The 144179-nt window shown below is 37.3% G+C and overlaps 3 protein-coding genes and 1 long non-coding RNA gene across 21 annotated transcripts in view; 3 read left to right on the top strand and 1 right to left on the bottom strand.

The window, feature by feature from the left end:
- Positions 1-12449: 12449 nt before the first annotated feature.
- On the top strand, positions 12450-26502 carry LOC135774315 (uncharacterized). The gene is made up of 3 exons (XM_065284328.1): positions 12450-12719; positions 20947-21087; positions 25589-26502. The coding sequence occupies exons 1-3, from the start codon at positions 12650-12652 to the stop codon at positions 25774-25776; spliced, it is 399 nt and encodes a 132-aa protein (XP_065140400.1). The 5' UTR covers positions 12450-12649; the 3' UTR covers positions 25777-26502.
- A 28026-nt stretch (positions 26503-54528) lies between these two features.
- rxrab (retinoid x receptor, alpha b) lies at positions 54529-131076 on the top strand. Of its 3 annotated transcripts, XM_065284323.2 has the most exons (11): positions 54529-54733; positions 78956-79087; positions 102668-102936; positions 112368-112518; positions 113650-113829; positions 117882-118045; positions 122008-122137; positions 123385-123517; positions 125602-125693; positions 126251-126356; positions 128872-131076. In XM_065284323.2, exons 1-11 carry the CDS (start codon positions 54706-54708, stop codon positions 129017-129019), a joined length of 1533 nt encoding a protein of 510 aa, XP_065140395.1. In that variant the 5' UTR covers positions 54529-54705; the 3' UTR covers positions 129020-131076. The 3 variants fall into 3 exon arrangements, with proteins under 3 accessions (XP_065140395.1, XP_065140396.1, XP_065140397.1); XM_065284324.2 differs by lacking the exon at positions 78956-79087; XM_065284325.2 differs by lacking the exons at positions 54529-54733; positions 78956-79087 and having other exon boundaries at positions 102828-102936; positions 112373-112518.
- On the bottom strand, positions 94985-96813 carry LOC135774543 (uncharacterized). 2 transcript variants are annotated; one of them, XR_012336795.1, is made up of 4 exons: positions 96555-96813; positions 96352-96413; positions 96003-96064; positions 94985-95843 (listed from the first exon to the last, which is right to left on the bottom strand). It is a non-coding gene; the product is annotated as an uncharacterized lncRNA (long non-coding RNA). The 2 variants fall into 2 exon arrangements; XR_010543729.2 differs by having other exon boundaries at positions 96352-96813.
- A 5154-nt stretch (positions 131077-136230) lies between the features above and the next one.
- Positions 136231-144179, top strand: part of brd3b (bromodomain containing 3b) — a 17399-nt gene continuing 9450 nt past the window's right edge. For 6 of the 15 annotated variants that reach the window (XM_065284314.1, XM_065284312.1, XM_065284317.1 and 3 more), the window contains exons 1-6: positions 136348-136476; positions 137453-137784; positions 137867-138004; positions 138362-138506; positions 138590-138771; positions 142323-142718. In XM_065284314.1, coding sequence (XP_065140386.1) covers positions 137584-137784; positions 137867-138004; positions 138362-138506; positions 138590-138771; positions 142323-142718 — 1062 coding nt within the window. In that variant the 5' untranslated portion in view covers positions 136348-136476; positions 137453-137583. The other 9 variants (XM_065284318.1, XM_065284315.1, XM_065284319.1 and 6 more) reach the window with 6 other exon arrangements.

Here is a 144179-nt window from a genome sequence, read left to right as displayed (position 1 = left end):
GAAGTTACGCAAACCACTGTCCACCAGTATTGAAATGTAGCGTAGTACACACAATAGAGAAGTACACAGTACAGTACAGACGTATATACTTCACTGATGTACGTTTATTCAAAGATGCTTCATTTCAAATAATTTATTAATTTGGTTTCTTATTTATCTACTTGTATTAAACAGGATTGAAATCTGAGCTGGTCTAATATCCAAGACTTTTCATTAGTTGATGTTGAGCTCCATCTGGTCAAAGGTCATTTATTAGCAATGGACAAGGTTAATGAAGAAATTTGTCATTCAAATATTTATTCATCCAAATCCAGCTTTGTGAAAAAATCGGTTTAATTTGGGGTTTAAGCTTGTAAAGTTAATAAGAGGATGATATCCGCGTTCTTCCATTAACACTTTGATTGAAGGGCCCTATCATACACGCAATACAGTCAGTGGCGGTTCTAGACAAATTTCACTAGGGGGTCCAAGGAGGGGCCAGTGTTTTACCAGAGGGGCACATAAAAAAATGGCAAGAAATTATATTTAAAGATTTTAGGGCTGGTTAAACGAATTAGTTTAAGACAGGACTAGGCCTTAGTTTAATTAGGAAATATAACTAGTTTTAACAAACATGCCTTACTAAATACATAACTTGTGTGCATTTTGAAGCAAAACAAAGGGCACTGATGTATTTTAAGATATGTCAGTACAAGTTGTTTTCAGTTTGGACAGCTCTTACATTTATTTTAGTCTAGGACTAGTCTAATCCCTTTCCGGGAAACTGCCCCGTAAACTTTATTTTACTTTACAATCAGATAAATATTTATTTAATACAAGAGTGAGTGCAGGTGCAAAAGGGGAGCTTGGCTATTTTCTAAAGCCCCCCAACCGAAAATCATGCAAGCCTACTCAATAAACTTTATAAAATGCAAACTTTTATAAAGACAAACGTTTGTTTTAGTTTACATTTAAACACACATTGCTAGACAGTTAGGGACCACAATCTAATCAGTATTTAAAATAATATTTATTTTAAAATATAAACATTTGTATATGTAACATTTAATTATATTCCTCCAATTTTATGCACGTATATGTAAGAGCATAATTACAGCGCTTTTTACAATGTGTAAACTTTAAAAGGTTAGCGAGATGTTGGTTTTGCCGGTTGTTGATGAGTAACAGCTGTGAATGATCACAACGCGCTTAAGCAGCCATGTGACAGGAGAACAAGTGAACAGTGTCCCAATGTCAAGTCAGCTAGAGTCCTTACCAGTGCCCAAACCTGCATACACATTCTCAATAGTGATGGGCAGTCCGGCTCTTTCCATTGATTCGGCTCTTTCGGCTCAAGCTCCGGCTCTACATTTTAGTGATGGCAGTCCGGCTCTTTTCATAGATTCGGCTCTTCTGGCTCGGCTCCCTTAGAAGAGCCGGCTCCTCTGCATGCGTCTGAAGATTCGGCTCTGCTCGTTCACTACAAAGAATCAGCTCTTAGAGCCGGCGTTCGCGAACGACCCATCACTAATTCTCAACATCAGGAGATTGGGAACGAATTGAGACACTCGCCGGGGCAGCACTCGCAGCAAACGCAGGCGGCTACAGTGACTGGGTGCGCCGCTCTAATTTGCCCGTGTAGAACGTTGTGTCGCATTAGTTCCGCTTTTGGCGCTCGCGTGTAAAATCAAAATAAATTTATACTTTTTTATTTGGTCAGCACGGGGTGGCCACAGGGGTGGCCAGGGACATGTCTACAGAGGCACGGGCCACCCTTGGCCTCCGTGTAGAACCGCCACTGAATACAGTGCAATGTGCGACGTAAGTGTTTTTTTGCTAGTGTCAGCCCAGCGCAGTTATCTTTTTATGCTAATTTTACTTCCATGACTCAAAGAGAAAACAACTTTTAAAGAGAACCAAAGGTTTCAATACAAAAAATAACTATTTCAATACAAATAAATTGCACATTACGCCCAAAACACACCCATTACTCATTGCGAGAAAAGGAACAACCCTTTTAGACTGTGTGCTAGGCGCATAAACCATTTTTCCCATCGTTAAATTACCAAAAGTCAATTCGGACATGCCCGTTTAGACTGTGTGCCATGTTCTTTAAACCATGCGCTTAGATTATTAAAATAGGGCTTAAAGTCCCATCGTGGGGGAAATCAGGTTTTTATTGCTGTTTAAATGTCTATGTGGTGTTTTTAATATGTTTTAAGACGAGCCATGTTTAAATTCATCATTCAACACCATTGCTGAGTATTTTCTCCATAAAAGTAGAGACTGCAGTTTAAAATCACCTTGGTTTCCAATGCCACAAACATGTATCCAATCATATTAACATGTGGATCAGTAGTTTGAATTATATGTGTTATGTTTGGATGCCGCATAGACTCGGAGCTGAAACGATTGCAGCTTCAACTCTGCTTCTGTGATGCTGTCACGTGCACTATGAATGTTCTAACCTGTTAACATCAGTGCTAAAAGATTTGTGCAAACATATAATTCACATATGCATTGTGTGAAACCGAAGTTAGCAGTTATGTGTCTGAAACTGCCGAATGCAGCATCTATTTATATATACATCTATGGTCTGAGGTGGTGCTAAGAGAGGCGGGAACTAATTTGCTTATATCTGTGGTCCAAGCTGTGCAATTGAGTAGAGGTGTGGGTTAATTGGCATATTCATAGGTCAATGTATGCTTTAAAGCAAGTTTTAAAGCAAGAAGAAATTACTGTACTGTGACAGGTAAAACTTTTATAGCTACCCAGTCTCACAAAGTTTTGTGATATAGTCACGTATTTTTTTGATTCTTTTTTGTGCTATTATCACGAATTTTCAAGTTTTTTCGTGATCGTATAACGAATTCCTGTTTTCGTGTGATTATCACGTATTGGTTACTCAACTGCTTTTTCCTATTTTTAAACCATTGTCACTTCGGTTTAGGGTTAGATTTGGTGCTTGCATTAGAATGTCACTTTATATATTGGTTTATACAATTTTTTTTTATATAAGTCGCCTGGCTGGCATTAGGGTTAGAGTTGGGTTTGGTTAGGGATGTCATTTTATGTAAATCTAACTCTAAACTGAAGCGACAATGGTAAGAAAATAGGACAAAACAGTTGAGTAAACAATATGTGATAATCACACGAAAACAGGAATTCGTTATACGATCACGAAAAAACGTGAAAATTCGTGGAAAAGCACGAAAAAAAGAATAAAAAAAATACGTGACTATATAACGAAATTTCGTGAGATGCTATTATGATGTTAAAATATGAGTTTTAACTGATAAAATTATTGACTACAGGGGGTCTTTAATTAAATAGAGACACAGAAATGAGTTCTTGTGACTCAATTGGTAGAGCATTGCACTAATGATGCAATGGTCATGGGTTCAATATCCAGGCAACACACATACTGATAAAATATATAGCATGTAATGCACTAGCGTTTTGGATGAAAGCTTCTGCCAAATGTGTGAATGTAAATGTCATACTTTTGCCACCGTGTCAGCAGAGCCATTTCACAGATGGTTTGAGGTTGAGACAGACAACCTGTGGACCAATAAATGGGAATGGAGAGGAAGTCAGAGATTTTGACCTTTTGTATAGGCGTTGCCTGTTATTTTGTCGCACCAGTTATATAAGTACTGTTTTATGTTTGATTTAAATCAACGATGCAAAATGACATCTGGTTGCCATTTATAACTGATTTAAAATTTTAAAACATAATCTTGACCAACAGTTGTGTTGATTTCAGTCTTTTTCCTCATATTTGAGAGGACCTAAATTAAGGTGCCTAGGATGTCATAGATAGAAGAACTATTGTAGGCTGTATGGTTCCATAAAGAACCTTTAAAAAGGTTTTATAGATAAAAAGGTAAAAATGACTATAAAGGGTAAAAAAGAAATGTTTCTTTTAAGAACCTTTGATTAAAAGGTTCTTTGGGGAACCAAAATGGTTCTTCTACGGCATCACTGTGAAGAACCCTTTGTAAAACCGTTATACTTTTAAAAATGCAGGTCCATTATAAAAATGACCACTGAAGGAACTGACTTGCTTTAAGAGGGACTTTGGCCATAAAGGTTAGTAGGTTTGACTTGTTAGCCCCTGCTGGTAAATGCTGTAACTATACCTTTTCCCCAAAAGCCTTTTACATTACAACTCAGGGGTCTCATATATAAAGCTTGCGTTTGCACAAAACGGGGCTGGAAACGTGCGTACGGCAGTTCCCACGCAAAGGTTCTGATCTATAAAAAAACTAACTTGACGGGGGCATGGGCTTGCAGGGGGGATCTGAGAATGAATCATGTACGCACACTTGCAGGTGATCTGTGATTTATAAAGGGAACATTGCTTTGTTTTATAACCCTACTGAAAAATCCAGCAAAGACCAGCATAAGCTGGTAGGCTGGTTTTAGCTGGTTTAAGGTGGCAGTAGCTGGTCTAATGTGGTCCTCCCAGCCTGGCAAAGCTGGTTAAGCTGGTGGGTCAGCTGGTCTTCCAGCATTGCCAGCTAAGTCCAGCTAGAACAGCTTAAAAAGTGACCAAAACACAGCTAGACCAGCTTGCTACACCAGCAAAATCAGCTTAAACAAAGCGGGGAGACCAGCTCACCAGCTTATGATGGTCTTAGGGAAGTCTAAATATTTTTTTGCCGTATGCCATTTTTCGTCTTTTGTGCATATGTAAACTTTTAGTAAGGATCCCTATGCACAGTTTTATAAATGAGACCCCTGGTTAGTGGCTTGAGACTTGAGGCTTGAGGTTCTCATTATACTGTATAATATGATCCACATTGCTTTTACAGTTCACTGTGTCCTTGTAAAGTATCTGTAAACACACATCAATATATCACATTAAATACACATTGATCACATTGTACACTATTTATTTTGCTATTTAAACAGCAGCTTGTGCACAATCAAAAGGTAAAGGACTGATAATAAGAAAGGTTACATGCATCCAACTCTGCCCTCTACTGGACATGAAATGTAATTACACTTTGTGACAAGCTCAGTCAGTTCATGATTGTATTGTACATTTCCTCAGGTGTCTGGACTAAAGATACCCTTCAGCTGCTTACTGGCCCTTACTGTACTACTGTAGGCTTTTGACTTAAAGAGTACCAATGAAATGCTTTCCCAAATCAGATTATATGTGACCCTGGACCACAAAACCAGTTATAAGTCTCACAGGTATATTTGTAGGAATATCTAACAATACATTGCATGGGTCAAAACTATTGATTTTCTTCTATTGATTGAAAAAATCATTATTAAGTAAAGATCATGCTCCTTCAAGATATTTTGTTAAATGTCCCACCAGAAATATATCAAACATTTATTTAGCGTTTAAATGTGTTGCTAGGATAACTTTAAAGGTGATTTTCCGCATCCACAGATTCTAGATTTTGTCCTATCCTAACAAACTATACACTAATGAAAATCTTATTTATTCAGCATATTTAGATGATGTATAAATCCCAATTTTTGTGGTTTTGAAAGGTCAGCCATATTAAAGATATAACAGCAAGTCTCACATTGGGACGTTTTTGAAGCCTCTCTGAACGTAAATCTTCCACCTTAAACCTTAATCCACCTTAAAACCAATCTCCTTTTATATTTGTTAATAAAAATGAATAGTAAAGTGCATCATTTCTTGTGGACTACTAGCTTGTATTTTAATAGGGAAATACAAAGTTAGTGTTATGGAAAGCATTTAAAATGTTTAAATACATTTCAATTTATATAATTTTGTCTTATGAGTGTTGTAAATGGCTGTCTAGGTTTCCTAATGATTTTCCTCTGAGAATTTCTTATGGATTGTAATTAAATCCATACATTTGCACATCCCAGTAATTTCAACAATTTATCCCAGTCATTCTGCGTAGATATGATATTGCTTCTCTAGACAAAATATATCACCAATACACTTCCTTGGATGTACAGTTTATTCACAATGTGAAGTGCACAGTTAGTTGATGTTCAGCAGCATGATTTGCAATAAAGACTGTGAGTTGTCTCTGCTTTGTTTTGATTTATATGAAAGTGAACAGGCAGAGTTGTACTGTAGGCTGAGTCACAACAGTCCATCTGTAGTCTCGCCTCCGGACCGGTTATTGTTTTAAGAGAGAAAATCTACTGTACAGAAATGAGACCAAACATTATGCGTTTCTGTTTTTGTGTTCTTCAGAGATTTTTAGACTTCAAACAGGCAATCTTAGGCTTGCAGCTGATAAGTGTATCAAAATATAGGTGTACTATAATAATTTGTCATTGGTTGAAATCAACATGGTGCTCCAGTCCTGGATACACAGGGTTAATGCGAACCACAGAATTGATTTCATGAGACCCCTATGCCAATTGGACAATTTTCCAACAATACAGGCTGATTTGCGAACAAATAAAGCATAAGCTCTTTCAAATCCCTTCCAGTCTAATGTGAAAACATCAAAGCTTAAAGGAAATTAATCGGATACTGTTTTTGGAATATTCTTTTATGCCGATTTCTAAAGGGGATTTTGTTTGCTTAATACTGCTATGAATGCATCACACCTGATGAACGGCTGAATCCTCACATCTCTTATCACCATCTCATGATTTCACTAATATGTCTGCTTCATTGGGGGCCTTTCTCTTTCTTTCTTCATCTAACTGATTTTGGAATTCAGTACGGCGGGTCTGTCAATCTCTCTTCTGCTGTCCTGAAAGACAAAATTCACTGCCATGCGGAGCCATTATGAGTGATTATGTGTAACTCGGAGCTGAGCCAGGAGGTGCTCGGGAAACCGTTCATCTTCTGCTAGGTTAATCTTTCGCTCGCAAAATGCAGTTCTGGATCATGCCAAACACAGTAGGAGTTAGGAAATGATGTGTTCGGTTTCTTTTCACACTCTCTTTATCTTTGTGCCGCAGGCAGGAGACTGTAATTTTCACTAAAGAGCTACAGTGAGATGTTTATGGTACATTTAAACACAGGGATGTGACACCTTTTGTGTATGTAGTTTTTGGATTTACATACACTAAGCATGATATAATTAAATGCTGTTTGCATTGTAAGCAACAAAATATAAAGAGGTCCCTAATTTAATTTGTGAGATTTTATTCATAGTCAAATTTTAATTTTTAAATTTGAAAGAAAAACACCACAGTTTTTCAAAATTTTACTATGTTCTTACCTCAACTTAGATGAATTAATGCATACCTATCTTTTTTCAATGCGTGCACTATTAATCTTTGTACAGCGTGTCATTAATGTGTTAGCATTTAGCCTAGCCCTATTCATTCCTATGGCTCCAAACAGGGATAAGTTTAGAAGCACTTCCATGTTTTCCCTATTTAAAGACTGTTACACAAGTAGTTACACAAGTAAGTATGGTGGCACAAAATAAAACTTTTGTTTGGAGCCATAGGAATGAATGGGGCTAAATGTTAACACATTCAAGAAGCGCTGTAGAAAGATTAAAAGTGCACACATTGAAAAAAAAATAGGTATGTATTAATTCATCTGAGTTGAGGTAAAAACATAGTAAAATATTGAAAAACAGTGGTGTTTTCCTTTAAAGAATTTTTAAGGCATAATATATATGATTTTTGTAATACAATTTCCAAAAAAACCACTTGCACGGTGTGATATATTTAATGCAGTTGTGTACTTACATTATCCCAAAAGTTTCCAAGGATTTATTAATCCATCCTCCCATTATTCAATTCTCCTTTGTATTGTCATTAAGCTTCGCCTTTGTTGTTGTTTTATTGTGTAAAATAACTAGTGGTGAAAATCCACATAATATTCATTTAAAGCATAAAAGATGCTCTTGGGAACACACTCATGCAACCACCTTGCAATTTCCAGGGAACCACCCAGAGAACCCTTCAGTCCTTAGCAATGGATATAAATCCACTCATAGCCCTGACATTTTCTTTAGAAGGGTCTTAAAAAAATAAAGGTGCTAAATAGCATTTGTCACAGCAATGCCAGAAGCATTATTGATAGCAGAACCATTATTGGTTCCCCTAATAATAGTTCTCATTAAGGCCCACTGTGTAGATTTTCAGCTATTGATACGGACTGCAGTAACAAAAGCATCTTCAGCCTGTCACCGTACCTATCAGCATTCATCCCTCAATCCAAAAACTGCTTTCTGACCAGAGTTGGACCTCTGTCCGCTTTCCCATGTAATGCATCCTCAAACACTCTTTACTTTTTGTAGTTGGAGCCGATGGAACTGTAATGCTGTCAACTGTAATGGCCTCTACTGTGGGATAGGACTTAAAGTCAAGCAGTCCATAACCTTTTATTTATTGGATTTGTGTTACAGATACAATGCTTACAAAATTGTGTTTCATAACTGGTAGAGCAGGGACATTGGACAAGAAACCGACACTGTCCAAAAAAACAAAACAAAAAATGTTCAAAAATGTTCACAAGCTGTTTGGGGCATGTACCATTTAGGTACAGATATACATGTAGTATCAATATGTTAATTTAAAGTTAATAATATTCACTCTTTGTTACCAATATACTAATAGGTACTTTTATGTGCAAAGGTGTACTTTATGAAAGGGTATTGCCATAGTGACAGCTAGAGACCAGATTTTGACAATTATTTCGGACAGTGTTGTAAAATGGATGAGCGAATATTTTAATGAATGAATAAACAAGCTTTAATGAATAAATGAATTAATTAATTTTACTGCTAATGAACTGTAAATTAGTAATCCATTCAGGTAAACACTAAAATATTAACCAGACAATTATTAAAGTGTATTCATAAATTTATATAAATAAAAAATTAAATAATATTAAAGTGGACCTATTTAATTGCTAAAAACAACGTTATTTGTGTATTTGGTATAATACTGTGTTTGCATGGATTCTGGTTAAAAATACACATTGCGGTATTTTTCACTTACCGTACATTTTTGTAGCTCCAAATTTCCATCTTTTCCTAAAACGGTACAAAACTCATCCATTTGAAAGGCTCTGTGTCCCTGATTGGCCCGCTAATCTGTACGTTGTGATTGGTCGGAATACCTCTTACGTCAGCTGGAAATGTGACACTCCTTACCATGTTTGAAAGATTCGTTCACAATGCAATGCTGACAGGGGTTAACTTACAGGCTGTGAGTCCAAGCGGGAGGTATTATGATAATGTCGGTGTTGTCTACATCACCATTTCCAGGAAGTAAACTGTTGCTTACAATCCGTGTGTTTGTTGTAGACCTAGAAAAGAGAAAGATAACTCGCGTCATCGTTTACTTTGGGGTTTGTACCTTTTGCATATCTTTAACATGTACTAATATACACTTACACACCAAAGGAAATTTAAAATCGTGATTCTGATAATTGGTGCTCTTTAAAGCAACACTAAAGACTTATTGCTCTTTGCTCCCCCTACAGGTTAGAAGCGTAATTGTTCATTACCACTGTCGTAAATACTGCAGCATAGCTGGCTCTGATTGGATTGTAGATCTGCCGTAAAGCAAGTTTTTGTAGTTTTCACTCGAACTACAGGACCACTACCCGACGGTTGGAAACTTCTTTAGTGCGGTTTTGGCCGATAGAGGGCTGCAAAGCGAATGTGAATGTGCCATTCACCCTGTTTTGAGTGGATGAACCACTGAAACTTTTTTGGAAACGTTATTTTAAGGTAAAAAAAAAACTCTTTGGTGTTGCTTTAAAGGTGCAGTAAGGGAGTTATAGCGCCTTCTAGTGGTGAGGCTACGTAGTGACGAAACACGCTCTGTAAAACAGTTTGTCTGCACTGAAAATTGAATTAAAACTAATTTCATTTTAAGAAAACTTGATTCAATCATGTTGAACTGGTGTACATAATTAAATTCCATAGATCCAACAATTTTTTTTAAAGAAAAATCATTTAAAAAAACTTAATTCAATCATGTGCAACCAGAGATTTTTTCAGTGTGTTAATGGCTACTGAAGAAAACATTTCGGCGACTTCCATGTAAGGGGACCCGCGGTGTATGTAGATAAAACGGCTTATTCATAGGTAATAAAAACAAAACAGTTCATTTTGTAAGGTCTTTATACACCACTGATATATAGTTTTATACAACAGTTCCCTCTGGTTCTCGAATCTGATTGGCTAAGAGCTATGCGATATTCTACTGATAACGGCACAGTAACCGCTTCACCTTTCGTATCATTCCGCCACCTAGTGAATGGAGGTCCTTTAAACAGGCTCATCTCTGAATGGAAAAACTGCACGCACATACGGACAAACACAGACGTGCTGTTTTTAAACACTCCGTGTGTCTCATTTCACTAGCTCGTAAATCAGTCTGTGATTCCCAATCGGAAGCGACTATTCCGTCAAAGATCAGCGCTCTTAGATGTTACGTTAAACTTAATGGGAGTAATGTCTTGTCACATCGTGTGAACGATTAACACTTGGAAAGAGGTGTAAACTATTTTTTCTGGAGCGATATCTCTTCTCACAACGCGAAAACACTGTGGAACTGCAGGTAAGCACCGCAGCTTTTAAATGTGGACATTGATCATTTATTTAATCGTGACGCTTACTATTAAAACATGTTATGAGATATCACCACTGAAATATGTATAAGCAGCATGCAAAAACATCTCTCTGACACTTATAAAAAACCGTTTTATATAGTACTGACCAAAGTCTAATAGTAATCGAGTGCTTGTATCGCGTTAAGATTAAATGGGAAAGCAATAGTAACATTATATAAGTATAGTTTTATTAACTTTTACCTCGCGCCAAAACAATAACAACACAAAAGACACTAAATATGAATAAGAAAACAAGTAATAGTTTCATCATGAAACCAAATAGTGCTGATTTGATCTCATTTTTGACCATCAAACACAGACAAGGGCAACATCAGAGCCAGGGAATCCCTGTCAGAGATGTAGCCCAGAGAGGGCGGTGGTCAGCGGGGCGAGTGAACACTGACGTCCGCTCATGCTCTGGTTCTCATACGCACCGAATCTCACTAAGCAAACGTTCAAACAGGCGCTATCTTTACTAATCGACTGCAGATTTAAATATAATACATATACATTCTCGACTGAACTAATCTTAAAACTACACTTTGTGACCAAGAAACGGTAATATAAAGAAACGGCTAATTTGTCAATTGAGTTATTATGAGATTCAAAGCAGCCGAAAGTGTTACCTGTCATTCTGGCCGCCCTCAAATCCGTGGCGGAAGAAAGTAGTTCCCAAACAAAGAGGCTTTTAAAATAACTCCGTTGTTGTTTTCTAGTTTTCTTTTTTCAAACGTGTGCCGTCGAACTGTTGTATAAAAGCAATATCGCTCTCGGAGTCGTGTGATATACAGTAGCTCTATATCATCACGGCTGTGATTGCCTCCTCGTGCCTCTGGCCTAATCACAGCCATGATGATATAGAGCTATATCACACTCCTACTCGAGCGATATTGCTTAAATATATATCATGTTGCATTTTAGTCAAGAGATCCTCCAAAAACTGTAAAAAATTGATTTATTCAATTTACTCATTTTTTGTGGTTGCAATTGCAACCATTTTTTGTGGTTGCAATAAAAACTTTTATTTATATGTAGCTTAAATAAATTGATTGCAACACTTACCTTAAAAAAATAGAGTAAATTGAATGAATCATTATTTTTATTGTACAGGTACACAATGCACATAAAAAAAATTCCTTCATAAAATAGCTTTTAATATTTTAAAGAACCTTTTGTGCAACAGATGGCTTTTAAGTAATTGCTCACTTGCTTTTTACAGATGAATATTAATATCATCCCTATCACTTTCTCATTTAGACCTGCTACACATGCCACGTGCCACATACACTTCTGCACCCTCTCTCTCTCTCTCTCTCTCTCTCTCTCTCTCTCTCTCTCTCTCATGACAGCCAGTGTTAGAAACAGGAATATAGGTGAGAAAAAGGAAGAGTGACAGAAGGAGAGAGAGAGAGAGAGAGAGAGAGAGAGAGAGAGAGAGAGAGAGAGGCATTTTTTATTAATGATAGTATAATAAATGCTTTCAGGTCACTGGACCCTTCAAAGCACAGCAAGGTCTTCTTACAATATAGGCACATGCGTTTGTGTTTCAAAGCTCAGGAGCTCCCCATCATTCCCAAGTGAGGATTTGCTTAAATTTTAATTAAAAGGAATTCGGACTGAGGTTTCGGATATACGGCTTATGTAAAAACACGAAGGCTGAGTCTTCTGTCACAGCTACAGGATGAAAACTGGGTGCGAAAGTGTTTATCTGGGGCTTTGGGATTAACAAATTACCTCTGATCCAGTTGAGGGGTCTCAGACGAGTGCTTCTGTCAGTCTCTCTCCTCTCTCTCTCTCTCTCTCTCTCTCTCTCTCTCTCTCTCTCTCTCTCTCTCTCTCTCTCTCAAGAGTCTTTGTAAAGATGGTAGAAACAAGAAATATATAACTGCACTTTACAAAGTATCATGCATGTAAGCCTGGCTCAATACTGCTCGTTGTTCTCTTTGCTATTTTGCTCATATGCCCCTCCTCTTGATTTGGAGTATCTGTATGTTGTGTTTTTTAAGACGGCGAGGTGGCTCATACTGACAGAGACAGAGCGCAAAGCTCCCGGGAGGATTATTCACACCAGCAGCCCTTTCGTCGCTGAGCCCCGGGGTGACTTTTCCTCCACCTGCACCCATGACTCGCACGCTGCATGGAGGTGGATTGTGTTATTTTTTAGTATTGCTGACACTGTTGCTGTCTAAAGGTAGGTGTGTGTTTTTCAAAGTGTGAATGTTTGGATCTGTCAATCATTCTTTGTGTGAACTGCATATGAGAGATAAGGTGCACATTTTTGTTTGTGTGTTATTTTGTTCTTGTGAAGGCCTAGTTAGTTGCCCTAGTTTTGGTTTTTTATTGTTTTTACACTTATCTCTATAGTGCATAAATAAAACAAAAACTCTTCTGTGAGTATATACTTAATTCATAGTAAAGAATTAAAAATTCGTTGTTTGCCAGCAGTTCTGCCTACCAAAGCTCACCAGCCTCATTTAGATCTAATCTCAAATGCAAATATGAATTTTCTGTCCAAACAGATTCAAGTGACAAGGTTATGTAAAGTAAACCATCGCCACCAGATGAACTTTGCCTTTTAAAAAGGCCATGCAGGCCAGAATAGCATTAATGAAAAATTACCATACACGAGAAATGGCCAAAAGCCTGTCAAAACCATGCAGATTTCCAGCTACGAATGGCACGTCACTACGAATCATTCAAAAGTGTGCCGGATTTAATGGCATTAATAATGCATGCGAGTGAATGTCTTTCCACGTTAATGTAAATGATATATGTTATTTTTGACGTTTCATTAATAATGTTTAATGTACTGCCCTTCACGCACGCCATTACCGACGGGAACGCTACATTAGCCTAATAACCACCTGTCATGGGCCAAAGCGCAGCTGACACCATTTGTATCAACAGCAGGGATCTGAGCACATGGATGACTGACTTTAAACCTCGAGGCTAAATTCAATTAAATTCAGTCACTATAACCCTAAACCGGCTTCATATGCAGCCACAGTGGGTGAAATCTTTAGCCACTGAGAAACAGTGAAGATGGGTAAGGTTTGGATTACAGCACCTACATAGTTGCATGCAGTTATGCATGATTTACTGTATTTATTATCAAGTAAGTACAAGTAAGGAGCTGTAAAAGAAAGTGTTTCCAAAGTTTTACATCCCATATTCCAATACATTGTGAGAAAAAATGGTCCCAAGCTGTCACTGGGGCAGTACCCTTTACTATGTTTACAACATTTCATTTATATCACAACATTAAGTATTTACTAAGTCATACAGTCAGACTATCTCTTACCATTTGTACGTTAGGTGAACTTCATCCACGACGATACCCATTACGTTTGCTTGAAAAATATCAGAGCCTTGCATGTCCCTCCACTTCTTATTCAGCAGCCACGATTCCGGGCTTCCGAAAAGAAGCTGGCAACGACCGCTAATTATATCCATCTCGTCGTGCACGCCGAGTTGCATCGCCGTGATACCCATTTCAGTTGCTTCTTTAACTTGGTCCTCCATAAGTGCGACCAAAGGAGAAACAACATTGACTATAGGGGTTTCATGTCCCGACTTCATAGCGACCATCGTAGCTAGCTGATAAATGAAACATTTGCCAAATCCCGTAGGAAGGACGTCTTTCCGATCAACAAATCCCTTGATCGTGTTTCTCTGTTCCTCTTTTAAAATCAATGCTCTGTCGATATCTTTTAGAACAGACTCAATGTCAGAATCCACACATCTGTATTCTCCAACGCAGCCATTTGGTTGTAAACAGATTCAACACATGCGCTCTTTGGTGACGTGGTTGATTACGTTACTGTTGATCATCTGTCCATCATCGTATAAAGCACGCCCTGACAATTTGATTGGTTCGACCAGCTTTGGGTCTAGCATAGTAGCTCCTCAACGGAAAAACCCTAGACCGATCTTCCCGTTCTCAAAATGTTGTGGGCGGGGCTAAGATCTAAAGGTGTCATGATATCGATTTTAAATCAAAATCGATCGAAATTAAGTCACAACCTCAAACTTCGAATGAAAAAATGGGATCGTCGATGCTGCCACGTCTCCATGGCTTGCCAAGCGGGGGAAAATAAACCTCTCAGAGGTGCCTTTAACTCTTTCCCCGCCATTGACGAGATATCTCGTCAATTAAGAGAAAACGCTTCCCCGCCAATGACGAGATTTTCCATCTTTCCGCAATACCCTTCCGCAACTTTTTAAACCCGGAAGTATTGTCCTATGGCAAGCGGCTGCATGTCCGTGTCTGTTTTAAAGATCGCTCTGAATGGGATCTCTATGAAAAATCCATCACAAAAATTGAATTATCTCTGCTTTTTGCTCAAAATGTGGTGTTTTTGCAGAAACCTACCCATATTCAAAAGCTGATTGCAAAAGAACCACTGAAGGTAGGATGAAACGTTTTTTTTTTTTTTGTTTGAAAGCAGAGGGTCTGTTCTTTCATTTGGTATATTGTATGTTTATATATTTAAAGAAGAACATTTTCTGGAAGGCATTAAACTTTGGTAAAAATCATGAAAAACGCTGGCGCTGGCTGGCAACTTTTTTTTAAAAACGCTGGCGGTGAAAGAGTTAAAAACATCAGTCCAGCGGAACGCGATTTATATTTTAAACACAAGGGATGTATTGCTACAACTCCTTGAAATGCATATAATAAACAGGATTACTACCTAGTGATCTGACTTCGGACAGAACCCAGCTCTCTGCACGTGCGCGAGAGAGCCGCCAAGATGCAGCGGGTTATATTTTAAACAAAAGGGATAGTTTGCCTCAGCTCGCATAAAACACATAAAACTGAGCAAATACGTAAGGATTAATACTTTATTTTATGTTTAGACTTCGGAGAGATGCGAGAGCACGTGCACGTGAGACAGAGAGAAGCGCAGCTGCTTATGACGCACTGGTTTTATTTCAGATGCTAGGAGTCCAAGACACGCGCATTAAGTCCATGTGCGTGCAAGAAGGAATCCTCTCTCTATAAGCTCTCTCGGGTAAAGTGAAGCCAACAAACCCCCCATGCAAGGAAAAGCACGCAATGTTCATGTTAATGTGAAACTATAATAATAATAAATAATAATGGCATATCATTTTTTGAAAAAAATAAATAAATCGAGAATCGAATCGAACCGTGACCTAAGAACCGAAAATGTAATCGAATCGAGGATTTGGTGAATCGTGACACCCCTACTAAGATCGGCTGGCACCCAGGCTAGGGTATTGCCCCACAGACAGCTAGGGACCATTAAGGCTTAGTTCACATTGCAGGTCTTAATGCTCAGTTCAGATATTTTAGCTGAAATGTTTTTTTTTGCGCTGTGGTTCACATTGTTGATCCGCACACTCAGAAGAAGACTTGACGTCATCTTCCCTCCTCCCACATCTGTCTCATTTCATTTAATAAATATCGCATTGCAATACATCAGATATGTACGGAAGACGATTAGGGCCACTGTTGAAAGACATATTTGAATTCTGATTTTATTCTCAGAATTCTGACTTTAATCTCAGAATTCTGACTTTAATCTCAGAATTCTGACTTTAATCTCAGAATTCTGACTTTAATCTCAGAATTCTGACTTTAATCTCAGAATTCTGACTTTAATCTCAGAATTCTGACTTTAAACTCAGAATTCAGAATTCTGACTTTAATCTCAGAATTCTGACTTTAATCTCAGAATTCTGAGTTTAAAGTCAGAATTCTGAGTTTAAAGTCAGAATTCTGAGTTTAAAGTTAGAATTCTGAGATTAAAGTCAGAATTCTGAGATTAAAGTCAGAATTCTGAGAATAAAGTCAGAATTCTGAGAATAAAGTCAGAATTCAAATATTTTTTTCACCAGTGGCCCTAATCCTCTTCCGTAGACAGGGGCGGAGTGGCAATCGGGAGAGTGGGGACTTTTCCCGGTGGGCCGGTAGTGTTTTAAGGCCGCGAGGGCCGGTCTGATAATAGCCGTGCTTTCAGTCTTTAGTCGTGCACTCCGGCCACACTAAAACCTATTTATCATATATTTAATATGCTTCAGTGCTCAAAATGTATCTGGCCGCACCGCTCTCTCTATCAAGCCCGTCTCCCCTGGAGTTCTATCAGCCAATCAAAAAAAAGAAAAGAAAGAGGCTTCACAATAGCCAATCAGAAAATAGCACTGTTGTATCTGGGTAAGATTTAACGCAACAACCAATAAAAAAGCATAGCCTCGCACACCCATCGAGGAATGGAGCTCCGAGCATCACTTGGAGCAGCACAGAGTAGCCTGGTCTGATCTCCTGTTTTAATGTTACAACAAATGCACAACTTTGACACAAACAATGACAACTTGACTGCTGTTAGAGAATGTTTCCCAGATAATCAGCATCAGTTTTTCACGAGTGTATGTAACTTAGCCAACAGTTTACAGCCTGTTCACTGACAACACCTGCTCAGAACATGTAAGTTGCGTTATATTTTCGTTATCACACGATGACTGACATTTTGTCACATAAAACATCTCTCTCCAAACAGGCTTAATAATTAGCAACTGCTTTGCAACCATAGTAAGCTTAATCTTACCTAAAACTAGGGAACTGTTGTTGACTTTAAGATCTTTTAAATAATAGTTATTACACTTGGTATTTCATGTTGTTGTGCAGTCATTTTATTGTAATTTTAGATTTCAGCATTTGCTTATTTTTTTTTACCATGGAGGGCTGGTGGTCTGTGAAATTTCCCGGTAGATTTTTGGGTCCCACTCCACCCCTGTCCGTAGATATGTATCCGATTTAGGACTACATATGAAAGTAGCCTGGGTCTGATTTAAAAAATGGATTTGTGTTGCTCAAACTGTGTTGAAAGCCTTATTCTGACTGAGTGGGTGATTTTGTTCTTTTTTTCTAGAAATAACAGCCTGATTTCGCAGAAATGCATACGTTTTTTAAGAGTTGGCTAAATTGTATACATTTGAATTGAAAGTGAATGGCATAATTATTAAAAAAGCAATAATAATAAAACCCAACTTCATGGGGCCAAAAGCAAATCATAAAAAAACAAATTTGGTCATACAAATTTATACAAATTAGCGTACCTTTTTCGTATTTATACGTGCACTTGAACTTCTCATGAAGTTCGTACATGAATTTGTTCTCATACTTGTTCTTACATTTCTGAATTTGGAGTGTTTTACATGAGCAGCCGTGTGCACGAGGTTGGCAATTTGCATAAAACACGCCCAAACCATCTCCATATAAGGGCTTTTCGCAGACCAGTGCTGGTCCACAGAAAATTTTAGAGCAGTTTGTCATCGAAGCAAAAGAGCTCGAAAAGAAATCCATGATGATATTTATTATCAGTAAAGTTCCATTTTGCTTTGCATCTTGTATTTGGGAGGTTTTGCTGTCGCTGGAGGAAGCCACTGCTGTGTGTCCACCGGAGTAACATTAAGTAATTATAATCTGCGTTAACAAATATGACATTTTAATTAATATGACAGAGATGCTGTATCTAAAATAAAACAGACAGGAGATTAAGTGATTGACATTTGGACATCTCATTATATTTACATGACATTTACATTTCATCTAGAGATTTAAAAAGTGAGGAAGGAAAACGTGAAGATTTGTCATTACCTGCATCATCTTTCTATGTGTAGAAAAAAAGTAGACTATAATAATGTATATAATAATAATTTAGATATAGATTTTAATATAAATATAATAATGAGAATTTTAAATAGCAACTTTTTTTATACATTATAATTATAGCCTAGTATTTTATTGTAGCGTATGTGATCATTGCAGACGTGTGGTATTTGTTGTTCTTGAATTTTTTTGTAAATTGTTTGATAGGAAAGTTTTTTGTTGAATCACGATTTGTTCGTGAAAACGTCCGCACGCACATCTCACGCACAAATTTGTGCATACGCATGCTTAGGGAATGAGACCCATTGTGTTGATAATAATGTTTGCAATTGAAAAGTTAATTCAGAAATACCATTTGTTGACAGAATCCACTAACCCCTTATTTACACTGCACACATCTACGTCGCATTACGACTGCGACACGGTGATTTACCGCGAAGCAACATGATTTACGAAACCACGTGATTTACCTGTCCGACGTTGTTTTTCTGGATTTTCCTAGTTCTGACATGGATAAGTTGGCAAAATGTTAGTTTTGTTCGGTTCGGTTTCGTTTTGTTTATTGTTTTGTTTTTTGCTATGTCTTATTTTATTGTTCTGGAGACCAGTGGTTCCCAAACATTTTCAGCGTACTGCCCCCCTTGTGTACGGTGCATTCCTTTGCAGCCTCCCAAAGAAAATTTGTGACAAAAAACTGTTCTAAAACTCAACATTTTATAGAGAAAAAACATTAAATTATACAAAAAAGTAGTGCTTTTGGTTAGTAGCCTTATTTTTTTAGGTTTAATTACACAGAATTCATAATAAATGAATGTATTTCATAAAATATCATAAAACAGGGGCCCCCCTGGCACTATCTCGTGGCCCCCAGTTTGAAAACCACTGCTGTAGACAAAAGGTTAATACACTTAAAGGGACACTTCACCCATTTGCATTAAGCTTTGTATAGTTGGAACCCCAGTCATGTTTTTGAATGGTCATGCATCATTTCCTCAGTTGCCACTGAGACAGGAGAAATACAGATTTCAGTGTTGCACTTCCTTCTTTCAATGATGTAAAAATCATCATTTTGCATCATTGAAAGAAGGAAGTGCAATATCTTTGTTGATGGGGTGAGACTACACACACCCCTTTTCTCGAACAAATAGGCACCAAATTCTAAATGTATGTTACATTTCGACTACAAATATGACACACTTTCAATAAAGATTAATGTTTCTATGGGTGAAATGTCAAAGGACAAAGATTAAGGGCTTTAAAAAATTTGTTTAAAATACATCTTCAATTATGTATTTTTCACATACAGTCCCTGTAAAATAGAGGAGTCTGCACAGGGTATTTATTTTGAAATTGACAGGATTTTTTACTTTTATTTTGTATTTACGGTGCGGCTTTGACGCAGTGCCTGGCAAAAATAGACTAGGCGCGTAGCACATTCGTTAATATTTACAAAAAAATACAATGAATTGCCTCAGTCACATGATTTGTACCACAAATCCGAAAAATTTCATACTTCATGTGTTTTTCTCTTCCCACATTTATTTATGACACAAAACTTGCATATATTGTCACACAGATTCGACATAAAGGGAGGTGACCTTTGCTAAACGCAGTGAAGTGGCGTGGAAAGACCCTTCTGGGGTGCTTCTGAAATGTGCCATGGTGCGTCTGATGTAAACACTAGCATTGACTTGAGTGGCCGCACCGCAGCCGTCATACGCCACAGACCCGTGCAGTATAAAGAAGGGGTAAATGCCACATAGATTTTTCAGCAAAGTCCTCTAAGCGCAAGAAAGATGAATTGGATGAACGATGGCGTGCGACAGTGGATCACATTCAAACTTGGGTCCCTTGTGAGTACTTTAACTCTTTCCCCGCAAGAGAATCAAGAGAAAACGCTTCCCCGCCAATGACGAGTATTTCCGTCTTTCCGCAATTCCGTAGTATTGCCCTATGGCAAGCTGCTGCATGTCCGTGTCTGTTTTAAAGATCGCTCTGAATGGGATCTCTATGAAAAGTCTGTCACAAAAATGGAATTATCTCTGCTTTTTGCTCAAAATGTGGTGTTTTTGCAGAAACACACCCATATTCAAAAGCTGATTACAAAAGAACTACTGAAACAGTTTTTTTTTTTTTTGAAAGCAGAGGCTCTGTTCTTTCATTTTCTGGAAGGCATTAAACTTTTGTGAAAATCATGAAAAACGCTGGCGCTGGCTGGCAACTTTTTTTAAAAACCGCTGGCGGGGAAAGAGTTATCTTGAATACAACCCGAAAGTGGCAGTGACATGGATCACAGCACCCCCTAATGTGTGGTTCAGTATCTTTATTTTTACATTCTGTCTTTCATCATTTGCAATGTTTCTAGTTGCATCTTTAGTGATTTTAGTGCATCTGTTTACTACTTCTTGTCTAAAGAAGTGGATTTTTGCCAAAAAAGCTTGCATGCACTTAGAGGGTTTTGCAGCGGAAGACAGTCAAATTTGTTGAATATCATGTTAATAAATAAAATGATATGTGTGAAAATAAGGCATTTTAATTACTGACTAATAACCTATTCATTGCCATCAAATTACTGAAATTACTGAACCTAAACATAAGAGCCTGATAAAACATGTGTCAGATGCACTTAGAGGGTTTTGCATCTTAATTCTTCAATTGTTTGGTTTACAATGGCTTTTTGTAAAGGGCAAGAGGAATGGAGTAGGCAGAAAACACTATAGACTATTTCCCTTAATGCTTCTCATGTTCTCAACAGATAAAGTGTCTCTGTGTGTTTGTTGTTTTGTAGCCGACGGGTTGCAGTGCTACGCCTGCAACATCGTGCATGAGCAGAGGTACGTGGATGTAGGCTGCTCAAGCCCTGAAGTCATCACCTGCTCCCACTCTCACAAGGGCTTCAAGCATCGTTTCTGCATCAGGACAGAGAGCGGTGAGGGCGTCCTCCAGTGCAACCACCCACCAGTACCCGCTAGCGTAGCCAAAGGGCATGACAAACACAGGATGAGCATCGATCACAATGGCAAATAATACACATAAAAGTTGTTTGGGAGTGAATATGCAGTAGAGCAGCAGAACCTCAGGGTGACTACTTAATCCTTCTTGTGCGACTCTGTGTGTAATTGTCATCACACCTTGCACTAGGAGGATTAAGGATGATTGCTCTTGTGTGGGGATCACAGACTTCCCTGCCCCCCTCCAATTAACCTCCTGTTTTTAACACCTCCATCTCCTAATAATAGAAAAGACAACACCTGATAAATAACCTTGTCTGAAGATTTATTTGGACATTTACCGTAAACTTTTATAGTATCTATAATATAAAGGTATATAGTCCAACAACAGGAAGTTCATAGGACGTTCATAGTTTGTAGATCTAGCTAAGTGACACAGTCGATTGATAAGGCTGGTAAGAGCATTCAGGCAAGCGATCATCTGGGATTTCTCCCTCTCTCGGTTCGGATCAACGGCCAGGCGTAATCCTCCAGAGTTATCCACTTTCACAGCTTTAGCCAGCTCGGCGTGCATCCCTCCACAGCTCAGCGTGTTTCACAAATCCGCCACATGACTAAGTCATGAGCAAGTGTGCATGCCACTTATTATATTTTCTTTTGACTACTGCCAAATCTTCATTTACTTGCCTTTCGGAATTTTTATTAAAAGAAAGTGATGGGTTTCAAACAACTTCTTTTCTGTGATATGCTTTTGCAAGTAAAAATTCCCTTATTTTATACTTTATAAACAAACTTAAAGGAATATTCTATTTTCTTAAAAGAAAAATCCAGATAATTTACTCACCACCATGTCATCCAAATGTTGATGTCTTTCTTTGTTCAGTCGAGAAGAAATTGTGTTTTTTGAGGAAAACATTGCAGGATTTTTCTCATTTTAATGGACTTTAATAGAGCCCAACATTTAATACTTAACTCAACACTTAACAGTTTTTTTCAACGGAGTTTCAAAGGACTCTTAATGATCCCAAACGAGGCATAAGGGTCTTATCTAGCGAAACGATTGTCATTTTTGACAAGAAAAATTAAAAATATCCACTTTTTAACCACAACTTCTCGTTTAAATCCGGTCGTGATGCGCCAACGTGACCCCACGCAATACGTCATGACGTCAAGAGGTCACAGAGGACGAACGCGAAACTCCGCCCCAGTGTTTACAAGTGTTGAGAACGAGGACCGTTCCTACGTTGTTGTATGTCAACTGATACTAATTAATGTCTTTGTGGCAGTTTATTGTTTACAATGGTCCGCAAATGTGCGTTTTATATTCGTAACACGTGACCTCCCTACATCACTACGCATTTACGTTAGGTCGCGCTGGACCGGATCTAGACGAGAAGTTGTGCTTTAAAAGTGTATATTTGTTATTTTTATTGTCAAAAATGACAATCGTTTTGCTAGATAAGACCCTTATGCCTCGTTTGGGATCGTTTATAGTCCTTTGAAACTCAGTTGAAAAAAACTGTTAAGTGTTGAGTTAAGTGTTAATTCTTGGTGTCTATTAAAGTCCATTAAAATGAGAAAAATCCTGCAATGTTTCCCTCAAAAAACATAATTTCTTCTCAACTGAACAAAGAAAGACATCAACATTTTGGATGAAATGGTGGTGAGTAAATTATCTGGATTTTTCTTTTAAGAAAATGGAATATTCCTTTAAATTATGTTTACAGTAAGGGCTTCCTCATATTATACCTAACCCAACTGAACCGTGCCAGAGCACGATTGATCCAAAGAAATTTACCCGACCCAAGATGACCCAAATCACTTTATACCCGAACCCGACATGCATAAATATTTTTTTAAAGAAAGACCCGACCGGAGAAAAACCCGACATGATCCAGTGGTGCTTTTTTAACCTGACTGGCCCCAAAAGTAAATGGCATTGACGTGAATCTGAATGTCATGTGACTATTACATAAAACAGATAAAAAATAAATGTATTTCAACTGTTAAATTATTTAAATATTCACATATCTTTAAATAATAATTTATATAGCGCTTTTTCTGCAGACTTCAATGCGCTTTACATATGAAAGGGGGAATCTTCTCAACCACCACCAATGTGCAGCATCCACCTGGATGATGTGACGGCAGCCATATTGCACCAGAACGCCCACCACACACCAGCTTATTAGTGGAGAGGAGACAGAGTGATACAGCCAATTTGTATATATGGGGATGATTAGTAGGCCAATGTGCAAGTTTGGCCAGGATGCGAGGGCAGACCCCTACTCTTTTTCAAATGACATCCTGGGATTTTTAACAACCACAGAGAGCGGGGACGTCAGTTTAACGTCTCATCCAAAAGATGGCGCTTTTTGACAGTATAGTGTCCCCGTCACTATACTGGGGTGTTAGGACCCACACAGACCACAGGGTAAGCCCCCGGTGGTCTCGCTAAGACCTCTACCAGCAGCAACCTGGTTTTCCCAGTTGGTCTCCCATCCAAGTACTGACCAGGCTCAGTCCTGCTTAGCTTCAGTGGGCAAGCTGTCTTGGGCTACAGGGTGATATGGCTGCTGGTTGAAATAGGTCAAGGTCGTTCAACTTACAAAAAGGTTTGAAAACTTGTGTTAATAAATCTCTTCTGAAGCGAAACCATAAGTTTGTAAAAAAAAAAAAATGGTTTCGCTCTTAACAATAGTTGCGACACGTAATGTAAACTGACAATAACAACTCCAAATTCAAATATAGCTGCATGTGAAATCGAAATGTGTATACTGTATACAGCAGTGTTGGGGAAAGTTACTTTAAAAAGTAATGCATTACAATATTAAGTTACTCCCAAAAAAAGTAACTAATTGCGTTACTTAGTTACTTTTCATGGAAAGTAATGCTTATGTTACTTCTTAGTTACTTTTGCGTTACTTTTTCTTGGCTGACGCTTGATCTCTTTCACGCCTTGCAGGTGTTTTTATGACCGAAAAGTTCTGCATTCAGAAAGTGCATATTTTATAACAAAAATGTTGAGCTCTGCCCTGCCATTTTAGTTTCTGACTCAAACTGTTCCCACACAGGTGTGTACGCATAGAGTGCATAATGTGACTATGTTTAGTTTAATTCAGTAAATAATTTTTTAAATCGAAGTAATTAAACTAAAAAAGTAACTTGCATTTTTTTTTTTTTAAAGTAACTGAAATATTAATGTGTACATTTAAATAGTAATGCGTTACTTTACTTGTTACTTCAGAAAAGTAATATTATTTCGTAATTCACGTTACTTGTAATGCGTTACCACCAACACTGCATAGAAGCCACATTCGAATGCTTCATATATGCGAGCATTTAATGGGGCATCTATGTATATATTTATGTCTACGGCTGGCGTTTAAAACAAATGCATGGGCCACTTTCATGAATACAGGTCAGAGACTGACTTTAAGAGCACCAAAAGTATATTTGTTGCTTCATGAAAAGAAGATTGGTAGGGTTGCAAGGTTTTCACAGCAAAACACGCTCATTTGCTACTCAAAACGATCCCAATCGCGTTTCGAGGGGGGTTCTCCTGTAAAAAACACGTTCTAAGGGTAAAATCAGAAAGTTTTAGCAGGGTTCCTTTGCTAACATTTACTAAATATCACATTATTGGGATCGCTTCAATCTACGGACCCACCGCAACAGTATTAAAGTAGCCCGATTCCGCAGGAAATCTGCGGACTTGGCAACCCTGACTGAAATAGAGGTTCATTTCTTTAATTATATAAGATTGTATGTATGATGTTCAGGGTTTCCTGCAGAAAATTTGTTAGTTAAGGTGGTAGGGTTGGGCGGTGGGTGGTGCCGGGGGGCGTGACAATCAAAGGTACGTGTCATGATGAAAATAGTTTTATAAAAAAACACTCAAATAAAACTTATTTTTGAATAAACTATGACAGAAAATGAACACATACTAGATCATTAATGAATTAATTGTTTTTAACAGATACCTCAAACGAAAATAGCTGCGTGATGAAGTGAAACTAAAGGGTTAATAAACACAAACTGAAGCAGATGTTGTAGAACATTTAGGCCGTGTGGCGCGCGTGCCCGCTCGCGGTGTGAACCGTGTCCGCGCTATTCTCCAAGATGCACTTGACGGCCTTTTGTGCAGCAAAATTGTTATTTTTTGGACAACCTAGTTAAGGTGGTAGGGTTTTCCAGCTTAGGTGGGCCGCCCGAACTGCAAAGTGCTGCGGGAAACCCTGTGTTTTAATCTGCTATACTGTATTGTGTGATCATAATTACATTTAACATTTTTCAATTAAGCCCTGCCCAAAAGACTGTGTGTATTACTGTAAGCATATTTTTGCTTTTTTTACTGCAATGTAATCAAAATGACTTTTGACAGTTTGATTATTGACATTGTAGACATCAATGTAATAATGCTTGTTAATATATTTTTATGGATACGTAACACAGTTTTGTGATTTGTGTTTGCTTTAGTTGCATTGGGAATCATGTTGACCAGTGGCTGCGCAACATCAAGACACTGCCACACAGAGGAGCTGCCGGGGGTGAAGATCCACTGCTGCGCCTCTGATCTGTGCAACAGCGCCCCCAGCAGGCGAACAACAACACTACTGCCTGTTTGCTCATTGACATTTGTTCTATTGCTATTATTCAACGGGTGATACTAAAGAAATACTTGTGTATTATACTACCTTGAACTTGGGAAGTCATGGCAGTTACATTCACTGACTATTCTTATGAGAGACATAATGATAAAACATGAATAGAGACCAAGGATTTTTTATATATTTTTGTTTTTTTACAAATTCATTGTGTGGAAATGTCGAACAAAGTATGTGTAATGATAATTTAAAATTGAGTAGTCTTTAGCTCTACAGTAAATTGACTGGACAAGTGGGATCTCCTCTTAAAATTCTCCGTAAGTCAGAAAAGGACTTTTTATAGCTATCAAAAGATCACTCTTAACATGTGAAGGGTAATGTTGTAGAAAAACCATTTTTGGGTCCTCAAAAAAAAAAAAACATTCAGTTAAAGTTTTTTTTGTCTTTCTTACCCTTTAATAATCTTTTTGATACAGAAAGGTTTTTCAGATGTTAAAAGTTCTTTATGGAACCATTCAGCCAAAAATAGTTCTTCTATGGCATCATGAAGCACCTTATAGGTTTTTGTCCCTCGGGGGTTTACTTTAAATAAGATCTTCAGGATCACTAGAAATAAATGCCCAACTGAAAGACAAGACAAAACAAGTGGCATTTGCACACAAATTATGCCATAATTATGGAGCCAAAACATGAATGCATTTCAGAGATTGTAGTCATCTAGTCCAGGGGTTTTCAAACTTTTTAATGACAAGGACCTCCACATATGATGAACATTTAGTGAGGTACCCCTGTTTTTTATAAAGAAACATTTATGTGTTAGATAAATAGTAATTGTCATAATATAAAGACAGCAAATTGTTTACAAACTTGCTACACGTTTTTGCATTGTATTTATCTTCTTTACATTTTCTGGGGGACCCCTGGGGGTAAACGCCTGATCCACATGATACGGTGCAAACATTGCTGCTCCTTATCGTATAGACCGTATTTTCATGACAGAGATTTAAACTCACTCTCACTAAATCGTGTCTAGTGCACCAAGGTACAGGAGATGGCAGTGTTTCACAATCTCTTCATACAACAGTTCACCTTAAAATGAAAATTCAGCATTTATTCCACAGCCATCCCTGGTGTTCACAAATCTATCCCTAGTTGACACCAAACAAATATTTAAAAACGTATGCTGTCTCTCTGTGTCCCTATAAATAAAGCCACTTAAGCCAGTTGTACTCAGAATGTTAAAGCACCAAAATCAAATATATTTATCATGAAATTAATCCATATGCATTGAGTTAGTTAATAAATAATATATCTGTCTTAGAAAAGTATTTTTTTTTAAACTATAACATTTGCCTACTTCTTCAGCCAGGGAATACATATGAAAGGACGAATATTGAGTATTAAATAGGATAAGACAGAAAGAAAAAAATAATGTTTTAACTATAGCATATATAGCCAATTGCAAATGTACATCTCACTTTAATAAAAAGAAATTAAGGTGAAAAAACTTAAAATATTACTTCAATGGTTAACACCTGAAATTTGTCACTTAAAATGAGAAAAATTACATTTTTTTGTTTTTACATTTTTTAGGTCAAAAGAAGTACATTTTTAAGTTAATCTAACTTTTACTTTTTACAATGTAACTAATGCTAACAAATACAATCTTATGTGAAGCATAATAGCTCATCTAAGATCTACTAGAATAAATCATGGCTTGTTCTTATTTGTTTCCTGCAATATCCTATCATCTTTTGACTGCTCCGGATGATTCAGTGAGTGAGTGAACTGTCCAAGTGACTCCGTACAGCCCTGAAGATTCACATTACATTACACTTACATCATGTTACGAGCTTCTCGACACTGTTAAAAGTAAAAGTTGGATCAACTTACATTTCAACTGAGTTTTAAATAGAGCAACTTGTGAACCCACATGCGACAGGTCGCCGGAAGTAAATGTTTAGTGTAAAGTTTAAAAAATTGTTGAGATTTGAATATTATTACGTGCTTTTTGTCAATATAAAGACAAAGAGAGATGTCATATGTTTGAACCCTTATGGGTTGTTGGCGACATTTTTTTTGTCTTAATTTCTCTGTGTTTTAGCAAATGGAATGATTTTTGCTGACAAATCTTATATTGACACATATTTTGGGAAAATGCTTTGAAATTTAAAACAAAATCAATATACTGTTGGAAAATGTACTACCCTTTTGAGTTGTTTGTGGATGAAAACAGCCACTAAATAGATTCATTTTTATTTTTTTTATTTTTTTGCATAAATCTTTTAATCAACCTCAGTACTGATCAAAACTACCAAATGTTTATGAAAATTCTTTTTAATTGTAAAGTTCATAAGTGATGTCACTGATTTTGGGGGAAAAAAGCACACATTTTCATTATAAAATGTGATGGTGGACTGGATTTGTTTACCTTTTTCACAGTCTTGGGCATGTCAAAGATTAGTAAAAACATTGGCTTTGATGCATTTTTCGTTTTTGTGCAGCATCAGATTAAACATTTGCTGTTCGTGGCCGTTTTTTGCCTCATTGACTTCCATTATAATGACTTTTTTTTATTGCAAAGCCATGACACCATATAATCATGCATTATTGATTGTTGGTGGTTTTTCCTTTTGCAAAGAGGTAAAATTTGTCATTTTACTGTTGATCACCATGTGGCATCATTAACCCTTTAGTAGGCCTGTGCAAAAAACAGATCTTAATTTCTGGCTTTTACATTGAGTTATATGAAGTATAACAGCATATTAGAGTGTAACACTGTGGGCCCTATCTTGCACCCAGCGCAATTGACTTCGTCAGTGACACATGTATCATTCGTATTTTGCACCGGCGCACAGCGGGTTTTTCCCTCCACAGACGCACGTCGGCAAACTAGGGAATGAACTTGCGCTCCCTGGGCGGTTCAGCGCAAAAAAGGAGGCGTGTTGCGGCGCAAACCATCCCTGATGCTATTTTGCAGTTTCAAAAAACAATTGCGCCACTGACCAAAAAAAAAAACTAGTCTAAAGTCAGTGGCGCGTTGCGCGTTGTTCTTTATGCTTTTTTAAGGGCGCATGCTTGACCATAATGTATAGCGTGATCAACGCGCACATACTTTGCTTCTCCAATCTACACAGATGCAACAGTTATTTTTGCAAATCATAAATTGTTACAATAAAAAATATTAACACATGAGATAAGGGGAATCATAGTGGTGAACATTGTTGTGATAGTTTTTAATTATTGTGTGGCTGTGTTAAAAATTTCTCATGCAAATAACGATTAAAATATTTTCTTATGTTTGTTGTGTGGCTGTATTACGTTTATTTTATGTAAATTATAATAAAAAATGTTTTCATAAGAAACTTTAATGTATATGAACTGGATTTGTAAGTGTACTTTGGGGTTGGACCTTGCTTGCGTTTCTTGGGTCCGATTTCAAAGCCCCCAAACCCTTTCAGCGGTGAGGGTGGACGCAGCGATGTCCTCTGCTGGCGTCTGTGTAGAGGCAGATCCACCTCCCGTTACACGGCGTGCCCGATTTATGCTGGCAAGCTTGGGATTCCCCCGTCTCCTGACATCATTGTAGCGCTTGGCGCAACGATGGGGATGCCAGCTGATGAGACAATTGTGGCTGTTTCCTCTCACGCCTGTTTAACCGACGCTGATTTTGGCGGGTTTCTCCTATCCCCATACAAAACAACTTCTCTGTCTTTGACTGCTCTTACAAGAACGTCGGTCTCCTCGGCTGTGAACCGCTCCTGGCGTGCGCCTTGTAAATCCGTCATAATAATAGCAACCCGCCATGGAACTTGCGCCCTTGTGTTTAAAGGGAATGTTGGATAGCATTCTGATTGGTTTATTTAACGTTACGCCCAAACCACACCTATGAATCATGAACCCACTTCAGACAAACCCCTTATTGATGTGTGCCTGGCACAAGAGTTATTTCTCAGGCCGGGAAAATAGCAACAGCGCCCAAGATCCACCCACAAACTCACTTGCGCTTTGCGCTTCACACTTGCGTTTCAGATCGTTAAAATAGGGCCCTGTGTGTGTGTGTGTGTGTGTGTGCGTGCGTGCGTGCGTGCATTTTACCTCTTTGTAAAAGAAAAAAACACCAACAATCAAGAATGCATGATAATATGGTCTCATGGCTTTGAAATAAAAAACTTGTTGTTATAATGGAAGTCAATGGTGCAACAAACAGTAAATGAGGGAGAAAAAAATCAATCTGATGCTGCACAAAACTAAAAATGTATCAAAGACAATGTTTTTACCAATTTTTTCACATGCCCAAAGGTAAAAAAAAAAAGTCCACAATCACTTTTTATATTGAAAATCAGTCATTTTGTGTGTTTTTCCCCAAATCAGTGACATCACTTATGAACTTTTCATCCACGAACAACCCAAAAAGTTAGTGAATTCGAACACCCCTTTAAATATCTTAATGTGGGTTCAACTAAAGCAAGAAAGTCATGTACAGTACATCTATAGTGGCATGGAGGTGAATAACATAGCAGAGATTTAGTTGTACTCAGTCCACTAAACTATCTGGATCCTTATGTATTCCTGACTACTGTATATTTTTTAGATGACATCTTTTAGGATTTGTAATACTTATATGTGCACAGCCATCCTTTTTACGAGTCCTTTGAAGAGGTGACAAATATTCAGAGAACATCTGAAGAGCAATGGCCTGTCATAACGTGAAAGCTCTTATGAAAATAAACGGGATAGGAAACTCCGAAGCTCACGGCTCTGTTTTGATTTGTGTAATCTAGTCTTTGAGAAAATGCAGATCTATGTCTCCCACGGAGGAGAGCAATAAGTGTTTCATCTTTAAACTCACTTCATGATTCATCCAGAAATTAGCGGAGAGATATTGCGGGGACAGTTGTGAGAGCTGGCGGATGAAATAAGAAAGGCAAGCTAAGCATGTGCTCCTGCCAAACTCCTACATCCATTCACGGTCTATGAGGAACGAGCTATAGTTTAACATCTGCGGTCACGTTTCTCTGACACTGAAAAGAACAGAACTTGTACCTGCTATGCATACTGTATTCTTTTGTTCATGCATGTTAACTTCTTTTTGAAGATCAAAGGACAGTCAATTTGAAAAATGGATGTGATGATTCATCATCTCAGTTTTGTGAAGATCTGTAATCCAGTTAGTGCTTTTGAGTGGATCTGTTTCATATTCAAGATTAACGTTACTCAGACAAAGACATGCAAAGCCGAAACAGGAATGAAGCTAATTCTCAATCACGGCTCATTGCACTTTATAAATGACATGTGTGATTAAATGCGTTTGTCCATCAGTGTACACTAAACACTTTATTGTACGTTAATATTAATGTTATATTGTGGCAATAGTCCATCAAAATTTCCTATATGCAAAACCTGCCACCATGATGCATGGTTCTGGTTGGTTGCTATGGTGTTGCTAGGGTTTTCTGGGTGGCCCAAGTCACAAGAGTTGCAAGTATATGATATGCTGGTCGCTGGGTATGGTTTTGGGTGATTCATAAATCACTTAGAAAAGTAACAGTACATACACACGAGGCGTCAAAGTTAACGCTTATCATTTACTTTAAATGGTTCATGCGTTACCGAACTGAATTGTGAACTTGTCGCCCTCGCGTCCCCACCAAGGCTGTGATGATTAATCGTGCAAATGCACGTTTTCTTGATGAATGAATTTTAATGAATAACAGTGAAATGCCGTCACATCCAAAAGCCAGAGGGCGCTCTTGTGCAGAAACGCCATTTATGCCACGAAAGAAGTAGCATTACAAACACTTTTCCAGGAAATGTCATGAGGCATATTTATATCGCTGTTCTTCAGATTGTTTCAGGGCGTGGCCACTTGAGTGACGGGTGAACAGCCACTGCCGTCACTATAGTCGAGCTAGGTGGGCGTGGTTTCAGCAACCAGTCACCTCAGCTTCACCCATGTCCCGCCTCTTTACCCATTTTCGGATATCCGCAGGTGATGCGCTGTGACGCGCGGCCAAGATGGCGACGGCAGGCAACGCCTACTTTAAGCTTCAAAAACGATTCTCAGAAACCTATGGGTGATGTCACGGACACTACATCCATATTTTTTTACAGTCTATGGGTAACACTACCTACACCGGCAATCGCTGGCGCAACCAAACCAGCATCCATTAGAAAGCAAAATATTTTTTTTGCGTTGCGGTCCACCATGATTGGCTGTTGTCACTATGAAGATCGCGTCAGGGCCACGCTTCAGACACGCCCTCCAACAAACGTTAATGCTGAATGTTCTGTAATAGCTTTTGTCATCCAAAATTCCTAATGCATTGTGCTTTATCTCATTTGCAATAAATCTTAGCGCTACCATACTGTACCACACAGCAAAGGGAGCTGGCAAAAATTCCGGCTGTATTTACACAACAACAACGTAGTGAAAAATTTCTTATTTGTGCTTTTAAAAAGTTCACGTAGCATTCGCTGTCAAATACACCAGGTCAGTAGATGGCGATGTAACTTTGTAAAGTAACACTTTACTCTTATGCATGTACACAAGGGATAACTACAAAAAATCAAGATGGCAAAAGTAGGGAGCAGTTTTGTTTAGACTGACAATGAGTTTATTACTAAAAGTGACCCTCATCTATAAACCTGCAACTTTTTGTAAACTTTGAATAGAACGCAATGGTAATAATGGCCGCTCTAGTCCCGCCTCCTTGTAAAAAGAACCAATCGCCAGCTGGAATCCTCTGGGAAAGGGACAATCAACAGGGCTTGTTCTAACCTGGTTCTATTAACTCTTTCACCGCCAGCGTTTTTTTTTTAAAAAGTTGCCAGCCAGCGCCAGCGTTTTTCATGATTTTCACCAAAGTTTAATGCCTTCCAGAAAATGTTCTTCTTTAAATATATAAACATACAATATACCAAATGAAAGAACAGACCCTCTGCTTTCAAACAAAAAAACCTGTTTCATCCTACCTTCAGTGGTTCATTTGTAATCAGCTTTGAATATGGGTAGGTTTCTGCAAAAACACCACATTTTGGGCAAAAAGTAGAGATAATTCAATTTTTGTGACGGACTTTTCATAGAGATCCCATTCAGAGCGATTTTTAAAACAGACACGGACATGCAGCCGCTTGCCATAGGGCAATACTTCCGGGTTTAAAAAGTTGCGGATACCTGGTGGATAATAGCGGTATTGCGGACAGACGGAAAATCTCGTCATTGGCGGGGAAGCGTTTTCTCTTAATTGACGAGATATCTCGTCAATGGCGGTGAAAGAGTAAAGACATGGAGGCGTTGCAGTGACACGACTTCCTTAAAAGAACTTTGGTTATACTTACACATACCTTATAGACTGAAATAACTCCCTGGGGTCCAAAAACGCGGACCGTGTTTTGACGGGTTTTCTCCTTATTATAGGAGAATCAGAGCCGGCGCCAGATCATAACTAACAGGGGGGCACTTGGCTTCCAACGGGGGGCACGCAATAGCAACAATAACTTGCAAAAACAAGACATTAAAACAACAAATACAGTGCAAGCACACACTCATACAACTGGTACAGACTGTCAGCTCATTTCCCGTAAAAAGTGCAAAAGACCACAAACTATACGCAAAACTATTGAACTTCGACCGCGGCGTGAGCGCAAGCTAAGCTCCGCTGCGCTCGCGCTTTGCTCAACACAACAACAAACCGCCCTCGCACGGCGCAAGCCATTAAAAATGAATGGGTTTCATAGTGCAGCGCGCACCGCGTCCTAACTTTAAAAAAGCCCCTTTACCATAATCACGTCGTAATGCTGTTAACGGTCTATAGCCACACTTCACATTTAAGCTTACGTAATTTAAAACAACGCTTACTTACCTTTAAAATAGCTGAAGACGGCGTGTACGAACATTAAACTTCCTTAAAACAGTGTCCTGTAGGTTTGTAAATTCCACCTCGACCTCTAATCTCTGAGTTTGAGCCAGTATGTGTTTTCATGAAGTCAGATGAAGCAGGCGGTGCTGGTTCATTCTAAATGTTCTAATATCAATATTTTACACGATCCATAAAATGCCACGAAAAAACACGTTGCTAGTATCAAGTCACAAATATGCTAAAGCCTAATGACGCATGAGACCCGGCAATACAACCAATCAGAGAAACTGGTCTATTTTAATAGAAGAAAACATATATCAACTATATTTTACTCATTTGATTACATTAAAAGTCATGAAACATTCAATGTTTAATTTATTTTAATTATTGTTGATATATTAAATTAATAAAAAACTTTGTAGGGGGGGCACAACAACCTGTTTGGGGGGGCACTGCCCACGAATGCCCCCCCTTGACGCCAGCCCTGAGCAGAATCAACTTAAAATACTCCATCATTAATAATCATACATTTGCGTGTTTGACATCATTTGAAACTGTGAAGGGTCTTCTTTAATTGGTGTACATTCACAATAACAACAAATCTTTGTGTTTTTGTCAAATAAAGAAAATAAACAGGGTTCGCATTCAGACATTTCTGTCTCCGCCAGCTGTCTCTCAAAAAACATGTTTAGAATGAGTTTTGTGGACTAATAATTTAGCTTTTTCAAAAACCATGCATAAACATTTTTCTCTCAAAAATACAAACATGTACATATATGTTGCTCATATAACATTGTAGCCCATTTTGTGCTGAACACAGTGTTATGAGACTTTTGCCATTGTTATGTTTTTAAGCAACTGAAAAAAGCACAAATTTCAGTCCAGGTAAAAACTTCTCCAGGGCCCTAAAAACCCCTCAGCCCCAGAGGGTTAACACAGCGTATGACGTCACAGATGCTCACCGTTATCACAGATAAGCATTTATATAGTTTACACAGAGATTAGCAGCAGTTTGGCGCATCTTCCAGGAGCCCAAAAGAGTGATGTCACTTTGCTGTGTTAAGTTGAATTTTAATTATTTATAGTACTTTAAGTGTTTTTAACACTAGCCTTTTAACATGAAAAGTTTTTTTTTTATAGAAGCAGAAACGTTTGCTCTCCATTAGATCTCGTTCCCGTCTCTGAGGTACAACTGCTATAATACTGAGATCTTATTTGGGATCTCGAATCTTCCAGTTAGAAAAATCTCCCTTTGCTCATGTCCTTGTTGATTTTCTGCTCTGTTGTTTTTAGATTTTACTGTCAGCGTGCAATATTAATGAGACAAGAATCAAACGGAAAACGCTGACGGAACTAAATGAACAGAATTTGGGGAAACGCATGGACGGATGAAAGGGCAACAATAATGTTTTGAGGTAAAAGATCTGTCTTGTTCTCTCTGTTCCTCTGGCTAACTCTCTTTCCTGATTTTTGTGCTCCAGAAATAATCATTTTAATCACGCAAACTTTGTTTTGATGGTTCACTTACAGTATTTGAAAAACAAAGGGTTCCTCATGGAAACCGCTCTTGGTTGTTCAGTAAACAGCAGTGTCAGAATTAATAGCCTGTACCAATGTAATTTTCACAACCGAGTGTTCCAGATTGTTTTTTTTTTTTTGATCGCTGGAAGTTTTTGCTAAATGATCCCTTGTGTGCATTTACATTAAATCGTTTATGTCATCTTCCTTGACTACGGTCGCACGAATGCATTGGGTTACGGGTTATTATGACATGACGTACGTAATTGCGGGAGCATCTGCATTGTTGCACATAAGCAATTTTGAAGTCTCCCTATCAACAATAGAAAGTTAAATTTTGCCTCCAATGCTGTTTGCAATTACTCTAAACGTTGAAACGTAGCTGAGCACAACTTTTGTACATCTTGAGTAGGTCCGAATAGACATAGAGCTGCGTTTTAACCGTAATTAATCATTTTCTTTCCTCTTTCTCTCCTACCGCTCCACTGCAGATCTGACAGGGATTTAATGCTCTCCAACCTTAAAATTGCTACCACTTCATAGAACTTGAGACAAGAGAGCATTCAGCTTTACTGATGAGAGCACAACATGACAGAACCAGAGTATGTGAGAGGAGCGGAGAGGGAGTGGAGCGGGAGCAGAGCAAGGAGTGGAGCGGCATGATTTTGCTTGAAGCAATGATTTTTCCTGTTAACGGCCCGAAATGCAACCATGGTCATACACACAGACACAGAGTGATGAGTACAGTAAGTGAGAATGGAGCGGGATGGAGCGATGAAATGGGAAACCCGGAGCAGAGCTGGAGCAGAGCACACTGGAAATTCTTGCCACTCCACTCACATATGCTGGGCAGAACCCCAGACGAACTTTCCCCGTGGTCTGGCTGTGTGCAAAATCTCTGCCGACCAAATTTTCTTTAAGATTGGTTGTTATTATCTATATTGCATGATAGGGATATTGAAAGATATTTTGAAGTTATTGGATTGAAGGCATGCACGTCTCGTTGAAGAAGTGATGTTTGAAATCCTGCTTGAGAGATGTCTCTTGGGCGTGCTAAGTAGCCGATGCTAGAACATACCACACGACTGAGTTGTGCGATTCATTGAGTGTAACTGCACTTCTTTACAGTTTCTGGAACATTACAGAGGCTCTTACCGTGAAGGATCATACAGGAGTTAGGCATCTGTTCTCTCAGGTCATTTCTGGGGTTCATAATGGGTTCACTGAGTGTTATGCAATTCTGTATTCCTCTTTACTGCAGAAAGAGGCCTGCATACCACAAACCCATAACAACTTTTACAGCTCTTACTGTGTGCTGGAAATAATAAAGCAATAGCGTGATATACAGTATACATAAATAATGAATCATGCCCTTCTGTGTTATTTGTTACTCTGTGTTATTTTCCTTAATCTTTCTTTGTTTCGTTCTTTCTCTTTTTCTTTTTCGTCTTTCAAAGAGAGAAACAGATTAAAATTGCAGGTCTTTGATGAAAGCTGTTATGCGTCCCATGCTGTTTTAAATAAATACAGAGTAAGCTTGTTCTCTGTTTTGTATTAGTAAGGCCTGGCCTGAGGCTGTTGATACAGGAAGTAATTACCAGAGGAACTCAATGGGATCGTCATGATGTCTGGTCTCTGTAATGTACACATCTGTAGGAGAGAAATCTCTGTGATCTTCAAAATGATACAAGGCCAATGGCATTTGGTGAAGCTGCAGCGACTGGAATCAACATTACACTCTTGATATTATGCTTTTAGCCCAAACGCGAGGAACTACCAAGGAGTCATTAACAGAACATAATTTTTATTAAAAAATTTGAAAACTTTTGATCATTTACATGACAATTGTGTATTGAGGGCTTTAAACTGCAACTTTTCCAACAGAGTTTTTCAACTCTTTCCCCGCCAGTGTTTTTAAAGCAACAACCAGCATTTTTTTTTTATTTTCTTCTTTAAATATGATATTTAAATATTGGTAGGTTTCTTCAAAAATTGCAATAAAATTGATAATTGCATTTTTGTAAAGGACTTTTGTTAGAGATGAGAATCAGAATGATGAATTTTCACTGTATTTGAATCAGTGGATGCGTTAGTATTTTAAAAGTTGGGTAAGAACGTCACCTAGTGGATAATAGCGGGAAAATGGATTGCAGTATAAACTTTAAAAAACTTCAAATTAATTGAAGAGATAACTCGTCAATGGCAGGGAAAGAGTTAAAGCAATACCCCGTCTCTATGTAAATTACGGAAACTGGATTTTCTGAAAATGGTGACGTCATGCGCATGCATATTACATGTTCAGACATCGCCAATGCCAACTCGTGGCATGGCATGCATAATACGTAACTGTAATCATAATTGTTTTTAGTCATTTACACATGTTCATGTCTCTGGGAATCTGACAATGTTATCTGTGTGTGACAGTTATACAAATTTTAGTTTTATACTTTAAAAATGGCTTATTTTAACCCAGCAATGGGTCACAGAGATGACCCCAACCCAGATTGATCTCATGGAAAGTTGTGTTATAGTCACACAAAATTGTATTAATTTATTTGTTTCCATGTCACAAAATTCAGCTATTTTTCGTGCCTTGAGCACAAATGTCTTTTTTATGTATTGTTTTCTCATAGTTTTTTCCTATTTTCTTTCCATTGTCGGTTGGGGTTGGGGTAAGAATCACTTTCTGTTACAAGCGGCAATGATTTAAAACTAGGGGAAAAAACTATGAGAAAACAATGCATAAAATGAAATGAAATTTCGTGCGACATCACCAGAAACTACACGAAAAAGACATTTGTACTCAAGGCACGATAAAAGCTGAATAAACTAAAAAAATAATAAATTTTTGCGTTACTATAACACGACTTTCCGTTCCAAACTTATATTTGTTGGGTCAAATATAAAATTTTCTGGATAAATTTAACCCAATAGCTTAGTTTGTTACTCTTTGACCCAAAGTGGGGTGAAAATAATTAATAATTTTAAACCGAGTCTAACTGTACCCTTCTTCCTTTTAGACTAATGCTGCGTTTACACCAGCCACGGTAGAGGCGTCAAGCGCGAGTGATTTCAATGTTAAGTCAACGTAGAGATTCTGCCTCATCCACCTCATCCGCGTTTAGCTGAAATTGAGCTGAATCATAAAGTTTTGACTATTGTTTCAAATAAAAAATATTGAGATTTTAGATCATCATTATGCACCCTGAAAAATGCTGAGTTGTTTTCAAATCAAAAAGGGACACATTTTCCCTAAACGTTTTTATATTTGACCCAACAGTGGGTTAAAACAACCCAGCATTTAGTATAGTTCAAGCTTAAAAGCAAGTCTTCTCGTTTATAATCCCTCCATCTCCTCTGGTCCCTCTTGTTGTGATATTGTCCTCTACGATGAGGACTATCAAGATTGTGTCCCCGCTGGGTGAGTAACATGATCTTTGAATGAAGAAAAATAGAAACCTTGAGTCTTTCTGTGGTAGAAACAGGAGAGGAGATCGGGAGGTTGTAGGTGCTGGCTAATGGCTTGTGTCATTGTAATTTACTGGATTGTATGGCAGGGTGGAATTAAGATCAAATGACAATGTCTGGTCAGCACTTCATTCGGGACACTTGAAACAAGTTTTTTTTTGCCTGAGGGTATGATCTGTAAAAGTGTCTAATACTACTACATGTACAATTTGTGAGAATAACAAGATAATGTTTGATGTTATAAACTGGAATGAAAAGGAGAGAGTTTAAACCCTCATTAACTCATTCCCCACCAGCCATTTTTGAAAAGTTGTGATTTTCACAAAATGCCTTCCAGGAAAATGTTCTTCCTAAAAATATATAAACATACAAATACCAAATGAAAGAACAGACACTCGGCTTTTAAACAAACAATAAACAAACAAACAAGACAGGAACAAATTTCATCCTATCTTTATTTTTTTCTGCTTATAAACTCTTAAAGGACAAGTTCGGTATTTAACACTTAAAGCCCTGGTTTCAGATTGTTTATGATGAAATAGAACGGGTTTGACTGAAATTTCGACATATGCTGCTGCCCCGAGAATTTTCGGGTGTTTGTTTTTCACCTCCCACTTCTATAATGGCTTTATAGGTGCACAGGAACAATCCTTCCTAAATGCATTAAACTTTCATTTAAAAAGACGTGAAACTCACCGAGTCAGTTCACTGATATGCTCACACAAAAATCACTGCAAAAGATGCTTTCCAACAGGTATTTTAGCATTCGTTGTAAACTTGTGGACCTATTTTTCCAAACGGCTCACACCCGTATATTCTTCCGCTGTGAGCTTGAATAATAGACACTCCAGCCCAGTTGGTGGCGATAATCCACCTTTGCCAATTGCAAGAATACAAACAAAGTTCCCGGCGCAGAGTAATACCGTACCTCACAGTACATCTAATACAAGTCAATGGAGTTGGACAAAACTACGATAAAACCTGTTGGAATGCGTCTTTTGCAGCGATTTTTGTGTGAGCATACCAATGAACACCCCTGACCACTCAGTGAGTTTCACGTCTTTGTAAATGAAAGTTTAATGCATTTTAGGAAGGATTGTTCCAGTGCACCTATAAAGCCATTATAGAGGTGGGAGGTGATACAAGAAACACCCAAAAATTCTCGGGCCAGCATCATATGTCGAAATTTCAGTCAAAACCGTTCTATTTCATCATAAACAATCTGAAACCAGGGCTTTAAGTGTTAAATACCGAACTTGTCCTTTAAATATGGGTATTTTTCTTCAAAAATATTTTTTTTAGCAAAAAGCTGAAATAATTGCATTTTTTGTGAAGGAATTTTGTTTTAGATCAGATTCAGAATGATTATCAAAACATACACAGAGTTTTAAATTAGTAAATAACATTTTGGCTTCACTTTTTTCATAAATTGGGTAAGTGCGCCATCTGTTGTGAGATAACAACTTTACATTATCACTTACTGTATTTAAATTTAGATTGGCCTCTAAAACAATATTTAAGCTGCATAATAAGCAGTGTTGGGGAAAGTTACTTGCATTACAATATTACAAAAACATAACTAATTGCGTTACTTAGTTACTTTTCATGGAAAGTAATGCTTACGTTACTTTTAAGTTACTTTTGTGTCACTTTTTCCTACTTTGCAGGTGTTTTTTATGACTGAGAAGTTCTGCATTCAGAAATTGCATATTTACATCGCAAACAAATGTCAAGCTTTGGTCTGCCATCTCAATTTCTGACTAAAACTGTTCACGCATAGAGTGTGTAATTCTACGTGAATACGTTCCTTTTAATGCAGTACATTGTTTTTTACATCTAATTAATTAAACTGAAAAGTAACTCGCATTACTTTTTTTTAAAAACTAACTCAAATATTAATGTGTACATTTATAAAGTAATGCGTTACTTTACTCGTAACTTCAGAAAAGTAATATTATTACGTATTGCACGTTACTTGTAATGCGTTACCCCAACACTGATAATAAGTGGCAATGTTCGAAATTGAGATTTATACATCATATGAAAGTTGAATAAATAAGCTTTCCATTGATGTCTGGTTTGGCCGAGATACAACTATTTGAAAATCTGGAATCTGAGGGTGCAAAGTAAATTTAATTATTGAGAAAATCGCTGTTAAGCTGTCCCAATGAAGTCCTTAGCAACACATATTACTAATGATAAATACATGAGAATGTATGGTGCTCCATATGGCCATTAAAACTGTCTGAAAATGAGAGAGAGAGAGTGAGAGAGAGAGCAGTTATTGGGTTAGTGATTGGAAATACAGTCTTAGTCCAATAACACATTGATTTAATCCCGGTCTGATGCATCTCAGGAACTAGGAGGACTTATATGATCTGACAGCTTGTCTAACACAACAGGCGCCGACTGGTGCAGTATACATCACAGCTCAACAGACGTGCTTGGCTGAACATTTTAAAGCAAACACATGCCCATAAACCACTAATATTTGTTTTTCTTTAATTTGAAATCACGAAATCAGATGCTTTCATTCTTTCTTTTGTTAAGATCATCTCACGTATGTCAAATAGACATAAAAGTCATGTGATCTCAGTGATTACATCATCACTTTTGATACTCCGAGGTGGACTGACGTCAGTGAGTTTGGTGAAAGTGAAGAATAACTGACAATCTCATTGACCTCGATAGATCGGCACTAACATTCACACTGAGTCTTCTGCATAAGAGTCAATCTCTTCATTGCAATACATTACAATAGAGACGGATGTGCGACGGTCAATTGTGACTCGGCCAGTTTCATATTAAAAACATAAATGATGGTGAAAAGCTGCTGTCATAATACTGTATTGCCCATGCTTTTTCAAAATATTCAGTTTGTTAACCACTTTTGCATACTAATTCTTCTAATAATGATTTTGTTTGTGCATTAACGTTTATGAGTTTGGCTGACAATTGTAAATTGCATTCATCGACAATCATTTTCAAACAAATACTCTCTGTTTAGCTATAAACACTCAGCAGAAAGCTTCACATCTCTCTGTGGTTTCTGTGGTAAACATTGTCTATTGAGTACGACCGCTGAGCTCTTTATACGCCTTTATTGCTCATGTTTTCCACAGCGGATGATCATTTTGCATGAGCCCTTGATTAAAAAACTGGTTAGTGGTAAGCTTTCCGACTCTGATTTCCAGTTTTTTGGAAGGTGACTTTGAAATGGAGCATCCCCAGAGATAACTGGCAAAGTTATAATCACAGCATCTGTGCCTGTGATCATTTATCACAATAAACTTCATTTGAGCGTGCAGAGAGAGGAAGCGAGACAAAGAGATTTCTGCTCGCATCGTACGATTTATTTACTCTGTATTCAGCAAAACAAAGGTTATCTTTGTGACAGTTGAATAAAAAATATAAAAAGTCGAATCTTCTTTCTATTAAGGGCACCTTTATAGTTCGTATCTTTCCACTAAACCAATTCTTATGTGTTATCTGCACTAAAAGAAAACACAACAAGGACCAAATGGCCTTAAGTTATTTTACTGATTTCCTTATATTTGGGGATTTGAGGAATCTGAACAGTTAATGTTTCACTCATTTACAGTACAGTGTGTGATACTTCATTGGAATCAAAAAATGCTGCAGAGTAACTGGAATTACAACGGAGTCAAGGGAGACTGAATTTCGAAATTCAATATCATAATGCGATACGTAGTGTTCTTCATAAACTACATTAGAGAAAGGTGAGGCAGATTCTTCCAGTACTTTCTCTACAGCAGGGGTTCTCAAAGTTTACATTCAAAGGTCCAATTCTGAATTCTCATCATTTTCATAGGTCCGGAAAAAAATGGTTATTACAAAAATTGTCAAGCATAGTAATAACTTTATGTAAATCATTTGTTTATATAAAAAATCAACACAAATGGTTTGGGAAAAACATAACAAGTGTATTTTGCATTTAAAGTAAAAACATTTTTTAAACATAAACACAAGAAATATTCCAAAAGTAACCAGGTGCAAGATACAGAGCAACCTCATGAGAGAAATGGCAAAGTTTGTTTTCCATCAGATGCATAAACCATGGCAAAAAAGTGTGGTTGGTAGGCAGAGACACTGACCAAAATTAGGGGTGCACCTATAAATTGGCTGATGATGTTTGCTATGCTTCTTAATGAATTACGGTGAAATACCGCTACATCCAAAAGCCGGGGGGCGCTCTCGGGCAGAAACTTAATATGCGCTGCAGACGAAGAACTAGACACACGCAGCTCCAGGAAATGTCTTAAGGTTATATTTATATTGCTGTTCTTCAAACCTTTTCAGGTATTTTCATGATAATAAAGAATATGTATAAAGATTATGTTTGACGAGTGTTGCTTTTTCAAATGCATGTTTTAAACGAACAAATCAACAGTGATTTCAGATTGATAAGGACTTATCAAAAGCCGTAGTACATAAAGTAGCTGTGCATAATTATCTGGGTGTGATGGCTACAGCGTGACACAGGAAATTTTTTAATAACTTGTTTTATTTTCGGACCAGGAATACTCTTAAATCTAAAAAGAAAAGAAAACTAAACGAATGGTTTACAAGTTTAATATGCATTTGTAAAGTAGCAAATGCACACATTTAATCAATCACATAAAAATTAATGCACTTGTACTAAGAAGTGGACGCGGGTCCGGATCAAGTTCCCGTCGGGTCCGGATCCGGACCGGAGTCCGGACTTTGAGAACCCCTGCTCTACAGTATTGCTTTTTCACCACATGCCTATAAACATCCCTGCATACATTAATGTGATAGCTTTTAAGCAAAATATTGCAGGAAAAGTATTTGTCTACTTCGAAAATGATGATCGGTCAGATCGTGGATGTGATAAATGCTTTTTGCTTTTGACTCTATCATTCCAAACATATTTGAGTCAGTCGTATTTTTACACAAGCAACAAATACATTTTTAAAGCGACACTCCACTTTTATTTGAAGATTTGCTAATTTTCCAGCTTCCCTGGTTTAATGTGGGTTAAACTTTTGATACTTACCGTTTTGGAATCCATTCAGCCGATCTCCGGGTCTGGCGCTACCACTTTTAGCATAGCTTAGCATAATCCATTGAATCTGATTAGACCATTAGCATCGCGCTCAAAAATAACCAAGGAGTTTCCATATTTTTCCTATCTAAAACTTATCTCTTCTGTAGTTACATCGTGTACTAAGACAGACGGAAAATTAAAAGTTGCGATTTTCTAGGCCGATATTGCTAGGAACTATACTCTCATTCCGGAGTAATAATCAAGGACCATGGCCGCAGCAGGCCCAATGATATATTACGCAGCACCCGAAAATAGTCCTATTGGTAACTTTTAATAGCAGGGGAATATATTCGGTCCCTGCTTATTATCACTGCGCCTGCTGCAGCCATGGTACGACAGCAAAGTCCTTGATTATTACAGTATAGAAAAAATATCAAAACTCTTTGGTTATTTTTGAGCGTGATGCTAATGGTCTAATCAGATTCAATGGATTATGCTAAGCTATGCTAAAAGTGGTACCGCCAGACCCGGAGATCCGCTCAATGGATTCCAAAACGGTAAAAATCAAATGTTTAACTCTAGGGGAGCTGGAAAATGAGCATATTTAAAAAAAAAAGTGAACTGTCCCTTTAAGTTTGAGTGTGGCTTATTTTTACGTGTACACGAACATATGTGCGCAGTCTAAAGGGCTCATTATACATCTGTGTAGGTCCTACGCCGTAACCTACGGCATAGCCTTTATACTTCTGTGTCGTCGTCGACATGTAATTACACATGCAAACCTCTAGTTGGCAGTATCCATGCATGTAACCCACTGTAGCAGTGCAACAGCCGGAAAAGAAGCAGCTTAGATGTATTCCAGCAGAGAGCGAGTAACTATGCCCATATTTTGTGCAGTTTATGGTTGCAATAACTGCCGCATTATTGATACCAGATCGCATAGAATTACCTTTCACAAGTAAGATTAAACAGTAATTTTGGTTATTTTACCATTTTAAATATTATGTCATCGTAACTATAACGTTACTTCTGTGTAACCAAACCATGTGAAAATCGGGGAGTTATGATTATTGTAGTTGGGGATACAACTTCCTCAGTAGAAATAAATAAGGGGTGGGGGGGCGCATTAGGGAACAATCCAAGATGGTGGCCGCGCTGATACGTCAACTCCAATAGGCAGCGCCAGTCTATGAGGCATTTATGTACTATATATAATGTCTATGAGAAAACCCACAATACAATACTGCACCAAACAAGAATACATGAAGGGAATTTTGTCCACCCTGTTTAACAGATGTGGGACAAGGATGAGCAGATGCATTTCTGATATTTCCGTATGTCGGCAAGTCGTTACGACGATTTGGTTGGTCGTTTACAGCCCATTGTTTGTCACCAGTCTACCTAGGTATGCCAATAGATCTTCGGCAAAGACGCACAACCTCGCTAAGTATAGTTTATTTACGGAGATGTTCAACACATGCACATTGCGACAAAATGCAACGCATCACCTTGGCTACATGTATGTACTCTACTGTACATGCATGCGCGACCTACATACCTGTAATACAATGTACAAATTTTAAAAACTATGCATTTACAAACTGAACCAGCACACTATAAAAAATAGATAAACGTTTTACCTGGTTGACCTAAAAATTTTAGTTAATTTAAAAATATTACTTAACTCCAAAAAGTTTTTACTTTGTACAGTGCAGTGTGGCATCGGTCAATACAGCATCAATCTCCATTGAACTTTAATTCAAATTATATAAAGGCAATTGTAGTTCTATATAACCTGCATGTGGTGACACTTGTGTCTTCAGCTCGCGCTCTGAACTTTGCATCGTTTATCGTCAGACTTTGTGACAAATAGCTTGCGATGCTTGCTCATTTGGATCAAGCATCAGCTAAATTAATAAATCTATCTAAATGTTTAACACCCACCCTATCATTGCACCATCATTACCCACTGTTATGCTCCAAATGGCTCCAATTCAATGTAATGAGCGTGCTCATTCAAGGGGGCATGTGAGGGGTTACACCAGACTCTTGGCCTGATGATGGTGGAGTGCCTGTGAGTTGACCCGACTCTGACCTACTCTCTAGTGAAGTTCGCCTGACTGTGGCCTCTCCGCACCATTACAAAATGGCAGAAACTCAGTGTGAGGGGCCGACTAGGGGAGACTGTGATGGCCAACATACAGTAAGCAGCTGTACATCAGCAGAGGGCTTGGTAAAGCTTGACATGATGTGTGTGAGAAGATCAGTCATGCAATCTTTTTATACTGTAGTTTCTTTATGATCCAATTTCTCTTCCAAAAGATACAAATAACAACTTTGTTTGAAAAGATAGATTTTTGTACAATCTCTAGTTAAATGTTGTATTTGTATATACAGTATATCTAATTTGCAAAAGTTGCATGGTATTATATTATTATGTTTGTGCTGTAGCTCAAATGGATTGTGCTAGCAACGCAAATGCCATAGGTTCGATCCAAGGCAACACAAAGCTTGAATTTACCGTAAGTCGCTTTAGATAATGCATAAATGCAATTATAAATTTAAGTATTTTGGAAAGTTTTTAGCCCCGCCCACTGGTCACATCTGTGCCTTAAGGATTTTAGGAACAGGTCGTTCACGTTACAGACTTGGCACTCATATCATAGAACCAGGTGGTTTTCTAAACACCCTCTCCATATGGTGCCCTTTTGTTTGCCGTTTTCTCTCTCTGTGCCTTTTACGTCTTGAGAAAGTCCTAACTGTTGACAGCGCTTTGAGCAACAGCAGGCTGTTGTTGTGAATGTATGGAGAGAGAGAGGGAGCGGGCGAGAGACCCACGCAGACAGAGGAAAAGAGAGAGATGCTAATGAAAAGCAGATGTTGGATCAGCGGTTGCGTATGTGTGCGTAAGTCCACGTTCATGCAAGCTTGCTTGTGTGCATGTGTGTTTACATGTTTGGCACCCTACTGTCTCCTAACCGCTGAGCGCTCTCTGCGTCCCAGCACCTGATAGGAGTGCAGTTATTGATAAATAATATGCAGGCTGTGTGGCGCAGCTAGCCCAGGGAGTTCATAGTGAGTTGACCATCTGGATACACTGGTTGAGATGCAAAGAGAGACAGAGTGTGCCAAGTATCCAGGGCTATGGAAAAGTCAGCCACACTTCACTTACTAATTATTCACAGCAGTAAATCTTTCAACTCATACCGAAGTTCATACAGCCGAGCGGCTTCAGTACTTTGAACTATGTATTTCCTTACAGCGTGTTTTTCGGGTTTATTCGAAGTAAACAAATCTGTGGCGAATTGTTCTGATCATTGGCAGTATTCATCCCTTGTAAACTTCGGATGTGCAGTTTGATTCTGCGGCATGATGCGGAAGCTTCGAGGCAACATTTTTGGGAAAGATTGAGGATTATAGGACTAGTTGGTGTAATTTACTCATGTTGTTTGTTGGTTATTTGTTTTGAACATTAAAGCAGGATGTTTGGAGAAAAATTATATTAAAGGGGACATTTCACAGACATTTTTATGATGTCAAATAAATCTGTGGTGTCACCAGAGTGTATTTGTAAAGTTTTAGCTCAAAATACCATATAATTTATTATAGCATGTTAAATTTGCCAATTTGTAGGTGTGAGCAAAAATTTGCAGTTTTGGGCGTGTCCTTTTAAATGCAAATGAGCTGAACTCTGCACTAAATGGCAGTGATGTGGTTGGATAGTGCACATTAAGGGGCAGTGTTATCAACTTCTGACATCACATCAGCAATTGTCAGATTTTGTCCCCTTTAAAGGGATAGTTGAAAATTCTGTCATCATCCAAATTTTGTTCTAAACCTTCTTTTTTCTGATGAACACCAAAGATATTTTGATAAATGATGGTAAGCACACAGCTGACTGTAACCATTGACTTCCACAGTAGGAAAAACTAATATGATGGAATTCAATGGGTACCGTCAACTTTGTGTTTACCATCATTTATCAAAAGATCTAATTTTGTGTTCATCAGAAAAAAGAAATTCATACAGCATGAGGATGAGAAATTTTGTGTTTTTGGGTGACCTATCCCTTTAACCGAATGGTCTTGGCACGTATTATATGTTCATCAAATACTATTGCTTCAAATACGCTTAATCCCAGCCCCAGGCCATTCAGAAATACAGCTTTGTTCCAATTCACATAACACACACTGTTTCTGCTAATCTCATGTCAATCTTGAGTACCTACTGTATAGAGTAGTATTGCATCATTGATATCTCAAGAGAATCAAAGACAAGAGTTTTTAGTTTATCAGACAAGACAGATCGCTAATTTTCCAAAAAAAGCTGAGCTCCTTGATGCGTACCGCGTGCGAAGCAAGCAAACAACACACACAAAACATTAATTATCTCAGTATCTCAGGACAACTTATGATTCCTGACGTTTCGCAATGACAATAAAACACAGACATTTGATGCCGTTTTACTTACCGCCTGTGACTCATGACCTGGTTGGGACCGCCCTATTTCAACGAGATCCAGATTTAAACAAAACTCTCTTGCTACTCCGGATAAACAAATTATATCTATTGTTTCCATAAGGCTGGGTTCATTGAGAATCTGAACGAGTTTTCCTCCAAAACAAAAACACTTCTCTGGTGACGTTGATTTTGTGACAGCTCTTGGTTGGTGTGTGTGCATTATTCCGGGTGAAGGACTTACACTGTACTTTTTAAATTGTACATCAAATAAATAAAGCCTGTTCATGTTCCAACAAACTTGAATGATGGATGTAATTTTGTTGTATTGTAAAGTACAATGACAATAAAGGCTTCATCATGAACCCTGATGAAGTGCTTTCATCACAGAAATACTCTGTCACACACCCAACTGCTTTTTTGACACTTTTTACCTATGTTTAGCATGAGGAATCAAACTCTTAAATTAATAAGTCGGAATGCATTATAGCTTTAGATCCTTCCTTTAAGAGTCTAATAAAAATGCAAATTTATGTTATGCGGAAGAGATTTGTTTTAGCTGATTCTTAAAGACAGCTACAGAGTCAACAGTTCGTGCTGCGACCGGCAGATCATTCCACAGTTGTGGAACAGCTCCTGAGAAGTAACGTGCTAATTTTTTTTCCCTTTTTGAGATGGCACCACAAGTCATCGCTCGGTGACAGAGCGCATGGATCAAGAGGGTACATAAGGCTGTATAAGCGAGTAAAGGTAAGGGGGTGCTGACCCAGTGGTGGTTTTAAAGGCCAGGAGCAGAGCTTTAATAATTAGATGCGAGCCGCTATAGGAAGCCATTGTAACTTGACAAAGAGAGGAGTGACGTCAGCCCTCTTTGGCTCATTGAAGACCACTCTTGCCGCTGCGTTCTGAATCATCTGTAGGGGTTTGGTTGTGCAGGCTGGAAGTCCAGCCAGTAGCACATGGCAGTAGTCCAGCCTGTACAAGAGCTTGGACTAGGACCTGCGTAGCGTGCTCATTAGGAAAGGTCTAATTTTTCTAATAATGTAGAGGATGAATCTACAAGAGCGAGCGGTGCTGGCAACATGCTCCATGAAGCTATGCTGATAATGAATGACCACTCCCAGTATTTTGGCTGTCCTGGAAGGCGTGATGGTTGCGGAACCTAGCTTGATGGAAAGGTTGTGCTGAATCTTTGGTTCAGATGATATGACAAGCAGTTCTATCTTCGCAACGTTAAGCTGGAGATGGTGATCCTTCATCCAGAGTGAGATGTCCCTCAGGCATGCCGAGATGCGGGCAGAAACCGTAGGATCATCAGGGTGGAACGACAAGTGGAGTTGAGTGTCGTCCGCATAGCAGTGGTAGGAAAAGCCATGTTTTTGAATGACAGAGCCCAGGGATGTCATGTATATCGAAAAGAGCAGTGGTCCAAGCACAGAGCCTTGAGGCACCCCGGTATCAAGACTTTGGGGTTTGGAGACATCACCTCTCCAGGATACCCGAAATGACCTACCTGAAAGGTACGACCTGAACCATAGAAGTGCTGTGTCATAGACACCCATAGCCATGAGGGTCGACAGGAGGATGTGGTGATTGACCGTATCAAAAGCAGCAGATAGATCCAGTAAGATCAGCACAGAAGATTTGGAGGCTGCTCTTGCCTGCCTCAGGGCTTCAATGACTAAAAGCAGCACAGTCTCAGTGGAGTGACCACTTCTGAAACCTGACATGTTTTCTTATGAAATTTAAGAAAAATGTCAGATGCACTAATGCCTGGGTTCAGACTGCACAAAGTAGTCGAGTCACAGATTTTTCACACTGCATGACTATCTGGGGTAGCGTTCAGACACTGCACGACGGATCGGCTCTCTCATTTGCTGTAGTTCATCACCAATGTTGTTTTCAATCAGAACACACATTTCACACGGCATGATTTTGAATCGCTGACAGGTCCAGATATATTGCATGCCAGATATCTCTTGTGTGTCGGCGACTTCTCTCAGATTGCGTCTTTGATAGTTCACACTGTTTGATTGTCACTCGCATGAACGAGCACCGATTTGCCTGTGATTTCGGGCATTTGTTGGCGATTTCTCAAAACCTGTCGGCAAGTCAAAATTAGGGCTAAAATCTTGCAGTCTAAACTCTGCATTAAGGGTTTTGCATCTAAGCTCTTCATATACATATACATCTCTTTTCAATACAACAGAGCAAAATAAAGCTGCAATCCATAACTTCTGCCTCCATATCGCTATCTCTCCTTGATACATAAAACTGCAGGTTAAATAGTTTAATATTGCAAACTTATCGTCAAAATTATAAATCATTATATACGTTTACCTTTGTGAGCTTAAAGACAGCGATTTTTATGTACTTGCTTGGTGAATGTTTTGTGTGTTTTTTTACCGAAAAGGTTATGGATTGCACCTTTAAGACATGATTTCCTTTATTACCTTTCTGTCTGTCACACATCCCCATGACTTTGGAAGACCTGTGATGTATGGACCACTTTTATAGTGCTCTTTTATTACGCTTGGCAGCCATGGTTACTTTGAACTGCCATTGTATGGTAAAGAGAAGTTTGGACACATTTCTCTTTGCATTCCACTGGAAAATAACAGCAGATGTGTTTGTAACAAGATCAGGATGTGTAAATACTTTTCTGAATTTTCATTTTTGTTTTAACTGTTAATTAATCGCAGACTTTCTATCAATGTAAGCAAACATGTTTGTCTTTGTAGGGAATGATACTTATTTGCCCGAACCCTCGTGATGTATTTATTGAAAAGACATAAAATGACTTTGATTTTTGCAGATTGTCTGCACGAGAGAGTGTGTGTGTGTGTGTCCAGGGCAAACACGTTTAATGGGCTGTGCACGGGGGGTTGGGGGGGGGCATTTCTCTTGAACTGGTGATGGTGGGAGGAAGTGTGGAGATTTATGACGAGGCTGATTGCCCCTCTCTTTCCTCCACAGCAGTTGACCAACAGAGAGAGTGAGACACAATTAATCAGCCCAACCTCTGAGCCCCTGCACTTGGCGTTGATCCTTAGGAGATCAGTCAGCAACACGCATCTCAATTTGTCTCTTCTAAGAAAGTCACACTGCAAAAGAGAATTTGATTTCCTATCACTAAACCCAGATAACACTGAAGTTTGATTGAATTGCTCCTTGTTTAGAAGGGTGTGGAGGACTCATTTCAGCTGATCTATTTCTTTGTCCACACCGACCTTATAGGAAACCAATTCCAGAGAGTATAGACTTATTCAATACAATTACAAAACTAGTGCTAGTACTGTGTATACACTACTAGTCAAAAACTTTTTTTTAAAGTAAGATTTTCTTTAGCACCAGATTTTTTTTTTTTAGTTTTGGAGACAAATCAAACTTTTTTTATACATTTCTTAACAAAGGTTCAATTTTATTTGTATTTTTTTGACACTTGTTAGTAAAGTGAAAATGTGTTTAGTGTTTCTTCTGCTAAGTTGGAGCACGGTTGCGGCAATGCCAAGGTCATGGGCTCAGTTCCCAGGGAACACACATGTACGTGAATGCACTGTTAGTCACCTTGTATTAAAGTGTCTGCCAAATGCATAAATGTGAATAGATGACAGACAACAACTTCCCAGAACATATGGGAACTGTTTTTAAAGCATCCCAGAATGCATCTCATAAAGTTGAGAGAATGCCCAGAATGTGCTTAGCTGTAGAGCTCTAGACAAACAGTTTTCTCTTTAAAAAAGCAAAAATTTTATCTAAGATTTGATTTTAAAATATTAGGTTTGATTATATTTGTTTGTCTGTCTTTGATCTAAGACTGCTTAAAATTCTATATCTATAACAGTTTCCTTTTTCTTTGTCTTTTCTTTTACTTTCTTTTGCAAAAAAATTTTTTGTTGTTCATCATCTCCAGTAGCTCGCAAGTCTCACAAAATTACGTACCTCTAGTCACGTAATTTTTTGATCCTTTTTCGTGATACTGTCACGATTTTCTGCATTTTTTCATTGTGTGATTGTCACATATTGGTTACTCAACCTTTTCTTTTTTCAAACTTATTCACTTCGGTTTAGGGATAGATTTGGTGTTTGCATTAGGATGTCACTTTAAGTATTGGTTTATAAAAAAAAATCTGACTTTTTAAAATATTTCTAAATGTAAAACCATTGTCGCATGGCGTTAGGGTTAGAGTTGGGTTTGGGTAAGGATGTCATTTTATGTAAATCTAACCCTAAACCGAAACGACAATGGTAAGAAAATAGGAAAAACAGTTGAGTAACCAATACGTGACAATGACACATAAACAGAAATTCGTGATATGATCACGAAAAAAACGTGGAAATTTGTGACAGTATCATGAAAAATAATAAAAAATTACATGACTATATGTACGTAATTTCGTTAGACTGGATGGCAGCCAGTAAGGACATAAGACCTCCACTGACCACAGTTAAGTTCTCAATCATGGAAGAAAAGGACTTTGTAATAATCCTACACTTTCTCGCGAGAATTCATACATATTTTACAAGTTGGCTAATACGTATTAATTCATATGACCACAAACGTAAGTTTTGATACGATTTGCCTTGACCCCTGTGACGTTGGGGTTAGGGGCGGGGTTTGGTTTTGTTGTTGTTGTTTTCATGAGTATCATATGATTTTGCATGATTAACTTAATATGAATTCATATGAATAAACCAACTCATAAAATATGTACGATTTTTTGTGAGATCAGGCTGAATAATCTGAGATGAGGAAAAATAAAATACACAGTAAGTTCATATTTAACCCTACTGGACTGGATACTTTCTTTTTGCAAGGGCGTTTATTCTAAAAAAAGCCTTTAAAAATTCTTAGAAAGCCATTTTGTCTCAGAGTGGGATACGGTTTGACAAGTCAGTATGTTCTGCTGATCTCACCAGCTGTTATTGTAACCTATGACTCCACACTCCTCCATTTTTAAAGCTATGGGTTGTTGTAATGGGCAGCCCAATTGAAATAGGACTGTGTACCGAACTGCACTTTTTTTCTCTGAAATGCTAAACTTAACCTCTAAACTTACAATTTAATGAGCTCTAAGACAGCGTTTACCTTGCTTATACAAGCAATTAAAAAAAAAATTGTCAATATTTCACAAGATTACACAGGCCCAAATGTAAAACGTATATATATATATATATATATATATATATATATATATATATATATATATATATATATATATATATATATATATATATATATATATATATATATATATATATATATATATACTCATATAACCATTATCAACAGAAATGCAAAAATGAGTCAAGTGTATAAATTTTTATTCTCATTGAAGACATTTTAAAACTTCAAAATCATGTTTTTTTTAATACTGCTACTTAAATCATCTTTTGGCCTCCCCAGTCACACGAAATTATGTACCTAGTCACATATTTTTTTATTTTTTTTCGTGATACTGTCATGAATTTCCCCGTTTTTTCATGATCGTATCACGCATTTTTGTTTATGTGTCATTGTCACGTATTGGTTACTTAACTGTTTTGTCCTATTTTCTAACCATTGTCGCTTGGGTTTAGGGTTAGATTTACATAAAATGACATCCTTACCCAAACCCAACTCTAACCCTTACGCCAGGCGACAATGGTTTAAAATTTAGAAAATATAAAAAAATAATTTAGAAAAAATAGTATAAACCAATACTTAAAGTGACATCCTAACGCAAACACCAAATCTAACCCTAATCCGAAGCGAAAATGGTTTGAAAATAGGACAAAGCAGTTGAGTATCCAATACGTGACAATGACACATAAACAGAAATTCATGATACGATCACGAAAAAACACAAATTCGTGACAGTACGAAAAAGAATCAAAAAATTACGTGACTATAGGCACATAATTTTGTGAGACTGGCTTTTGGCATACCAGTACATTAAGTGTAAATGGTCTTAAATTAACTTTTAGAAAATCTCTCAGTTCAACACAATAACTCATTTCCCTTCAGCAATATTTATATTAAGCCATGCCTATTAATTAACACTTCTTAATTCATAATACTAATGAATGGTTTTGAGCTGTAATGCGCCTTGCGCATTAATTAATTATGAATTCCTTAGAGAAATGACACACACACACACGCACACACACACACGCACGCACACACAAAAAACAACAGACACATTAAATTTTCCAAAACACAGAGAAATGCTGGGAAAATGCTTTAAAATGTATTTAAGGCAAAATCAAATAAATGCTTTTTTGCAACCATGAAATTTAAAACCATTGCTGCCGATATATTGTTAAAATAACAGTTTATATTTCAAATTCAACGATTGTCCTAATGAGGTATTGGCAACAGCACCAATACCAGATTGTCGCTGCAAAAGTGCCCGTGTTGAGAGCCCCCCTAGGTATGGCCCCTATGGTGAGGCAGTGCTTGATAGCTGAAGGAATACGGGGGCAGAAAGCGCACTCGCGGAGTTGGAAACTGGATGGAGCCGATTGAAGTACACACTTTAGTTCTATCAAGTGGATTTTGACAGCGGATCCCGGGTTTTTGCCTGAAGACTACGCCGTTTCCTACTGGATCTTATAACGTGACCACTGGGAGCAAACCTATTATCGACAAGAAACACAGCTGGCATGCGCTAATATGGAAACCAAACCATTCTTGTCTCTAGGTGAGTTTGACTCAAGGGAAATATGTTTTCTATTATGTTAACGTCACTGTCATGCAGAGGTGACGGCATGTATCAGTTTGTACTCAGTAGTGGTAAACTAAAGCATGTACACGCGACCATGCAAACCTTAAACTTGTTTGTTTTCTTTTATAACAACCTTTATTAGGCTACTTTAGAGGTAATGGATAAGTAATGAAAATAGTAAGCTGGGAGACTTTGTAAGTCATAATAATAAATGAGGATTGTCTTTAACAATCATTCATTTTACAGTTATTATTAGTTTTTATATCGTTATTACTGTTATTATATATATTGTAAATGTGTGCTATTGATAGACTTGAATGAAACAGCGCGCGTTTTTCAGTTGTGCGCAAATGTATCAATTTTAAATGTATCCAAATCGATACCTCAGGAGTTTTCGCGGTCACTTCAAAGGGCGGCACTCTGAGCTGTGGGGATTTTCAAGACTATCAAAATCTCTCGGATTTATCAAGGTCGTCTCTCTTCTCTATGTGCTGTGACCATTGGGAATGACATTTCATACCTGAACTCTCTTAAACACACCAGTGAGATTCTTTACTTTGAAAAAAGATTAAGTCTCCTTGGTTTGAAAAGTCTAACTAACTCATTTTAAAATTGATGGTACAGATGCTGCTGTTAAAGCACGCATTAAACTTGATTTTTTTCCCAGCACTGTGTTTATAAACGTATCCTCTTCTTAGTTAAAACCATAATGTAAAAAGCACATTCTTGTGCTTTATGTGGCTAACTTTACTGGCATTTTTTAAAGGTTCTCTTTGTAGGTCACTTTGAGGACCACAACCTTTCCCAGCAGCGTCCCAAGTCCATGAGCGTTTATTGGGAATAGAGGGTCCCATTGTAAAAGGGTCAGTATGGCGAAGGGGGTGTACGGGATGCCGGACCACCCCAATAAAAAAGAGAACCAGTTTGGTTTACGACAGAGCATTTTTGTGTTTCTGAAGAGGTGATTGGTCCTTTGTGAATGTCCGCAGCTGTCAGTTTTATAAGAGCGGCTTTAAAGAGAAAGTTAATTGCTTAAAGTGACAGTGTCTCACAGACGCCCTCCAGTCACTGTCTGTCTCCAAATCAAAAGCAGTATTGGCCCTTTCCAGACGGGGCCAAATTGCACTTGAGAAAGTTCGCTCCAAGTGTCAGGTGATACACAAACAGATTCGGTCATGCACCGGAGGGGGAGCGTGTGCTTATGTCTACTCTTGTTTCACTATTGTACACAAACTGTTGCAGTTCAGGCATCTGCTCTTCAAACCTTTTTAAGGATGATGAAAGATCCATGGGGCCGACAGAGGGCTGCCTGTTAATCATTTGCTCCGTCCACTGTATGCATGAATCTTTGATAAAAGCAACTCTTGTACTTTTGGACTTTGTTTGTTTGCTTACATACATACTGTATAGAATAATATTTTGTATACAATCTACAACAGGGTCCAAAGGTCTAGGTCCATAATGAAAATATGGATGTATATAAATACAGAAATTGTAAATACAAAATTTAGGATTTCTTTAAAGGAGCAGTATGTATTATTGACATTGAGATTGAACTTGGTACCGCCAAAAAACAACTTGTGAAGTCAAAGCCGGATTGAGTGTATGCATGCTTAATTTAAGCAAAAGTATGTTTACATAAATTTGTGCACATTTAATGTTTTCGGTGATGTCATATTGCATTTAAGACCATAATATCACAAACCTCTGACATCAGCAGCTGCTTTCGTTGAGATCCTGTCATTTATTCAGTGGTGCTTAATGTTGGTGCTTAATGTTGTTAATGGGATTGTACTTGACCTCATGCATGGCAATTCAGTTTAACTTAATGGATTTAGAGAATCCAGAGAATGTGCAATGCCTTTCCCATCTCTACTTCTATATCTTTATAGCAGTAAGTGACGTTTAGAGTGTGTTTGTATGGTCAGACAGAATAGGCTTTAAAGGGGACATTTCACATTTCACTTTTTTTAAGATGTCAAATAAATCGTTGGTGTCCCCTGAGTAGGTATGTGAATTATTACCTTTAAAAATACCATATAGATAATTTATTATAGCATGTTAAAATTGCCACTTTGTAGGTGTGAGCAAAAATGTGCCGTTTTTGGGTGTGTCCTTTTAAATGCAAATGAGCTTATCTCTGCACTAAATGGCAATGCTGTGGTTGGATAGTGCAGATTAAGGGGCGGTATTATCCCCTGCTGACATCACAAGGGGAGCCAATTTTCAATTAGCTATTTTTTTCACATGCTTGCAGAGAATGGTTTAACAAAACTAAGTTACTGGGTTGATCTTTTTCACATTTTCTAGGTTGATAAAAGCACTGCGGACCCATTATAGCACTTAAACATGGAAAAAGTGAGATTTTCATGATATGTCCCCTTTAATACTCCATTTTGTACAGAAGCAGGTCATTGCCAGTGTAATGACTTTATATGTTTTAGTCTGCATCTGACTTTTTTTCGAGAGCTGTGACAGATGAGTTAATTGAAGGTCCAGCTAATTACCAGGTGCAAACTTATGAAGTCATCTTTTCATGAAAGACACTGAACTCATATTTACAAACTGACCTCTGCCTTTGCCAACACAGTTGATCAAAGTAAAACTTGTATTGTTAGCTAATAGTTTTACTTCTTGCACCACCTCGTTAAATTTGCAGTCATCATAAGTTGCTTCAAACAGATTTGTCTTTAAAGGCGCTCTAAGCGAATAATGTGCGACGTCACTTCCTGTTGATGTTTGAACTGTTTTCAAACAGACAGAGCGTAGCTAACTCCTCCCCCTCCCTTCCGTGCTTTCATGAACGTGCCCAACCCCCACCCCCAAATCCTTCTTGTCGTTTATTGGCTGGAATACTTTGTTATGGTTTCTGTTTGTAGGTTTGGCCATTTGTTGATATTGCCGTTTGTGAAGCCTGGGCTGTCTACAGAGATCGCGTTTTTTTACAGTTTGATCAGCGGACAGGCAGCAAGCAGATAGTGAGGAGATGTTTCCGGTATGTAACAAAAAATGTTTTATGGTCTAAAATGCTTCAATTCGCTTAGAGCACCTTTAAATGCAACACAACATGAGTTGTCAGACGTAAACAGGTTGTCCGATGACCGATGAAACTTTGTAAGTTGTAAGTGACTTTGTACGGCTTAAATAAATTGATTGCAACCAATTACCTTAAAAAAATTGAGTAAATTGAATGAATCTTTTTTTTCAGTGCAAGCTCTTTGATGACTGTAAATGTTAACTCTTTTTCTAGATAGAGTAATACCACAGATGTTGCCTTTGTTATATTACTTGCTGTAATTCGGTAGCCTATATTGTTGCTGTTTAAATAGAGAATCAAATAAATAAGCACAACAAATATAAATTTTACACAAAGCAATTTAATATAACTTTAAAAAGGCTTATGTCTGTTAAAAGCAATGAAAATAAAACACTTCCCAGTCTTCACTGTATAAATTAAATATAGACGTATTCGTATAAAGTACAACAGTTCTTCAGTCAAGAGCAGAGAGTGATTTTATTAAGAGATGAATTTGGTTACTGTAGACAGGCTGTCTGTATGGGCGCGTTGGGTGTACACGGACAAGAGCAGCTACGAGTAAAATTAAAGTTTAAATGGTCAAAACTATAAAAAACGCATGCAAATAATAAACTTTCTGAATGAAGTTGCAAAGTCCGCGATAGATATGTGTTATGTTTATGCCGTTTGATGGATATGCATTGCGCTGTTAGGACTGGAGTGCATCCTCATTGAAAAAATATAAATTTAAAATTCAGGTCGCACATGAGCAACGGGTTGTAAAAATGCTCGCACTGCTTAAAATGTTTTCCAATTGAAGCTGCATACAGGAGCCCTATGATAACAAAAGTAAACAGAAAGATTGGTTCATGAGATCAGCAAATTTAGTGAGTACTGATTAGGGCTGGGCAAAAAAATCGATTTTTTGATTAATCGATTTTTAAGCTGTGGTCGATTAAAAATCGATTCTCAAAGAGCAGAATCGATTTTTTTTTTCATATTTATTTCCGCAAACATTGAACGGAGGAATGGAAGCATTTTAGATTTTGCAAGCAAGACGTGTTGTGGCTTTTAATTTCTTTTTATTAATTACCCATCTTGTAAACTGCTTTTCACTGTTCTTTTTTATTAATATAGTATGTGTATTAAATCTATATTCATTGAGTTGAATCGAGAATCGAGTATAAAAACCTACCTGAGAACCAGAATTGAAAATTTAATCGAGAATCGGAATCGAATCGATTTGATAGCTTGTGAATCGAAATCGAATCAATCTGGAACATCTGAATCGATACCCAGCCCTAGTACTGATCAAGTCATTTAATGCGAAACTGTTCGGAGCATCCGTATTGTATCCATTAATTTTGCACAGTAACATTAGCACAGTGTAGTTGATAACATTAGATATGATATATGAACGAAGGTAATTTACTTGTCATTTCTTTTCCTTGTTATCAGAAATAAACTACTGTTAAATAACTATGTTGTTATTGGTTCTCTGTGGAAGTCTACCAGAACTTGCGTTTAGTCCACAAAACCATTAGTTTATGTTGTTGCTGCTGAAACTGTCTATAGAAAAGCATCTGCAAAATGCAAACATGCATTTCGTATAAAAATGCATACATGACGTGTTATATGTAATGTTAGGTTAATCTCTATGCACATGGTTCAGGAGAACAATCGTATTTTAATCAGTTTTATGTGTTTTGTTCAAGACTTTGTCGCAAAGGAAGAACGAGTCAGAACACATAAAGCGATAAATTGCCAACCCTCAAGTTGTCTTTGTTTTGCTGAACACAAAATTATTTTTTGAAAAATGCTAATGACCAAACAAAACTGGGGCACCATTCACTTACATAGGATTTTTATTCCTACCATGAAAAAAGACTACCCTAGACCTGCTTGGATACAAATAATCTTCAAAATATCTTCCTTTGTATTCAGCAGGACAAAGACATTTTTACAGGTTTGAAACAACTTAAGGGTGAGTAAGTGATGACAGAATTTTCGGTAAACTAATCCTTTAAACTTAAAGTGGAACTTAAAGGGGCCATATTATGAGATTTTTTTTAAAGATGTAAAATAAGTCTTTGGTGTCCCCAGAGTGCTTATGTGAAGTTTTCGCTCAAAATACTCCACAGATAATTTATTATAGCATGTTAAAATTCCCATTTTGTAGGCATGAGCAAAAATTTGCCGTTTTGTGTGTGTACTTTAAAATGCAAATGAGCTGATGAAATCCAAACACCGATCACAATGATGGTGGTTTGTTGTAATTGAAACTCAATTGTGCCGTCAATAATTTTTTCTTTCTCTCTTTCTCTATGCACTAAATGGCAGTGCCGTGGTTGGATAGTGCATAATAAGGGGCGGTATTATTGTAATTGGCCTTGCTACCTACCTCACAAAACAGGCGAAATCTTAACAACCTAATTTTTGCTTGCAAAGAATGGTTTACCAAAACAAAGTTACTGTGTTGATCTTTTTCACATTTTCAAGGTTGATAGAAGCACTGTGGACGCGATTATAGCACTTAAACATGGAAAAAGTCAGATTTTCATGATATGACTTTCTTTAAAACTAACCTTAAGCTTCTGCTAACTGTAAATATTGTCTGTTGTTACCCTTTAGGTCTTTCTTTTACTGTACATGCTGTATGTAGCTCTTTTGAAGGATATGAGTGACTGCAGAACAGTCAGTAATTCAGATATCTGATGGAGATATGGATCTTGCGTATCGTCTCCCACGAGAGCAGCAAATTAAACACACACAAAAAATCCCATTAAACAGCAACAGGGCCACCAAACTACCGTTCATCTGATACTCAAACAGGTGTTGTGTGCTGCACTTATACCCTACAGGACAGAAGGATTTAATTTACACCCTGAAGAAAATGGCAATTTGTAAGTGAGCTTCGGTAACTTTGAGTCATTGTTTGTTTTAGAATTGCCCCAGTGGTATTTTGTTTTATTTCCTTTAGATATTTGATAATCGGTGGTTGAACCTTTGCTACGTATTTTAGAAAAGATAACTTAAGGTACAGTTTACCTTAGGGATAGTAAAAAAAATCTACTGTCGCAACATTTATTGAGAATTATTGATTTATTGTTCACATCGTTGCTTCTTTTAAAAACTTTAATGAACAAGAAAAGCTGGAACACATCTTCTGTACACTGAGCTATCTTATGACCCCATGTTTAGTATAAGAGTGACCTGTACTGTATGTTTTTCAGATATTCACCTTTTGTATTCTGTGAAAGAAAGAAGGTACAGGCTTGAAATGACATGAGGGCAGATAAGTAATGACTGAATGTTCATTATGGAGGTAACGCGTTAAATCAGAAGTGTTTGTGAGTGCTAATCCAGGTATTAAAGTGTAAAGAATGAAAGCAAGATTAGTTATGGTGACTCAGGTGTCACACAGACTATCTTTCTTCCTGGATGTGTTGAGAGTATTTTTGTGCATACATGTTGTTATTAGCATGCATGATTTCCTTTAGCCCTTCATGCTTAATGCATGAGCTCTGTTGACAGGAGACACATTTGCGCTATATTAGCATAGCAACAGTCGCAGTAAAGAGCATCTGCCACCACGTGTGTTTGTTAAATCACTTTTCCTGACATTGAAGAATGTCAACGCTTGTTTGAACTGCTCTGAAAGCTCAGCGCTGTCAATAGCTGTGATTATATTTTTTTGATTGACTTCCCCTCCTGTCTATAGATAGAAATTTCTTGGCAAAAATAGTCACTTTTTATTTTTAATATTGTCATGTGAAGTTGCCCTAGGGTTTTATTATATAAGCTTGTCAATGCATGCCTTCAACATTCTTTTATAAAGCAGATCTTAATGCACACTGCTATATGAAGAGAGCGTCAGACAGACAAACATTTAATTAGGTTTTTTATGATATATTTGTTATGTAAGGGATAATGTAGAGGCAGCCGGTAGTTATCGGGAAATAAGCCCCGACAGTGTGATCAGGACCCGACGCGAAGTGGAGGGTCTTGTATCACACTGAAGGGGCTTATTTCCCGATAACTACCGGCTGCCTCTACATTATCCTGCTTATTACACGGCTACTTCCCACATAAGAAAAAAAACTGGACATGAATATGAATTTGAAACATTTTATTGGCATATTTGTTTTAAATTAACATTTTTATCCTTCCGCGAAACTTTGCACAGCTAGATGCATAAAATGATCGTAATACCTTATTAAGATCCTCTGCTTCATACTTGTCTGTCTGCATTTTTTTCTATTTTAGCCAGTCTTTGAGAAGTTTTAATGCCCATTCTGTATTTTTTGTGTGTTGGCTTCGTAGCTGTCATGCTCTATTTTGTCAAGTTCAGTCTCAGTAAGCTCTCTGGTTCTTGTCCTTGTTCTTTGTTCGTTCTTCTATCCACTGTTTTAATGTTTTGTTTTTTCCATACATTAAAATTATGGTTGTCCCATGTTTGTCACAAGATAGCGCCAAACAGCTAGTAATCTTTATTGGCGCGGAACGATTTTAATTGTACAAGTAGTACCGGCTATGCGTTATTACTTTGGAGCGGTTATTATTTGAAAAGAACGAACCTGCAGATGTCTCAACTGACCAATCAGAATCAAGCATTCCAGAGAGCCGTGTAATAAAATCAATTAATTTAAATATAAAGATTTTAGGAGCTCACTAAATGGCATCTCTGTCAAAAATGAGATGATATTAACAGAATGCTCTCAGCATGCATTGTATCTTCGTCAAATGCTATTGCTTTAAATCCGCTTAATCCAGGCCTGTAAGTTAACTCCGGTTAGCATTGCATTGTGCGCCAATCTTTCAAACATGGTAATGAGCGTCACATTTGCAATAATAAAATTTTGCACAATTATATTATCGCAATCGATATATCTTGTATATGTTACATGTGCTGTTAACATGCTCTGGAGATATGAGATATGTTTTAGGTAACCTTAAGCTTCTTTTTGAAACAAGAAATGAGGGATTAAAACCTAGAATAAAAATTTGTGAGTAATAATAAAAGAATAAACTTTTATTCAATGTAACATTGCTTTACTTTGAGTTAACGTTCAAGACGTTTTTCTTTATAAGAATTATGCTCTGGCTCGGACTCGATTGTATGTGGTTCATTACCTAATGCCGGGACCGGGGCTTAACATCTGCGGCTACATCCACTCAGTTTATCGGACGGGCCACTCGCCTCTCTTGGCGCTTTTGACTGCAACACGCCACGCGTATTTTTAAACGCACACACACGAACAGGAATATCTGGGCCAATCAAAGGGAGGGGTCCACCCTTCACTAACTCTGATTGGTTTATACCCCAACATGGACCTAATGTGTGCTTGTTGTTGAACCAAAGGGAGACTTTCAGACTCAGAGACAGAGTTGTAGAGACTTTTAATCCATCGAACGACCTAATATTTTTTTAAGGCGCACCAGTGGCGGCTCGTGACTGCTCATCTGAGGATGCGCAAATTCAAAATAAGTGTTCGGAGTGTTACATGTGTTGCTTGCGTTTTCAAAATATGTGTTTGTTGCGTCATGTAAACCATGTGCATCACGTGCTTTGTCAAAATAAGTGCATGCTGCACACACGTCTAAACCATTTCTAATAAAAGAGATGCTGACGTTCACGCAATACACGCAAGACACTCCCTCAACACTAAACTCTGATTACGCATGAGATTATGTGAGTATCTGGCAAACGCAAGCATCTCTTTTATCATAAACCCTTTAGACGCATCTGCAGCAGGCTCTTATTTTGACAAGACACGTGATGCACAAAAGATCTCTCGATGCGCAGAACACATATTTTGAAAAAAGGAACCACACACATGATGGGCTACATACATGTTGTGACGAACTTTGCATCGAGCTTCCTCGAAAAAAGAAGTCACCGGCCGCCACTGAGGTGCATCATTGAGAAATTTGGTCGCACTTTCAAGGCCTGGCTTATGCATAACTCAACATGATCTCACCACAATATCTCATAGTCACAAAATATTTTATTAATTTCTTTGTGTCCATGGCACGAAATTCAGCTTTTTTCATGCCTTGAGCACAAATGTCTTTTTCGTGTCACTCAGCACGAATTTCTATGGGCACGATTTTCTTTTTCGTGTCATTTTATGTATTGTTTTCTCTTTTTTCTATTTTTAAATCATTGTCGCTTGGGGTTGGGCTCAGATTTGGGGTTCGGATGTACTTTTATGTATTGGTTTCTACATGTTTTTCTACCACTTTAAAATTATTCTCGCTTGGAGTTGGGGTTTGGGTTAGAATGTCTAAAAATGTAAAGTGATTCTAACCCCAAGCTACAATGGTAAAAAAGTAGGAAAAAGCTTTGAGAAAACAATACATTAAATGACACGAAAAAAGAAAGGCGTGCCATGGACACGAAAAAAACATTTAAAGACATTCGTGCTCAAGGCACAAAAAAGCTGAATTTTGTGCCATGGACACAAATAAATTTATCAAACTCTAAAAACTGAGCTACAGGAATCATATACAGTATTTTATTGTATTGTTTTATTGTTTCCACCAAACTTGTTTTATTTACTGGGTCAGCTAATATTCAAGATATTTCCTTTCTTTTTCTTTTTATAGTCCCCAGTTATGTTTTTTCTCATACTCACATTTTTATTATAAATGTATAATGTCCCATCGATTTGTAACCCACCTATTTACCATAATGCGAACCAAATTGCCTTTCTTCCTTTCTATACTCCCAGGAGCAAGATTCTTTTGCAGGTCTTCCTTGTAAAAGTAACGCAGAAAAATGAGTCATAGCAGCACCAGCCTTAAACTTATGTCATCTGTACTATTTCCAGCCTCCCACCAGTCCTGTGCGGCGCTGGTAATTGCACACGTTGATTGTACAGATTTTCATTTTGTTTCTAATAACTTAATAGAGTCATGACTCATGTGGCTAGATTGCTCTAATTGCTTTTGCATACCCATTTACACTCCATGAAAATATTGTGTTTTCCCTTTATTATAAAAAAAACACATTCAGCATTAAATGTCATCGGTATACCTCAGTGAAAAAATGCTTGACATTTTTGCATGATAAATAGAAAGACAATAGCACAGTTTTTCTCTGTAATAAATGTAGCTCTCACATCCTGTTGGAATTACGTGTGGCATTGACATATGACACGTTGTCGTGTAGCAATTTGTGTGTGCGTATGTACAGTGTGTTCTCCCTGAGGCTCTGTGAAAAAACTGTGACTGGATAACTAACCAGATCTTGTTTCAACTTTTCTCGTTTCGAAGCTTTGAAACTCAATCTCAAATTCACCTTCAATCAAAACATTTAAGCATAAGTGACAAGTAAACGCTCTCTCATTTGCAAGTCGCTTTGTATAAAAGCGTCCGCTAAATAAATAAATGCAAATGTCAATGGGTCCGTAAGGCCACTGTAATCTTGACTATCCATTTTTTTCTTTTAAAAAATTGATTAGGATTTGTGATTTCTAAACCCTTTACTTCTGATAAAATCACTGTAATGTTCAATTAGATTATTGCTTTTATAAAAAAAACTTTATTATGTAAGATACCCAGGGCCCTATCTTGCACCCAGTGCAATTGACTTTGTCAGTGACGCATGTATCATTCGTATTTTGCACCGGCGCACAGCGGGTTTTTCCCTCCACAGACGGACGTCGGCAAACTAGGGAATGAACTTGCGCTCCCTGGGCGGTTCAGCGCAAAAAAGGAGGCGTGTTGCGGTGCAAACCATCCCTGATGCTATTTTGCAGTTTCAAAAAACAATTGCGCCACTGACCAGAAAAAACTAGTCTAAAGTCAGTGGCGCGATGCGCGTTGTTCATTATGCTATTTTAAGGGCGCATGATTGACCATAATGTATAGCGTGCACAACGCGCATACACTTTGCCTATCTAATCTACACAGATGCAACAGTTATTTTTGCAGATCATACATTTTTATAATAAAAAATATTAACACATGAGATAAGGGGAATCATAGTGGTGAGCATTGTGGAGTTTTTATTTATTGTGTGGCTGCGTAAAAAAAATTATCATGCAAATAACGATTAAAATATTTTCATAAGAAACCTTAATGTATATGAACTTGATATGTAAGTGTACTTTGGGGTTGGACCTTGCTTGCGTTTCTTGGGTCCGATTTCAAAGCCCCCAAACCCTTTCAGATCCACCTCCCGTAACACGGCGTGCCGATTTATGCTGGCAAGCTTGGAATTCCCCCGTCTCCTGACATCATTGTAGTGCATGGCGCAACGATGGGGATGCCAGCTGATGAGACAATTGTGGCTATTTCCTCTCACGCCTGTTTAATCTACGCTGATTTGGGCGGGTTTCTCCTATCCCCATACAAAACAACTTCTCTGTCTTTGACTGCTCTTACAAGAACGTCGGTCTCCTCGGCTGTGAACCGCTCCTGGCAAATCAAATCCTGCGCCTGGTAAATCCGTCATAATAATAGCAACCTGCCATGAAACTTGCGCCCTTGCGTTTAAAGGGAATTTTGGATAGCGTTCTGATTGGTTTATTTGACGTTACGCCCAAACCACACCTATGAATATTGAACCTACTTCAGACCAACCCCTTATTGATTTGTGCCTGGCGCAAGAGTTATTTCTCCCGCCAGGAAAATAGCAACAGCGCCCAAGATCCGCCCACAAACTCACTTGCGCATTGCGCTTCGCACTTGCGTTTCAGATCGTTAAAATAGGGCCCCCAATGTTTAATAAATTAAATAATTTTGTTAAAAAATAATGATTAAACATGACTGAAGTTCATCCATCAAGTTCGTTGTCCTCACTGTAGACTGATTGGTAGTCAACATAGGAACTGTGTTACTAAAATAGTTTTCTTTTATCAAGGGAAAAAGCAAAAAAGTCTGCATAGCCGTTTTTTTATTTACATGTAAACGCATGAAAACAGGTTTGCATAATAACAGTGGCGGCCGGTGACTTCTTTTTTCGAGGGCGCTCAATGCGAAGTTTATCACAATGTAGCCCGTCATGTGTGTGGTTCGTAATTTCAAAATATGTGTTTGTTGCGTCATGTGAACCATGTGCATCACGTGTTTTGTCTAAATAAGTGCCTGATGCAGACGCGTCTAAAGGGTTTTTGATAAAAGAGATGCTCGCATTTGCCAGATACTCGCATAATCTCATGCACAATCAGAGTTTACTTCTTGCGTGTATTTTGTGAACGTGAGCGTCTCTCTTTTATCATAAACGGATTTGACGTGTGTGCAGCAGGCACTTATTTTGACAAAACAAGTGGTCCACATGACGCAACAAACACATATTTTGAAAACGCAAGCAACACACCTGACACTCCAAATACATATTTTGAATTTGCGCCCCTCGGATGAGCAGTCACGAGCCGCCACTGCATAATAAGATGATTTTTAAAAGACATATGCTAATGTTGTGCATGTAAATGCACCTAATCTTAGCATAAGAAAGTACAAGACTCCTCTTGCCATTTGCAAACACAACCCATCTGATGTCACAGGACTTTGTGCATATCTTACGAGGTGGCTAAGTTGTACAAAAATGTATGATTATTTGAAAAAAAAATCTAAATGACACACCACCCCTAACCTTGCTCCTAATCCCAATATTACTGGGGCGAAAGCAGATCCTACAAATTTGATCGTACAAATTCATACTATTTAGTCACCTCATAAAATACATACGAATTGTGCCGGCACAACCTATGTTGCAGACTGACATAATTTCTCCATTGTCGTCTTTGCATCAGATGACAAATTGTAGATTGCATGTAGTTTTTCACCTTTTGGCATGAAAAATAAGACATGGACTAAATTGTGCTATACATTCCGTTCGGCTCCTTTATGTGCTTATGTTTCCATCCAGACTGATTTAAATGTCTCTGGGGTAAAGTTGCACTTGAGTTGCACTGTAAAGAATGTTTAGGAACAAACCAACCTTCCACCCTTTGCCCTTAGTCGGACAGATTATATTCCAAACCATCAGACATGTTTGATTTAATTTGTTTGGTAACGTGATACAGTATCATTCTCATAAAGATGGATTTGATGGTTTTTCGACATTTGCTTCATTGCATTTTTCAATGTAACCGATGGCAGGACGGGACTTGACATATTCGCTGTCTTCATCGTCATTTGGCTTTATGTTCTCTCAGGGTTGTTTACATTGGCGAGTGTGTGATTTGGTACAGCAGGAAGTCATAAGAGAACAATGAGGAGGCGAGGAACAGGATGTCAGTGAGATGTGTGTGTTTGCCTGGAAGGGAGCTGTTTACCTGATGGAGACCCGCGGCTTTAATCAAACCCCCTGTCTGAAAACATGTGTTGATATACATCAGTCGATGCATAACAGTCATTTGCAATAAAATTAACAGATCTCGCCACATGCACGTTTAACGGCATGTATTTATTGGATGAGAAACATTGTATCAATTGGTTGTTTGTTTAAAACTAACATGAATGACAGACACACTGTCACTTGACTGAAATTAGATGTAGGCCAATCTCCAAAAAGTACATCCATCCATCATTAAAGTATTCCAGATGACTCCATTGTGTTGAAGGAGGCTCCGCGTTAGGACAACGCCGGCTCGGTCAAAGACAAAGCAACTTTTGGCTCTTTGAGAAAATTTATTTCATCCACCTTATCCCATCTTGTCAGCATGTGTTGTCGCAAATTTGCATTATGCTGAACACACGTTGATGATATTAGGCCCTATTTCAACGATCTAAGCGCATGGTCTAATGCGCATGGCGCACGGACTAAATGGGCGTGTCCGAATCCACTTTTGCTAATTTAATGACTGGAAAAAATGGTGCAATAAACCAATGAGAGTCTCAGCTCTCATCCCCTTTAAAAGCCAGTTGCGCTGGTGCTATGTCTAATCTCTATTTAGATGACAGACTTTGTAAACTGAAAAACTTAAGCGGAGGAAGAAGATCCCCAGTTTAAGATTAATGTTAAATAATAGTGTTGTTTTTCACTTGTATTGAAATTGTTATTTTTTTATTAAAACCTTTTAAACCCGTTTTCTTTTAGTCATGAAAGTGAAAATAGCAGGCTTTTAATTGCTGTAAATGTATGGCTATCCAATATCATCAAAAAATAATTTACAAGTATGTAAGAAAAGGTTTGTACTCTAAAAATACTTTATTTGTAACAAACAGGAGATAAAGAATTTACAAATGTGCAGAGAGCCGAAGTGTTTCAGAACCCGGACAGCGCCATGAGTTTGTTTTTAAGGCATTACATAAAAATGTTTCTCATCTCACCATATCCACAGGTACAGAGTCATCATATACAATAAATCCATGAGGTAGCATTAAAAAAAAACATTTAAAAACAGATGCATTTGTTTAAAGCAAAGCATTTATTACCAGGCTGCAGGTGAAGCAGCTCTTTACGCCTTCTAACATCTCATAATTAGTCCTCATTTATGTCCAAGAGACTCAATAATAATCTTTTACATTTAAATGCTTTACTATATTTAAAAGCTTTTCTTGTGCTGCTGCGCATCCATGTATGTGATAAGCAAACCCGCATTTGTTGTTCCGTTTATAGGCGCATATTTCTAACGCGCCCATTAAATAACAAAAACACTATTGCGCCAAAGACTTTAGACTTTAGACCAGGTTTTATTTGGTCAATGGCATAGTCTATTTTAGTTGCCTCAAAATGGCAACGTGCCAACAATGCGCTTGAAAACACCTTGTTTTTAAATCAGAAGCAAAAATAGCCCAAATTCATTTTCTATTTAAATAAAGTGGTGGTAAACATGAAAATTATAATTGCGCCGAGTTGAAAAGCGATGTGTCCCAATTGGCCAGCTAATCTGAACATTGTGATTGGTCTGAATACCTCTGACGTCAGCCGAAAATGTGACGCTCCTTACCATGTTTAAAAGATGTGCGCACAATGCAATGCTAACAGGAGATGAATTATGATAATGTCGGTCTTGTCCACGTCAACTGGCACAGGAATTAAACCGTTGCATACAATCCGTGTGTTTGTTGTAGTCCAAGTAAAGGGATTTATGTGGGAAACGATAACTCACGTCATTGTTTACTTTGGGGTTTGTATCTTTTGCATATTGTTAACATGTACTAACACACACTTACATACCAAAGAAAATGTAGACCACAGCTGCCCTTTAAAACTATGGCTAATTTCTTAGGGAATTCAAACATTTAAGGATGTAAATTAATGTGGCACTGTTGGCTGTTTTTTGCCTCATGAGGCTCCGTATTTGATGTCTTAGAACTGTCCCTTTAAACTTTTCTTTTGGGTTGTTCAACAAGAAAAAGTGCGAACTCAATGACACATATCCAATTTTGACGGAAAAACAGGAGCAATAGGGTTGAAAAATTGAAATATGCTGCAATATTTCATCAACTCATTTTTTTCCTGTTTCCGTTCGAGTGAAGTACACAGAGTGAACATTATTGTGGTGCCTGTTAATCTCTGTAGCTGCAGCACTGAGCCTCTCAACAGTAATGCTCAAATTATAGGATGTGGAAAAATATTACAGAGAGGCTTTTATTAACAGACTCCGCTGAGAACAGCAAATGTAGTTTTTCCATCTCATACATTTGAACATCTGCCCAAATGCACTCAAAACAACTAACATATGCACACGGACTTAATAAAGAGGTTTTTCACATGTACTGTGGGATGGATTCAGCCATGCCATCTTCTTGTCTTTTTAAACAGTGATGTGTAAATTATGGGTTTCATCTATCTCCAACGCATGACACTTGAGGGATTGCTGTGGTTGAGTTCATTTGGAAAGTATGTTGGCTACACCAAGAATAATTTGTGAGAAATATTTGGCTCACCTACAATCATAATATTGTAATATTATGTAGTGGGAAGAATTATTTAGGAGAGTTTATGGCACGCTGAACATCCTGAGGATTAAGAATAAGTTTTGGAAACAGAGGTTTGGAAATGATTGGATGAGCTCCTTGGAGGATGTTATAATTATTTATATGGGATGGAGTTGTATTTTTAGATCATCAGAGCTGATCTGAATGTTTGATGATGATGTTGAATCTGAGCTCAGATGTTGCTTTTACCTCGGCTGCCTGTTGCTGTATGACATTTTCATTTATACCAAATCCAACTTCTCTCTCCCTCTCTGTATTCTCTCTGAGATGTTTTATTGCTCTTTTAATGCTCAAGCGATCTTTTAGTTACTGGCATACATAAACTACTTAAAATAAAGATACTACAAAAGGTTGCAGTGATATATAACAGCGGTTGGTATTTCTTTTTTTTACTCGAGGGATACACCAGGTTTTGAAATACAGGTGAAGGACTCATACTATGTGAACGACATATTTAGCTTTATTTATTCCAAATTAAAATGTTTACTACTGTACTAGTTGGATATGTTATTGTAGCCAACAACTGCATATAGTTTGCTTTCTCTCATTATTAACTTAAAATATGTATAAATCATGGATAAAAGTAACCAGCTGGATATAAACTAGGGATGCTTAACGATTAATCGCGATTAATCGTTAGCAGAATAAAAGTTTTTGTTAACATCATATATGTGTGTGAACTGTGTATAATAACTTTGTATAAATAAATGTACACACATGCATGTATATGTTTTAGAAATGTATACATTTGTATATACATTTGTATATTTATGTATAATTTATATTATATATAAATATAAATACTTAATATATCAATTTTTTTCTTAAAATTATACATGAATGTGTTCATATTTATATATATACATATTTATTATACACAGTTTACACACATATGTGATGTAAACAAAAACTTTTATTCTGCTAACGATTAATCACGATTAATTGTTTAGCATCCCTAATATAAACGAATGCAAATCGATGGTAATAATCATGACATTAAACATTTGTGTTGGATTTATCTGCGTGTATTTTTGTGAAACTGTTTGCGGGACTACTAATATAAGTGTCCGGTAAGCCTTGATGACAAACTTGGGTTCCTGCTGTTGTTTTTTTGCTAATGCAGCATCTAGTCAGCAAATTAATTACTTACATATAGTAAATTATATATATGCAATACCTACCCAGTCTCACGAAATTACGTACCTAAACTCACATAATTTTTTGATTCTTTTTCGTGATACTGTCACGAATTTCCGCGTTTTTTTGTGATCGTATCACGAATTTCTGTTTATGTGTGATTGTCACGTATTGGTTACTCAACTGCTTTTTCCTATTTTCAAACCATTTTCGCTTCGGTTTAGGGTTAGATTTGGTGTTTGCATTAGGATGTCACTTTAAGTATTGGTTTATACTAGGGATGCACCGATAGGGTTTTTTTGGGCCGATACCGATTTAAACAGACAACTTCTGGCCGATACCGATGCCGATCTCTAGCATCACTTGTTTATACTGTTTTTTTCAGATTTATTTTTTATATTTTCTAAATTTTAAACCATTGTCGCCTGGCGTTAGGGTAAGAGTCGGGTTTGGGTAAGGATGTCATTTTATGTAAATCTAACCCTAAACCGAAGCGAAAATGGTAAGAAATTAGGACAAAACAGTTGAGTAAGTATTATTCTTTTTTAATAATAAATATCTTAATGGAACATGATCTTTACTTAATATACTAATGATTTTTTGGCATAAAAACAATAATTTTGACTCATACAATGTATTGTTGGCTATTGATACAAATATACCCCTTTTGTGGTCCAGGACTAGACATGGATATTCATATTTTCCCTGCTTTTATGAACACATTGTCATATTTTGAATAAAAACTTAAATAAATAAATAATAATACCATGATTATTATGGTGTTAAACATGATTGTTCATTAAATCATGCTACTTTGTACTTATTCATCAGTGCAGGTGCAATCCTAGCAACATCTATTGGACTTGATTGCATCAAATAAGTCAATCTGGACCAAAATCCTAACTTTTATTAGGGGTGTAAAGGTACACAAAATTCACGGTACGTACCTTGGTTTTTTATGTCATGGTTCGGTTTAATTTTGGTGCACTTGGGGAGAATAAAATGCAAATAATATAATTTGGTGTTAATTATTAACATTTTGTAAACACAATTTTGAATAAAAGACCTAGCTTTAAGCTCCAGCGTTGGGTGAAAAAGAGACAAACCCTAGGTTAAATTAACCCCTGAAAATGTTTATATTTGACCTATCAATGGGTTAAAACACCCCAACATTTGGGTTGAAACAAGCCAGCATAGATTAAATTGGGTTTGTCCCTTTTTTACCCACTGCTTTTTAGAGCATTTTTTAGAGTACATAAGAAATGTTTGCTTTTTTATTTAAATTACTGATACTTGTGCATATGAGTTTGAGACAGCTGAGATCTCAAAAAAAAAAGAAAGAACTCTAAAACAGAAAAGAAAGTTGAGTTTGGCAGCTATTTTAAACTTCTTCAGTCCATTCATCCCACCATCACTGTCTCTGCTGTCAGTGTCTGATGAAAGGTTATGAATCAGACCTCTTGTTCTAGCAAACTATCTTGACTATTTCAACAGCCCTGCCAAAGTAGTTTCTGTGCTATTTTTGTTCATATTTACTGACAGGAAATGACACAGCTAAACTTAAAACAAACTCAGGCCATCATTACTACATCATATAAGAATCCAAAGCCGAAGATCTCCGTACTCTGATCCTTTTTAATTTATCACCACAGCAGGGTTTCCAAAACTGGGGTTCGTAAGAATTGCAGGGGGTTCTTGAACTTATGGAAATCATTTAATTAATTACTTACAACTAAATCGTAAGATGCAAATAAATAATTTTAAAATTAAAAAATCTAAATAAAACACTTACTAACAAAGTAATTTTTTACTAAAATATATATATTATCTGTTTAATCTGCATGTCATGTAACCATTACACAACATTACAAAAAATTACCAGAAGAAGGTAATTATAACAATAACTATGTAAAATACGATTGCTAAAATCTTTAAAATGGATGAAACGTCACACTCTAATTAGCATATATGTGACCCGTCACGGAAACCAGGGACACAAGTCGGCAGCACAAGTTTCGAGAAAATGAGAAACAAAGTTTTTTTTTCAAAATTTGTGATTTTCGTTTTATTGCAGAATCTGTTAGTTGAGATCACGAAGAAGCCTCTCCATGTTTGAGATAGCAGTTTTTGTATATTTAAAAGCGTACATTTTGCGTTTGAAATAGGCTTGTTTTTCCGGAGATTCTAGCGTGCAGCGGGGGGCGTCATTGTCTGTGTGTATATTTACATACTGTATAAGCTTTTGTTTTCGCCTCCACCCCCAAAGGGAACAGCGTGACTACTAAATAAGGATAGTTCGCCCAAAAATGAAAATAAGGTAATTAATGACTCACCCTTATGTCGTTCTAAACTCGGAAGACCTCCGTTCATCTTCGGAACACAGTTTAAGATGTTTTAACTTTAGATTTAGTCCGAGAGCTTTCTATCCCCTTCATTGAAAATCTATGTATGGTTTCCATGTCCAGAAAGGTAATAAAACATCATCAAAGTAGTCCATGTGACATCAGTGGGTCAGTAAGATTGTGTTGATGCATCGAAAATACAGTTTGGTCCAAAAATAGCAGAATTACGACTTTATTCAGCATTGTCTTCTCTTCCGGCTCGAGCGTGAAGTCACGTGACTGTAGTGACGCGGCTGCCCTGTTCCTCAGACATGTTTGCTAAGTTTTTTTTTTTTCAAACTTATAGCCTGCGTCTCCCCAGACTGTAAAGCTCGGGCGCACAAAACAAAAGAAAAATAAAAGAAGCTGGGGGCCTGGGGTGGCACAAATAACAGTCAGCCGCATCGTACGTCAGCCGCGTCACTGACTTTATGCGGCGCCGCAGTCGGATGACATCAAAGTATCGCAAGAGCTCTTAAGAAATCTTACGGAGTAGTTTAATTTCGACTCGCTCTCGCGGTACTTTGACGTCATATCCATGTCAGTTCTTGCATTGCAGCATGAGTCCAAACACACAGAAGTTACACAGATATCGTTGTATTCTTCATATAATTGGCTACATGTTTTGTCTATCAATATTTTCCATGAAGTCATTGGCTGATGGAGGAACGAGCGAGCCATTGGTAACATCTCTAAAGGATGTCACGTTTTCGACGGCGCTGTTTGGATGATCTATTATACTACTTCCCTATTTTAAATACAAACTTTGAAAGCGGGTTCATGTGTTTAACGGAGTGTAAGCTCATATACCCTTACATGTTACGATTTAAATAGTCTTCAGATTGTATATTATATTGTATTACCAGACATTCATGCGAAATCTGATGTAAATAATCTGAAACAGACTGGATTCGACTTGTGATCCCCACAAAGGTAAAAAGAGTCATGTTTATTTTTGCGGGTTGTCATTTGGTCATTAAATACTACATATGATGCTAGAACATCTCAAAACGGCTTTACAGGGGGTATGGCTTAGCTAAATGAGATGTAAATGAGCCCTATTGTCTCCCCCAGCTGGAAAGAAGAGTCCCTTTCGTCTCGATTTTCTCGGTTTGAGTATTTCTGAGTTCCTATATTCAAATGGCCACAAATCTTATCAGATTTCCATGTGTTAGACATCGTTGGAAAGCTTAGAAACTGCGCTTTCAGAATCTGTGAATAACTCAAAATGCCCAGATCCGACTTGTGTCCCTACTTTCTGTGACTGGTCACATATGTGACGTCATCATGTGTTTGCTTTTGATCAAGGGTTAGCATCTGAAATATGTTTCACTTCTACTCTTTGATCTGTCACATTATATTGCATTTTAAGACAACTAAATGCCATTTTTACATATGATCTGTTCTGTTGTCAGACATAAAACCAGTAGACTATAAAATAGTGACTAAACATGACCCAGTAACACCTCGTGTTTAATCAAACTGTTGCTAAAATCCTAAACGTGACATCATCTGACAAAATCACCATACATTTACATTGAAGCCTTACTGCTGTTGCTCTTCTTATCAATATATTGCTGTGTTATGACCCCTTTATTATTTTAAATGTGAGTTTTATTGTATATCGGGTATAGCACAGACAATTCGGTGCAAATTTAGAAATTTGAGAGAATACACTGTAACTGTTACACAGAGTTACTACAAAACACGTGCGCAGGCATATAGAGGGAGAGAACGGATGTGTGTGGGAAACACTAATGCTAACCTTTCGTCAAGTCATGATAAACTTGATCAGCCGTCTTCTCTGTCAGTAACATCTGTGACTGTTGACGTTTATGCGAAAAAGAAAGTATACGGAGGAACGGACATTGAAAACACCGCCACCTTTTCACTAAGAGGCGCGCGCTGCACGCAACTTGAGAGAGAAAGGGAGGGGGAGGCGCGTTGAGCGCTTGCAACAATGAATCAAGCCGTTTTTAAAAGAGTAAAATATAAATGTAAATGGGAATCATGAAAAATCTATTTGTAAGTGGCCAGTGTTGATTCTGTGGTGGTGCGCCACGAGTAAATAAATGTATGGGAAACACTGATGAAAAATAAATAAATAAAGTTAAATATGCAATTGTGCTATTAAATTATTTAAATATTTACTGAAAATCCAGGGGTACTTTAATTTTGGTAAAGAAGGTCTGGCTGACAAAAAACTTTAAAAACTCCTGACTTATGCGAAAATGTGTATAAAGCTTGTCGATTACATTGAAATCAATGCAAAGACGCGAACAGATGCAAATCAGTGCAGGGTGATGCAAATGACGCGAATTGGGCAGCGCGTTTGCAGCGAAAATATCAAACTCAAGGGAAAAATTTGCATGAAACTAACTTAAATCCCATAAGTAATCTAGATCGAGGAACGCGATGCTTCACTTTTGGTGTATGTGCAGCATTACAGTAATGTTTGGTTCCTTTTTTATTATAAATTTTATTATATACTTAATCTATAAAAATTAGGGATGCACCAAATGTTCGGCAACCGAAATGATCTGGCCGAAAATTTGTTTTTTGTTATTTTCAGCCGAATAATTTCGGTTTGCGAAGATAAAATAAATGTATACATTTTACCGAACAATGAGGTCTTTGATGACGTGATCAAATAGCAACCAGTGCAGAGTGAGAGACGCACAAATGCAGCAAACATGTTGGTAAAAGCATTTTAAAATGTCAGAGAAAGACGCAAAAAATTATAAAGACCCTATAATGACTATAATGGAATGTTAAAAAATTTAATTGTTAAATAATTTGAAATAAATATAGAAAAAAGGACATTCTGAAAATGTAACTTGTGCAATAGTGAGAAAATTGGCAAAACAATTAGGAAAATTAAAAAGTAATAATTGTTTGGTTGTTCAATATTCAGCTGAGTGTTTCATTTTATTCGGCTTCGGCCTGGAATTTTCCTTTCGTTGCATCCCTAATTTTATGAATAAATAATTTTTTAATTGCAAGTATACGATAGTGTGCGGGAGTTTTGTCTTGTCTGTTGCATCCCTAATAAAAATCCTGTATTTCTTTATCTTTCCCTGTTCTAGCAGGTATTTCTTTTAAGAATCAATGTTAATTGCACTTCTCATGTTCCTTCATAAAGAATCACGTCGTTTTTTCCTCACTATTGTCAGTTGCAACATCTGCATCTGCATCTGCAAAGCATCTGCTAAATTCTCAAATGTAAATTTTATGAAAAACTAACAACTTATCTTTCTCATTCTCATCATTTTCTGCATCAAAATGTCAGCAAACCTCAAAAGCTGATCTTTAGCACAAAAATATGTATTACCCTCATCAATCATGCAGCTGAAGGACCTCGATCTTTCTTCATCTCTATTGCAGCTCTCAAGGCTAACAAAGACACTCGAAGGCTGCCGATGCTCACATAGCCAAGGCTGCAACTTCTGCTTCCACTGTGGTCCAGATTCTAGAGAATCAAGAACCCTTGAAAGAGAGATTTTTATGATGTTCATGATGAATTGAATTACAGGTCTGACCTTTGACCTTAACTTTGATTGTCTTAGTGATGAGATGGAGACCTTGAATACAGGAATCTGCTCGGCGTGGCGCGGCCTCTCATCAAGGTCTTGTAAATGTGAGCTCTGAAAGGAGCAAATATCATGGGTCTCATAAAGAGACCTACAGATTTTGCTTTTAGTTTGTGTGTGTAGGTGTCCTTTGTTGCACAAGGTCAATACTGAGTTCAAGTATTGGGTGGTCTGTAAGTTCACACGCAAAGACAGATGAAATTGAGCCACTTGCAATTTTACCAGCAAGCAAATAAAACATCTCAAGGTCGAGCTATTTCCATATCAATCAGAGAAACGTAGTATGGGCCACACGCATGCAATTGCACAAACACATATGGGCCTTTCTAGGGAGTACCGCAAATCTTGCAGAACCATGAGGTGAGGCCCCGCCCACAAGTGGTGATGTCATGCACGAGCATTCCAGACCTAACCAGAGGATGAATTTTCCCATCCTCAAAGGGGACATTCTTAAATGCTTACCATAGTTGACATAACTTACTATACTTAAACAGAAGCAAGGTAGAACATTTTTCCATCACATGTTTTTGCCATAGACAGTGTCTACTGCCTAAAAATGATAATGTTTTACTCTTAAAAAATAACTATTTGGTTGTTTTAACCCATTGTTGGGTCAAATATGGACAACAAACCCAACAGTTTGGTTACATAAACAAACCTATGCTGGATTGTTGTTGTTACCCATGGGTTAAAACAACATAGCATTTGGGTTGAAATAAAGGTTATATAAAGTATTCTTAGCATTGATGTCTTAGGAGAACCATTTTTGTTCCCCACCTTTTAGTCAAATCTTACCATTTTTTATTACAAATGTTTTTTATAAAACCATAGAGCTTTAGAAATTTATTTTATTTTAAAAGTGTACAACAGATGTCTCAGTAATGCCATATAAATATATTTAGTAAACTGCCAGGATATTGAAGTGAGGGATACTCTCATTTCTTAGCGATTCCTCATCAAGATCATTAAACTCCTGCATTATGAAAAATCACCTCTGAGATATTGAGTTTTCCTCGGGGCTGTCATATAAGCCGATCGCACTTATTAAATTATAATTTTGGCGAGACATGACTCCTAATGCAGCGTGAGGGTTTTACATACTGGTTTTAAGCTAGCCGTATCTCTTTGCACTGAAAGTGAGTGACTCTCACCCACTTTTCTTGTGTCGCACACACAGGACTCCTGAAAAACGCATGTTCAGGAGTGCCGCAGTGTTTGCGGAGCCGGCTGGGCGATGCTGGCAGTTCGCCCGATGGCTGCTCTGGCTTAATGGGTTCGTACCCACTACAACAGCACAGGATATGCACAGGTATAAATCACACACACACATGCACTCACGAGCATATCGGAGCACCTGCGCTCGCTACAAACACATTAGTTTAGTCCCACAGTACTGAGAATGATTTTTATTCAGCTGTCAGCATCTTTTTAAATGTGTCGGTCTTATAAATGCATACTGTAGAAGTGTTACATGTGTTGTCCTCTCATTCCTGTGTAAGTGTAGGGACACATGATACAGTTACTTTACAGTTATGGGTAATAGTTTCTGGGTTAAACATGTTACAACAAATCCCATATAAGAAACATTTTCCCCCGCGTCTTCTGTAATAGACTTGTTTCAACGGCTTACTTGCTGCATACTATGTTTCAACATGATGATGTATTCACGTGCCGTACCGTGGGTCCTTCTGTTTGCAAATGATTTTTCGTTTGGCATACAATTTGGCATATTGTTCTTTTTTTAAGTACATATTGCAGAAATACATTGTAAAGTAAGATTAATGTGTATTAAAGCTATACTTTCTTAAATCGTATATGTTGTTTCTCTGTGAAACTGAACAGAAATCAAATGGAGATTTTTGCCTTATTCTTCTAGGAATAGGATTGATTTTATATACTCAAATATTTCTTATCAAATACATGCAAGACCAAATTGTCTGTGTATTATGGCTCTTACAGTATAACAAAGGCGTTCTGTCCTAAAAACAAATTGAGGAGAAACCTTTGAGACTTAGGTTGAAATATGAGCTCAGATGCAAAAGCCGCAAAATGCCACTGTTGTCAAAAATAAAAAATACTGTAATGACCTCGACTGAGCACTTTCGGTTTTATACGTTCATAAAATTTTTTCACATCAAATCCTTTTAATCCTAGCCTCAGGACATTCAGAAATACTGGTTTGATGGCAAAACCCATCAAATGCCACAGAGATTTTTCACCAAAGTCCTCTAAGTGTGTGGGAGAACTGGGTGACAAACGTGCACGTATGGGTGATTCCAAGAGACTTTTGTAAAATTTTGAAGAGATATTTCCCAAAATCCTGTGTGCACCTAGATGGTTTTGCAGTTAAAGACATTCAAATTGGTTAAATACCAATGAAAGACTTAGGGGTGGTTCAAAACTATGTGGAAAATGGTTGGTTCTTGTCAAATGACCTGCGGTGGGCTTGCAGCATTCTAAAAAGGCGAAACGTTTTTAACTCAATGCGGTGCGGATGCGCCTGGAAAAACCAGCACGTTGCACAGCGTGCGCGTTGCGACCGTGTCATTTCCATTATACCACGCACCTACATTTGAAATAACAAACTTGAGCGCGCAAAATATGCGAATTGTTAATAACCCCTAAAGTGACAATTGTGAAATAATGCATTTCAATTACTGACTATTAACCTTTTCATTGCCATTAAAGTAAAATTAATGAACCTAAACATTCTAAAGAGTCTGAAAAAAATGCTCATGTGCAAATTTATCATTCAACACCATTGATGAGTATTTGCTCCATAAAATTGGAGACAGTCTAATTCCCGCGGTTAAAAAAATCGTCTTGCTTCTCAACGTCACAAACATGTAAACAATCATATCACGCAGTTGAAAGCGTAAATCAGAAGTTCGATTTATAAATATTATAGTATGGATGACTCGAAGCTGAAATGTGCAGTTCATGTATAAATAGTGTCCGAAACTGCTGAATGTAGCATCTATTTACCTACCTATCTATGGTCCGAGGTGGCGCAAAACAATGAAGGCGGGGATTAATTTGTATATTCATATTCAATATATATATTTATATATGGTCCGAGCTGTGCGAATGAGTAGAGGTTGGGACTGATTTGCATATTCATAGATCTGCGTATACTAAATGAGGCAAGGGTGTAGAGTAAAATGTAAAGCATTAAGAAATGATTGGTGGAACTTTTATATATGCTATTATGATACTTAAAGATGAGTTTTAACTGATTAAATTTTTTACTACAGGGAGACTTTAAGAGGGTTTTTCATGTGAACTCATCCTATGTTAAAAGTACTCTATTAAGTCGGAGCAAGCTTTCAGCAATAAAAATGCCCTCTGAAAATCACTCAACCACATGTTTTGGTGAGGATGTGTATCTCTGGCATTTAACACGCCGACTTTATGTCAATATTTTGCTCACGAATGAAAGAAATGTGTGGGTTGTTTCTAACCGACCAACTCGACAGCTGTCACTTCTGCGGCTGGCATAAATCTAAACGTGTTCCTGTAAATGCAAGCAAGCAAATGTATTTGAAGTGTGAGAGAATAATATAATATCGCTCTTTCTCTCTGGTTGTTGGTGCCCACCATAATTACAGCCTTTTGTTGCAAGTTCAGAGCGAGGGAACAGAACAAAGAAAAGGATGCTGGGAAAAGTGGGCGAACCTCCAGAGGCAAACATAGCTCAGCTAGTCTCCAGAACCTTCTGATGTGGTGATGGCCCTAATTCAGAGGATTCATATTACTAGCTTGTGATGTAAAATAACTTTACGGGAAGGTGCGGGAGGAGTATATATATTCAAGCCTCCCATGCTTTCTAAACCGTTGGCTTAAAACACACAGATCGAGCGAGAAGAAGCTAGTGAAGAGGTTACACAAAGCCAGCCTTGTGTTTTAGTTTCTTTTGAGAAAAGAGAGCGAGAGAGACTAAAGAGAGGAGGGATGGAAAAGATTATCCATTGGAATGTCTGGGCTGACCTCAAATGGAGCGGACTGGCCAGGCAGCCAATAAGATTGCGTTGCTTAGTGCTCGGCTAATTTCTTCCTGATGATGGAGGCAGTCGTGTCTATAAAGCAGACCGAGGTGCCTGCGATTAGAGTACATATGTAATTTGTCGGTCAATGCCTGTGAGGGAAAACACTAAATCTTTTAGTCGCATTTGGGTTAAAACTGTTCCTGGTTATGGTGGGCAGCGGTTTTTGACATTTGCCAAATTGAAATTGGAAAATATCTCGCAACAATGATACTATTTGGAACTGTGTTTATTCAAATTTGGGAACTTTTGGATCTGTGGAAAATAAGCGCTCTTAGTGGTCAGGCATACATCACTGGACATACACTTTTAAAATGTTACTTTCAACCCAGCGTTGGGTCAAAAAAGGACAAAACCAAATGTTGGGGAAATTTTTATATTTGACTCAACAAATGGGTAAAACCACCCAGCATAGGTTAAATTACAACCCAACGTAATGGGTTCATCACTTTTTGAAAACAACGCTGGGTTAAAAATGTCATGCTACATTTCAAATTATTTTTGTTTGACAATTCTGTGATGGAAATAAAGTTGAAAATTATATAGAATTAATGGCAAATTTCATGTTTTTGCATAAAAGTGGCTACAGTTGAAGAAACATTGAACTTCACACTAGAGGTCTTCACGGGTCCACTTAGATCCGAAAACCCGAGGTCCGACCCGAGACCCGATCGTGTTCGGGTCTAAAAGTTTCACATGTGCCTCGGACATGGGTCGGGTACAATAATAGCGGCATCGGGTCTCGGGTAATTTAAAAATGAATGTGTTTTTTCTGAACGGACCCGAGAAGACCCGAACATTCTCGCCTGTGTGCGTCAATGTCCTTTTCAAACCTCTCATCTGTTTTCCAAGAGCGCTTGCGACATTGTGTGGTTGTCGGAAGGTTCATTTTCGTTGAGACAAACATGTCAGTCAATTATAAATGTACATTTTAGCGGTTACGTTAGTGTCATCGTCAGATAACAAAGTAAAACGAATGGAGCAGCTCGCCAAATTGGTTGCAAGGCCACCGGAGTTTCTTTCTGTCTGACTGCTGCGCATGGGTCTGCAGAATGCACACACGTCAGTGCCGTTTACATTCGGTTCCAGTCGGGTAAAAAAAAAATGCACTAGTTCGGGTCGGACTCGGGTCTAATTTTCTCGGGTTTGTCTCGGGTCAATTTTTTTTATTTATGCACGTCGGGTTCGGGTATGAAGTGATTCGGGTCATTTCGGGTCGGGTACATTTCTTTGGACCCGAGAAGACCTCTACTTCACACTACATGGACTTAAAGCAGTGGTTGGGGAAGCTTTCTCTTGCTGGGTTTCCATCCAAACGTGAAGCGAAGCTTTTCAAAATTCGCAAAAAAGAAAAACAAACAAATGCGAATTAGGTACGTTTCCATCAAGTTGTTTGAGCGAATGACAGTGGTATTGGTAACCTAGTAACCAACAGAAAACTAAACAAGACATGCTTGGAAAGTAGAGACAGGACTGCATGTAGTCACGATGAGGCAAGTTTTTTAAATTTATTAGCAGTGCAGCTTTAATTGACAAACTAAATGAAGAAGAAATGCAGCATTTTTAATGCAGGCACTAGTGACTAGCAGCAAGGGCATTAAGATGACATCACACCCTATATATGGTAAAGACAATGGCCCTGTCCCAAATTGCACACTCTGGACTTATGTGCTGCGTCCAAAACAGTATGCGAAAAGTACCCGGATGACCTACTACTTCCGGTTAGATTTTGCAGTGTGCATTTGATGGACACTTCACCATCCCATGATGCCCCGGGAGAGGAGTTATCCAACGAAGAAGAAGAGGCATGTGGCTGTTTTCGCGATGGAATGACATGACGTGATGACGACTTTGGTCACGCGGATGTAGTACGTCCGAATACCATTCATACTACCAGGATTCATACTTTACAGTACCTACTGTTTTAACGGCAAGTAAGTAGGTACTTCATTTTATTCAGTACCTACTGTACAGTATGCGGTTTCGGACGCAGCCATGGACTTCATCAGAGTCCACACTTTGATGACATCATGTAGTGCAGACCTTAGGGACCCTTGACGCAAGTCCACGAGAGAGCACCGGAGTCGTATTTTGGGACAGACTCAAGGGTCATTTAGGAAGAAAAGTTGTCCATCAGTGTGAACTCCTCCCTTCCATTGTCTGTTGGTCTGATTGGTATTTCACAAGGACTTCTGGGTTGGTAAAGTGTGCAAAGCCTGCTCCAGTGCGGGCTTCGTCGAAGACCGCATCAAGGGTGAAAGGAGGCGCTTATGAGCACACTTCGATGGCACACCCTACGGACTCATAGACTAAGCAAGTTTTTAGCGCAATTAAAGGCCACCAGACCGAAAGTCCACATAAAGTGCGGCATTTAGGAACAGGGTCAACTTCAACGGAAACATTTTCGTTTAATGTTCGCTACGTCAGAATTTATTCTGCAAAGAGTTTTCAATCTCCATTCGCATTTACTCTTTTTCGCAAAAGTAAAAAACCACTTCAAGAGAGCTTAAACAATTATGGGATTGTTTTAGAAATTTCCATCACTCTTATTTGATGCGATACTTCAAAACGCCCATAAAATCATGGTGATGGAAACATGGCTACTGTCTATATCCTACTGCCTACACAATCACAAAACTGTATCCTGGCTTTATAGAGTGTCTCGTTGAATATGGTGTACACATGACATTCAGAAAAGCTAACAAGACAGAAGCTGGAGGGAAGCTATCAGTCCTGGAGCTTTATCGGATTTAATCGGCGTCTAAAGTCCCACTGAGCTCTTTATCTTTCTCTGGCACAGCCCCAATGAAATATTATCTCACTTTTGTGAGTCCAACTGTTAAACAGCACTTATCTGTTTTTTATCTCCAGTCTAAAATAAAAGAAATTTAACATTAATACAATACAAAACATTCAGTCATACCAAAAACAATATAATTTTTGTAGCAAATTCTTACTTTCAGATTCAAGAATCTGGGGATAGTTATGCTTGATCTTTTAACAAGAACAGGCTTTTTGAGAAGATGCTCTGGCAAATGAGGTTTATATTGGCTTTTCGCAGGACGTTGATGGTCTGTGAGAATAAAATGACTTGCACATGCCCCCCTTCCCCCTAAAAACAGCTTGTTGGGCTCAGATTGGCAGGCACCCTTTATAAGCTCCAGTTCTCAGGGCACTATGCCAGCCATCCAGTCCCATCTGTGATCATACATGTGTCTGTTCTTTCATCTCTCTGTGTTCGTAACTTAAAAGTAAGGCGGCTGGCAATCAAATATGCATTTTATATGAAAATGCTGTTATCTTCTTATACTGGGTTCAAGATAGTGAATGTCCATAAAGCACATCCATCCACCCATCATTAAAGTAAAGACAGACCAGTGGGTTTATAAATGTCTTAAAAATGAAAAACAATGGAATTTTGAGATCATGTAGCAATGCATATGTTGCAAGACAGCATGATTAATTCACAGGTGTGCCTTAGGCTGGCCACAATTAAAGGCCATTTTAAAATGTGCAGTTTTACTGTATTGGGGTTCCGAAACCATTTGCCTTACAGAAACTGGAACACGCTGTCAGATACCCTAATCCAGTGTTTCCCAACCAGGGGGTCAGGGGCCACAGGTGGGCCTCAGCAGATTTCCAAGGGGGCCTCAAGATGACTAAAAATCATTACAATTGGACAAAACAAGCATTAAAATAAACTAAAACAAGCAAAAATCAAGATGCTTCTTATTTTTGTGGCCATTTTAGTAGCGAATATACATCTGTCTAGTCATTCCAAGTTCTATTTAATTTTATGTGGAAAAATTTGAGTGAGTGAGGGCCTTCAAATATTGTTGTGGCCAACTAGGGGGCCTTGAAGTGAAAAAAGTTGAGCATCCCAAACATTGGGACTCAATGGCTATGCACAAAATGTTGTCAATTCGATTGAATTTAATACAATTGAAGGTTACGACGATACAGTTTACATGCACCCTAAACATTGCAATCTGATTAAAATGTTCGTTTACATGTACATTCTATAGAATCCGAACCGAATGTCTGCGCAAGTCCACAGCCAGGGTTGCCAGATTCGCGTATCTGAACCATCCCAAATGGACATTAAAAATTAGCCCAAAAGCATCCCAATGACTATTCACAGACCAAATACCAATAACTAATGAACAAAAAACTTTAATCTTTAACCCCCAGAAAAAAACAACAACTGGTGGAAACAGTTTAAATAGTAGCTCAAATCTAAACTCGAAAAAAGCAGAGGAATTGGCAACGCCTCGCTGCGGACAGCATCTCTCGTCGAGTTCAGGCTTTATCTCTGGATTAAAGTCAAAGCGGAGTTGGAGAAAGTTGTTCTTAAGAAGTTTTTTAGATATAGGTGATAGGGATGCTAAACAATTAATCGCGATTAATCGTTAGCAGAATAAAAGTTTTTGTTTACATCACATATGTGTGTAAACTGTGTATAATAAATATGTATATATATAAATATGAACACATTCATGTATAATTTTAAGAAAAAAAAATGTATATATTAAGTATGTATATTTATATATAATATAAATTATATATAAATATACAAATGTATATACACATGTAAACATTTCTAAAACATATACATGCATGTGTGTACATTTATTTATACAAATTTATTATACACAGTTCACACACATATATGATGTAAACAAAAACTTTTATTCTGCTAACGATTAATCGCGATTAATTGTTTAGCATCCCTAATAGGTGATGAAAACACACTTGTCGAAAGTCACAACGTTATTTTATTGCTTTAAGTAGCCTAATGTTTTAAAAGTACACATGAACGCGGCAGAATGTACATCGCGTGACCCCAGTAACCTTACCGTAATAATGCGCGATGCCACTGCCTTGCTATTGCATGTTTCTGTGGCGAGAATCATGTGATATAAGAGTTTAATATAAGACGTGAACTTGAGCAGAAATGTTCAATACGAATCTCTTCAATACGATCCAAATTTGCATCCTATTGTCCTCAAACGTATTGATTATCATTAAGATGTATACATGAAGGCTTTTCAATACGATTGAGCTATCAATACGATTACAAACTGATTATTTGGTTGCATGTAAACCTAATAGATGTGGCCAGCCTAAGGCTCACCTGTGCTATAACTATGCTATCCTAATACCTGCACTCTCTTACAGCACTTCTCTCCGTACCGACAATCCAACAGTTCATATCTGTCCATCTCTGTGCAAACACGTGTAGCCGAGTGTGTCGGATAGCGCTGGCTCAGTCTCACAGGTGGCTTATGCAGACAGAGCTTTCTCTCTGAGCTGCACAGACGCTTATCTGATCGTCTCTTTCACTGTAGTCTTGTAGTGGAAACCGATAACATTTCATTTTCAGGGAGCAGTTTCTCATGCCCTGGAATCAGACCCTGAACATTGCAAACATTGGAGCTTGGCTGTTTTAGCCATTGCAAATCTGACAAATAAAACTAATATAAGATAATGCTTATTTGGACATCCCATGAACACATTTGCTGTAGATGCACAGTCAGCAAACCTTCTGAACAGGTGCATTATTATGGGATGTGCTAGTGCAGAAATGTGCAGGACCTCAGAGGTTATTAATAGTGTTGAAAAGTATTGTTTGATGATTTACTATATTCATGTACAGTTATATTGGCACTTTCATTTAAAGGTTTAGGGTTAGTTGAAAGAAGACCCTATGATCCTAAAAACCTTTTAATCTGAAGGCATACTGTATATGTACAAAAAAAGGTGTTATTCTGCCAACATATTCATATATTTATTAAAAAAACAAAAACATATATATAAAAAAATTGAAAATTATGACTTTTGAAATATACTGCTTAAAAATGGTCAGAAATGACTAGTTGTCACTGGGGCCGTACCCCTGTCAAAAAGTACACATTTGCACCTAAAGAATTTCATAAGAGTTATTATTATTATTATTTCAAAGGGTACACATTAGTACATCAAAGGTACATATTGGTACCAAATTTATACATTATGTATCTAAATGGTACATATTAGGACCATTTTAAAGGGTACTGCCCAAATGACAGCTTGGGACATTTTTCGGACAGTAGGATTTAGCATTATTTAGTCACAAAATAATTACTATAATAAATACTATTGTACGGTATATGTTCATACTACCACAATGTAAATGTAAATACAATGATAAACAAGGTTCCCACGGGTCCTTGAAATCCTTGAAAGTTGTGAATCTGGGGGAAATAATTCAAGGACCTGGGAAGTTTGGAAAATATACATACATCGATAAAGGTCATTGAAAGTGCTTGAATCTATTTTTTGCAAGAAGTTTTCTGGGAAAAAATTCATATTATTCCCTGTGAAGTGTAGGATAATTTCATAAAAATTCTAGACTTTAAAGCACATGTATTAAACTCTTCATTTTAAATGCTATATCTTCTGTATGCAAATGATGATTCATACCAAAATGCTTTTTGACACATGAAAACGTCTCAGGTTATGTATGTAACTGTTGTTCCCTGAGAAGGGAACGAGACGCTGCGTCTCCCTTGCCATACTTTCTACGTCCCTGTAACCCCGTCTTTGGCAATATTTCATATAGATATACTTCTTGACTCCCGCGCCACCATGTCTTTGTCGTTTAAGCCTCACCATTGGTTGAATTTGATATACACATTCAGACGCACTTACACCTGGAGGCGTCCCCAAAGTGTCGCTGCAGTGATGCAGCGCGAGTTCCCTCGAAAGAATACTGTAACAATGCATCTTAAAAGGTAACACGATTTAACCTTGCTCTCACTTGAAATGTATCCCCACATTTATTCCTTGAATTTGAGGGTATTAGACCTGGAAAGTCCTTGAAAGATCCTTGAATTTGAAGTTAATTAAGGTGTGGGAACCCTGAATATCAAAGTATCATGTCCAAAAAAAACATGTTAGTGTCACTCTACTAGGGATCCAGAACTTTGAGATGATCTGAAGAAAAAAAATTCTCATGAAAAACAAATGAAGGGAAGAAGATTTATGTCTGACATCAGGCTTGTTCAGAACAATTTGTCACTGACCACTTTGGCATATACTTGATATATAATGTCTGTTTGTCAGATGTAGATAAGAGGTTGTTTAAGAGGAATTCTCTCTGGAACTAAGATTGAATCATTAGAGAGGTTTAAATAATAACCCCAGGGGGGCAAAATAAATCATAAATATTTCAGATATCCCAGTGGCTGCTTTTTGCACCCAACAGAAAATGCAAATGCTGATGCATCAAGATCATCAGATCATTTTTCACAATCTCCTCTGTGTGTCCTGTTTATCCGTATTTATTTTCAGGGCATGTCATTTTGTCATTGTAATTTGTCGTGAAATGATTTGCCCGAGTGGATTTGAAGGATTTTGTGTCTAAACTGGGATTAAACTCAAGCAGAAGACCGAAATACAGTTGTCCAGCTGTTAAATATTTATCTTGTCTTTGTTAGTGGTTTTCATTAAAAATGAGACAATTTATAGTTTTATATTTGTACCCTAACAAGCAAACTAAATGTTTTGATTGATAAATAATAGAGCTGTGTGTTTATTTCAGATCTGAACATTTGTGGGTTTTAAAAGAGTCAAATGAGTCACATTTTTGTGTTCTGTGTTAAGCAGGACTCAGCATTTTCTGAATTTGTGTTGACTGGGGAACACTGATGGCCCACATTGCAATGTGACCTAACTGACAGACAGTGTTATTAAGGGTATGTTTACTAAGGATGTGCATGTACGTCATTTTTTATTTCGATTAAACCATAGGTCTGAACTGGGGGCGGGGCAATAAAAGGGGCGTGGTGTACGCATCATGGTAAAAATAAAATATTTGTTTTAAAAATACTCAAATAAAACTTAATTTTTTAATAAACTATTACAGAACAATGAACACATACTAGATTATTAATCAATTAAATGTTTTTAACATAAACCTCTAATAGGAACAGCTGCGTGATGAAGTGTATGAATAAACACATTCTGAAGCGCTTTACGCACTCTACATAATTTTAAGCTTTATATAACATAAATGTATTATACAACGTGCATATATCTGCATAAAATGCAAGATTTAAACTAAGTTATGTACTGGACAGAAAGTTTTTAACTTTTGTTGTGTGTGTGCACCATAACAGACACATCCAGTCAAAGCACAAGCTTTATAACATTAAGCAGCTTTAAATCTTTGCTATCATTTTAGCTATCAGCTGTGTCGTGTTGTCCTCTCTTACCTGTTCTCAAATGTTATGTTTGTATGGCTCTCAGGTCGCTCTTAACATTTGGCGCAAATGCACATAGGAAGTGGACATATCTGTTTGTTTTTGAATCATGCATGGTACTGATGTAATATGCCGGTATAAGATGAATAGAATGAAAGAGAAAAGAGTAAATGTGTGCTTCTGGAAGTGTCAGATTAAACACATTAGCGCGCATGATTTAAGATCTCTCAGTTGATTGAAAGTAGGAAACCACAAAACCACTCTCAGCTGGAAAGATGCTTCCTCTATATTCAAATGAACTTGCAGCTCCGCGGAGAACAGAGCGAATTACAAACAAAAGCATCTGCGTTATGTATGACTGATTCTCTCCTCTTTTACCTCAAGTGTTTAGTTTTGCACCTGTTTAAGGAGATGAGTCCGTAATAGTCATGGGAGTCATGGAGTGCTCGCCACATCGACAGTGTTGTATCAATAATTGCCCACAAGCATGCTCTTCACTTGTGCTTACTAAAGCAAACATTGCTGAATGGTGCTCATACTTGGGGTTGAAGAGGGAAATAAATGGGTCATCATATAATTCGATTGCATGTTTTCCTTTGTGTTAAAAGCTGTTTGTGTAAATAGAAGAAGAAACACAAAAAGATATTATTTCTAAAAATGAAGGCTCTTTCACGCCTTCCAAAGGTGCGGTTCACATTTAGCGTCTAAAATTGCATGGAAAGTGCGCCGCTGAAAAGTATTTTCAACTTGCTGTTGAAACAAAATAAAGCGTGTCGCACCGTGTGCACATCGCGACCACGTCACTTTCGATCTGAGCATGCTTGCTGCGTGTCTACATTGCAAATAACAAAATTGCACTCGTAGAAGACGTGAAATGTGAACGGCCCCTAAAACAGCTCTTTTAAGGATTAGTCCATTTTCTTAAAAGAAAAATCCAGATTATTTACTCACCACCATGTCATCCAAAATGTTGATGTCTTTCTTTGTTCAGTCGAGAATAAATTATGTTTTTTGAGGAAAACATTGCAGGATTTTTCTAATTTTAATGGACTTTAATAGAGCCCAACATTTAATACTTAACTCAACACTTAACGTTTTTTTTCAATGAAGTTTCAAAGGACTATAAACGATCCCAAACGAGGCATAAGGGTCTTATCTAGCAAAACGATTGTCATTTTTGACAATAAAAATAACAAATATACACTTTTAAAGCACAACTTCTCGTCATGTAGATCCGGTCGTGATGCGCGAGCTGACCCCACGCAATACGTCATGACGTCAAGAGGTCACAGAGGACGAATGCGAAACTCCGCCCCAGTGTTTACAAGCGTCTTGAAAGAGGACCGTTCCGACGTTGTTGTATGTCAACTGATACTAATTAATGTCTTTGTGGCAGTTTATTGTTTAAAATGGTCCGCAAATGTGCGTTTTATATATGTAACATGTGACCTCCCTACGTCACTACGCATTTACGTTAGGTTGCGCTGGACCGGACCTACACGAAAAGTTGTGGTTTAAAAGTACATATTTTTTATTTTTCTTGTAAAAATGACAATCGTTTCACTAGATAAGACCCTTATGCCTCGTTTGGGATCGTTTATAGACCTTTGAAACTGTTAAGTGTTGAGTTAAGTTTTAAATGTTGGGCTCTATTATAGTCCATTAAAATGAGAAAAATCCTGCAAAGTTTTCCTCAAAAAACATCATTTATTCTCAACTGAACAAAGAAAGACATCAACATTTTGGATGACATGGTGGTAAGTAAATTATCTGGATTTTTCTTTTAAGAAAATGGAATATTCCTTTAAGCACACCCAAACTAACTTTCAGTGCATTTAAGCTATACAATTTTTATCAAAGTGTATGTTTGCTAGAAACAAATTCAAGATTTTTGAGTTGCTTCCGCAGTGCTCTACCAATTATAGACTAAAGAACAGTTTATCTCAAAACTTGGTGCATGATAGGTTATGAGAATCATAGCAAATTTCTGAATTTGTGTTGACTGGGGAACATTGACAGCACAAATTGTTATGTGACCTAACTGACAGGACAACAAGTGACTTAAAATAGATTTTTTTTCTTGACTTAAAATAGATTTTTTTTCTTTGTGTTTGCTTAGCAGTTTTTACAGATTCACAAAAATGACGAAAATGCAATAGTACACATGCAAGGCTGGTAGTTGGCAATGTCACATTGTCTCAATGTCTCTGCACACAAAGTATGCGTGTACATTAAGGTGACCAAATTTTTTAAATGAAAACGGGGATATTTCCTAGTTCAATGGTCATAATATCATTAAAATCTAATTTGTTGTTATCTAAGAGTTAAAAAATGGGGACAAAAGTCTTTTGACATTTTTCTTCTTTTTATTGTTGTGGGTTTACTGCAAAAAAATGACTTACTTGGTTACCTCTTACTTAATAGTATTTTGCCTAATCCCCTAACAAAGAAATCTAGCTTTAAGACAAAAAAATATAAATTGAAGTGAAATTGTGCTTAAAACATGCAAAAAATCTGCCAATGGGGTAAGACATTTTTTTTTTTGCTTGTTTTAAGCACAACATTTTTAGGTCATTTTGCCCATCAAGAAAATGCATTTTGATTTAAGAATTTTTGATATTTGGACTGAAAACAAGAGAAAATCACTATAAGAAAGTCATTTTTGTTTCTGTAGCCTAAATCTAATTTTTTTCCCATTTTTATGAGAATTACCTCATCCAAAAATTACTTTTAAAGTGCTACTTCAGCTGATTTCATAGCATTGAAAACGTGAAGAACAGAAGGAGCCTGCCAAATGTAAACATATTAAGCCTACACAAAACAAATGCTCAGTACCATGCTGTGATCAGTTAGTATCAGTATAACTTTAATTTAACATGGGTAGTTAGTATCTTAACCCCCGATAACTTTGACTGTTTTCATATTTTATGATAACTTGATGGATGATTACTTGATGACGCTTTCTCATGTGTCTAGTAGTGAACTCTACTTCGTTAAAGCGTAACTAAACCCCTGGTCAGAGCGTGACTCCACCCACTGGCAATATTTGAAAAATGCAAGAAAAGTGGGCAGATCCCAAGGAGATAGAGGGGATGAACTAAGTGTGTGGTGAGATCGTAACAAGGGCGTGGTGATCTTGAACCTGCTTACGTCACGAGTCATTTTTTGGACCCACCATCCAATAGGAAAATTCAACTGTAGTAGCCACCGTTCAACCTGAAGAGGGCAGCACTCAGACATTTTTACACCATATATTGTAGTATTGAAACACTTTACATCCAAATGTCAAAAAACTTACTAAAATCAATGAACAGCACTAATAAAGACCCATTCTTACAGATCATTAACTAAAAAAAAGTTGGTTTAGGGTTTAGTTACTCTTTAAATTAGTGCGCGCAACTAAGAAATAAGTGTAGCTCTCGGCCCCCTCTGCTGGTGAAAATAATCATTACATTATTGCTCTGGTCTTGTACTACAAAGGCTAAATGTTAATCCAGGTTTTCAGTGTATTTGCTGGTTGTTTTGGACGTAAACAAGGACGTCTGGTCACGTTAGTGTACATGCGACACAGTTTTCACGAATTTGTATTATTGGCGTTTACACAAAAACCAAACGGGTGTTATTTTCGAAAACTTTGAAAACCACTTTTGAAAGTAAGCAAAAGATTTAGAAAAGATGTAAATTGCATATGCGTTTTACTAAACAAAATGTACTTAAACAAAATGTAATTAACTAAAAATCTTTCTTGCTCAATGCTTACAGTATTGCCAAAATCTTGTTTATAGTGAGTCCACCATTGTGTTGTTCTGATAAGGTAAACGTTTTACTATGTCTTCCGACCATTCTTCATTTTCAGACCATAATCGAGTCTCTGCTTTGCCTCTTGCTGTCTCATTAACCAGCTATAACAGTGTTTGCTTTAATACATTCGTCTTGGGCTGCTGGTATAACCTCATCTCTCCGGCTCTGTTTATTTCCCACCCTTGATTTATATTTCAGTGAGTAGGTGTTGTGTTGACTGAATAAACACTCAGTTTGGTGGTATTTATACAGTGGCTGAGTCTAGATTATTATGTTTATGTGATAAGGGTAGATAATATTTTTAATTGACTCGACCTGGTATCAACAGTGAACACACAAAGCAAACTCATTACTCAAAGTATGGAGATTTCAGGACTTTAGGAGTTAAGAGTTTTATTTTTGAATGAAACCACAGGTTCGCGCCTGATGTCTACTCTCCAATGTATGCATTTGATGTGGGAATAGACAGTTTGTTTGTCTAATGATCCACCTACACGATTTATTTATGACCTGGGGAATTTTTCTTCCGATTTCTGGGAATGCCTGCGTTGACGTTGTATGTGAATGTACATGTCTGCATCTATTACCTGTGCCCACAAGTTGTGTAATGCTTAGATGTTGGCATGTGGCCAGTGTGTGTTTATTTGTGTGCTATGTCAGCAGAGATATACACACATCAGTTTGCACATTGCTGGACGTCAGCCTCATCATTTGTTGCAAACTCATAGTCTGTCATGTAGATAGTGTGAGAAAACCAGATTAAACCCTATTTAAAGCTGCCAGGCTCGGGCATCCCGCCAGATCTTTGAAAGAAAACATAACGCTGTGTGTGATCTCTCTGCTCGGTTTAGATACGCTTGTGTCACACTCGCATATTCATTCATGTCTTTCATGTGTTCTCGTACAGAAACGTGTGTGACAGTTGCAGGGCCGGTTTGGGTTCACGGAGGAATTCCTGGCGTGAATTCAAGCTGACAAATCTTGAAGAGCGTGAAAGGTTTCAGTGCTTGTGCTAATGTAACTCCTCTGATCTTTTGTCGGTGTGGTTTCACACAATTATTTGTACTAAGTGTACTAGTACTTCTTGTACCACACTGTACTAAATTTAACCATGCACTGTTAACGATTTCCCTGTATTTTTACAGTACGGTACTGGCAGCACGGTTGCCAGTAAGTTACTGTATTTTGGGTTTACAGTACTGTACTGTAATACCATTTTACAGTACACAAACTAGTACTGTATAGTTACAAAGCAGTACTGTACTGTAATTTTACAATATTTTATTACAGTAGTCTATTTTTACAGTAATTTACTGTAATGTCTATATTGACCCATAAATACTATTTATTACTTATTACAGTTAATACAATAATATTATATAAAATAGATAGAGATTTAGGTTTAAATCTATAGTTATTAATATGGTAAAAATGCTATCCTTGACATGACATAATGAATTAAAAGGCAATCCAAGCAATGTTTGTATCAAAATTTTATTTAAAAAAACATTTAATTGAAACAAAACATTTAAAACAAGATTTTAAACAATAATAAACATATAATCAAGTAACATAAAATAAAATCAACAAGTATAAACAAGTTTGGAGACCCCTGCTGTAACATATTTAACTCTGGCAAATAGAACACTGTTCCATAGTTTGAAGTTTTCAGTTTAAAGTCCATCATCGACTAAAAGGTAACATTTCACTGTGGTAAAAAGAACACTGGCCCATAGTTTTAAATATTCTACTTGAATTTCATTTAACACTAAAAATAAATGCATTAAACTGGCAGACAGACCACAGTGGCCTTTACTTTGAAGTCGTCCATTCGAACTCAATCAGGGACTGCATGAAGCTGTTCACATGGGGGTTAATGGCCACAGCTTTTCTCTGCACCAAGTTCCTTGTCTTTTTGCTTGCTCCTTGTCTGGATGTGCACTTTTTCCCATCTTTGGAATTAATTCTATCCAGAAACCTGTTAGAAATATCATAAACATTAAGTCAACAAATATAAGATAGAAAAAGATTCTTAAAAAATTTAACTCAGCCTTGAATTTACCCCTATTCTGAAACCTTTTGCTCTTATTCTACTGTTCCACACATAATTTCACTAAAATACAGAAGATTCACTTACCGCTGAACAAACTCTTTCCTCAATGGACAGCATCCACATGGATCATGTCATGATTGAATGTCCTGAACAGAAAGTGCAATTGTTACTGATTTGGACACAACTTTTTATTCTGAAAACAAAATCTTTTGTCAATAAAGTCCAGGGACACCTCTGCTAAATAAATACAATTATTAAATTAAATTTCTTATAACCAAAGTCTGAATATTTCTGTTTGTATATTTCTACATGGCAAACTAAGACAATTGTGTACATGTTGTGTATGGTCGTGTTACAGTGTTGTGTGTGGGAATTGTGAATGAGTGTATACATGGGTATTTAAAGAAACTGTAGTGGTAAAGTGCAAACTTACCGAACAATGTGCTTGGTGTGTGTCTGGTGTCACCCGTTGTGCCTCCACATCTGCCTTAACTCCTGAAAAGTGCAATGACACTCATGTAAACTACAAATAAAAAGTGATCAGCACATTCCTGTGTACTTTTACATGTGACGTGAAAGCATTTAATATTGCAGTCGAAAAAATACATGACTTGTAACTGTACATCATGTACTTGCCTGGTGCCTTTAAAGATGATCCATCTTACCCAATCCAGCTTACAAGCAATGGTAAGACTGTAAAAAAGACAAATGTTACAAAATCTGTTAGCCATAGAAATAAGTAGACATTGTGAAGGAAATGGTAAAAGAAAATTTAGTAACACTTTACTATAAGAGTTTATTCCTTAACATTTGGTAATGCCTTAGCTAATATGAACTAACAATGAACAATATATTTTACAACATTAATAATATTTGATAATGTTCATTGTGCAGAGACAAAGTGATTGATTTAAAAATGTATTAAGTGTTTAAATCTAATATCATGCTATGCTAACAAATAAAACATTACTGTAAGTGTTAAGTCAGTTGTAAAATAAATATATATATATATATATATATATATATATATATATATATATATATATATATATATTAGTTGTTATATTATATATTATATATAAATATCTAAATAAGTCTTTTTTAAATTATTATTCTATAACATCTTGTCTACAGAAAATCTCTGAAAATGTCTTGTTTACTGCAGAAAATAGCGATTTATAGTGACAAGGTAAAAAGACTGTCCCTTTAATGTTTTACCCGGACGGCTGCGGTGTAACACTATTTCACGCAAAGTTTTTTAACAAGTTAGTAGCCAGCTGCTCACTTTAAAGATAAACATGATCGCCTAAATCTGAGCAATCCTGGTGATGCCAGTTTTCTACACGATGTTATAATGGACTATTTTACATCCAGAGATGAAGGATCAGATGACAGAGACGAGAAGGCAAAGGTACGTAAATGCGGAGCCCATTCTCTTTTCGTGCATTGATTTGATGTGTTTTGGAAACTTATATACAGCGTGTAATGCATCTGAAGTGGTGGAAACAATATGCCATAAAAATGTATTGGACAACTTACTGGGCGTGTAAAACGCTTAAGAGAAGATATTCTCTGCTTTTGTTGATATACCGTAATATATTAACAACAACAATAAGCGTGGCAATCCCTTTCGTCCATCTGATATTAAGATGAGCCCAGGTCTGAATGATATTTGGTCGAAGTTAAAGCTGCGATGAGTTCGATGCATGTATCCAGTTCTTAAATATGAGGTTTCTTGTTTTCACTTCTGTGGAGTAGTTCGGTACTATGCTGTGTATTTTTGTAGGCCAACCCAGTTAGTGGGACATCGCCAAAAAGCTAGGCTTTGAACCGGTTCACGGAACGAAAACGAAAACCAGAAACTTTTGATGTTTTGCAAGGAACAGAAACGAAACCAGAAACTTTCCAAAAATATATGTTCCAGAACAGATTCGTTTTTTGAAAATAATGGTAACCGGTTAATATCGTTATTTTTTCCATTCTTTGACAAGATTTCTGTGCAATATGACTCGGTGAAGTTCACTTCCGGTCGTCGTTGACGATAAATGAGAAGCCTATTCAAGCCCAAGTCTCTAATGCTCAATCATAAGAGGTAAATATTGTAGGCTACCTGTACCAAGTATTTTAAGATGTTTGTTTTTTATTAGTGATGTAATGGATCGCAGTTGATCCGTGATCCGCACAATGACCCACGGTCGGCTCGCATGCGATTCGCGGATTTATACGCAAATTTAAATAGGGTGAAAGTTGATAATTTACACGTGTTTCAAAGGCTTACAAATGTTAACACTTAAGTGATTTTAAACAATTTAACCTGCAAAAAGGCGCTAAAGTGAGCAATTTTCTGTACGCACAGACGCATATGCGGTTGAATGTGTCCGGTCCAACTCCAATCAAACGTGATTATCCCTATCCCCTTCAAAGATCAGAACTCTTGATGTATAAACTTGAGAGAGAGTTGCGCTATTGTGTCTCATACTGTACATTTGGTGAAAAAAGCACTGAAAAACAATGCAATTTTCACATTATATGGAGCGACTGTTTAAAATCTTAAATATGTGTAGGTTTCATCAAAAACACCAAATTTTGAGCAAAAAGCTGAGATAATTCAATTTTTGTGAAGGCCTTTTAATAGAGATCAGATGCAGAGCGATCTTTAAAACATACACGGACATACAGCTGTTTGCCCTAGGGCAATACTTTCGGTTTTTATAAGTTGCGGAAGAGCGCCTGGTGGATAATAGCGGTATTGCAGATTGACGAGATAACTCGTCAATGGCGGGGAAAGAGTTAATGACAAGATAGAGACTAAAGGAAAATTATGTAGACTTATAATTTAAGTTTAATGTCCTAATGATCAGCCTACTTATTTGTATGTCCCACAGCTGACATGGAACGTTATTAATCGGTTCTGGAACTTTATTTTTTGTTCTAACCGTTTCAGGAACGTCAACTTTAGAGTTGAACTGTAAACCGGAAACGGTAAAATACTGTTTCTGTTTGGAACAAACCAATTGGGGAAAAAATCTGGTTCAAAGTCCTGCCAAAAAGTGACCAAAATCATTTTTGGATTATCGCAAAAAATAGGCTCTGTGTATAACAAAAGTTTAAGACACTTAAACGCTTTGTCCAAAAAGATAATCATCACTGATTAACATAACTTTTATGAATTTTGAAGTATAAATGCATTCACTAGAGATAAAAAGCTAACCTAATGGGGGCGTACACACCAAACGCAAATTCAACAATTTGCACAAATAGAATACACACAAAGTCAATGCAGAGACGCAAATAGACGCAAACCCGTGCAGGGCGATGTGAATTATGAAAAATTAGCATAACAGAAAGTTAAATCCCGCTAGTAATCTAGAGCGAGGAATGCGATGCTTTGCGTTTGGTGTGTACGCAGCATTAGGCTACAAGCAAACTACACCACATTCGAATAAAAAAGGAAAGCTGCTCTACTTAAAAAACGTATATTTATTATAAACTTACATTTTCTCACTTTAAGTGAAAAGTTTTTAAAACAAAGTTACTTAAATTCGTAACACCTAAAATATTAAAAAAAATGTTCAACTTAAATGTTTAGGCATTACCAATTGAAGTAATATTTTTCAGTCGATCCAACTTTTATTTTACAGTGTTCAACATCATTAAAAAAGCTTCTAACAGCTCTTTAAAACTTTATTTACAACATTTACATATCTCCTGTTACCGTGTGGATTAATCTTTGTTAGGAATTGTGCCCATGTTGCGTCGTTTTTGAGATCTTCATGTGTGATGACGTCCCAGACCAAGTCTGTAGTCCCAACTTATTAACACTCACCCTATAGGGGTGGGCGATATGACCAAAATCTTCTATCACGATAGGATTAATTTTATATCATGATAACGATATGTATCACGGTAGAGTTTTTTATGTTTTAATAATGTTTAAATCTTTAAAACCATAGAAATGTTCATAATTCTCACAAAAAACATATACAAGCATAGAAAGAAGATAAAAACAAACAAAACTCAAGCTCTCTGAAGATACACAGTCAATAAGAATGATAATAAATAATTATGCATGTATGTATAGGCCTATATATATTTTTATTTAAGGTAGAAAAGTGATTTAATCAGGAGCAGTGAGAGATTTTTTTCTCAATCCTGTTTGATTAACACGAGTGACAGACAGGAGCAAAATTAGGTAACTTCCCCTTTAAGACCAAAGTCCGGATCCAATACACTGTTACACATGCGCTTTCTCTTTTAGCTGTTTACTTTCTCTTAAGACCTTACTGGTCGTGTTTATGATGATGCTTGCAAAGACGGGAATTTTGACGCATATGTGTATTTAAGGCCAATCAAGCGGGAAAAATGCTCACGAGCTTAATAAGCAGAGGTCGCGCGACTTGCGCGCTCCTCACAGACAGAAAGAGCAGCGGTTGCGCGACTTGTCCGCTCCTGACACACAGAAAGAACGCACGCATACAGATCTGTTGTATGTGTTTCAATGGCTTAAAATAACTTGTTTTAAAACTGCAGTGCTTAAATACGTGTACAAACGTTACGTTTTCGCGACCACACGCACAGGAGCATGACGTGGGCACGTAACCTCGATAGAAACGATAGTCCAAAATCTCTACCGGTTGACAAATTTCTACCGGTTAATTTTGTCTACCGGTTTATCGCCCACCCCTACTCACCCATTTTAAAATGCGTAAAAGCTTAAAAATGTCAAAGTGGAGTTAATACTCGTGTGTTTTATGTCGTAGAATAACACGTCCAAAAATCTTGCGCTTGTGTTAACCCAAAATCTTGTTTATTAAAAAAACATTGACTTGAAGTTGGAACCAGAAGTGATAAAATGCTAATTTGCTTATGGGTTTTGCCTACAAAAATATGTCATCCATGCAACACTCTATTGTATTTAAAGTGTAGTAACCATGTTTTAAGCAGATTGATGACCATATTTATTACCATAGTTTTACAACATGATTAAACTATAGTCATTGTGGTGTGACCTAGAGTTCTCAACGGGCCTGAAAATTACAACCCAACCCGACCCGGACCCGATGTAACCCGACACATCAACGTGAATTATCTGTCCCAACCCGACCCCCCCCCCCCCTTTTTTTTCTCATACACGTAGGCTATTATCATGACCAGCAGACGGGAATTCAAATCAAGCTTTAATGTTCACGCCTTTTAACAATACAAACAACTGAATTAATAAACTTTAAATATAGGCTATATAAATATGCCTTAAATAAAAATCACACAATAATAAATAAAAAGAACTCAAACATGTACCCAGCCAGCGGCTTTTCCTCCTGTAGTAGCAAACAACCCGAACCCGGCCCGAATCCGCGGGTCCCAGCGGGTTTGTCGGGCCGGCCCAACCCGTTGAGAACTCTAGTGTGACCACAGTATGTGATACTGTGATTTTTTGAAAATACTATGGTTTACCTATGCTTACTGTAGTGAAACCATGGTTAATAAAGCTGTAAAGAGAAAACAAACATATATACACATGCACACATATACAGTATAAATAGTGTATATTCATGTAGCTCAACTGAAGGTTGTGGGTTCGATTTTCTGGGAACACACATACTGATAAAATGTATAGCTTGAATATGTTGTAAGTTGCTTTATGAAAATACATAAATGTGATAGCATCTAAATTAACCGCAAGTTTAGAAAAATCATGGAAAATAATGCTACAAATGTTATTTCTTAAAACACCGACTGACTAATGCCAATGTGACTCTTTCACAGGTTGTCACGATAGACCACAAGAAAATAAACCAGCGTGAGACCGATGTTTAAAAACAATATTCGCTCTGACACTTTGACGTCAGCGTAGCGCCTCCAATGTACAGGAAGATTGAAATTGTTTACGTTAATGTCAAATTCTTGTAGTTGTAGGAAAAAATACAGGATAAGTCATTAAGCCCTCTGTGTTTTCTCAGCATGCGTTTCCTCTCCCTGCAAAAGCAAAGGCGAGTGGCTGAAGTCCACTGTTTTATCAAAGTACAAACTGTCAACAGGACATCTCTGGATAGCATCAGTACATATGGATATGCAAACACAACCACACACACAAATAGATGTGCGGAAGGATCTGTACACACATAAACATACTTTCAAATCTCAAATGGGACGTATCATGCCATTCAAAACAATAAGTTGACCTCAAAAGTAAATATTGGGTAGTGTGTGTCTCAAAGCAAAGTATTATGTCTTTCTCAGAAACAGGGCCTATTGGAGTGAACATTTCTGTGGGAGACAAGGTGCACGTACAAGAACACAGGTGTGAAAATCTCAGCTCCATTACGGCCAACGCTATCCACCGATAGTAGCGCAAATTAGCATAGGATATCAGACATGTTTTTTTTTTTCATTTAATAATGTTGCAAATGCCAGTAAACTGATAAATGCATACCTTAGTAAATCAAATATTGCAACGGCTCTTTTTAGTTACAATCAAAGCTGTTTGGTGCCCCTAGCGAGTTCCCAATTCGTCGGTCAATTTATTCTGCGAAAGTGCGGCGTATTTGAAAAAATGCAGCGCCCGCCCCCGCATAAATATACGGACTTTGGCTGATTATGCGTTGAATCATGCAAAAGCATAATCACGTTTTTCTGGAGGGACTGAAGTTGTTAGTAAATCTGGCCCCTGGACTCTTTTTAATCATCAGCCAATGTCATGGCTCCAGACATTTCTGCCATAGTCTCATTATTTCCCTTTTGTCCCACAGACTCCTCTGGTCAACTCTCATCGTCGCCTCTCAGCTCATCTACGGGTCATCGGGGCGTCGGCAGTCACCATCTTCACCCGGGGCTGCTTAGCCCCTCTGCCGTGAGCTCCAGCCCGGGTCAGCTACACTCACCCATCAGCACCCTCAGTTCACCTATCAACGGCCTGTCGTCGCCCTTTCCCGTCATCAGCTCACCCATGGGTCACCCTTCCATGAGCAGCGGCCCGTCCTCCACCAGCATGGCCTTCAGACCGAGCCTCAGTCCTCAGGTATGACATCACTGTAGTCAATGACACTTCTGTAGATTTAATAATGCAATCACTTTGAATTGCAGTGGGTACTGCAGTTGTACAGTGTGCACTGTTTTCTTTACAAGGAAGTTTGTTCTAGAGGTAGGCCGATTAATCGATTTCGCCAATTAATCGGCACCAATAGTTCAATGGTTGAACAATCAGCTATCTGCAAAAAACCATGCCGATAGTCTTAGAGTTGCGTCCGTTGCTTCGTATTATTTTGAAGAAATTTTGCTAACTAGATGCTGCATTATCAGAGAAACTACACCAAGTTTATTGTCAAGGCTGACAGGATGCTAATATTAGTACTAGTAAAATGAAACAGCGCAACGTCTAAATGGGCGTGTCCGAAATCTCCGAATCCACTTTTCCTAATTTAACGACGCGAAAAATGGTTTGTGCGCCAAGCGCATGGTCGAAAAAGGTTGGTCCTATTTTTTTAATGAGTAATGGGTGTGTTTTGGGCGTAACGTGCAATAAACCAATGAGAGTCTCAGCTCTCATCCCCTTTAAAAGCCAGTTGCACTGGCGCTATGTCTAATCTCTATTTAGATGACGGACTTTGTAAACTGAAAAACTAAGCGGAGGAAGAAGATCCCCAGTTTAAGACTAATGTTAAATAATTGTGTTGTTTTTCACTTGTATTGAAATTGTTATTTTTTATTAAAACCTTTAAAACCCGTTTTCTTTTAGTCATGGAAGTAAAAAAGTAGGCTTTTAATTGCTTTAAATGTATGGCTATCCAATATCATCAAAAAATTATTTACAAGTATGTAAGAAAAGGTTTGTACTCTAAAAATACTTTATTTGTAACAAACAGGAGATAAAGAATTTACAAACGGCTCTCCGCACGTTTCAGCACTTGGACAGCGTCTTGAGTTTTTTTAAGCATTACTTAAAAAATTTTCTCATCTCACCATATCCACAGGTACAGATTCATCATATACAATAAATCTGGGAGGTAGCATTAAAAAAAAACATTTAAAAACAGATGCATTTGTTTAAAGCAAAGCATTTATTTACTTACCAGGCTAGGTGAAGCAGCTCTTTGTGCCTTTTAACGTCTCATAATCGTTCATCATTTATGTCCAAGAGACTCAATAATAATATTTTACATTCAATCCTTTAATCTTTTATATTTAAAGCGTTTTTGTGCTGCTGTTCATTCATGTATGTGATAAGCAAACCCTCGTTGTCGTCCCGTTTATAGGCGCATATTACTAATGCGATCTTTAAATAACAAAAAACACATTGCGCCATTGACTTTAGACTTTAGACCAGGTTTTTGTTGGTCAATGGCGTACACTATTTCAGTTGCCTCAAAATAGCAACGCGCCAACAATGCGCCTGAACACACCTCGTTTTCAGACCAGAATGCCCATGGGCGCAAAAGGGGCCGCACATGCATTTGCTATTTAAACAACATGGCGCTAAACGTGAAAATGATCATTGCGCAGGGTAGAAACCAGCAAAAGACACTTGCGTTGCGCATTGCGCTGCATTGCGCTGGTCGTAAGATAGCGCCCTAAGTGTCAAGACTGCAAATATAATATAATTCATGTAATTTCAATGTTACTAGTGTGACCAGAAGTTTATACATTTATTTTATAAATATTTACACATTTTTATGGTTCAGTACTGTAGTTTTATCACTTTTGTAATACATTTCAGCACTGTTTCCCCTTGAGTGTAATTTCTGAAGTGTTTTTTACTGCAGTATCCGTTTTTAATCGGTCGAATATTCGGTTATTGTCAAGTATGGACCAATGTAGTTTTCGCTATTGGTAAAATCAACTATCGTTTAACCTCTAGTTTTTTTACACTTCATATGTCCTGTTGAACTGGTTAAACTGATACAAAGTTAAATTTGAAGTCTGCTGGAAATGAAATGTGTATTAATTCTGTGAACATTGCATGCGTAAAATCACATGCGTAGTTTATTGGAATCGTTACTCTGTTCATTTTATCAGTCAGACAGATCAGTGATATTAAAGAAAAAATGCTTTAATGAGATTTTCTGGCATGCCTCCATGAGACATCATCATGCTTGTTCACACGACATTTATTTCATTCGGTTAAAGTACCAAAGGGCTTCTGCGTAAATGTTTATTAAATAACACGAAGCATAAGCGGTTACTTAGCTTGGACATTTAGGTTATTTTAAGGAGCCTGATTGAAAAATTGTTTAGTTAGATAAACCATATGGTGCACACAGACACACACTTGCAGTCTATACGCAGTGTTTACTTCATTCATTCAAGCAAAGAGACAGTTCAGTGGTGCTTAAATTTTTTTTTTTAAATGAGCTTGTCTCGCAAGCCACACTTGTATGCACAGAAAATCTAATCAGTTCAGCATTTGTGCTTTAGGCTTCATGATTGGATTTTATTTAATAACACATAACCGCTGAAACAGCGTTTCATTGGTGGAAAATGGGGCCGCTTGTAAAGTTTTTGTGGACTGTTAAATCCCCTTCAATGTGAGGCAGGGTTTTTATGAGACATCATACAAGGAATATTACTGTTTCCATGTGAAGTCATTTTTACATTTGGTTTCCAGAAGACTAATTTTGTATTTTATGTTCACTAGTATTTTATGGCAAAGATATAAGTAGACAGATTAAAGATTTTTATAGTACTTTAGAATTTGTGCTTTTTGTGCATTTTTTATCCACAATATTGAGCAGAACACCTACATTTAATGGAAATCTGTTCATAAACAGAATGGTTGCACATCATCAAATGCCTTTTTTCCTAGAGATGCTTAAAGCTAATATTACTGAACTGTATTAAGGTTAATTTGATCATATCAGGGATGGGCAACTTCGGTCCTGGAGGGCCGGTTTCCTACAGAGTTTAGCTCCAACTTGTCTCAGCACACCTGCCTAAAAGTTTCTAGTATGCCTAGTAAGACCTTAATTGGCTGCTTCAGGTGTGTTTAATTATGGTTGGAGCTAAACTCTGCAGGACACCGGCCCTCCAGAACCGAAGTTGCCCATCCCTGATATATATTGTACCTATGGAATGGAGACATTAAGGGCCAGATTTACTAAATGGGGAAAATTAGCGTGAGAGCACAATTCCGAAAAATCACAGTTGGGAGTGGCAATATTTGCGGATTACTTAATAAAAGACGCAAAATAAATAACACAGGCGCAAAAGCTGATATTCATGATGACCCACACAATCTACTAAGAGGAGCGCAAATTAGTTTAGGGTCACAAATAAGCAGAGCTGATGATCCTTAGGTGCGAGGGATCTACTGACGCTTGATGCGCTTCAGTTATCACCACGGACTTCGCAGCTGAAAATGTGAGGTATTTCTGTACCTAATGCACTTCGCCAGGGTTCGTACAAGTTTCGGAAAGGTTTTTTTCGAACATGGGTACATCATACGTGCCATGTGTAGACCTTACGTGTCATTTCTTTTATGGGCACTTCCCCCGGAAAAGCACGCCCACACATCAATCAGCGTGACAGCCGAACTACGAGGACTTTAGAAGTCACAGACATCACTTCACACACTACAGCTTTGTTTTATATTAAGATTCAACAATAGCACGAAAGAAGAAGTATGTTTTTGGATGTAAGGAAAAGCGACTTACAGTGCATTACATGCATTATGTGCATTACATAATATCAGCACATGTTTCCTGGGTACGCACCCATGACCTTTTGCGCCTTTAACATGAAACATAATATCGTATAGGCTTACACACTGGCCTAGTATACCATATTTTTATTAAACTTCTTTAAGCATAAAAGTTTTAATGCAATAATAAAAGCAGAAAAGAAAGTAGAGCAGTCTGCAGTTTTTCCTATTTGAATATTATAATAATGATAATATTATAAATATGAGAAAATTTGTAAGCATAATGTACTTATTTTTGTTAAAAAGAAATGAAAAAAGTTAATAAGTAATATAATTGCTTGTCATGATTTTATTTGACTTATAGTTTCTTTCGGATAGATTTTAGGTTCAATACAAAACATTAGTGAGGATTATTACATACTATATCATTTTGATTTGGTTAAGGTTTCATGTTAATACTGCGATTTGTATGATCGTTTGATGTCAGCATTGTTTAAGTATAAATAATATCCCAGAATGTTCAATAGCTTTATGAACTTTAGTTCAGCAGTAATTCATATACATTTTTTAAGCTCAACTGAGTTCTTGTCATTGCACTGGGCTCTTTATATACTCAGTGCATGTGTTTGTTTGCATTACACATTAATGTATAACTTGAAATCTCTACAGATAAGCAGGATGGATTTGATTTAGACTTTGGCATAGTTTAATTGTTGACTGCTTGCCAGAGTCATTTGAGCATCAGTAAAAGCATTTAGTGTAACTATAATCATATCAAATCACACCCTTTAGCAAAATTAATTTAAAGACAGAAATTTAAAGCAGATACTGCTGTATTTGTGAATTGAAATATCTGGAACACTGTTTATGTTAAACATTTGCATTTAGGCATTTGGCAGACACTTACAGTGCCTTCAACCCTTTTGTGCTCCTATCGCAAAACTCGCAAAAAAAAAACGTGCAATGTGAACTGTACTCATTATGAAAATGTTATTGTGTACCCATCATAATGCCCACCTCTCCGCTGACCTGCTCCGTCGTTTCTGTTGTTACCCCAACATGTTCCCATTAAAAACAAGTTTGGGTTGGCATAAAACACACTAGACCTCATTATTTGTGTCCACCCCAAGCTTCTTGTCAGACAGCTTTAATTTGGCTACTAAATGGAGGGGGGGGGCATCTTCATATAAATGGTGCTGCTCTGAGGAGTAGGCGTATGGAGCTGCCACGGACCTCATTCATCCTCATTAGGCCCGTCAAAGTGCTTGATCTCTGACCGCGTAGAGTCAAACACAGTCTTAGTGTGCCACATGGGCTTTCTGTGTTTTATTGCCATGCTAAATAGCTTCAGAAGAAGCCCGGTTGGGGCCTGGTCAAGGTTCGAGTGCACGGGAAATGAGCTGGCCTGTTAAAATCTGCAGCTTAGCCATGTGGCATGTGTCAGAATTGAGCTCTTTTAACACCCAGCCAGACCCTCGTATACAAAAACTCACGCAAACGTCCCAATTAGCTTTTACGTTTGACCATGTACCGCGTAACAATTTAAGTGTATGCCTTTTAACTGAGGTATGTCTTGTTTTAATGAAATAGCAATGTTTTATTAAGGCAGACATGCATCTAGCCCCAATTTAATTTCCAGTGACTATAAAAGAGGGACGTATATTTAGAGCATTGTAGTTATAGCGAGTTCTTAAAGCTGCAATTCGTAATTTGTTTTTCAGCTAAAACTAAACAAAAATCAGTTATTGAGCAATTATATTAAAAACTGTGTTCAGAACTGTCTTCTTATTTTATCCCGATTCACAACGATAAGCTTTTAATATGATTTATCACTTCCGTTCCATTACCTTTTTGTTTGAAATGTCACTTTGACTTCAACTCACATAAAAAACTTGCAGTTTGATGTTTTAAACAGAGATGGCGCTGGAGAGGCTGAGGTTAAAGATTGCAGCTTTGTAATGTGTACATTTTCGGAAGATATATTAATGGGACACTCAACGTTTTTGAAAATATGCTCATTTTCCAGCTCCCCCAGAGATAAACTTTTGATTTTTACAATTTTGGAATCCATTCAGCTGATCTCCTGGTCTGGCGGTACCACTTTTAGCATAGCTTAGCACAATCCACTGAATCTGATTAGACCATTTAGCATTGCGCTCAAAAATGACCAAAGAGTTTTGATATTTTTCCTATTTAAAACTTGACTCTTCTGTAGTCACATTGTGTACTAAGACCGACAGAAAATCAAAAGTTGCGATTTTTTAGGCAGATATGGCTAGGAACTATACTCTCATTGGGCGTAAAGCAGACTTTGCTGCTGCAACATGGCTGCAGGACGCGCAATGATATTACGCAGCAGCCGAAAATAGTCCCCTCATCTTTCCTTAGTTGTCAGTTATGATCATCAAAATTAAAAGAAATAAACATTTGAAATATACACTAGCCTAAAGGATTATTAGGAACAGCATACTAATACTGTGTTTGACCCCCTTTCGCCTTCAGAACTGCCTTAATTCTACTTCGCATTGATTCAACAAGTTGCTGAAAGCATTCTTTAGAAATGTTGGCCCATATTGATAGGATAGCATCTAGGAGTTGATGGAGATTTGTGGGATGCACATCCAGGGCACGAAGCTCCCGTTCCACCACATCCCAAAGATGCTCTATTGGGTTGAGATCTGGAGACTGTGGGGGCCATTTTAGTACAGTGAACTCATTGTCATGTTCAAGAAACCAATTTGAAATGATTCAAGCTTTGTGACATGGTGCATTATCCTGCTGGAAGTAGCCATCAGAGGATGGGTACATGGTGGATATAAAGAGATGGACATGGTCAGAAACAAAACTCATGGAGGCTGTGGCATTTAAACGATGCCTAATTGACACTAAGGGGCCTAAAGTGTGGCAAGAAAACATCCCCCACACCATTACACCATTGCATTAATGAGAAATTGAACAGGTGTTCCTAATAATCCTTTAGGTGAATGTATCAGTCGGTGTGTAATGAATGAATATAATATACAAGTTTTAGTTTTTGAATGGAATTAGTGAAATAAATCAACTTTTTGAAGATATTCTAAATAAATGACCAGCACCTGTACATTCAGGTATTAGAATAAAAAAGAACATAACACAAATAATAATACTACGAATAACAATAACAAGCTTACGATAGCGCATCAACCCAGTTTTCCGGTTTAGTCACGTGACGATTGACATAAACCGCATTGACAGGACATAGCAAGAGACATCAGACAAATCTGCATTAAAATAGGGGCAGACGGTGGAACAGGTAGATCTGTTCGTGTGCAGGTGTGTGTGAGAGTGATTTCAAACGTATGCACAGGTGTGTTCATAATGGTATGTATTTGGGTTTCTGTGTCTAACAAGAGGAATGCCACTCCTTTTCAAATGCTCACAATTGCCATACTAGTACTTTTGTTTTCTCAATGTATACTAAGCCAATAAGCTTCACCCCACAGCCTGCCATTGGGCTAAATTTAAACTTGCTATATGTTAACATTTCAGCTCAATTTACTCAAAAGGTAAACAGTTTAAAGGATTAGGTCTTATGTACTGTATATACAGTATCTACTCACTCTCTACTTAAAGGACAAAAAAAGAAAGTTTCACGTTGCATTTTTAAGAGTTTATACACTAGGGCTGTGCGATTTGGGGATATATCTAATGGCATTTTTTCTGCCAGAAATTGTGATTTGATTTGCGGTTAATGTGCATGTGCCTTTCTAGGTGGTTATATCTTACTGATACTGCTTATGAGTCTGGTGATTTAACTGTATTCTTATCAGGTTTTTAATATTTTTGATGAAAATAAGGAAACAAAAATAAAGAAATTAAGAATATAATTAACACTGCTTTATTTTATGAAATGTAAAATGTAAGCTAAATGGTCTTTAGCTTGGACTAACAGTATTTAAATTAGTGAGTTCATTATAGCTGCAACTTTAACAAAAAGTAAAAATATTTAAATGGGTGACTGAGTTTTATTAGAAAGATTTGTATACATGTTTGTTTTTTGTAAACAAAGAACTGGAACTTCATAATTATCAAAATATTAAATACATTTGGGATTTTTAAAATGAGTAGAAAATGCGTTCAATGACATGTCATTCATTCAATTGAAATTAGCAATCCAGTTAAATGGAATTTTCGTTTGTTTTAATAAGGAACCAGGCTTGTAAGCATTGTTAGGCTGCGTACGTGTGTCAAGTTTAAACACCTCGTCTGTGCGTGCGAAGTCTTGCAATGCGGAACCAGGCGTGAGTATTTAACCCTCATTAGTTTAGGAGAAACACCGTTTTGATTGACATGCCTCTCACAGAGACAGCACGGCCATATTGACGCTCAATCAATTGGTTAGACTGTCACAAAGCCTCGCTGTATATTTCTCATCTCGCATCCTTTATCGCAGTTTGCTAATCGCAATGTTTCACATACCGATTGCGGTTCGATTTCGATTATTTGCCCAGCACTATCATACACTGTAAAAATTCCTTGTTGCATTTAAATTTAATCAACTTGAATTTAGAGTTTATTTGAACTTTTTTGACTTGTGAGGAGTTGCGATTAATTATCATTTTAAATCATGTTAAATTAGCTTACGTTATTTTAACTTAATTTTTGTAATTTATAGTACATGCTCAAGTCAAGAAAGTTTTTAATCAATTTAAAGTTGATTAAACTTAAACATTTAAGTGTTACAATTAATTTTAAAGTGAATGTGAGCTTTTTAGTTAACTTAATTTTTAAAGTACAATTAAATACAAGGATTTTTTTACAGTGTACTTCAACTCATTAATTAAGTTAAGCAATTTCAACTTATTTTTATAAGTTACAGCAACTCACATTTCTCATGAGTAAAGTATTCTTTGAGATTTGCGAACAAAATAAGGTTAGCAAAATTTAAGATGTTTTTTTTTTCAGTATCAACAAAATAGTCTAATAGACTTTGGTGCCTTTACCAATATCTTGTGACATTTCAACACTATTTGATAATTAAATTTCGGACTCAAAATCCAGCTCGTATATAACAATACCAATAATTGTGTTTGGTTAAAAACTGTGAATTCTTGGTTTGCATTCATATTTATTTTATTTTTATTCAGGAAGGAGTTTAGTTGTCATGACTCTTACCAAAAAATCCACAGTACACATTCTTTTATTTCAAATGTCTCCTGTGGGTGCGTCTGTCGCCCCCTCATCCATCATTGCACATTGTATGACTTGAGTAATGGGTAGTTAAAAACAAATGACTGACGTTGTTCCAAAAGCTGTTGTAATATGGAATTATATGCAAACGTCAAGTATGAGGATCTTTTGTGTGTTAGTGCCGTTGAGCATGTTTGCTTATGTATAGGTAAGAAATATAGAGGTTAGTGGCGGCCGGTGACTTCTTTTTCAAGGGCACACGATGCGAAGCTTGTCACAACATGTATTTAGCTCGTCATGTGTGTGGTTCGTCATTTCAAAATATGTGTTCTTCGCGTCATGTTAACCATGTGTATCATGCGTGTTGTCATAATAAGTGCCTGCTGCACATGCGTCTAAAGGGTTTATGATTAAATAACGCTCACGTTTGCCAGATCTCCTTAATCTCATGTGTAATCAGAGTTAAGTGATAAGCAGGCACTTATTTTGACAATACGCATGGTTCATATGATGCAAAGAACACATATTTTGGAATGACAAGCAACACACAACAAATTTGCGCCCCTTGAAGAGTTAATGATCAAAGTGAATGCCTTGTAAGTTTGCATTATCAGCTTTTAAATGGTCTAATTTCTGCTTTTGTTTAGCTCAGCTCGCCCATGAATTCTGTCAGTTGTTCAGAGGACATTAAACCCCCTTTGGGTCTGAACGGGGTGATGAAGGTCCTAGCGCCGCCCACAGACACGTCCCTCTCCCTTACCAAACACATCTGTGCCATCTGTGGCGACCGCTCTTCAGGTGATTTGCCTACACTCATACACATACATAAATTATTGATATAATTTAAACTGGCCAAATTATCATAATAATAAAATAGGAATTACTGGAATCAGAGAATTCAGCATAACATTATTATTATTATTATTATTATACCACGGGTCTGTTAAAAGTTATATTCTGATTGGCTGAGAAATGTTCCGTGGGTATGCATTAATTTCTGATAACTGCACACCTAACTTGTCAAATCTCTTAAAAATAGGCACCAGAGCAATGTTTGTGGTAACCGTGGTATAAGAGGAATAATTGACTCCGGTCCTTTGAATTATTTAGACACTTTGCGTCGTGCCGCATTGCACCTTGTTTGTGCATTATTTTCTTACAGTTCAATGGCCCGTCATCAATTATTCCTTACGTAGTACATGAATTATTCAACATTATACCATGGGGCTTTATTCTGATTGGTTGAGAAATGTTCCACTGGTGTTGATTATTTTTCTGAAAAACGCACACCTTAACTGTCAAATGTCTTAAAATAACTACCAGAGCAATGTCTGTGGTAACTGTGGTGTAAGCTAAATAATTGACTCTGGTCCTTTGAATTATTTAAAAATAATTATTGAAAATAACTTCGCTTCTCATCGTGCCACATTTTTACCACCCTGGGTGTGCTTTATTTTCGAATAATTCAATGGCCTGTTGTCAAATATTCCTTACTTATAGCTGTTTATTATTATGATTTTCAGTACTGAAAATACAAAAAATACAGTTTCTTTTACACTTATCATGTAACGGGTAAATACTGGGCCTTTCACTGGAAATTGATGGTAATTTTATGCCAATTATTTGCAATTGTTTCAGTAGAAAAATTGTTAAATCTGTGGGTGCAGTTTGCACAGAAAATGTATGAAGCAGTTAAGATGATAAAAGATAAATTCATTTTTTTTATTATTAATAAATTGTGCATCTACATTGGAATCAGTTTTTGTACACACAGAAAATGCAGTTTCATGCAAATGGTCTTTAAACAGTTGTGAAATTTACTTTAATTTGTATTCATTGTTGTGTATGTTGCAGTACTGTGTGAGATGAACAGATGTGGGACTCTTGAATTATTGGTAGTAAATGAAGCGTGCATGTATTTTTTGGCAGGTAAACACTACGGTGTATACAGCTGTGAAGGCTGTAAAGGGTTCTTCAAGAGAACAGTGAGGAAGGATTTGACATACACATGTCGGGACAACAAGGACTGCGTGATTGACAAGCGCCAACGCAACCGCTGTCAGTACTGCCGCTATCAGAAGTGCTTAGCCACAGGCATGAAGAGAGAAGGTGAGCTGCTATACTTTAATCTAATCGGGCCACTCAATTATAAAACCTGAATCTTTTGACTTTCATGGAAGTGCTTTTTTGCTCAGAGGTTACTATTTGCATGATGGGCATTTAAAGGGATAGTTCACCTAAAAATAAAAATTAGCCTATGATTTACTCACCCTCAAGCCATCCTCGATGAATATGATTATGTTTTTTCAGATGAACACAATCTGAGTTCCTGCCAGCTTTATAATGATGATGGTGTAAATGGTGCTTCTGATTTTAAGCCCAAAAAAGTCCATCCTTCATAGAAATAATCCACACCGCTTCAGGGGTTAAAAAAGGCCTTCAGTGGATGCAATGCGATTTTGTAAGAAAAATGTACAACTTTACAAGCTAAAATAACTAGGTTCTGGTAACGTCCAACGCATGCAGAATGAAGCATATAATGCATATGGGGTAGTGACGAATGCTAAAACACAGAGACCAAAACAAAACGGCATTCACGAAATAGAAATCTAAAACGAGGATTTAAAAGAAAATGTAGGAGGATTCCGATATTAAACAAGAGGATATTGAGGTTTGTTTGGGGGTTTTTTTTGTTTCGCCTGTGCTTTTATCTTGTTTTAAGCATAAACTCACTTTATTTTTAATTTCTTAATGGTGCATTCACACCAGCAGTGGTAGAGGCGGCAAAAACACGCTATTCGCGCGTAGTTTGACGCTTGAACATTTAAGTTTACTCGCTTCATTTGAGTGTGAAAGCCACGTGTGAAATTCTAGTCATTCGAGACATTCACGCGGAAATTCGCATCATGGGAGGGGCTTCTGTGACTCCGCTGAGACTCCGCTCGCTTCCTGTAATCACTTCACTACTACGGCAAGGTCCTGATTGGTTAACGGCCGGGGTATACTTTTTTCCGCATCCGGCTCGCACGCGTCCGCGCAGCTTTCCAAGTATACTCCCCACGGCTACACGCGGATGGCCGCGTTCGGCACTATATGCAATACAAATGATTTCTTATTCAAATTATTACTCTACCAGGCCGTTAGGGCAGCACTGATTTGGTGACATTTACAGTACATTAAAACATTAGGATAGGTGAAGAAAAGTAGCCGATCCACCATTGCAAACACAGTTTAGAACAAACAACAAGACAACAAAGAACAGAAATCAAACATTATGGTAACAAACATGCTCCACATCTTGGAAGAAGTAAAAATTAAAGAAGAAAAACGATAGTGTGTGTGCAAATGCCGTATTTCCTTTGTATAATTGTTTGTAGTGGAGTGTCCTGTTTAAATATTTTCACGCGCATGCGCTGTTGTACGCAGACTGTACGCGCACTGTCTGCGCGGTCTCAAATTTTGGGCTGCATGCGGACCCTCCTTATGACGAAAATGACGTCATGTGGACGGCGCGCATACGCGGGGGTCCCTAGTATACTTTCGGCTTAACGCGGCCGGAAATCCACCGAAGTTCAGATTTTTCAACTCGCTCAATTGCGTCGCAGGATGCCTAATCTCGTCTTTGCATTGAATTAAAGGGATAGTTCACCCAAAAATGAAAATTCTGTCATCATTTACTCACTCTCATGTTGTTACAAACCTGTATTTATTTCTTTGTTCTGATTAACACAAAGGAAGATATTTTGAGAAATGTTTGTAACCAAACAGTTTGTGGACCCCATTTACTTCCATAGTATTATTTTTCCTACCATGGAAGTGAATGGGGTCCACAAACAGTTTGGTTACAAACATTTCTCTTAATATCTTCCTTTGTGTTTATCAGAACAAAGAAATGTATGCGGGTTTGTAACAACATGAGGGTGAGTAAATGATGACAGAATTTTTGGGTGAACTATCCCTTTAACATTAAAATCACTCGCGCTTACCGCCTCTACCGCGTTCTGGTGTGAACCCTGCATTAGACTTCAATTCCTTCTAAAAAATAAATGTATTTTGTTTAAAAACTAGATCTTTGTACTAAAAACAAGACAAAAATACTAAGAAATCATTTTTTTGCAGTGTGTGCTTTGATTCCTGGTTCCCAATAAGGGATGCTGGTGCACTATAAAAAACAATTTGTTGGTTCAACTTTAAAATTCATAAAATAAAGTAGAATATATCACAAGTGTGCCTGTAGGTCAAATAGTTTAGGAGCTGCAAGCATTGTATGTGGGTTGTAATGTCATTTTCATGATTGGTGCTATACCGTATTTTTCGGTCTATAAGCCGCGCTTTTTTTTAAATATCTTGGCTGGTGCTGCGTCTTATAGTCAGGTTTACCTTGTAAGTCAGTATGAATTAATTTTGACATTTATGAGGCAAAAAAAATCATTACCGTCTACAGCCGCAAGAGTCCGCTACTGTATATGCTGCTCCTGTATTTATGTAGTTCAATGGATTCAGTGATGTGGAATGACGAGTATGCGAACATCACGCTAGTTGGCTTGTTCGGTTAATTTAGACTATTCAACCTACCAGGTAAGTTCTGTATGCTATGGTTTATCATTTAAATAACTGATAATATCACTTTAACGTACAGACATCTATTCAGCCTGCTATTCTGTGCTATTGTTTAGTTCAGTGGTTCCCAAACTTTTTCAGCGTGTGGCCCCCCTTGTGTACGGTGCATTCCTCTGCAGCCCCCCAAAGAAAATTTGTGGCAAAAAAGTGTTCTAAAACTCAACATTTTAATAAAATAAAAAAAACATTAAATTATACAAAAAAGTAGTGCTTTTGGTTAGTAGCCTTATTTTTTTAGGTTTAATTACACAGAATTTATGATAAATTAATGTATTTCATAAAATGTCATAAAACTGGGGCCCCCCTGGCACCATCTTGCGGCCCCCAGTTTGAAAACCACTGGTTTAGTTGAATAACTTGCCTTTCCAGATTAAATTTCTGTTCTTTGGCTTGGGTTTTGTGGAATAATTTTCTAAATAAACGCAACGTATAGTCCACTGCAACTTATTTCGTCTTAATGACAAATTTTTGAAGGATGCAGCTTATACTCCGGTGCAGCTTATAGTCCATAAAATACGGTAAAAGGAACCTTAAAAAAGTTAAACTCAAAAAATACTTGTCAACTAATATTTTTAATTTGCATTAACTTAAAATTTTAAGGTGTTTCCCCACCAGGCTGCTTAACTTTGGCCAACCAGCTTTACTAACATTTTTTGGCTGCTGCTGAATCTGTTTGACCCTCAAGAAACCAGAATGGGCCTTGAATTTAAATTGATATGAAGTAGATTTATAATTCTCCCTTACACAAACACTGGGGTAACAAGACAAACTGCTTTCCCTAAAGTCTCTCACGCTCTCAGTTTCTGAGGATAATAATGCAAAAATAATTTCCTTCTGCGTGTTGCCTCACCTCACGTTGACTCCTGGAGTAAAGCTTTATCCTTCAGCTAACCTCCACGGCTTTCTGCCGTTACCACTCAAGAATTTCCCTCATGATCTGGTTGTGGTTTCTGTCACACCGAGAGTCATAAAGTGGAGGTTTTTACAGACATGATCGAAAGCTGAAATGTTGCCTGACAGTTAGTCATTTCCACCGGGGGCCAGACACATTGGACCGACAACCAGGCCAAACATACATGTACACTGTGCGTACAAAACATTGTCATATATAGATCCACGCATGCACACACACAGTACGTTCTTAAAGGGTACGTGATCACTTTTAAAGGAACAACTTTATTACCCGTGACTTTGACTGAATAGTAGCTTATTCTGTGCACTGCACAGTTATGTTTGCGCTGGACGATACCCAAATAAAATATACATATTTTATAAAGCACAATACAAATTGCTTAAAACTTAGGTTGACCTCTAACTCTACGTTAACTATTGCTGATTTGATTTCAACCCTTTTGTGAAGTTGGTGATTAATGGGCCATACGTACGCATAGCTCAATGAAAAACAACCCTTGATGTTATGGTGGAAACGTGTAGCTTAAGAACCAAAAACCAAAACCAGCTGTGGTTATGATGTTGTTTGTATATGTAACCGTATGGGCTGGCGAACACATACGCTGACGTTTCTAATTTTATACGTCCAGCCGTTCAGGAGGAGCGGCAGCGGGGGAAGGAACGGAGCGAGGGCGAATTCGGCAGCTGCGCCAATGAGGACATGCCCGTGGAGAAGATTCTGGAAGCCGAACTGGCAGTGGAACCAAAGACTGAGACGTACGTGGAGGCCAACCTGAGCGCGCCTGCCAACTCCGTAAGCCAATCTCTCTACAAATCACTATTTATCATACGCTGACATTCAAAGAACATTTGGCTCGTCTGAAATAGGGCGAGTACAGTAATTTTATGAATGTCGAGAGTGAAGAAAGAGCATAAAAATCGTGTGAATAGTTATGTTTTGTTTGTAAATGTTAAGAGCTATTTTTAAGAGCAGCATGCAGTTTGCTACCAGCGGATGGACGGATGCCGCTACATAGCAATGCACTTTGGCTTTGATGGCCTTCGTACAGACCCCTTGAGAGGGGACATACTGCAGAAGATGCACATTGTCGTGCCATTAGATAAGAGCCCTGGCCGAGCACATTAAGCATGTCAGAGACTAGTGCTGTATATATATAAATACACAAACACATGTGTTCTGTGCAGCTGTAAGCTCTATATCAGGTTGAGGTCAAGGAGAAAGAGGAACATGCTTTGTCTTCCTTACTTTGTATTTACAGATTGTTTGTTCTTCTTTGTTGTTTTTTTTGGCTATATGTGATACTTTCAGTGAAAACCCGATTAAGGTCATTAACCTCTTTACTGTCACACCACCCTTTTGAGTGTGGGGGGGGGGTGAAAAGTTGATTTGCACCTTCAAATGAATATAACTTTTTGGGGGGGCTAAAAAGCCTAATCTTGGTCTTGTTTTAAAGAAGGAAATTTAAGGTTTTCTGTAAGTGGCTGTAGTGATAATATTAAACAGAATTTTTTTATAGCAGTTTAAATTATTTTAATATTTAAAAATAATGCAATATATATTAATTTTGTAAATAAAATTATAAAAATGTAAATGTTTCACAAAAAAAAAAAATATGTAAACATAAAGCCATACGTCTCAAGTAGTTGTGATCGAAATTTCAAGTTAAAATCACAAAAAAATGTGGTTTGTGTCACTCTTTTAGTCGTTTTACCTACAAAGGCCACTAGGTGTCAACGTTTTGCTGCATACTCTTGTCACAAATTATTAAATTACTGTCACTGTATTATTATGGATGGATGCTGCACATTGGTGGTGGTTGAGGAGATTCCTATGTAAAGCGCTTTGAGTACTGAGAAAAGCGCTATATAAATGTAAGGAATTATAATAATAATAATAATTATTATTATTATTATTATTATTACTGCTAAAATTTTTTAATAATAATATGTAGTTTTTAATATGAAAACTACATTCTTAGAGCTTTCCAATGATATATAGTTTGTCAACATTTTTGAAGATTTATACTAGGATATAGTTTTATGAATAAATACAATTTATAAGCATTCCTATGGGGGGGGGGGGGTCATGTAACAAAAAACTGTCACTACATTATTTCTATCATCAGATGACCTTGAAATATGAAAACTACATTCTGAGAGATTTCTATATAGTTTGTCATGAATTTTTAGGTTTAGAGTAGGGGTTTAGTGTTATAAAATATGTATAAACAAATTGGCCCCACCTGTGGGCCCATGACCTTTTACAAACTGACTCTCACAATATAATTTTATCACAAAAATGGTGATGATATATGAAAACAACAATCTTAGAGCTTTCCAAAGATATAAAGTTTGTCAAAATTTTTATGCTTAGATTAGGGTATTAGTGTTAAATATATAAAAACACTGTGGTCCCACCAATGGGCCCATGACCTTTTAGAAAATGACTCGCACTATGTCATTCTTTTACCAAAATGATGATGATAAATGAAAACTACACTCTTAGAGCCTTCTATGATATATAGTTTGTCATTTTAGATACGAATTCATATGCAAAACACTTAAACAATAGTTGGCGTCCCGCTGGCGGATCAGTGACATTTAGCAAGATTATCAATGTTTTAGGCACACTCTTATCATAAATTAATCAATTACTCTCCCTACATAATTTATTTTATAAAACACTGACAATATATGTATTCTAGAGGCTTAGACCTTTCCAAAGATATATAGTTTGTCATGATTTGATAAACATTTACATCCAAAATATTTAAGTAAAGTCAGGTGTTCCTCAGGAGGAATGGTGACAGTGATGTAAAATCAAACTTTGATGCATAATTAGAATTAGACTTTAAAGGGATCGCTCACTAAAAAAAGAAAATTCTGTCATCATTTACTTATCTATAAGTTGTTACAAACCTGTATAAACGTCCTTTAAAGGAGCCATATCATGCTAAATCCACTTTCTTGGCTCTTAAATGCATTTTGTTGTATATTTGTAGTGTTTATAAGTACATAAAAGTTGAAATTAGTCTCTTCAGGTGCTTTGTTGATATCTTTTATATTCTGTTTTGGTCATATTTTCCAACCGGTTCTGATTTTTCTATTATCTATTACGTTTTTTGAACAATTACGTCACAGTATTTCCAGCGGAACTGCTAAATAAGGACATCGACTTCCAGCCCAACACTACGAGCAATCCGCCATTTTATATTTCTCGCTGCGATATTGTAGGTCAAGCTCAAGGATGCAGAAGTTACGAGAGCGTAAGAAATGTACTCACATCTGTGGGTAAAGTCATTTTTGTGTGCCCGAGGCACTTTAAGGATAACTACTTCACCAATCTCCGCCAGTATAAAGAAGGAATTGCCGATAGACTTCGTCTGATTGAGGGGTCAATTACCTCTTTCTTTGGAGACGACGAGCAGAGCACTTCGGTAAGCAGTTTATAACTTAAAGTAAAAAAGTAAAGTACACGATGGTCATGGTTTAGCAGTGCTGTTTCTCACTCCGAAGGCTGCAGCCTGCGGAGATCGCTTTTGGGCATCAAGCCTGGTTTAAGTTAACTGAGCATCACATTTGCAAGTCATGAGCATATTACAACAACTTACGATTAACTAAGAATAATAGTAAACTTTATAATTGTTAATATTCTGAAATAAGACCGTCTTGATGACGTATGCAGCCTAGATATGCGACCTCCGGAGGCTGCAGCCTCACACCATTGCGATACCTCCATATGAAGACGTTGTTCTGCAGGTTCGTCGTCTTCATTTTCCTCTCAGTCCGTTTCCGACTCTGGCGCGAACATATAAGGCTGGATGGACAAGTCTTCCGTTGTTGACATTTTGTGAATAACGAGTAAATAAAAACTTTCTGTGCAGCTAGATAATCGTATGCTATAAAACTACAAAAATGGCCGAACGGGGTGGAGTTTAACCGTGTGTCACCTCTGCAACCTGGAGAGGGGGCAGGGTATGACGTGCATTTAAAAAGACAGTACCAAAACGAGTTGCTCTCAGATGCACATCAGAAAAGGGGTAGAAAGGGGGCCTGTGGGGCTATAATAATGAGGAATTCAGACCCAAGCATTGCAGTTTCGCTTTACATAGACCACAAATAGATGATTTATATGTAAAAAGGACAGATTTAAAAGCATGATATGTCTGCTTTAAGGATATTTTGTAGAATGTTTGTAACAAAACTGATCTGGGGCACCATTGACTTCCATAATAGATACAAATAATATCTTTAAAAAAAAGTGAATGGTGCCCCTGATCTGTTTAGTTAAAAACATTCTTCAATTGTGTTCAGCCGAGCAAAGTAATTTGTTACAGGTCACGATTCCTGACCATAAAGATCTGATTCCAAAACTGTAACTGATTTTCAATTCCCAACCCTAATAATGAGGCACAGTGTTTTAAAGATGTATACCAGTATTCTCTATGACAACCTCTAAACATGCATACATGAAAGCTATATTCTGATTGGTTCTGTGGTGTGGCCGGACAGTTTGGGTCACACAGGAAATTCCTTTACCTCATAGTGAACCACAGCAAGAGTTAAACAGGAAATAAAAAATATTCCATCAGAGGAAAGTGACAGAAATCACATCCATAACCTTCTCCACCCAGATGATGGCATTTGAGTTCATATTTAAATCAATGACTAAAGTCTCTCTCTCTCTCTCTCTCTCTCTCTCTCTCTCTCTCTCTCTCTCTCTCTCTCTCTCTCTCTCTCTCTCTCTCTCCACAGCCTAACGATCCTGTAACTAACATCTGTCAGGCAGCTGACAAGCAACTCTTTACCTTAGTGGAGTGGGCCAAGCGGATACCTCACTTTTCTGACCTCCCATTGGACGATCAAGTCATCCTTTTGCGAGCAGGTGCGTCAGCAAATAAACACAGATCGCCTCTGTTCGATTCCTGCAGAAATCGACCTGATGTGACCCATTTGCTCTTTGTCAATTATTTCGGCTATGATGTTATGTTTTAAAACGCTATCAGCCAATGAGATGAGGTTGTTTAATGTTATGTGGCATTACAGAAGCATTTACATGGATCCAAAGATGTATTTTATGCGGGCTTAGGCCATAGCATTGATTAAAGAAAAAATCTATTTCATTAGCTTTTAGTGAGAGTCTTAATTTTGTTAAGGGTGATGGTTTCTAGACAGATAGAAAGAAAATACGAGGCAGAATTGTTGTTAATGTTCTCGATGTTCACAGGCTGTAGGTTGCCTGAGGACAAGCAAAAGAAAGGACAGTAGTGTACAAAGATGTAAGGATATTAACATGTCTTCATAAAATGGCATATTTTTATGTTTGAAATAAATAAATATCCTTGATTTGGAACTTTAAAAAAATTATGCTCTGTTCGGGCACTTAAATTCAATTTTTTACATTGTTTATTTATGCAACATAAAGAATTGTATTGAAATAAATAAAAAAGCTGATATTGTATCTATTTACGTAATGCTATCAAAATGCATTGAATAACACAAAATATCAAAGTATTTATAAAATCCAACACTGGCTCAAGTTTATGCTGTTGTTTTGCTTAAAAAAAAAAATTGTTTAAAGAATATGATATGGATGGTCATATGTAAGATATAGGGAAAAAATATATATGCAATTACCAACCAAAATAATATTCCTGTAAAACCATGTTTTGTTTGAAACATTTTGAATTAAAAAGTAAAAATAAATATACAAACACCTGGAATATTTCCTTTCCTTCTATTGCCTGCTTTACATATAAAGTATGTGAGCAAATAAAAGAGTAAGCAAATAAAAAAGGAACCTAAAAATGCCAGTAAATGGGTTTCCTACAGTACGACTTTAAACCTGAGTATAGCAAGTGTTATGTAATAACTCAAATTTACACCTTAAAAAAACTCCAGCTCAATAAAGTCCATATAAGCAAAACTTTACATTAGATGTATGTGAAGGAACTGTCTACAGGGACAGCATGCACGCCTTGTTATATATGCTGGAATAAAGCATAATCGTGCTATTGTGAACAAAGGGCTTTACTGTATCTGCAGCCTAAAGCTATATGTACAAAGTAGATATGTTGGTCCGTTTCAGTAACCTTTGATTGTTTCTGCACCTTCTGTGCTTCTTTCCACTAGGATGGAACGAACTCCTGATAGCCTCTTTTTCTCATCGTTCCATAGCTGTGAAAGATGGGATATTATTAGCTACAGGCCTACACGTCCATAGAAACAGCGCGCACACAGCCGGCGTCGGAGCTATCTTCGACAGGTTAGTATATTTCCAAAGTTTCTATAAGGCAGTGCTTCTCAAACTTTTTTGTGCAAAGTTTTTGGTGCATCCCTTTGCGCCCCTCCATAGAAAATTCATGACATAATACAATCTTAAACTTAGAATTTGAATTAAACTAAACATATTAAATGATACAGTGTAGTTCTTTTGGCTAGTAGCCTTATTTTTCTGAGATTTAATTACACAGAATTTATAATAAATTAATGTATTTTATAAAATGTCATAAAACTGGGGGCCCCCTTGGCACCGTCTTGGGCCCCCTCCCGTTTTGCTACGAGTAATAAAACACAGAGTAAAAAATAAAAAAATAAACTTTTTCAGTGTCACTTTTTCTGTGTCACTTGTGTTTATAAAGGGTGCAGTCCTCTGGACCACTAAGAAATTTTTACACATTGTTTGTTGTAAAAGGTTCTTTACAGTCAGTGGCCCTGAAGTGCAAACCACAACAACAAATTAAAAAACAACAACAAATTAAAAAACACTACAACAAATTAAAAAACACTACAGCAAATTAAAAATATACTACAGCAAATTAAAAAACACTATAACAAATGTAAAAACACCACAACAAAATAAAAAACACTGCAACAAATTAAAAAACAACAACAAATTAAAAAAACACTACAGCAAATTAAAAACCACTACAGCAAATTAAAAAACACTACAACAAAATAAAAACAAATACAAAATAAAAAACACAACAGCAAGTTAAAGAACACTACAGCAAATTAAAAAACACAACTACAAATTAAGAAACACTACAACAAATTAAAAACACAACTACAAATTAAAAAACACTACAACAAAATAAAAAACCATAACAAAATAAAAAACACAACAGCAAGTTAAAAAAACACTACAACAAAATAAAGAAACACTACAACAAAATAAAAAACAACTACAAATTAAAAAACACAACAACAAATTAAAAACACAACTACAAATTAAAAAACACAACTACATTAACCTACCTCCTCTCCAAACCACGCGCTACAGGAAGAATAACTTCCGGTTCAAAAGCCGAACTGCAGTGTCGTCCAATCAGCGATGTCTCATGTTGCCCACTGGTACCTACCTCTTCCGGTAGGTTAATGTAGTTGTGTTTTTTATTTTGTAGTTGCTTTTATTTTGTTGTAGTGTTTTTTAATTTGTTGTAGTGTTTTTTTAACTTGCTGTTGTGTTTTTTATTTTGTTATGGTTTTTTATTTTGTTGTAGTGTTTTTTAATTTGTAGTTGTGTTTTTAATTTGTTGTAGTGTTTTTTTAACTTGCTGTTGTGTTTTTTAATTGTATTTGTTTTTTATTTTGTTGTAGTGTTTTTTATTTGCTGTAGTGGTTGTTAATTTGCTGTAGTGTTTTTTTAATTTGTTGTTGTTTTTTAATTTGTTGCAGTGTTTTTAAATTTGTTGGGGTGTTTTTTAATTTGTTGTTGTTGTTTAGTAATTTGTTGTTATGATTTGCACTTCAGGGCCACCGTAGTACGGTGATGCCAACATTTTTTGGGTTAGGGGAACCATTTCTTATTTACCATTGCATAGTCCATTTTCTACTTTTGGTTCTGTGGATGGTTCAATCAGACCAAGAACCTTTAATGATTCTGGGTTTTTAAGAGAGTACATCCTCAAAGACTCTAAGGAAGATTTGTGAGAGCCAGAGGTCACACGCACATGAATTGTTGAAAATAACGCTCATAATGACATTAGACGCTGTGTCATGAAAATGTCCTCCACGTTTTACGCATGATTGATTGCATTTTTACATTAAGCCATGTGGCAGTTTTATGTATCGTGTGATAATGTTTCACCGGCCGTGTGAGATGTACTGGTGTCCTCATTGATGAAATATATGGTGCCCGTTTGGTCCGCATTAGAGATGAATGAGTCTTTATAGGACGTGGTGTCTTTGAATTTCAAACATGATATAAAAACGAATTATTAAGGTGATGTGAGGACTCGTTGGTTATAAAACATTTACTGGCATTCCTAGGGGTGTGTTATTGGAAAATGATCTTTTTATCAGAGGTTGAATGTGAATGTAAAGATTTAAGTTTTGTTGTTTTTACAGGGTGCTGACAGAGCTCGTGTCAAAGATGAGAGACATGCAGATGGACAAGACTGAACTTGGATGCCTGCGGGCCATTGTTCTGTTTAACCCAGGTACGCATGTATGGTAAACTTACACACTCATACACACAAAAACAAGTCTTGTTGAAGCATTTAAAATGTCATCTGAGTTTGATTTACGGCTGGATTACATAACAAAACTTTTTATCATAGATTTTTAATTGCAAAATTGCACTTTTATATTAAATAACAATCACATCCTACCCAACCCCATGACCCCCAACTAAAACACAGGGACATTTGAAAAATATTTAGCTACATAAGAAAACTATTATCAAATAATATCTTGCAAAATACTCCAGCTCCATTGAAGGCATATAAGCAAAACATATTTTATTTAGATATATGTAAGGCTTTGTTGTAGATTCTGAAACAAAGGATAATCGTCCTATTGTAATAAACTAAATTAAAAGTATTGCTTTTCTGAAGTAACTTTTATGTTCATTTTGATGCTAGCTTGCTATAGCGTGTCCGTCTGGTTATTAGATGTGGCGTAGTGTTTTGTATGTGGGCATACATGTAAATATGACTTTACCATGAAGGGGTGACAATAATTTTGTGCTTTTTGTGTTTTATTTTTCAATGTTTAGATTCAAAAGGACTGTCCAATCCAGCAGAGGTGGAGTCACTACGGGAGAGAGTCTATGCTTCTTTAGAATCCTACTGTAAACAAAAATACCCCGATCAACCTGGCAGGTATAGTGCACACACATATTTATCTCAAATTTGTTTATGTACATACATTGTTTTACTACTGTAGAATATAAATAAACAAGACAAAAACTGTAGAAATTTAATTCAGTCATTAAGAGTGACATATTTATCTCTACATTTACATATTTGTCACATGATTTTATTTTAAATGCCATGTGTGCATTCAAATAAATTGTGTTCAAATCGAACCCTCATCCTGGGAATCGAACAACTCTATTCCAGTTGAGGTCATTTTTAAGGCAACCACTGCATCCGAAATCGCTTACTTTACTATATAGTACGTGAGCTGAGCGATGTGTCAGAATTCAAAGTTTTCGAAAAATTGTAGGGGTTTTTTTCAGGTTTTATGTTATTAAAATCTTTAAAGCAAAACTAAAGAGATTTTGCTCTTTGCTCCCCCTACAGGTTAGACGCGTAATTGTTCATAAGCACTGTCGTAAATACTGCAGCATAGCTGGCTCTGATTGGATTGTAGGTCTGCCGTAAAGCAAGTTTTTGTAGTTTTCACTCGAACTACAGGACCACTACCCGACAGTTGGAAACTTCTTTAGTGCGGTTTTGGCCGATAGAGGGCTGCAAAGCGAATGTGAAAGTGCTGTTCACCCTGTTTTGAGTGGATGAACCACTGAAACTTTTTTGGAAACGTTATTTTAAGGTAAAAAAACTCTTTGGTGTTGCTTTCATGCCATAGAATTTTCACAAAAAATTATACAAGCATAAAACAGCTTAAGAAGACAAAAAACAATCTTATTAAAGGTAGAAAAGTGATTTAGTCAAGAGCTGTGAGAGATTTTTCGTGAACACGTGCACAGCAACGTGACGTGGGCGCGTAACCTTGATACAGATGATAATCTCTGCCGTTTGACTAATTTCTATTGGTTTACCATACCAAGCGGTTTATCGCCCGGCGAAGTACCCAAATTACCTACAACTTCTGCTTAGATTTTTAAGTGTACATTCGATGGACACTATACTTTCCCGTGAGGCCTCATGAACTGAGGAGTCGCCAAATTCAAAAAGCTAATATAATAAAATACCGGAAATCTATTAATCAGCTTTTTAAAGCCGCAATATCTAAGATTTTTGTAATAAAATATCCAAAATCCACTTTCACATTGTAATATATTTAATGTAGTTGTGTACTTGTATGATCCAAAAAGTTCCCAAGGATTTGTAAATCCAGAGAAATTCCTCATCCGAACATGATTAGGGAATTCCATGCATCTCTGGATGGTGAAAACAACATCTCCCATTATCCCACTCTCCTTCATAACGTAAAAAGCTTCGCCTTTGTTAACGATTATGCTATTTTATGTTTCATAGCGACCTCTAGAGGTAAAAAAAATCCTACATATTGTGGCTTTAAAGGTGCTCTAAGCGAATTCACGCGTTTTAGACCATAAAACATTTTTTGTTACATACAGCAAACATCTCCTCACTATCTGCTTGCTGCCTGTCCGCTGATCAAAATGTAAAAAAACGCGATCTCTGCAGACAGCCCAGGCTCTATAAACTTCAATAGAAACACGGTGGCCAAACCTAGCACCACGAAACAAAACAAAGTGTTCCAGCCAATAAATGACAAGAAGGATTTGGGGATGGGGGTGGGGGTTGGGCGCGTTCATGAAAGCACAGAACGGAGGGGGAGGAGTTAGCTACGCTCCGTTTGTTTGAAAACAGTTCAAACATCAACAAAAAGTGACGTCCCGCAGATTCGCTTAGAGCGCCTTTAAGTGATTTTGATACCAACAAATGTATTCCTCGTGATCTAATTATATCTGTTAAACAATGCAATAACTTATTGTCACGGTTGTTCTGATTACATCATAGGTCAAAGGACATACGTGTCACATGACAATGAAAACATGTAGGATGTCCAAAATGTGTTTGTTAGTGCACCCACATACTATACATAGAAATGTTTTGCTATTTCATCTTTCTTTTAAAGGGACACTCCACTATTTTTTAAAATAGGAACTATACTTTATTTCAGCATAATAATGGTTACTTTAAATAGCATGGGACTATTTTCAGGCACTGCGTAATATCATTGCACCTCCTGCAGCCATGTTACGGCAGCAAAGTCCTTGATTATTACACAGGAATGAGACTATAGTTCCTAGCCATATCAGCCTAGAAAATCGGCCTTAGTACACGATGTAACTACAGAAGAGTCAAGTTTTAAATAGGAAAAATATAGAAACTCTTTGGTTATTTTTGAGTGTGGTGCTAATGGTCCAATCAGATTCAATCGATTATGCTAAGCTATGCTAAAAGTGGTAGCGCCAGACCCGGAGATCAGCTGAATTGATTCCAAAACGGTAAAAATCAAATGTTTAACTCTAGGGGAGCTGAAAAATGAGCCAAAACCAAACATGCAATACAGTGATTTACTGATATGGGTTATCAATAACTAATGGTCATAATCAAATGTAGATACATAGTAAATGCAAAGCTTGTGCTAATCCAAACATGTACACGTGTCTAATCCGAACAGATTTGCAAAGCTGTTACTGCGTCTGCCTGCTCTGCGATCCATCGGCTTGAAGTGTCTGGAACATCTCTTCTTCTTCAAGTTAATCGGAGACACGCCCATCGACACTTTTCTAATGGAAATGCTGGAAGCGCCACACCAAATGACATAAAGGGAATGACTGTATTCTTCTGACTGCTTTCCCAGAAGTCCTCTCTACAGCATCGGCAGAGGGTGTAGTTTTATGTACAGAACACTAGAAGAGCCCAGCACAGCGCACATCTCAATGTGGACTGCTTTGTCCGGACTGACAGACATCATCTCACAGTGCACAGTCTATGAGAGGATTGAACTGCTTGGTTGTGGATGAAAAGCATTGCACAATCAACTAAATCCCGTGCAAACTTGCATTACGGAATACCGTATGGATCACACGAGTTTGCATATACTTTGGGAAGCCTGAGATTTTTTTGTTGATGTTGAACATAACATTGCTTTTTTGCCTTACAGAGGTCTACCTCTGATTTCCATCGAGTTCGTACCATACACGGCCAAACCGCCTCATCTCCGAACTCGCAATCATTTTGCTGTGAATTTTCTGTTTTCATAAGGGGATATGAAATTCCTCAATACCTCAGATGCACTTCTTCAAGCAGCTGTCCTAAAAATGACATCACTGTCCAGGTGTGCGTGCCGCTGGATCGCTTCGCTTCGGATTGTAGCATTGAGTTCAGTGTTAACAGCGTGTCCGGAGCCCGTCGATACGAGATGTCCTGGCCCTGAGTAACTCCCAGGCACTTACAGAAAGTTTTTCAAATGGTGTTGACATATCAGATTGATGGACGTCCGTCTTTATGGGAAAGAAACTGCACGCTGTTTGGCTAGTTTTAAGTCCTTTTCTTTTAGGAAGACGAGTGAATAAGAGAGAATAAAAAGCAGGTGTGCTCCTGGATAACTTTTAGTTTCATGATGTATTGCCTCTCTACTTCAGCATATGTATGATTTCCAAAGATTTTCAATGTTGTTTATCATCTGATAATTCCAAGCAATTGGGTGTTTGTGATTTGAAAATATGCAAGGAGTTAAAGGTATCCAGATGAAAGTCTGGCCTCAGGGAATCACAGGGTTTGGGAAGTGCTTTGACTGCCCCCTATCGAAAGAGACGTAAAATTGCAGCTGTTCTAATTTTCTGTGAATTTGAAACATGAAATTGGAGCTGGGTGTTTCTTATCAAACATTTTGCAAATAACCCTTCTCCCTCAGGTTGATAAAAATGCAGAACCATGTCTTTTTATTGTATTTTGGATTTGTTGTGTCATCAAAAGCAGTACAAGGTAATGCAGATTTCATGCTATTGGTATTGATGCATCAAACCTCAGTTTAAGATCTAAACCAGTGTTTTTATAATGGAAGGAGATGAACAAATTGATTTTTTAAGGAATTCTCTGGACCTACTGATTGAGACAACACATGCTGGCAAATAATGTAGACTTGATTTACGCCAGGCCTCACAGCAGAACGACAATACTTGTATAAGAAAATGTACACGCAGCATATATGATTGATGTATATAATTGGTATATACTCTTAAAGGGACAGTTCACCTAAAAAAGAAAATTCTGTCAGCATTTCTCACCCTCAATTTGTTACAAATCTGCATGCATTTCTTTGTTCTCCTGAGCGCGAAAGATATTTTAAGCATGTTTGTAACCAAACCGTTTTTGAGCACCATTGACTTCCATAGTATTTTTCTTTCCTACTATGGAAGTCAATGGTGCTCCTGCTTGTTTATAAACATCTTCTATTGTGTTCAGCAAAACAAAGACATTTATACAGGTTTTTTAGCAGTTTGAGGATAAATGATGACAGAATTTGTATTTTTGGGTGAACTATGTCTTTAAAGATAAAGGTGCTACACTGTAAAAAAACAAAAAAACTGTAGAAATGACAGTATTACGGGCAGTTCTTTACAAGATAAATGTATGTTATTAACTGGCAACAGTTTGTTCAAAGTTAAATGAACATGAAACATTAACAAGGCTTTATCTTTACAGAATAAAACTAAAATAACAGCTTCATGCAAAGCATTCGGGGAAACAAAATCTATAGGAAAAAAACTGTTGTTTTAAACATAAATTTAAAGGGACACTCCACTTTCTTTGAAAATATGCTAATTTTCCAGCTCCCCTAGAGTTAAATATTTGATTTTTACTGTTTTGGAATTCATTCGTCTGATCTCCGGGTCCAGCGTTGTCACTTTTAGCATAGCTTAGCATAATTCATTGAATCTGATTAGACCATTAGCATCGCGCAAAAAATAACCAAAAAGTTTCAATATTTTTCCTATTTAAAACTCTTCTGTAGTGGCATTGTGTAATTAGACTGACTGAAAATTAAAAGTTGCGATTTTCTAGGCTGATATGGCTAGGACTGGCGTAATAATCAAGAACTTTGCTGCTGTAACATGGCTGCAGGAGGCGCAATGATATTATGCAGCAGACGAAAATAGTCCCATTAGTATCTTTCAATAGCAGGGGACTATTTTCGGGCGGGCACTGTGTAATATCATTGCGCCTGCTGCAGTTATCTTATGGCAGCAAAGTCCTTGATTAGTAAGCCGGAATGAGAGTATAGTTCCTAACCATATCTGACTATAAAATTGCAACTTTTAATTTCTGTCGGTCTTAGCAGACGATGTAACTACAGAAGGTTCAAGTTTTAAATAGGAAAAATATCGAAACTCTTTGGTTATTTTTTAGGCGTTTAATGCTAATGGTCTAATCAGATTCAATGGATTATGCTAAGCTATGCTAAAAGTGGAATCGCCAGACCCGGAGATCAGCTGAATGGATTCCGAAACTGTAAAAATCAAATGTTTAACTCTAGGGGAACTGGGAAATTTGCATATTTTCAAAAAAAGTGGAGTGTCCCTTTAAATCTACAGTAAGTTACTGGCAAACAGCTGCATAACTACAGCAACAAATTTTACAGTGTACAAAAATCTCTGAACAGCGAGGCCATAAAAGAACCATATTTGGTTGCCCAAACTTAAAAGAACCATTTTATTCTTATTTTTATTGTCTAAAGAACCTTTTTTTCACTATAAAGAGCTTTTTGTAAAACAGAAAGGTTCTTTGGATGTTTCTCATGGAACCATTTAGCCAAAAATGCTTTTTATGGCATCGTATAGCACCTATATTTTTTAAGAGGGTACAGAACCTGAACTCGTCAGTGATCATACTTATATGTTTTGACCAGGGAACACTTCAATCAGCAATCAGGGAAGATCTAAAGACTTTTCTTAGTTCAGTGTTTTAAATTTTTATGAACATTTTGGCTTTCATTACTCTAAAACCAGCATTATGCGAATAGAATTATGCATAAAGCGCTCCTGGGTTTGGAGGAGGACTGTGTAGGACTGTTCAAACAGGGTTTGGTAGGCACATCTTATCTGATATCTGCTACAATCCTGATGTGCCTGCCTAAGTTTTTCATTCGCCTCATTTCTCGGTGGCACGCCAATCCATCACAGGACTGACAGGATGTCAACGAAAGAGATGCATTTTAAGAGAATTATCTATTTTTGTACAAAGTGTAATTTTATCTCTATACCAATATTTCATTGAATTCTACGTTGTATACATGGTGTAAATATTTTTAGGTAGTCATGCCCTCAAACCTGGATTGAAAGAATGGTTTACACAGAAATGCTTCTCTGTTCTTTTGCCATATATCATTCATGGTACCATCAACTGGGAGCTCGTTCATTTTTAACAGGATACATTAAGGGTGTTTTGTGTATTGTCATATTATATATGTCGAATGTTTAAGGATTATTAAATTTCTAATTCAAAGACGACTGATGTTATTTTTCGCAGCTTCTCACAAAGCAGAAGCTCACTGAAATTAAGTTTCTGTAGACTTTTTTTTAAAGGTTAAAGATGTTGAGAAATGACACACAATACACATGAAGTAAAGCATGACATTTTAAACAATTCAAAATAAAAAATGTCATATGTGTATGACTTCCTTTCTTAAGTTAAATACAAAGAAATAATTTTGCATTATTTGTTATACCTTCATTTTTCCATGTTATACTTCATCATGCATTTAATATGAAAGTAATCCAAATGATGGGTTCATTTACTGTACTGTATGTCTTCCGAAGCACAAGGTTTATGAGAAAAAACTATTAACATTTTGAAAAACTTTGTGATCAGCTAGAGAAATGTAAACAGATACTGGATGATAAAAGAGTGAGTAAATTATGAAAAAAGTATCTTAACCTTTACCTTTAAAGAGATAGTTCACCTCGAAATCCCCATGTTTTTACAAACCTGTATTGCTTTGTTCTGATGAACACAAAGGAAAATATTTTGATTCGTTCCTGGACCCCTTTCACTTCCATAGTAAAAAAAAGAATACTATGGAAGTAAATGGGGTCTACGAATGGTTTGGTTACAAACATTTCTCAGAATATCGTCCTATGTGTTTATCAGAACAACAAAATTTATACAGGTTTGTAACAATAAGAGAGTGAGTAAATGATGACAGAATTTTCTTTTTTGGGTGAACTATCCCTTTAAGGGAGGCCAACATTTATCCAATATCTGCATCAAACACAATTGTACCATACAGCACAGCAATAAATATTAGTTTATAATTTATATTCATTGGCTATTTGTATCAGTTCAAGGGAAATTTGAAAGTAGGGATTTTGTTCATTTTAACTGCCTCTAAAGCCACCAAAATTTCACATAAGTAGTATCATTCCCAAAAGAAGTGTTTCTTTAGATTTCTTGTATCTCTAACATTCTATCTTCAGATAAAGTTTCCAAAACATTAAACCACAATTTGTCCAATCGATATGAACAATGATTAACAAAAAAGACATATGTATATGATATAGTATATGGATATGGTATAGTTTATCATCCATGCTACATGCGTGTGTGTTCTATGGGATGGTTTGAAGTCATTTTTACAAACAAACCTTACAAAAAACAATTCTGGTGTGCATCTTGAGACAAAACAGTGTCACAAATATGTCAAGATATGTGCAAGGTGTTTTTAAATTAAGGTAATGCATCAAATATGCATTTTAGTCTGGGAAGACCTGTCTGGGGAGCCACCCCTAAATGTCCTTATCATTTACTGTCCCTGAGTTATACATGGGCTGTCTCAATGAGTATTTGTAATTTTGAAAGAACATTAAATGTTAAAGTAAAGAATTGTTCTCCATTCCCTACAGCAGTTCTCTCCATGTGGCAGCTGTGGGCAAAAGATATATAAAGCCCCCATGAGTCATCTTCTTTTCAAACTTTGAAATATCTGGTTGGGATCCTGTGAATGCAATGGCCATAGAATATAATTCCGGCATTATTTAAGTTATTAAATTGTTTTCTTTAGTTTTCTTCAGTTATCCAATAGATGGCGCTTTCAACAAACAAACTAGAGTCCTTGAAACGTCCTTTGTGGTTGCCAAAACTGCAGAAAGAAGTAAATGTTTAAAGGGGACATTTCATGAAAATCTGACTTTTTCCGTGTTTAAGTCTATTGGGTCCCCATTGCTTCTATCAACCTAGAAAATGTAAAAAATAAAAACCCAGTTTTGGTAAACCATTCTCTGCAAGCATGTGATGTCAGAAGGGGAAAATACCGCCCCTTAAAGGCGGGGTGATCTCTGAAATGTTGATATTTGAAATCACCTAAACAAACACGCACCTACCCTGATCCACACATACGCAACCCAGGCAACAATGTCGGTTAGTAGACACGCCCCCTAGCTGCTGATTGGCTACAAGTGTGTTTTGGTACTCGTCCGACTCCCTTTCCCAGATGAAAAAGTAGTACACTAGTGTACTTAAAGTGCTTAATTTTCCCACACTAATTTTGTACTTAATATACTAAAAACTCATCTTTAGTACTTCTTAAGATGTTCTGAAGATCATCTAATTGTACTTCACTGTGCTATTTTGACACCATAAATATGAACTAAAATGTGCTAAAAATATATTTAAAAAATCTTTGTATGAGTTCAAGTTTAATACAATTGTTAAAGGGGTCATATGATGAAAATGTTAGCATTGCCACTTTGTAGGTTTGAGCAAAAATGTGTCGTTTTGGGTGTGTTTTTTAAAATGCAAATGAGCGGATAAAGTGCAAACACTGATCACAATGATGGTGGTTTGTTGTAATTCAAACTCAATTGTGCTGTCAAGTCCTTCCTTTCTCTTTCTTTCTCTCTGCACTAAACGGCAGTGCAGTGGTTGGAGAGTTCAGATTAAGGAGGCGGTATTATTCTAATAAGATATCCTTATGACATCATAATGAAAGCCAAATTTCAATGACCTATTTTTGCTCACACCTACAAAGTGGCAATGCTAACATTTTCATCATATGACCCCTTTAACTAAATAATTTTTTTAATACAGATGTAGTATGTTAAAAGTGCATTTTAGTTCATATTCATTATGTCTCAAAAAAGCACAAGTACACTTAGATGATCTTAAGAACATCTTAACAAGTACTAAAAATGAGTTTTTAGTATATTAAGTACAAAATTAGTGTGCGAAAATAAAGCACTTTAAGTAAGTACACTATGGAAGTGTACTACTTTTTCACCTGGGTTTCCAAAGTGTTTTACAAAAAAATCATGCACCCCGCCTTTAATCTGCACTATCCAACCACGGAACCGCCATAGTGCAGAGATCAACTAATTTGCATTTAAAAAGACACACCCCAAAACAGCACATTTTTGCTCACAACTACAAAATGGCAATTTTAAGATGCTATTATAAATGATCTATATGATATTTTGGGCTAGAACTTCACATACGTACTCTGAGGACACCAAAGATTTATTTGACATCTTAAAAAAGTCTTAAACTTGATGTGGTTTTCATGGAAGCAAAACGGCTTTTAAAAGCTTTATTGTTTAGAGTGTAAATTACAAAATTATCCTAGAACAGCTGTCAATATAAACAATAACTTCCATTTATTAGTAATAACATTTAGTTTTGTATAATTTAAAACACGTGATCATTTTAAATTGTAAATTAAATTGCAAATAATGTATATTTGTTTTAGTTTTTGTGGAAAATAGATGAGAATACTTCCACAAAATAATTTCCATCCAGATTAAACTTTTAAAACAAGTATATGCTCTTGAAATAACACATAACTTCGAGTAAAATTACACGCACATCGCCGCGCATGCGCAGCATTTACTGACAACTTGAAGCGTTTATGATGCTGTCCCCAATATATATTTATTTATTTTCCTCGATGAATAAGAAACTGTTGCAGATCTGTTTTCCCTGGACGAACAGAGAACGAAACTAAGCTTTCGAGTTTCGTTCTTAAACCGTTTCTGGGAATAGATGCGATGTGTTAATAACTACGCGTCGACCAGACCCGATCCAAGATCAGTTTTACAGCGTTTGCCCGTGTAATATTCGGTGTCGACAGTCATTTACACAACAACAACCACAATACCGTGCGACGCAGCGCGCATGCGCACAACACTACCCAACCAGTGTCGACCCCAGCCATCTATTATGCTTCTTCGCAATAAAAGCTACCCGAAAATCTGCGAGGAAAACGCCACCGGAGCCGCTTGGAGTGAAAGTAATAAAGTATACCAATCGCATTTGCGCTCAGCACGTTCCGATTGGAGTTTATGTTCAGTTTGGATGATGCATATTGATGTTTTTGGGGGGGAAACACAGCTGAATGTGGCTAGTTGGATCTCCTCTGTCAGACTGGAGCCGATGAGCGGCGCTTTACAACAATGTAACAAAACCTTCTTTCAAGCGCCGCCGTTTTGAACCCCGTCCGTGTCGGTTTTTCCTGTTGTATCAGGCGTGAATAAACACCGCGGATACATTATGGGATGCTTTTAAATGAGCTCGGCGAGTAGCTAGCTGGCTGCACGGTACGCATACACAATGGTTGTGTTAAAGACATGGTGGGGCTCGATCCTCGGCATTCCTCACTCGATGCCCTGTCTCTCCCGTGCCCGCCATCTTTTAAAGAACTTAAATATACACGCCCGGTGCGGTTAGTTTTACGCGCGATCGCGAAACGTATTCCCAGTCAAGTTTACGATGTAACGGCGCGATTTTCTTGCCGATGTTAAGCTTTTGTCTGATTCCTAGTAAACCTGGCGTTTTTGAAATGCGCTTTCTCGGTTAAAACTGATTAAAAACTACACTCGTAAATTAGTGTTTATTTTAAAAACATAGCAGTTCACACTTTGGCCTCATTTTCTTGCTGTAGTACATTTAGTTGGAAATGCAAAGTAACTAAGAATATAATAATTTTAGTTATAATATTTGTTATGCGTATCAATTGCATAAATTATTACTATTATTTATAAACGCATATAATATTTAAAATCTTAAAGTCGTCAACAACTTTATCGAGAACAAGTGCAGACCTAAACAAAGTGATGATAAACAAATGTATGTACACGTGCAAATTGACACTGAGGTACGAACTGTTATTGTTTGGTGCGGATTTGATGTTTATTACGCACCCTATGTAGTGTCACTTTCAGTCACGCTCTACATTTAACACGTCATTTCCTTGTGTTTACTAACAGAGTGCTGACACTCAGGTCCTGAGATGGGATGTGTGTGTCAAGGTGGGACTAAGGAGCAAGAGGATCATTGTAACTGAGCTAAGAGACGTACAGGCGTCATTCAAGCGACTTCTTCCCTTTTACTGGCCAGTATGTCGGTGGTCACGTCCCCTGCCCAGGTGCCTCCACCTATTGTGAACCCCCCTCCACCCGAGTTCACCAACCCCAGCAAACCGGGCCGGAAAACAAACCAGCTACAATATATGCAGAACGTGGTCGTGAAGACCCTGTGGAAACATCAGTTCGCCTGGCCCTTCTACACACCTGTCGATGCCATCAAATTGAATCTGCTGGTAAGTTTAAGTATTGCGTTGGAATAGTTGGTGGGTTACTAGTCTGCTTGGCATTGTCTAATTCATTGTCTTTATCATATAGGACTACCATAAAGTTATAAAAAATCCAATGGACATGGGAACCATAAAGAAGCGGCTTGAGAATAATTACTATTGGACTGCTGGTGAATGCATGCAGGACTTTAACACTATGTTCACAAACTGTTACATCTATAACAAGGTAAAATATGTTAATAGTTGTACTGAGGGGTTGTAATATTCTGAAATGGTTTATTAACATGACTTTATGCATAGCAATTTGCTGAATTTTATGTAAGGAAGGACCAGAGATGTGTAACTAGCATAGTGTAGTTGCTAAGGGCAACAGTCAGGTAAGAAGTTTATCAGTCGCTCAGTGAAGCAGTTGACCAATCAGAATCAAGTATTTACATTAATGCATAAATTACATGCGAATTATGCATTACAGTAGGTGTTCCCAGGGAATTAATCCCATGTAATGCGAACGCAACACTACTAATTGAGCAACAGAAAGGATTTGTAAGGAGTAACAGTGTCAGTTTTCTATTTCTCATCTTAGCCCACAGATGACATTGTTCTGATGGCTCAAGCATTAGAAAAGATTTTTCTTCAGAAGGTAGCTCAGATGCCCCAGGAAGAGGTGGAACTTCTACCCCCACCACCGAAGGGTAAAGCACGGAAACCCGGGGCACCTCCTGCATCAGGTAACTCATTGGATGTCACAGATAAGCTTTTGGATGTTGCTTTGGGAAACGTTTCCAGCTGACCTGTCATTATCACATCCAAGTAGATAACCAACAATCGATAGCACTGACTGCAGGATCTCCGTCTTCGTCATGCCCGAGTTCCCCCCCTCAGCTGGCTCAGACTCCTGTTATAGCCGCGACTCCGGTCTCAACCATCACTTCCAACGTGCAGGCCGCGCCCCCTGCCGCAGCAATGATCCCAACTGCGCAGCCTGTTGTCAAAGTAAGACCTGTAGAAATAACATGCGTGCTATTCTCCAGGTTTCTTTTTATTGTTCTTGGTGTTCTCTCTCTCTCTCTCTCTCTCTCTCTCTATATATATATAATATATATATATATATATATATATATATATATATATATATATATATATATATATATATATATATATATATATATATATATATATATATATATATATATATATATATATATATATATAGCTCAGATGCAAAAGCCATTAAAAATGAGATAATGATATTAACCGAATTAGGGATGTTAACAATTAATCGATCTTCAATTAATTGTCAATAAGAATTAAAGCGATAAAACTTAACGATTGTCAAAAAAGCAAGCACGTCCGGCGCACAGAACTTTTACCAGAAATGCTGCTATACACAGGGAAGGAGACCAGAATCCATTTTTAATGAACAGATTAAAATGTAATCTTAAATTCTGGCAAGAAACTAAAATGTACACTCTGAACGCCCGCAACATATATCATTGATCGTCATTATTGACTGGCTGAGGCGCTACACGCTAGCCAAGTTGACTGTTTTGGGTTTTCTAATGGAAGGTTGAAATCTTCATAATATAAGCATCTTTGCTGGAAGTACGCCACAGGTCTAAGCTGAGGTGACAACGGGAGAAGTGCCCTTTGTGTGCTTCTTGGATATAATTACAACAAACAGTGTATCAACGACTCGGAAAGCGAGGTGAACAGCTAGAAAAATAACACTTGATGATAATGAAACTTTATTTTGTCATGGACTTTCATGCAACTGTGCAGAGTGCCGTTATGAGGCGGAGTTATACTGTGTCTATTAGTCATTATATTTCATTACGAGATTAAATTGATGATTTTTATCAAAACACCAACTACATTGACTCATTTTACAATTCCACTAGGATGTTATTTAGACAAAATAAAATATTTTAATTTGCGTAAGGAAGCTGCGTTTTTACGCCCACTTTTATGTCATTGGCTAGAGCCTTTGCCACTGCAGTAAAGGCTTATTACACTATTACAGTTAATGCTTATTCAATTGATTGATCGTTAATTTAAACAATCATCGAATATGGGAAATTGCATAAATTGACATACGTAAACTGAATGCTCTCAGCACGTAAAATACGTGCATCAGATACTTCCACTTCAAATTCGATTAATCGCGGCCTCAGGTAATTCAGAAATACTGGTTAGTTGGTAGGGTCCTTTAAGTGCCAAGTCGATTTTTCAGCAAAATCCTCAGTGCATGGAAGACGAATTTGAAACAACCGTGGGTCACATTCAAACTTGGGTCCCTTGTGAGTACCTGAACCTGAAAACAACTCGAATGTGGCATGACTTTTATGTGTGCTTCAGTTTCTTGATTTTTACATTTTGAATTCTTACTTATTGAACTAATTATTTGCAATGTTTCTAGTTGCATATTTTTTTAGTGATTTTGCATCTGTTTATCATGTCTTGGAGAAAAACGTTGCATGCACTTAGAGGGTTTTGCAGCGAAACACAGCCAAATTTGTTAAATACTAGGGCTGGGATAAACGATTATTTTTTTAACGATTAATCTAGCGATTCTTTTTTCGATGCATCGATTAATCTAACGATTCATTTTGTCAGTCCGATTCGACTTCGATTCGATTCGATTCTCGATTATCTCCCCATTAATTAACTAATAGCAAGTTATACATGTTGATTTACATATCTGAATGTAAACATTTTTAATATATCTTTATTGCTCTTAAAATTTCAAAATAAAAAAAGACTATACAAGTGCAAAATAATGCATTCTTAGACAGAGGTAGCATTCAATAAAGCATTTGCAGTGCATACTGTGCAGTTAAGTAACCATATAAAAATCTCAAGTTCAAATGACTTTATTTTGCATGCATTTATGAGCAAAACCTCTTCAATGTGCCTTTTGATGGTCTGTGTAATTTTTATAACTAGATTTGTTTAATCCACATTGTTTTCATGCTGTTCTAGTCCATTTAATGACAGATAAGATAGACTTATTATAGACTTAAGAAGCACATATATTATTAAATCTCTTTCTCTTAAGTTTATTAAGATAGATTAGGACTCATTTACTGCTGGACAGAGAGTGAATGAAAGCGCAGTCTTCTGGCAACAGTGACATATTTCATTGCTTTCTGTTAAATTGCTCAAATGACTGTTTAAAACACACTTGGCATCACATTCATGATTTTATGGTAAAATGACACTTTTTCGCGTAAATCCACGAGCATTTAAACCATAAACAAAGCACTTTCACTTTAATTGAGCGTGAGCAGCGCAGCAGAACCACGCAGAAACGATTGCAGCACTGTTGCTACAGAGCCGCCCAAGTATTTGCAGCTGGCTCCGACCTCCGTTTATATCCGTTTCGAGCCGCGAGCTCGCGCTGCTCATGCGGCGGGGTGCATGCTTGTTAACATGGGCGCTGAAAAAACCACGCGCCGCGCGGCCGCAGGCACTGCTCACCCTTGCTGTGTGAAACCGGCGTGGACTGAAGCCACTCGCGTTGCTACTACTGCGCCGCCTTTTGGGTCTGACGAATCGACGCGCATATTTTGCGTCGACGTATTTTTTGCGTCGACGTCGTCGATTACGTCGACGCGTTGTCCCAGCCCTATTAAATACCAATTAAATGACTAAAGTGACACTTGTGAAACTAAGGCATATCAGTTACTGACTAATAATCGTTTCATTGCTATTAAAGGGATAATTCACCCCAAAATGATAATTTTATCATAAATCATTGTCGTTCTAAACCACCAATTGCTCCGAACACATATTTAGATATTTTTGATAAAAACTGGAAGGTCTGTCCCATTGGCTTCAGTTAGTTTCACAATTATTTTTCCCAGAAAAGAATGAAAGACATTGCCAAAAAGGTCCATGTTCCAGTAGGGCTGTGCAAAAAAATCGACTGCGATTATCATGCGTGTGTCGTCAGTAAAGCCGGTTCCGTGATTAGAAGTAAATCGCCATCAGCTGCTTTCAGATGGAGCGGCATTTATTACACAGACCCGTAGTTCACCGAGAAGCTAGGCAAAATCGCATAGATAATCGGAATCGATTTTCCTCGATTATGAACCCGATTTTGCCTAGCTTCTCTGTGAACTACGGGTCTGTGTAATAAATGCCGCTCCATCTGAAAGCAGCTGATGGCGATTTACTTCTAATCACGGAACCGGCTTCACTGACGACACCCGCATGATAATCGCAGTCGATTTTTTGCACAGCCCTATGTTCCAGCAGTAGTTTAATAATAATGTTACGAAGCGACGAGTTCGATTAAAAAAATATTGAGGGTTTTGCATCTAAACTCTTCATATGCTTTCTAAAGTGAAACGTACAATTGTAACAGTAAGAAGCAAACTATTAATATTTTCAGCAAAATTTTAATGCAAACAAACAGATTCTAAAAACACACTTTTGAACTGCGTGTCTGTGTACTCATCGACTTCAGACAACTCACAGATTTGGCACATCTCCAGTTAAGTGTTGTTGGTTCTAACACACATTGGCAATCTTATATTCCTCAGAAGAAAGGGGTGAAGCGGAAAGCAGACACTACCACGCCCACAACCTGTGCGATCACCGCCAGCAGAAGCGAATCGCCCACCGCCAGTTTGGAGTCCAAACACAGTAAAGTCATTTCCAGACGAGAGAGCACGGGCCGACCCATCAAACCTCCCAAAAAGGACCTGGAAGATGGGGACGTCTTACCACAAGGCAACAACAACACCACCACCACCAACAATAAGAAGAGCAAGCTCAACGATCATCTCAAATATTGTGACACTATACTCAAAGAGATGCTTTCCAAGAAGCACGCGGCCTACGCATGGCCGTTCTACAAACCTGTAGACGCAGAAGCTCTCGAGCTGCACGACTATCATGAAATCATCAAGCAGCCGATGGACCTCAGCACGGTCAAAGTATGATCTGATGTTTCACCACGAAATAACAATGAATGTTTGGCTTTCATTTAATACATTAAAGTTATTTTAGTTTACTACATTAGATAACAATGAACAATATTCTACAGCATTTATTAATCTAAGTAATGTTAAATTTAAAATTTACTAATGCTTTTTTTTAAAGAAACGGTTGATTCTGTGAACGTGAGTTAATGTACAATTAACTCAAATTAATAAGCAATGCACAATTGTATTGTTCTTAACAAACCTTATTAAATGCTGAAAACTATATTGTTCATTGTTATTCCACTTTCATAAAAAAAGAAATCTCTATAATTTACTCACCCCCATGTCATCCAAAATGTTTTTTCAGTCCAGAAGAAATTTTTTTTTTTTTTAAGCAACACTAAAGAGGTTTTTTTACCTTTAAAAGAACGTTTTCAAAAAAGTTTCAGTCGTTCATCCACTCGAAAAAAGGTGAACGGCACTTTCACATTCGCTTTGCAGCCCTCTATCGGCCAAAACCGCACTAAAGAAGTTACCAACCGTCGGGTCGCGGTCCTGTAGTTCGAGTGAAAACTACAAAACCTTGCTTTACGGCAGACCTACAATCCAATCAGAGCCAGCTTTGCTGCAGTAGGCTAAATTATTTACGACAGTGGTAATGGACAATTCCGCTTCCAACCTGTAGGGGGAGCAAAGAGCAAAACCATAGTATTGCTTTAAGGAAAACATTCCAGGATTTTTCTAAATTTCATAGACTTTATTGGACCCCAACAATTTACAGTTTTAATTTAGTTTAAAATTGCAGTTTCAATGCAGCTTCAGGCTCTAAACGATCCCAAACGAGGAATAAGGATCTTATTTAGGGAAACGATTTACATTTTTGGCAAGAAAAGTAAAAAAAATTCACTTTTAAACCACAATTTCTTGTCTTGCACTAGCCGTGTGACGCACCAGGGCGACCTTGGGTATTGCGTAAGCACGTCGAAAGGTCATGCATGACGTATGCAAAATTTCCGCCCCAATGTTTACAAGTGTGGAGAATGAGGACCGTTCCGATGCTGTTGTATGTGGAATGATACTAATTAATGTATTTGTGTCAGTTTATTTTTTTAAATGGCCCCCAAATGTGCGCAAAGGTTGCGCTGGAGCATCACACAGCTAGTGCAAGATGAAAAGTTGTGGTTTAAAGCTCACATAACACATGCTGTTTCTGCATTTCTGATGTTAATCTAGAGCAGTGGTTCTTAACGTTATTCCTCGAGGCCCATTGCTCTGCACATTTTGTATGTCTCTTTTATCTGACAGACTCGGTTCAGTTCATTGAGATCTCTTCTAATGAGCTGATGATTTGAATCAGGTGTGTTAAATAAGGGAGACATACAAAATGTGCAGGGCTGTGGGCCTCCAGGAATAACGTTAAGAACCACTGATCTAGAGTACCTATAGAGTAGTATTACAGCCTTTATATCTCCG

This window comes from Paramisgurnus dabryanus, chromosome 5 (genome assembly GCF_030506205.2).
Source record: "Paramisgurnus dabryanus chromosome 5, PD_genome_1.1, whole genome shotgun sequence".
Classification (NCBI taxonomy): domain Eukaryota; kingdom Metazoa; phylum Chordata; class Actinopteri; order Cypriniformes; family Cobitidae; genus Paramisgurnus; species Paramisgurnus dabryanus.
Note: the sequence above shows the minus strand (reverse complement) of the source record. Positions and strands in the feature narration are given on the sequence as shown.

What these genes read in the sequence shown, in the direction of transcription:
- LOC135774315 (XM_065284328.1), top strand. Translation starts at nt 12,650, where the DNA reads ATGACTCGCACGCTGCATGGAGGTGGATTGTGTTATTTTTTAGTATTG. An exon ending in GACACTGTTGCTGTCTAAAG is followed by an intron (nt 12,720 to 20,946) that starts GTAGGTGTGTGT and finishes GTTGTTTTGTAG; the next exon opens with CCGACGGGTTGCAGTGCTAC. An exon ending in CTGCATCAGGACAGAGAGCG is followed by an intron (nt 21,088 to 25,588) that starts GTGAGGGCGTCC and finishes TGTTTGCTTTAG; the next exon opens with TTGCATTGGGAATCATGTTG.
- rxrab (XM_065284323.2), top strand. Translation starts at nt 54,706, where the DNA reads ATGGAAACCAAACCATTCTTGTCTCTAG. An exon ending in TGAGCGCGCCTGCCAACTCC is followed by an intron (nt 118,046 to 122,007) that starts GTAAGCCAATCT and finishes CTCTCTCCACAG; the next exon opens with CCTAACGATCCTGTAACTAA. An exon ending in CATTGTTCTGTTTAACCCAG is followed by an intron (nt 125,694 to 126,250) that starts GTACGCATGTAT and finishes TTCAATGTTTAG; the next exon opens with ATTCAAAAGGACTGTCCAAT.